Here is a 140,777-nt window from a genome sequence, read left to right as displayed (position 1 = left end):
TGCGGCATGTAAATCATAATTTGAGCCATAATGAATCGGACCTCCAGTGGCAGGAACAATGCTTTGTTTATCTTGAAATCAAATTGACTGATGGTGTTGGTGGCAAACCACTAATATGAATGCATAAATTAACATAAACTTGTACTAACAGATCACTTGCACAAGAAAATTGCCTGAATAGTCTAAAAGGGTAGAGTTTCCACTTTGGGCACAGTTGGGAAATTGTGCATAAAGCGTGCTTGAAATCAAATTGGTTGGGTTACAGGTCATGTTTCCATTAAAATTTATTTGCATAATCAGAAGCGTAACATCTTCCATAAACCAGTGCAATCAGGCAGCATAATAATGTAACATAAAAAATAAGAAACAGGAGCCAGAGTAGGCTTTATGGCCCCTTGAGTCTGCAGCACTTGACTGTAATTGTTTCTCTTTCTTCTTTCCATTAAAAATCTTCCTTGATGTATTTAAGAGTGGTAAATTGGTGCCGTTTAATTAATACGCTGAAAATGGGTTTATGTCCAAAAATAAGCATTTTTAATGAGTGTTCAGTCCTCCACCTGTGAGTAACCTGATTTGAAATCACTGAAAATTACATTTAAAAACTATACTGAACCATTTAACAGTTTCATTGATATACACTATCCTTTTTTTTTGTCTTTTGGGCCTCCTTATCTCGAGAGACAATGGATACGCGCCTGGAGGTGGTCAGTGGTTTGTGAAGCAGCGCCTGGAGTGGCTATAAAGGCCAATTCTGGAGTGACAGGCTCTTCCACAGGTGCTGCAGAGAAATTTGTTTGTTGGGGCTGTTGCACAGTTGGCTCTCCCCTTGCGCCTCTGTCTTTTTTCCTGCCAACTACTAAGTCTCTTCGACTCGCCACAATTTAGCCCTGTCTTTATGGCTGCCCGCCAGCTCTGGCGAATGCTGGCAACTGACTCCCACGACTTGTGATCAATGTCACACGATTTCATGTCGCGTTTGCAGACGTCTTTATAACGGAGACATGGACGGCCGGTGGGTCTGATACCAGTGGCGAGCTCGCTGTACAATGTGTCTTTGGGGATCCTGCCATCTTCCATGCGGCTCACATGGCCAAGCCATCTCAAGCGCCGCTGACTCAGTAGTGTGTATAAGCTGGGGATGTTGGCCGCTTCAAGGACTTCTGTGTTGGAGATATAGTCCTGCCACCTGATGCCAAGTATTCTCCGAAGGCAGCGAAGATGGAATGAATTGAGACGTCGCTCTTGGCTGGCATACGTTGTCCAGGCCTCGCTGCCGTAGAGCAAGGTACTGAGGACACAGGCCTGATACACTCGGACTTTTGTGTTCCGTGTCCAGTTTTTAAAAAAATAAATTGACTATTTTTATATGAAATCGCTTTTAAAATATGCCCACTAGTGCCTGTGCATCTAAGAAAATGGGCATAACTTGATGAAACTCCCTGAACGAGTACATTCAGAGGAATCTCACAATTTTGACCTGGTGGCATGGTCAGTGTTGTGGGCAGGGCCTGCTCTGGGCAAAATGAATCTTGAACCAATATAAATGATTACAGAAAACATGAGCGTAAGTGGTTTTGGTGTAACTTACTGACATTTCAAGTTCCCTGATCTTTAGAATTAGTTTGACTGATTCCACTCAGATGTACTGATATTAGTAGCAGAAATTCAAGCCCAACATCTGTGGAAATTACTTTTTGTTCTGTTTACAGAATCATGCTAAACTTAAACTTTTTATAATGGTAACTAGATTTGAATTTTACATCAATTAAAGATTGAAATATAAAATACTTGGCGGCAAGCAAAAATGGTCACCTGTATCACCAGCATAATAAACTCAAGTATATGTACTGGAGCATTAACATGTTGCTTTGTTCAAATCCTTTTTTTCTGTCAGCTGCAACTATTATAAATCCAGTCTAAAAATTATAAAAGTAGAAGCCTTCTCTGGCCATGATTCAGGTAGGAATACACAATGGGAAATTTAATAGATTTTCTTGAATGCTGCTGCTGTCCAAATTCACAATTTGCATATTTTTTGTATTCTTTCTGAGAGTTCTCACACAAAGCACACTCACAGGCTAACAGTAATTTTATGGGGGTGACTTGCCCCAGATTGTTCAGGCGCTAAAGAGCCTCCGAGGCAGCCAAGATGGAGTCTTAAGCTGAAACACTGGTTTAGCCCTTATTCAGTGCAAGGCTCCATCATGGTAAAGGAGTTGAAGTTTGCGCTAGGAATGGCTGCCTGGAGGATCATTAAGGGACTGATTGCCACTTAAATTACCTGCTAACACTCATTAAGGAGGCTGCAAAGCATTTTGCTGACTAGCACTTGACCTAATGCCTTGTCCTCACAATGACCAGCTGATTGGAAGTAAACAAGTTGTTGCAAAGGTCCTTAAAGGTATATCATCTTTTAATTGAGCATTTACTGCTGGAGATTTGAAGAGGACATTTGAAGCATATCAGGAGACTTCCTGAGACATATTGTCAAGATTTTACCAACACTCAATCAACATTTACTCTGGAAATTCTCTGAGGATTTCACCTAAAAAGAGTAAGTGCTCTGCTACTCTCTCTTATTGAACACCATAACGGTGGTGGGCAATTAAACAACTAAGAGGAGGAGGTGGCTACACAAATATCCTCATCCTCAATGATGGGGAATCCCAGTACATCTGTGCAAAAGATAAGGCTGAAGCATTTGCAACAATCTTCAGCCAGAAGGGCCGAGTGGATGATCCATCTCGGCCTTCTCCTGACGTCCCCAGCATCACAGATGCCAGTCTTCAGGCCAATTCAATGTGATATCAAGAAACGGCTGAAGGCACTGGATACTGCAAAGGCTATGGGCCCTGACAACATTCTGGCAATAGTACTGAAGACCTGTGCTCCAGAACTTGCCATGCCCCTAGCCAAGTTGTTCCAGAACAGCTACAACACTGGCATCTACCCAGCAATGTGGAAAATTGCCCAGGTAAGTCCGGTACACAAAAAGCAGGACAAATCCAACCCGGCCAACTACCGCCTTATCAGTCTACTCTTGATCATCAATAAAGTGATGGAAGGTGTCGTCAACAGTGCTATTAAGCGGCACTTGCTTAGCAATAACCTGCTTAGTGACGCTCAGTTTGGGTTCCGCCAGGGCCATGCAGCTCCTGACCTCATTACAGCCTTGGTTCAAACATGGACAAAAGAGCTGAACTCCAGACGTGAGATGAAAGTGACTGCCCTTGACATCAAGGCAGCATTTGACCAAGTATGGCATCAAGGAGTTTGAGCAAAACTAGAGTCAATGGGAATCCGGGGAGTAACTCTCTGCTGGTTGGAGTCATACCTAGCACAAAGGAAGATGGTTGTGGTTGTTGGAGGTTAATCATCTCTGCTTCAGGAAATCATGGCAGGAATTCCTCAGGGTAGTGTCCTAGGCCCGACCATCTTCAGTTACTTCATCAATGACCTTCCTTCAATCATAAGGTCAGAAGTAGGGATGTTCGCTATTGATTGCACAATGTTCAGCATCATTCATGACTCCTTAGATTCTGAAGCAGTCCGTGTAGAAATACAGCAAAGCCTGCACAATATCCAAGCTTGGGCTGATAAGTGGCAAGTAACATTTGCGCCACACAAGTGCCAGGCAATGACCATCTCCAACAAGAGAGAATCTAACCATCTCCCCTTGACATTCAATGGCATTATAATCACTAACATACACACTATCAGCATCCTGGGGGTTACCATTAACCAGAAAATAAACTGGAGTAGCCATATAAATACTGTGGCTACAAGAGCAGGTCAGAGGCTAGGAATCCTGTGGTGAGTAACTCACCTCCCGACTCCCCAAAGCCTGACCACCATCTACAAGGCACAAATCAGGACTATGATGGAATACTTTTCACTTGCCTGGATGGGTGTGGTTCCAACAACACTCAGGAAGCTCGACACCATCCAGGACAAAGCAGCCACTTGATTGGCACCCCATCCACAAAAATTCACTCCCTCTACCACTGATGCACAGTGGCAGCAGTGTTGTACCATCTACAAGATGCACTGCAGCAACGCACCAACGCTCCTTAGACAGCACCTTCCGTGACCTGTACCAAATTGAAGGACAAGGGCAGCAAATGCGTGGGAACACCACCAGCTGCAAGTTCCGCTTCAAGCCACACACCATCTGGACTTGGAAATATATCGCCATTCCTTCACTGTCGCTGGGTTAAAATCCTGGAACTCCCTTCCTAACAGCACTGTGCATGTACCTACCCCAAATGGACTGCAGTGGTTCAAGAAGGCAGCTCACCATCTCCTTCTCAAGGGCAATTAGGGATAGGCAATAAATGCTGGCCTGGCCAGCGTCGCCCACATCCCATGAACGAATTCAGAACGGATTTTCAGAAGGCTTTCTATGAGGTCCCACACAGGAGGTTAGTAAGCAAAATTAGAGCACATGGGATTGGAGGTAATATACTCGCATGGATTGAGAATTGGTTAACAAATAAGAAACAGAGAGTAGGAATGAACAGGTCACTCCCAGCTTGGTAGGCTGTGACTAGTGGGCCCCAGCTATTCACAATCTATATCAATGATTTGGATGTGGGGACCAAAATTTCCAAGTTTGCTGATGACACAAAGGTAGGTGGGAATGTGACTTGTGAGGAGGATGTAAAGAGGCTGCAAGGGGATTTAGACAGGCTAAGTGAGTGGGCGAGAACATGACAGATGGAATTTAAAGTGGCAAAATGTGAAGTTATCCACTTTGGTAGGAAAAACAGAAATGCAGAGTATTTCTTAAATGGTGAGAGATTGGGAAGTGTTGATGTCCAAAGGGACCTGGGTGTCCTTGTTCATAAGTCACTGAAAGCTAGCATGCAAGTGTAGCAAGCAATTAGGAAGGCAAATGGTATGTTGGCCTTTATTGCAAGAGGATTTGAGTACAGGAGTAAATAAGGTCTTCCTGCAATTGTATAGCGCCTTGGTGAGACCACACCTGGAGTATTGGGTACAGTTTTGGTCTCCTTACCTAAAGAAGGATATACTTGCCATAAGGGGCAGTGCAACGAAGGTTTACCGGACTGATCCCTGGGATGGTGAGATTGTCCTATGAGGAAAGATTGAGGAGACTGGGCCTATATTCTCAAGAGTTTAGAAGAATGAAAAGTATTCTCATTGAGGCATACAAAATTCTTACAAGCTTGACCATGTAGATGCAGGAAGGATGTTTCCTTTGGCTGGGGGGAACTAGAACTAGGGGACACTGTCTCAGAATAAGGGGTAGGCCATTTAGGATTGAGATGAGGAGGTATTTCTTTACTTAGAGGGTTGTGAATCTTTGGAATTATCTACCCCAGAGGGCTGTAGAGGCTCAGTCATTGAGTATATTCAAGACAGAAATTGATAGATTTCTAGATATTAAAGATATAAAGGAATATAGGGAGAGTGCAGGAAAATGGCATTGAGGTAGAAGATCAGCCATGATCTGGTTGAATGCCGAGCAGGCTTGAGGGGCCAAATGGCTTACTCTTGTCCCTATTTCCTATGTTCCTATGAACCTTACCAATTGGTCATGAAAAAGCATGTGTCTGGAAAAACACTGCCTCAACCTACTATGTGGGCTAAGGATAATAAGGTGATAAGGTCAGATCAGCTCTTCTTCATCCATAACCTGTCCAATTTTCCAGTGTTTACTGTGTGTGTACCCCCATCACTTGCTGAGGATTTCTTTCAAGTTTCATACTCATCCAATAGGGGGACATTGTTTGGCAAAGTAACTTATCAAAAGTGACTGAGGTTGCCTGGTGGCCTGATATGAAGTGGGATATTGAAATATGTTGTTTAATTTGTCCGCAATATAATCCTTCTTTGTGCACTAACTGTGCCTTTCTCAGATCTGCTCTGCCCCTGAGGGACCATGGACTCGCATTAAAATTGATTTTGTTGGACCCCTGCACAAATCAAGTGTAGGTTTCCAGTTTTGCTTCGTACTTATTGACAAATTCAGTAAATGGTTTGAGGCATTCCAATGCAAAACTAACACAGCTCTGTCTGCATTATGCTTGCCATTGGTCCTGAGGCTTCTGGTTTGCAGATGTAGACAGCTGATTTGATGGTCTTCCTGGAGACAGCGAATGATTTCCTTCACAGGGTCTCTGTCTGCAGCAGTGATAGGCCTAAGTGGTTACGGCCAGCAGGCGGGCTTTGAAGGTTGCAAGGTGGACTGGACAGAGAGAGAGGGAGGAGGGACCCTACTTGGGTCTTCTCTTGTTGGTGTCTCACTGCTTGTCTCGGTTGCTGCAGAGAAAACACCAGCTTAAGCACACAGATGGTGGGCCTGTCACATAACCATCACCCAGTGATTCAACACAATGTCTATCAGTGTGTATTCCCTCTTACAAATTAATCAGTTCCTGTCTAGAAATTCCCTTCTCTCAACCAGGGTCCCATTGTTCAAGTGATTAGGTTTGAGTGGTTCATCTCCACCAGTTTAATGTCCCAAGTGATTGCCTTAATGTCTTGCTAATGGGAGCAAGACAGGTAGCTCACTCAAATTCCCCAGCTCATTGTTCTTGAGGGGACTGTACAGGCAACCTCAATGCTGGAATGTAGGGTATAGTGATGCAAATTGCAGTGGCCATCTTAGCTGCTAGCAAAGTTTCCTTTTCCTTTTTCTGGTACGATATTTCCTGTTATACTATGGGCTTGTTTCTTTCGATAAGACTTTTCTTTGTATTGTACTCTCTGATAATCCTTGTGTTATAACCCTGGAAGTTATTTCTTGGGTAGAATTGGAAGTTATGTTCAAAGTTTTCTTCCCATTAAAAGTTCGGATGGTGCTCATCCGCATAATAATGGAGTAGTTCTGTTGATCAGAAGTGCTAACTGGAAGTCTTGATTTTTCTTCAACATTGATTTCATAGTTCTGACTGCTGGTTGAGCTTCTCCATTAGATTTTGGATACCTAGGAGAACTTTTTATATGCACAAATCCACATTTTTCCGCAAAGTGCATGAAATAATCATTTGCAAATTGTGGTCCATTATCAGATACCATCTGATCAGGTATACCATGTGTTGCGAAAACATCTTGTAAAACTCTAGTGACTACTTCAGTTGTTGTTGTGTACACCTGTTTAACCTAGATCCATCTTGAGAAGTAATCGACTTCTCAGTACAAGAGTACAATTGAGTACAAGAGTAGGGACGTCATTTTACAGTTGTACATAATGTTGGTTAGGCCGCATTTGGAGTATTGTGTGCAGTTCTGGTCGCCGCACAACAGGAAAGATGTGATTAAGCTAGAGAGGGTGCAGAAAAGATTCACAAAGATGTTGCCTGGTTTGGAGGGCTTGAGTTATAAAAGATTGGATAGGCTGGGTCTGTTTTCCCTGGAGCGAAGGAGGCTGAGAGGGGACATGATAGAGGTATATAAAATTATGAGAGGCATAGATAGGGTAGATAGTCTGTTTCCCATGGAAGGGGTGACTAAAACTAGAGGGCATAGATTTAAGGTGAGAGGGAGGAGGTTTAAAGGGGATCAAAGGGGTAGATTTTTCAAAGATATAGTGGGTATCTGGAATGCGCTGCCTGAGGAGGTGGTGGAGGCAGGAACAGTAGCAACATTTAAGAGGCATCTGGACAGGTACTTGAATGAGCAAGGCATAGAGGGTTATGGAATTAATGCAGGCAGGTGGGATTAGTATAGATAGGCATTATGGTCGGCATGGACGCGGTGGGCCGAAGGGCCTGTTTCTATGCTGTACGACTCTATGACTGTATAATTAGATAGGATCTTCCATCATAGATGAATAGGTCCATTGCCAACTGTTCCCACAGTCTGGTTGGGAATTGTGTCAAAATTAGAGATTCTCTTTGATCCTGTCCATAAACTGCACATCAATTCAAAATCAGTTTTTTGATATCCTTCGAGATTCTAGATTTAGTCACGCCCATATAACCCTGATGTATTTTCTCCTAGATATCTACTCTGAGCGACTCTTGAAATTAATGATATGTCCGTTGACATGTATGTCTGCAGATCAAAATGCCTGATTCGGATCATTGATCTCACCAGGAAAATGTTTCGATTGCTCTGCGGCAGGAGGTTGTTTAACTTTGTCAACCACTCTGTTATTAAATGCTTTTTCTTTAGAACTTGAGGTAGTGGAGATTTTATTTTGGCACATTTTACTGAAATGCCCTATTTTTCTACAATAAAAGCATTCCTCTGTATTTTCAGGATATTGTTCGCACCTGTGGGTACTTTTGGCACCACATCGCTGGCAGGGTTTCCCTCCCCACCCCACCCACACCCCCAAATGTACCTTTTTTCCTGCTACCTTTTTTCCTGTTGCCTCTTTTTCAGCCCTCTGGTGAAGGAACTGAACAGTTGCAGAAGGTTTCCTGAACCAAGGTCTTTCTTCACCTTGCAGAATTACTCTGTTGTTCATTTGGACCTCAGCTTGCCTCACCAGCTGAATAGCTTTTTCCAGAGTGAGATCTTCTTTAGAGATCTGATAGGGATTCATCAGCAATACCCGCAACAATATGATCTGTTATCAATTTTGCTTTAAGGTCTCCATACTCACATCCTTCAACTAGTCTGTGAAGATCATTGATAAATGCATTGACTGTTTTGCCCGGTTTCCAGACCTTTTTGTTGAATCTTGCTCTTTCTAACATCTTATTACTTTGCAAGTTGAAATAAGAATCAAAAGCTTCTAAAACTTTGTTGAATTTGGCAGATGCCTCATTAAGACCTTGTCTGGCAATCACATCATCAACTATGGCCCCAATAGAATATAACAGTGTATTCACTTGCTCTGCTTCAGACTGGCTGTCCAGCTTAGATGCAATTCTGTATCTGAGAAACCTTTTTCTCCACAATACCCAGTTTTGAATCTGATAGGGTCCCTCTTAACTTTGGAAACTCTCCAGTATTCCCAATTTTTGATCTATATTGATTTATTTTATTGCCGTTTTTTAGGGTGTACCCCTTTAAGAAACTTTTTTCCCAGGCTAACTTGCTTTAGTGGAGTGTTGCAGGAGCTCTCAAGTGTCCCCTTCTGTTTTTAATAGGCTATTTTAGGGTTTTCCCCTTTGCTGAGATCTTCAGTTTATTTGTTTATCTTCAAGGGCTCCTCGCCCTTGCATCCAACCCCTGTGAAGGATTGGGTTTCCCCCTTTTTTTCTCTTGTACAATGCCTTTAGAAAATGACTTTAAGCCCTTCAAAGGCTTTTTACTTGATTCCTCAACCGTCAGCACTGTAACTCACCCGATTGATGGAATTGATTTGCAGGCAACCACGCTTCTGTTCTGTGGAGCTTCTCTCAGCCTCTTCTTGAGATCTGCAGTTTTTTGACATTATTTTCCAGGTCTGGCCTTTTCACTAGTTGCTTCAAATATTTTCTTCTGGGTGTGGGATGGTAAGAACCTCTGTTGTTTTCGATCCCACTGCTGATCACCATGTTCAATGTTGATTTGGTACGCTGCCAAGTTATTTAGTCTAGCCAGAGAGATTCTTAGTCTGTAGTAGTTAAACATTAATCTTTATTACATTATGACTATTTACACTCCACCTAGCCTGTGTGACTTCTCCAAAAACCATGCTGCATCTGTTCTTGAGTGTCTCTTACCCGTGATCTCTTACATCATCGTGGTAGGAGGTATTCTTCACACTCTCTCAGACTCTTATACTACAATCAGATGAAAGGATCAGTTGAGAAGTTTAAAACTGTAGTATGAACAATTCAAAATAGTGGTATTGTTGAATCATAAGTGAAGAATCAGAAAGGAATTTCTTCATCTGTGAGATGTGTAGGATTAGGATTTGGTTTAATCTCAGATGTTTAATTTTTTTTGTTTCTTTTTACTTATAGATACTAATGGTGAGAGTTGTTCATTCCCAGGATGCTTTAGGGTTTGTTTCTTAGCGTACAATTTTAGCTGATACTGCTTTAATTGTTTGCTCAAACATAAGATATACAATTACTGTCTCTTGAAATAGTTAGACCAAGGCAGTTTAGAGATAAGGGCTGGGATTTAATGGGAAGCCACGTGTTATTTTGTATGGTTCAGGCTTTTAATTGCCTGCGTCATGGCTTCCGCCCCTCTGAAGCAGGATGTCCTGCCTCCAAGAGCTGCCGGCCAAACAGAGGGCCAGTAGCTCTTCAGTCCCAGCAATGCTACCAGAGTGGTAGCTCTTCAGTCCCAGCACTGCTAGTACTGCAGCAGGCCCCAGACCAAGCTAGCAATGGAGGCTCTGAGAAGAAGGTGAGTGGGGCAAGCTCACAGGGGGCAGTTGGGCAGACCCTGGCGAGGATGGGGTTGTTGTCAAATGGGGGAGGCCTGTGCCGCTGGGGGGGGGGGCCTCTATGGGGTACAGAGTGCCTGTTCAGGATGCACCCCCCCCCACCCACATTCCCACGGAGAGGCCACTAGGTTTTAATGGGTGGCCTTCCCAGGTAGCGAAGTGCCCATCTGCTGCTGGTAAAATACCAGCCGCGGCAGGAAGAGGCCCTTAAGTGGCCATTAATTGGCCACTTAAGGTCCTCAATTAGCTTAAGGCTGAGTGGGCCGCCCATCACTTCCCCTGTTGCTAGTTAAATACCTTGCCATTCCACCCGATTTTACAACCCCCCACACCCCACCCCTCGCCACTGCCTCTGGGCGACGAGACCCGGTTTTCCATATTTAAATTAATTAAATGAATAAATTTGAATAAATACACTGCGATCTTACCTTTGGGCCGCAATCTTCTGAGCAGCGGCCGGCACTCCTGCACCTTCACATTCCCATCCAGGGAAAGCAGGTGCCACTGTGGTGAGGAAGGAGGATCTTATGATTTTTAGTTCAGTGGGGGGATGGGGGAAATGGAGTTAAATGTCAATGACTAGTGTAGGGGAGGGTGGGAAGGGGTGACCTCTGCACTTTGTTCAAGAAAACCTGTCCTAGTGGTTCTTTTATGATCATAGCACAAAAAGGGTTAAATACTGACTGTATTGGTAAGCACATTCACAGTTTAAAAGAAATAAACCCTGTTGCGGTCAAACAAGGAGAGGGACAATAGGGGTGCCTTTCGACCCCTCCTCACCTGATTATAACACGCTGATTTAATGTTTTTTTTCATGTGTTCTAAATTTTTGAAATATTATTATTATTTACATGTATCTGAGACAAAACACATAAACACATAACTTAAAGGAGGGAAATCCTGAGGGAACTGAATTAAAACATGGCATGGATTTCTTGAGCCTTTTACACTAATTTTCAGGTGATTTCTGGCTGGGCGAGCGTGGAAAATATGGCACGAGCTGTTTTGATAATTTCCCAGTTTCCACTGCCGTTACTGGGTTTTCCCACTGGAAGTTTCGATTGATGTTGAATACCTATATTAAATGCTAAATGACGTATTTTCCTATCTTTAATGCTTTAGCAACAGCAATGTGAGAAGAACACCTGACACCCCGCAATGCTAAAACAACAGAAGGGGTTAAATTTAAAGTGAACCACAGATTGATTGCCTGTTTCCACAGTACAATTTTTTAGACCTTGAACCAGCACCTCTGACTACTACACTGCAGGGAATACTGCAACAATTGCCTGCCTCCCACTCAAGGTGGAACAATCTGACGGGGCCAAAAATACCACTGTGAACCCACCAAAATAATTAGAAATAGCTCCTCAGTTGAAGACATACTAAGTCAGTGGTTCTGAAACTGGGGTCCATGGATCCCTGGGGGTTTTTACGGACATATAAACATACAAATTAGGAGCAGGAGCAGGAGTAGGTCACTCGGCCCCTTGAGCCTGCTCCGCCATTTAATAAGTTCATGGCTGAACTGATTTCTCCAACATTACCACCTACCCCTGATAACCTTTTACCCCCTTGCTTATCAAGAATCTATCTACCTCTGCCTTAAACATATTCAAAGAATCTGCTTCCACCGTCTTTTGAGGAAGAGAGTTCCAAAGACACACGACCCTCTGAGAGAAAATATTTCTCCTCATCTCTGTCTTAAATGGGCGATCCCTTATTTTTCAACATTGACCCCTGGTTCTAGATTCTCCCAAAAGGGGAAACATCCTTTCCACATCCACCCTGTCAAGACCGCTCAGGACCTTATATGTTTCAATCAAGTCAACTCTTACTCTTCTAAATTCTAGGAGATACTAGCCTTGCCTGTCCAATCCTTCCTCATAAGATAGCCTGCCCATTCCAGGTATTAGTCTAGTACACCTCCTTTAAATTGCTTCCAATGCATTTACATCCTTCTTTAAATAAGGAGACCAATACTGTACACAGTACTCCAGATGTGGTCTCACCACATTTATCATTTATAGCTAAAGCATAACCTCCCTACTTTTGTATTCAATTCTCCTCACGATAAATGATAACATTCTATTAGCTTTCCTAATTACGTGCTGTACCTGCATACTAACCTTTTGCGATTCATGCACGAGGGCATCCAGATCCCTTTGCATCTCAGAGCTCCGCAATCTCTCACCATTTAGATAATATGCTTCTTTTTTATTCTTCCTCCCAAAGTGGACAATTTGACACTTTCCCACATTATATTCCATTTGCCAGGTTTTTTCCCACTCACTTAACCTATCTATATCCCTTTGTAGCCTCCTTATGTCTTCTTCACAACCTACTTTCCTACCTATCTTTGTGTCATCAGCAAATTTAGCATCCATACCTTCGGTCCCTTCATCTAAGTCATTTATATAAATTGTAAAAAGTTGAGGCCCCAGCACAGATCTCTGTGGCACACCACTCGTTATATCTTGCCAACCAGAAAATGACCCATTTATGCCTACTCTCTGTTTTCTGTTAGCTAGCCAAACTTCTGTCTATGCCAATATGTTATCCCCTACACCATGAGCTTTTATTTTTTGCAATAACCTTTGATGTGGCACCTTATCAAATGCCTTCTGGAAATCTAAGGACAATACATCCACCAGTTTACCTTCCTCCGCAACACATGTAACTCCCTCAAAGAACTCCAATAAATTGGTTAAACATGATTTCCCTTTCACAAAACCATGTTGACTCTGCCTAATTACCTTCAATTTTTCTAAGTGCCCTGCTCTAATGTCTTTACTAATAGCTTCTAACATTTTCCCTAAGACAGATGTTAAATTAACTGGCCTGTAGTTTCCTGCTTTCTGTCTCCCTCCCTTTTTGAATAAAGAAGTTACATTCGCTATTTTCCAGTCTAGCGGAACTTTCCCCGAATCTAGGGAATTTTGGAAAATTAAAAACAACGCATCAACTGTCACACTTGCCAGCTTTTAAGACCCTAGGATGAAATCCATCAGGACCCGGGAACTTCTCAGCCACAGCTGCAACAATTTGTTCAGTACCACTTCCCTGGTGATTGTAATTTTCTTGAGTTCCTCCCTCCCTTCAGTTTCCTAACTTACAGCTAATTCTGGGATGTTACTTGTATCCTCTATAGTGAAGACCGATGTAAAATACCTGTTCAATTCATCTGCCATCTCCTTATTATCCATTATTAATTCCCAAGACTCACTTTCTATAGGACCAATGTTCACTTTGTTAACTTTTTTCTTTTTAAAATATCTATAGAAACTCTTACTCTGTCTTTATATTTCTAGCTAGCTTTCTCTCATACTCTAATTTTACCTTCCTTAGCAATCTTTTAGTCAATCTTTGCTGTTTGTTATATTCTGTCCAATCTTCTGACCTGCCTCCCATCTTTGCGCAATTATGTGCTTTTTCTTTACGTTTGATACTACCTTTCATTGTTTTAGTTAACCACGGATGGCAATCCCCCCTTGGAATTTTTCATTCTCATTGGAATGTGTCTATTCTGTGTATTCTGAAATATCCCCTTAAATGTCTGCCACTGCATCTCTATTGACCTATCCTTTAATCTAATTTGCCAGTTCACTTTAGCTAGCTCTGCTTTCATGCCCTCATAATTGGCCTTATTTAAGTTTAAAATACTGGTCTTGCACCCACTCTTCTCTCCCTCAAACTGAATGTAAAATTCAATCATATTATGATCGCTGCTACTTAGGGGCACCTTAACTATGAGATCATTAATTAATCCTATCGCCTGCACTCTGGTTGGCTCCAGAACATACTGTTCCAAGAAATTATCCTGAAAGCATTCTATGTACTCCTCATCCAGGCTACTTCTGCCCATCTGATTTTTCCAGTCTATATGTAGGTTAAAATCCCCCTGATTATTGCCGTACCTTTCTGACAGGCTGCCATTATTTCTTCCTTTATACCCTGTCCTACAGTGTGGTTAGTGTTAGGTGGCCTGTACACTTCTCTCACAAGTGACTTTTTGCCTTTATGATTTCTCATCTCTACCCAAACTGCTTCTATATCCTGGTTTCCTGAACTTAGGTCATCCCTCTCTATGGCGTTAATACCATCATTAATTAACAAAGCCACCCCTCCACCTTTTCCTAGCTTCCTGTCCTTCCTATATGCCAGGTGCCCTTCAATATTCAGGTCCCAATCCATGTCATCCTGCAGCCATGTCTCTGTAATGGCTTTCAGATCATACATATTTATTTCTACTTGCACTCTCAGTTCATCTGTTTTGTTTTGAATTTTTCGTTTTGTCCTTTTATTATTTTGCAACCTCTCGCCTTATCTGTTGAATTTCTCTTAGATATGTATGCTCTGTCCCTTCCTGTCATAGTCTGCTTATCATTTCCCATATTAATACCTTCCATTCTTGCCTTGTCTCTACTCCTTGATTTACCATATCTTCCCAAATTTGATCCTTTGCCCCCACGATTCAGTTTAAACCCTAGTTATGTGGCTCGCTAGAACACCGGCCCCAGCACAGTTCAGGTGCAGACCGTTCCAATGGTACAGCCACTGCTTTCCCTGGTACTGGTGCCAGTGCCTCACGAACCGGAACCTACTTCTACCACACGAGTCTTTCAGCCACGCATTAATTTCTCTAATCTTATTTGCCTGATGCCAATTTGCACATGGCACAGGTAATAATTCAGAGATTATTACCTTTGAGGTCCTGCTTCTTAATTTAGTGCCTATTTCCTCATACTGACTATGCAGAACCTCTTTCCTTGTCCTGCCAATGTCGTTGGTACCTACATGGACCACGACGACTGGATCCTCCCCCTCCCACTGTAAGTTCCTCTCCAGTCCTGAGCAGATGTCCCGTACCCTGGCACCGGGCAGGCAGCACAGCCTTCTGGACTCTCGCTCTTTGCTGCAGAGAACAGTGTCAATCCCCCTAGCTGTACTGTCCCTTACTACCACTACATTCCTTTTTTCTCCCTCCACTTGAATGGCTTCCTGTACCATGGTGCCATAGTCAGGTTGCTCATCCACCCTGCAGCCCCCACGCTCCAAAGGTTCTCAGAAATAATATGAACAGGGCCCGTTGCTGTGATGGCATGGGCCAGGCACACATAGTTGGCTGTTATTTTGATTCACTTCATCTGTTCGAGCAGTGCAGACAAGAACTTATGTATCAGGGAGTTTGATGTCAGTCTCAAGAACCTGGTGCATTTGCACAGCAAGACACTGGTAAGCGATCACCCAGCAGGTACTACAGCTGAGGCAGCTCTGGAAATGGACAGTTATCCGAATTAGCGGGCCCTCAGACTGACCGAGAATGACAACAGAGGAGACGAGAGGCCTCAGGGACACAGGAAATGGATTCATAAGATTGGGACTGGAATAATGATCAAGCTGAGTTTCACTGAGAATAGCAACTGAGTCTGTGACTGGACCCGGAATAAAGCTTTGGTCCCAGTTACTGGCAGTGTCCCGATGTCAGAAATGCCACACAACAGCATATCAATGATATTTGAGCAAACAGGCAGGTAAACTGCAGATGGGAAGACAAGAAACCATGAAATAGTCAGCAACTGTGCAGTGAGTAGATGAGCAATGGAGGGTCACACCTGAAACTGTCAGTGTTCCCTACAGGAGCCACCGAGCCTAATCTCACTCCTGGAAGAGCAGGGAGGTGTTATGCAGTGAAGAATTCAATAGGCATGTTGCTGAACCTGTAGAGTTACCTTTCAGCTGAAGTGAAGATAAAAGTTTTCACATCGCCAATCACGTCAATGTTCTCCATATCAGACAGACCTGGCAAAATTTCATGCCAGTCCCTGTAACAGGACACTAATAAACTTTTACATTCTGAAATGTAAATGTGTGAGGAGCGTATAGTAAAATTTAGATGAGGGATTTGTCATTGCTAATCCATTTGAAAAGGAGTCCTTCAACCAAAAACGTTTGAGAACAACTGCACTAGGTCGGGACAAATGAGACAGGAAGACACAAAGTCCTCCCTCCTGCCAATCTAGTCGGCTTCCTGCCAGATTGGAAAATCCAGGCAGTTAAAAAACAGAACCTTCTGACAACAAGTAACACCAAGTACTGTTACAAAAGAAGTAGAGATGCAAATGCACTAGCAGGCCAGTGGGAATCTACTATGTATCAAGTGGTTGGGAAGCATGCACAAATGCTAGTGTATAAAATAATGTTTCAAAAGTGAAGAGAAGGTTGTATCATGCTGCAACAAGACACTACAAAGTAATTCATTGTTGAACTAATTCTACAATCCTGTGCTTTCTCAGGGATGGGCTGGAAAACTGGATCCATTCACAGCTTGGCCTCTGCAGCTTGTATGGGTGCATTTCTGGCTGCAATCACTTGCATGGGAAATGCTTTAGGATTTGATGGGGCATTAACAAGAGTGTTATGTCGAAATTTTTTTAAAAAAACTGTTTTCCTTTCAGTGCTAGAGAAGGCGGTCAATCCTGGTGACTGGACAAAGACACAATTCTGCGAGAAGGCATCAGATTTCAGGATAAATTCTGTGAGCCTATGTTCCTGGCACAGAGCCTCACTTGACTGAGAATGAGGAGTGTTGATCAGCGGTCCAATTCGTGGCACTCCCAATTTTTTAGGTATTATAACCCAATTGGCACCACTTCCAATTTTCTGGTATTTACTTTTGAAGCATAACCTTGCTGAATATACTCATTCATTTCACAAAACAACAGACTGAAATCATTAGAACCAGATGGAGTGGAGCAATGTAACCCACAGCCAACATGACTAACCACTTTGCCATTTTGGAAGTGCTAGAGATTATGCCTAATTATGTCCCCTTTAATTAATAAAAGTACCCCTTTTTAGAGGGGCATAACCCAGACCATAAAAAACAAAGGAAACTTATCAAATTTAATCGGACACGGTGGAGTGCAATGCACCCCCTCAATGAGTGCAATGCCCTCGGTAATTACCGTCTCCTATTTCATCAGGGCCAAGTTCCTCCTGGTTAGCAATCCTGGATATTTCCATTGCCCAATCCACCACGGATGTTATCACCTCCTCCCATTTGGGCCCTCTCCCTAGCATTCTGTGCCCGTTTCTCCCGTTTCAGCAGGATAAGGCACTCATGTCCTGGATAGCCAATGTCCTAAGAACATAAGAATATTAGAAATAGGAGCAGGAGTAGGCAATTCAGACCCTCAAGCCTGCCTGCCATTCAATAAGATCATGGCTGATCTGTCCCAGGCCTCAACTCCTCTTTCGGGCCTGCTCCGCATAACCCTAGACTCACCGAGATTTCAAAAATCTATCTTCCTCCTCCTTAAATACAATTAGTGACCTAGCCTCCACAACTCTCTGAGATAAAGAATTCCAGAGATACACCACCCTCTGAGAGAAGAAATTCCTTCGCATCTCAGTTTTAAATGTGTGACTCCTTATTCTGTAACTATGTCCCCTAGTTCGAGATTCCCCCACCAGTGGAAACATATTCTCAACATCAACCCTGTCGAGCCCCCTTAGAATCTTATATGTTTCAATAAGATCACCTCTCATTCTTCTAAACTCTAATGAATAAAGGCCGAAACTGTTTAGCCATTCTTGATAAGACAACCCCTTCATCCCAGGAATCAGCCTAGTGAACCTTTTCTGAACTGCCTCCAATGCTAGTATATCCTTTCTTAAGTACGGGGACCAAAACTGTATGCAGTACTCCAGGTGTGGCCTCACCAACACCCCATATAGTTGGAAAAGGACTTCCCTAAACCCCCTAGCAATAAAAGCCAAAATTCCATGTGCCTTCCTAATTACTTGCTGCACCTGCATGCTAAAATGTTGTGTTTCATGTACAAGAACACCCTGATCCCTCTGTACTGCAGTATTTTGTAGTCTTTCTCCATTTAAATAATAATCTGCCTTTTTATTCTTCCTACCAAAGTGCATGAGCTCACACTTTCCCACATTGAACTCCATCTGCCAAGATTTTGCCCACTCACTTAACCTATCTATCACCAACTCGTTCTTTCACACTAAACTCTGTCACCAGGTTTCTTGGAGGCACCCAAGATCACGTCGTTGACACCAGCTGGACCTCATCATCACAAGACAAGCCTCTTTAAACAGCGTTCAAATCACATGCAGCTTCCACAGTGCGGACTGCGACACCGACCACTCCCTGGTGTGCAGCAAGGTTAGACTCAAACCAAAGAAGCTGCATCACTCCAAGCAGAAGGGCCGCCCCGCATCAACACTAGCAGAATTTCTTATCCACAGCTGTTACATAAGTTTCTAAATTCACTTGAAAAAGCCCTTCAAAACATTCCTGCTGGGGATGCAGAGACTAACTGGGCCCACATCAGAGATGCCATCCATGACACAGCAATGACCACCTAGGCAAACGTGTGAAGCAGAACGCAGATTGGTTTCAATCTCACTTTGAAGAGCTGGATTCTGTCATAGCTGCGAAGTGCATTGCACTGTTGAACTACAAAAAAGCCCCCAGCGAGTTAACGTCCGAAGCACTTAAAGCAAAGAACAGCCAGGCACTGCGCAAATGACTGCTGGCAACCCATATGCAGTCATATTCAGCTGGCCGCCGACACCAGAAACATTAGAGGAATAAATGATGGCATTAAGAGAGCTTTTGGGTCAACCATCAGGGAGATCGCCCCCCTCAAATCTAAATCAGGGGACACAATCACTGACCAACACAAGCAAATGGACTGCTGGGTTGAGCACTACCTAGAACTGTACTCCAGGGAAAATGTTGTCACTGAGACCGCCCTCAATGCAGCCCAGTCTCTGCCTGTCATGGATGAGCTGGATGTAGAGCCAACAAAATTGGAACTCAGTGATGCCATTGATTCTCTAGCCAGTGGAAAAGCCCATGGGAAGGACGGCATTACCCTTGAAATAATCAAGAGTGCCAAGCCTGCTATACTTTCAGCACTCTATGAACTGCTTTGCCTGTGCTGGGATGAGGGAGCAGTACCACAGGACATACGTGATGCCAATATCATCACCCTCTTTAAGAACAAGGGTGACCGCGGGGACTGCAACAACTACAGTGGAATCTCTCTGCTCAGCATAGTGGGGAACGTCTTTGCGCGAGTCACTTTAAACAGGCTCCAGAAGCTGGCTGAGCGTGTCTACCCTGAGGCACAGTGTGTCTTTCGAGCAGAGAGATCCATCATTGACATGCTGTTCTCCCTTCGCCAGCTACAGGAGAAATGCCGAGAAAAACAGATGCCCCTATACGTTGCTTTCATTGATCTCACCAAAGCCTTTGACCTCGAAGGCAGACGTGGTCTCTTCAGACTACTAGAAAAGATTGGATGCCCACCAAAGCTACTAAGTATCATCACCTCATTCCATGACAATATGAAAGGCACAATTCAACATAGCGGCGCCTCAGCAGACCCTTTCCTATCCTGAGTGGCGTGAAACAGGGCTGTGTTCTCGCACCTACAATGTTTGGGATTTTCTTCTCCCTGCTGCTCTCACATGCGTTCAAGTCTTCAGAAGAAGGAATTTTCCTCCACACAAGATCAGATGGCAGGTTGTTCAACCTTGCTGTCTAAGAGCGAAGACCAAAGTACGGAAAGTCCTCATCAGGGAACTCCTCTTTGCTGACGATGCTGCTTTAACATCTCACACTGAAGAGTGTCTGCAGAGACTCATCGACAGGATTGCGGCTGTCTGCAGCGAATTTGGCCAAACCATCAGCCTCAAGGAAACGAACATCATGGGACAGGACACCAGAAATGCTCCATCCATCAATGTCGGCGACCACGCTCTGGAAGTCGTTCAAGAGTTCACCTACCTAGGCTCAACTATCACCAGTAACCTGTCTCTCGATGCAGAAATCAACAAGCGCATGGGAAAGGCTTCCACTGCTATGTCCAGACTGGCCAATTGAGTGTGGGAAAATGGCGCACTGACATGGAACTCAAAGGTCCGAGTGTATCAAGCCTGTGTCCTCAGTACCTTGCTCTATGGCAGCGAGGCCTGGACAGCGAATGTCAGCCAAGAGTGACGTCTCAATTCATTCCATCTTCGCTGCTTCCGGAGAATCCTTGGCATCAGATGGCAGGATCGTATCGCCAACACAGAAGTCCTCGAGGCGGCCAACATCCCAAGCATATACACCCTACTGAGCCAGCGGCACATGAGATGGCTTGGCCATGTGAGCCGCATGGAAGATGGCAGGATCCCCAAGGACACATTGTACAGCGGGCTCGCCACTGGTATCAGACCCACCGGCCGTCCATGTCTCCGCTTTAAAGACATCTGCAAACACGACATGAAGTCCTGTGACATGACCACAAGTCGTGGGAGTCAGTTGCCAGTGATCACCAGAGCTGGCGGACAGCCATAAAGGCAGGGCTAAAGCGTGGCGAGTCGAAGAGACTTAGCAGTTGGCAGGAAAAAAGACAGAAGCGCAAGGCGAGAGCCAACTGTGTAACAGCCCCGACAACCAATTTTATCTGCAGCGCCTGTGGAAGAGTCTGTCACTCTAGAATTGGACTTTATAGCCACTCCAGGCACTGCTTCACAAACCACTGATCACCTCCAGGCGCTTACCCATTGTCTCTCGAGACAAGGAGGCCAAAGAAGAACAAGATCCCTTTGCAGATTCTTTGTGTCCTCATCACAACATGCCTTCCCACCTATTTTTGTATCATCAGCAAATTTGGATACTCTATACTCTGTCCCTTCCTCCAAGTCAATAACATAGATGGTAAATAGTTGAGGCCCTCGGACCGATCCTTGTGGCACCCCACTAGTTACGGCTTTCCAACCTGAAAAAGACCCACTGATCCCGACTCTCTGCCTTCTGTGTGTTAACCAATCCTCAATCTATGCCAGCACATTACCCCCAATACCCTGAGCTCTTATTTTGTGCAATAACCTTTTATGTGGCACCTTATCAAATGCCTTCTGAAAATCCAAATACACTACATCTACTGGTTCCCCTTTATCCACTTTGCTTGTTATATCCTCAAAGAACTCTAACAAATTTCCAAACATGAATTCCCTTTCATAAAACCATGCTGACTCTGTTTGATTGCATTATGTTTTTTTAAATGTTTTGCTATTTCTTCCTTAATAATGGACTCTAGCATTTTCCCAATAACAGATGTTACGCTAACTGGTCTATAGTTTCCTGCTTTCTTGAATAGGGGCGTTACATTAGCGGTTTTCCAATCCACTGGTACCCTACCAGTATTCAGTGAGTTTGGTATATTATGACCAATGCCTCTACTATCTCAGCAGCCACTTCTTTTAAAACCCTTGGATGCAGGCCATCAGGTCCTGGCGACTTGTCTACCTTTAGTCCCATCAGCTTGTCAAGCACCTTTTCCCTCGTGATAGAGATGGTTACAAGTTCCTCCCTCCCATTTACACCTTGCTCATCTATTATTGTTGGGATGTTTATAGTGTCCTCCACCTCATCTTCACCTGGTCATTAGCAGCTGCATTCCTCGCTGGTGAAAGTTCCTCAACAGCACTATCGCTCTGGGCCATTCTGAGGGCATGCACTCTTCCCATATTCAAGTACAGCATGCGGCCTCAGGCTCCTCAGCTGGTGGGTCTGCTAGAGACCTATCCTGAGGGTTGCATGTTCCGCTCACCTTGCCAGGGCGTATGAGGTCATTGAACTATTTCTGGCACGGCAGCCAGGATCTATGGGTGACACCTCTGCTGCTCACAATGGCAGCAATGTCCTGTTTCATTTCTGTGGGTGGCTTCCTCCTGTCGCCCTCCAGGAAGAGGACCTCCCTTCTCTCCCTCACAGCTTTCAACATAGCCACAAAGTCTGTATTGGAGAAATGAGGGGAAGCGCTGCCCCAGGTTCCAGGCCTTCAGCTCTCGTGGAACATCTTGGAGAGGACAGCAGGTTGATTTAAACAGCAGCCACAGTCAAGGCTGCAATTGTTTGTTTAAATCGGGCCTGCACTTTAAAAGTCGCGCCTCCATTCCTCCCCCATGGCTGCGGGATGGACAGCAAACCCGTTTCCACATCAGTTAAAGGATTGCCCCTGAGAATATCATTTCCCTTTCCCCCCGGGAACAGGTTCGCGTCCTGGAAATCATCCCAGTTTGCGTTCCTGCCTCCGACATGAAAATTCAGCCCCAGGTGTTTCTTCTTCGGGGCCACCCACCTGACTATGGATCAGAGCAGTAATGAGTCCAATTCAGAAAGGGGAGAAGACTACTGTGTTACGACCAGGTGAGAAAAGTGTCCAGGGTTCCCTTTCAGCCTTCACCTGGTCTTACTGTAACAGGATTTAATTTTAAACACACCGTTTTGAGCTCCCCCTTGGTGAATCCTTGTTCACCGCTTTCCAATTATAAGGTAAAGAAATGAGCACAAACAGGCTTCCTTAGGTTTAAAGAAGAAAAGTGAAATTTATTAAAACTTAAACTCTAATTCGTTTAACGCCTATGGATACACGCTGCGCCCCACACTAGCATGCATACGCGATATGCACATGCAAATAGAGACAGAAAAGAGAAGAAGAAAAATAAAGTGGTAGGTTTGAGGCAATCTCTGAAGAGGGTTTTTTGTTACTGTGCTTCGAGCTTGTTGTAGTCCTTGCTTGTAGGTAGATCTTGCTTTTCGTTGGGGCCCAGTACTCTTCTTAAACTTTGTTCACTGTAGGAGACTTTTCTCTCTTGGGGTTACTGTGTCTTCAATGGATTCCAAAGCTGGGAGAATGAGATGAGAGCAGACAGGAGAGAGATGTTCTTAATCCAGGAGTCAGGCGCTTTCTCCTTTCAAAGTCTCTGTGGTGAGTTCAAAAAAACCTGCAACAGCCAGTTAGTCATGTGACTAAACTGGTCTGACTACGTCTGTTTGTGTATTTGGCCATCTTAGCAATCAACCTGGAATGCTAGCTCCTCCACCTTCAAAGTCTGGCAATGAAAAGTCCATTGTGGATTGAATGTGTCAGGGAATGGTCTTTTGTCCCTTTTAAGCACTGTCTGTAAATATGCAAATATCTTTCCAGTCAAGGGACTGTTTTTTTTAAAAAAACAAGTTCTTTCTTTACTCCAGTGACAGTTTAAAAATCAATGTTCATGTGGCAAAATTAATATGCCTCATTCTTGGCAGATGGGGGCCTGCATGACAACTTTGATGAACCTTAGGGTGATTCTAAACCTGATTCAGATATTGAGCCTGCTGTTGCTGATAATAATATGGATTTGTGAGAAACCTAATTGTTTTTTATTTAATAGTTCTCATGATATGGTCATTGCTAGCAAGCCCAGCATTTATTGCCCACCCGAGTTGTCCTTGAGAATGTGATAGTGTGTCTTCTTAAATCGCTGGAGTTCATGTGGTGAACATGACTCCCACAATGCTGGTAGGTAGGGACTTCCAGGATTTTGATGAGGAACTGGTGATATGTCGGGATGGTGTGTGACTTGGAGGGGAACCTGGAGGTGATGATGTTCCCATGACCTGCTACCCTTGTCCTTCCAGGTGGGGGAGGTCACAGGTTTCGAAGGTGCTGTCAAAGGAGCTTTGGTGAGTTGCAGTGCATCTTGTAGATGGTCCACACTACAGCCAAGGTGCACCAGCGAAGGAGTGGGCATTTAGGTTGGTAGATGGGCTGCCGATCAATTGGGCTACTTTGTCCTGGGTGGTAATGCAAAAGCAAAATACTGCGGCACTGGAAATCTGAAATAAAAACAGAAAATGTTGCCTAACCTGCTGAGTATTTCCAGCATTTTATAATGTCCTGAATGGTCTTAAGTTTCTTGAGTATTGCTGCAGCTGCACCAGGCAAGTGGAGAGCATTCTATCATTTGTGCGTAATAGGTGATGGAGAGTTTATGAGGAGTCAGGAGGTGAGCCACTCGATGTAGAAATCCCAGCCTCTGCCTTGATCTATTAGCCACACCTGACTTAATGTGGCAAGACTGCAGAGCTTTAACCTGATCCATTGGTAAAGTGAGATTGTTCAGCTCTTTATATATGATTCTGCTTCCACTGTTCAATGTACAAGTAATTCTGTGTTGTAGCTTTAGCAGATTGGCACCTGATTTTCAGATATGACTGGTACTGCTCCTGGCGTGTTCTTTTACACTCCACATTGAACCTGGGTTAGTCATCTGGCTTGAAAGTGAAGCTTGTTAAGAGCTTGTTGGAGAGGAGGGTGAAATTTTAAAGGGGGCACACGGATTTCACAAGGTGTCTTGCAGATCAACTGTAGGGAGGCAGGTACAGAACGAGGAGCCAGTCATGGCTGCCCCAGGGCATCACCGTGGCCCCATCAGAGGGTCAGAGGGTCAAAGGAGGTCTCAGCACTTGGCCAAGAGGTGCCCTTGGCACTGCACAGGTTGTGGGGGTGGGGGGGGGGGGGGGGGTGGCGAGTGGGTCCTAGTGCTCCGGCATTGAATGGGGTTTTTCACCACCACCCCCCCCCCACCGCCCCCGGCATCATGGGGGTAGAAAAGCAGGGGGCAAAACTGCCAATCACAATAGGGTGGCCACCTGTCCAAAAGGAAGGCTGCAGCTGGCATTGAGGGCACAAATGTTCGATTTTGCGCCCAGAAGTGATGAGGGGCAACACCCTCTGGAGGAAGAGTGTAACTCTGGGCATCAGGAGGGCACGGATGAGGAAAGAGAGACAGGAAGGCAATAGAGGCCATAACCTCAATGTAGGACCTGCTGCCGAAGTTGAAGCTACCTGGAGATGATTGAGACCCAGTGCCGCAGGAGACTGCAACTCTCCAGGCAGATAGTGACAGACATCTGTGACCTCATGGCCGAAGACCTTTCACCTCGCAGCACTGGTTGCATCTTGCAAACAGCTACACACCACTACACCTCGCTGGTCACTGATGCCCTCTTTGCCAAAGCTGAACTGTACATTCATTTTACGACAGACACAGCCTTACAGGGACTGAAGGCATTGGGTTTCACTGCCATTGCTCGCTCCTCCAGGTGCAGGGCAGCACCGATTGCACCCATATGGCCATCAAGGCACGGAATGACTGCCCAATGAGATCCATCGACAGGAAGGGCTTCCACTCCCTCAATGTCCAACTGGTCTGCTACCACAACAAGAGTTTCCTCCATGTGAATGCTCTCACTTTCCTGGCAGCTGCCATGACTTTCATCCTCTGCCAGTCTACGCTGTCTCAGATTTTAACTCCAATCCCCAAAGTCCATGGATGGATCCTAGGAGACAAGGGATATGCCTTGACTACTGACCCCTCTATGGGAGCCCTAGACAGCAGCACAGAGGCAATACAACCAATGCCACCTGCTCAGTAGGACAACTGTTAAGCAGGCCATTGGGCTTCTGAAGCTTTCTGGGGCCTGGACCAGCCAGGAGGCGCCCTACAATACTCTCCTGCAAGGATCATTGTGGTGGTCTGCAGCGTTCTCCATAACATGGCCCTCCAGTGAGGTGTGGACCTTAAGGACAGTGAGGCTCTCGGGGAGGAGCAGGAGCAGGAGGTAAGAGAAGAGGAGGAATTGGAGGTGGAGGGAGATGACATTGAACTGAGAGGTGGCCTCCTTCTGCCACCCTCTGGGAAGGACCTCCCTCCTCTCCCTCATGGCCTCCAGCATTAGATTCAGGTTGACATCAATGAAACGAGTGGCCGCCCTGCCCCGGGTCCAGACCTCCAGCTCTCCTGTGATATCTTGCTTCCCTCTGGGGCTGTGGAAGATTTTGGCACAATCAGCAGCTTTCTCGCTTAGGACAACCAGCAGCATCAGTGATGGCTGCTGTGGGGCGTGTAAATCAGTCCCACATTTCATCTGACCCACCTCCCTTCCCATCCCTACTGGCTCTAAGTGGACAGGAAACCCGTCTCCATAATTAAGGACTGACCCTTGTGAAAATCTTAACTTTAACCAGTTTCCCACTGCAGGCGGGTTTCTGACCCGAAAACAAACCCGGCTCCTGTTTCCCGCCTCTGGAGCAAAAATTCAGCCCGTGGACTTTGCAGGGTCAACTGAGCTGGGAGTGCCTTTGTCATGACTTAATTTGATACCTATGTCTCACCTGAATGGCCCAAATCACAGTTTCACAGAATTGTTACAGTGCAGAAGGAAGCCATTCGTGCCCGCACCGGCTCTCTGAAAGAGCAACTCCCTCAGTTCCAGTCCTCTGTCTCCTCCCCATAACCCTGCACATCCTTCCTTTTCATATAACTGTCTAATTCCCTTTTGGACTCTTCAACTGAACCTGCCTCCACCACACTCTCAGGCAGAGCATTCCAGACCTTAACCACTCGCTGCGTGAAAAAGTTTTTCCTCATGTCATTTTTGCTTCTCTTACCAAATACTTCAAATCTGTGCCCTCTCATTCTCGATCCTTTCACGAGTGGGAACAATTTCTCTCTCTCCACTCTATCCAGACCCCTCATGATTTTGAATACCTCTATCAAATCCCCTCTCCAAGGAAAACAGTCCTAACTTCTCCAAGCTATCTTCATAACTGAAATTCCTCATCACTGGAACCATTCTCGTGAATCTTTTCTGTATTCTCTCCAATGCCCTCACGTCTTTCTTCAAGTGCAGCGCCCAGAATTGGACGCAATACTCCAGCTGAGGCCGAATTAGTGTCTTGTAGTTCAACATAACTTCCTTGCTCTTGTACTCTATGCCCCTATTAATGAAGCCCAGGATACTGTTTGCTTTATTAACCACTCTCTCAACCTGTCCTGCCACCTTCAATTACTTCTTCTTATTCTTTGTATCAGTTTGATAGAACTGACTGGTTTGCTAGGCCCCAGTTAGGTGTCAACTCTTTCTATTTCTTTCTGTAGCTGAATGGCTGGCAGTGCTACTTATGCAATGCATTTCGTGGTCGAGATGTATGATGTCTTTAATTCCCTTTAGTGAAGCTGTACTTATGAAAATGATACAAATAATGTTAGTTATACTTTATTCTACTTATTCCAGCAATTGACAAAATGTTTAAAGGGAACATGATAATTGAAACTTTATACTTGATGCTTTTCCATTGTTTAATGTTCATTTTGTGTTCTGAGCTGGGACCTGGATTTTGATTTATCTGTAGCTCTGGTACCTGAGAGAGAACACAAGAAGATTGTAAATTCTTCTGATCAGAGAAAGTTTTCTTAAGGAGGTCTACAGAATATATATTATGTTCTTAACAATCACCAACCTGATAGCAGTTCCAATAGAAATGCAAACACTATGGAGTCCAGACCTACACACAGTAATAGGAGGTAACATGTTTATTTCCCCACAATTTATTATATTGAAATATTCCTGTTAACAGTGTCAGATTCTGTAAGGTTGATAATGCAAACCAATCGGGGAAGTAGGGAAAGGGTGTCAGAATATTGTAAATGGAAAGTACATAGAGACTCACTTTAGAGAAGTTAGTAATTCAATGTGATGTAATGGATCTCATGTTCAGGAATCTGGTATTGAATGTATAAGTGAGTATGTGGAGAGGAGGGAAACAGTCTTAATAGATTTTATAGCCTCTCGCAACTTGTGCTTTTGTTTATGCTGTATGTTCTGTCCAAGTGGGAAAACATACTATGTAATAACCTTGTGTGGTACAACATATCAGTGTCAGTGTCAAGTGTTTTAATGGTCAGGGTCTCAGTGATTTAGAAGTCAGTGAATTGACTAACATGGCAGGTCAGCGGGGTCCAAATGCATGTGCATCCTGTTCTATGTGGGAACTCCTGAACACTTCATGCATCCTCGATAACCATGTTCGCAGGTAACGCTACCAGTTGCTCAAGCTCAAGCTCTGAGTTTTGGAGTTTGAGCTGAAGTCATTGTGGTACCTCCAGGAGTCTACATTTCCTGGATTATCACTCCACTGCAACAGAAGGTGCAGGAGGTAAGGGAATGGGTGTCCACTAGACAGTGGAGGAGGAAGACACAGATAGTGCAGGAATTCCCAAGTGAATGGCACTTACAGGTTTTCAGTTTTGAATACCGAGAAGAGTGACAGCTCCTTGGAGGAATGCAGTAAGAATCAAGTCCCCAGCACTGCAGGAGATTTGACTGCACACAGGGGTGAAAGGAAGTGTAGAAAGCCTGGACAGAGAAAATAGGGAGAAACTGTTCCCATTGGCTGAAGGATCCAAAACCAGAGGACACCGATTTAAGGTGATTAACAAACAGTGACATGAGGAAAAAAAATTTTTACACAGCGAGTGGTTAGGATCTGGAATGCACTACCTGAGAGTGTGGTGGAAGCAGATTCAATCAAGGCCTTCAAAAGAGAACTGGATAATTATCTGAAGAGAAAAAAATTTGCTGGGTTATGGGGAAAAGGCAGGGGTGTGGAACCAGGTGAGTTGTTCCTGCAGAGAGCTGGTATGGACACGATGGGTCAAATGGCCTCCTTCTGTGCTGTAACCATTCTATGATTCTATGAAATGCAGTCGTTATAAGGGATTCACTAGTTAGGAGCATAGATAGGCAATTCTGCAACTGCAAACGTGACTCTTGAATGGTATGTTGCCTCACTGATGCCAAGACATTCTACAGAGGGAAGGGGAACAGCTAGAGGCCATGGTCCATGTTGGAACCAATGACATAGGTTGAAAAACTGTTGCAATTCTTCAGTTTCAGCAGCAAGGAAAAAGATTAAAAACAGGATCTCAATGTAGTAATCTCAGGATTATTCCCAGTGCCATGTGTTACTGAATAAGAAACAGGAAGATAATGCAGGTAAATGTGTGGCTGGAGAAGTGGTGCAAGAGGGAGAGTTTCAGATTTTGGGGCCAGTGGAAGCTGTACTGGAGGAAGGGGCACTTGTACAAGATGGATGGATTACACTTAAGAGAGCTGGGACCAATGGTCTCGCTGAGAAATTAATATACTGGGAAGGGGTTAAAGTAATTTGGCAGGGGGAGGAGAACCAGACCAGAAAATAACAGAAAGGAATAGCAATGAGATCTGAGAACAGAGAGATATAAACAGCAGTAAAATTAGAAATGTCCCAAAAATTGCAAGGACCAGATGAAGGAAAATAGCAAAAGTGACAAAGGAGATATTAAATTGTATATACATCAATGTCTGTCGTGTAACTAATAAGGTTGGTGAGCTGCAGGCACAAATTGGCCACATGTGCTTATGATGTGGGTTACATTAACAGAGACAAGTCTCAAAAAAAGGCCAGGAATGAATTCTCAATATTCCTGGTTACCAAATATTCAGGAATGATAGAGAAGGAGAAAGAGGAGGGGGTATGGCAGTAATGATTAAGGATGATGTTACAGTTCTAATTAGAAAGGATTTACTAGAAGGTTCGAGGGCTGATTCTATTTGGCTTGTGTTGAGGAACAGAGGTGGAGCTGCTACATTGCTCGGAGTTTCTTATAGAGCTTCAAACAGTGAGAAGGAGGTAGATGAGCAAATTTGTTGACAAATTTCAAAAGCATGTACAAAACAAAAGTAACGTAGTAACATTAGGAGATGTAAATTACCCTAATATAGATTGGGAAACACACAGTGCTAAGGATAGGCAAGAAGAGGAATTTCTCATATCTATACAAAGAACTTTCCCAATCAATGAGCCAAATTTTGTGTAGGAGGCAGGGCTTCCAGTGCCAGGCTGAAAAGGCGGGGGAAAGCCCGCCTCTGCCTTTTCGTGCCTCCACCACCACCCACCCCACCCCCCACCCCAGAGTAATCCTCCAGTCTTTTTAAATTTAAGTTTCAGGAGCCAGGAGTCAGGATCCCCATCCCTTTAAAGTTGGGGATCCTGCCTCCAAGAACTGCCGGCCAATCAGACGGCTGGCAGCTCTGCAGTATCAGCAGCACCACCAGGAGTGGTGGCCACTGCTGGTACTGCAGAGGTCTTGGCTGCAGGCCCAATGCTGCAATCCTGGACATTAGGTAAGTGAGGCAGGGTCGGCAGTTCAGAAAGCCCCAGCGAGGGGTGGTTGGGGGTGGTGGTTGTGCAGTCCAGGGGGAGGGGAGTCCCAGGGATATACTGGTTCCCAGTAGGGATCCTTTTTGGGCCAGAGATTGCCCACAAAAGAAGGAATCCACCTCCAACCACCCCCCACCCCCAACCCAAGCCCGCAGGGAGTGCGCCTTGTATTACAAGATGCCCTTCTCACGTGGAGGAGGCACCCCCTGCTGCTGGTAAGATCCCAGCAGCAGTGGGATCTTTAATTGGCCCTTAAAAGGCTAGTTAAGGGCCTCAATTGGCCTCTGGGTGGGAAGGCCGTTGTCAGCCTATCCCACCATTGGGAAGATCGCTTGGCAATGGGCCTCTGCCCCCCCCTTCCCATCCCCTGCCACCCGTTGCGATACTCCATGCACCCCCCCACCCCCGCCTCCAGTTCCATCTCAGGGGCCAATATCTCTCCAGTCCAACAATGAAGGAAGCAATGTTGGATCTGTTTCTGGGAAGTGAAGTAGGGCAAGCAGAGTGTAATGCAGTAAGAGATAATCTACCTAACAGTGACCACAAAGTAATTTGGTTTTGAGTAATTGTGGAAAGAGACCAGAAAATATCAAACATATAAATGCTCAATTGGGAAAGAGCTAATTTCAGTGATTTAAGAATGGACCTAACACAGCTAGATTGGAAAAGCTGTTTGCAGGGTAAACAAGTAATGGAAGGCATTCAAGGATAATTCAGGTTCAAACTGGGCATTTTCCTTTGAAGAGAAATGGCAAAGCATCCAAAGCTAATGTGCCCCAGATGACAAAGGAAATAAAAGTTAAAATAAAACAGAAAATGGAGGCTTATAACAAATGTCAGGAGCAAGATTCAGTTAATAACCAGGAAGATTATGGAAAGTAGAGGATGGAATTGAAAAAGTTAATGCAGAAGACAAAGGGCTGGATTTTCAAAACCCGCTGAAAACAGAAACAAGTGCAAGCTTGATTTGAATTTCGCGTTCTTGGAGGTCAGCACTGGGTCCCACCGCCTCCGGAATGCAATGCTACTTTCTAAGTGCTACTAGCAGGGAAAGAAGGCTCTATTAAGTGCCTTTTTGAGCTCATTGAAGAGCTCATTAACAGGCTTGTCAGTGTCAGTGAACAATTGTTGAGGGTTGGGAATGGGGAAACACCATGGGGGGAATATAACAGGGTTGTGAAGACATGAGCAGTATGGAGGGCCATGAGGGCTATGGGAAGGGCTGATTTAAGTAAAGCAGAGGCAGCAAATAAAGCTCAGCTGCTTCAGATGTGCCTCAGTGTGGCTATTGCTGCAGCTGGAAGACTTGGTTTTCTCGGTGGTGAGCGGCAGGAATCTGGAGGGGGCATGAGGCTGCTGGCATCATTTGGGCACCTGGGTTTGGCAGGAAATTGCCTGGTGAACACACACATCTCAGTTGAGGGAGTTCAGATGGGAACAGACTACTCTGGCATTAGACAGAGCAGCCAGGATGAGCTTCAGCAGATGCAACCACCTAGACACCAGGAGATCAGAGGAGCACAGCAGGGGGCTGCAAGGGGAGGAAGGCATTAACCAAGACATTGTGTGCACAACCCAAGAGTCAGCTACCTGCAAATGACGGAGTGCCAGTGCAATAGGAAGCTGCATCTATCCAGGCAGATGGTCTCAGACCTGTGAGCTCTGATCCACAATGACCTGAGGCCTCACGGCTCCCATGGTAGTCCCCTATCTGCAGCCGTCAAGATCTCTGTCACCCTAAACTTCTATGCAACCAGGCATTCCAAGGATCAGCTGTGGACCTAGGTGCCATCTTGCAGTCGGCAGCTCATCAGGCCATCAGACAGGTCCGAGATGCCACTTTCAGGAGGGCAGGGACTGCACCCACTTTGACACAGATGGGCCTGCGCAGACAAAGAGGGCATTGAGTTCAGCCTCCATCGCTGGATTCCCCCAGGTGCAGGGCATCCTGCTTGTAGCCACGTAGCCATCGAGGTGCCCAGCAACCAGCCAATGAGATCCATCGACAGGAAGGACTTCCACTTGCTCAATGTTCAACTGATCTGCAAACACAACAAGAGCTGCCTCCATGTGTGCATTTGCTTTCCTGGCAGTTGCCATGACTCCTTCATCCTCCACCAGTCCAGGCTACCTTGTAGTTCATTCCATTCCCCAAAGTGCGTGGATGGATCCAAGAGGAAAAGGGAAATCCCTTGAAGAAATGACTACTGACCTCTCTATGGGAGCCTCAGGCAGAGACACAAAGGTGAAACAAAAAATGCCACATGCACAGCAGGCCAACCATTGAGCAGGCAATCAGGTTTCTGAAGATGTGATTCCAGTGCCTGGATCAGTTGGGTGAGTGCCCTTCAATACCCTCCTGCAAAGGACTTGGTCATTATGGTGGTCTGCTGCTGTTATATACTGTTATATTATCTGTAAAGAGCTAGGAACTAATTAGCTAGGAACTAATTGTGATATGTAAGTGTTCCAGGGTGCCACATTCACCGCTGCGCTGGAAAGTCATTAGTCACTACGTCAGTGGTAGGGAAATTATTAGAGAGGATTCTTCGGGACAGGATTTACTCCCATTTGGAAACAAATGGACTTATTAGCGAGAGGCAGCATGGTTTTGTGAAGGGGAGGTCGTATCTCACTAACTTGACTGAGTTTTTTGAGGAAATGACGAAGATGATTGATGAAGGAAGGGCAGTGGATGTTGTCTATATGGACTTCAGTAAAGCCTTTGACAAGGTCCCTCATGGCAGACTGGTACAAAATGTGAAGTCACACGGGATCAGAGGTGAGCTGGCAAGATGGATACAGAACTGGCTCGGTCATAGAAAACAGAAGGTAGCAGTGGAAGGGTGCTTTTCTGAATGGAGGGCTGTGACTAGTGGTGTTCCGCAGGGATCAGTGCTGGGACCTTTGCTGTTTGTATTATATATAAATGATTTGGAGGAAAATGTGGCTGGTCTGATTAGTAAGTTTGCGGACGACACAAAGGTTGGTGGAATTGCGGATAGTGATGAGGATTGTCAGAGGATACAGCAGGATATAGATCGGTTGGACACTTGGGCGAAGAAATGGCAGATGGAGTTTAATCCGGACAAATGTGAGGTAATGCATTTTGGAAGATATAATACAGGTGGGAAGTATACAGTAAATGGCAGAACCCTTAGGAGTATTGACAGGCAGAGAGATCTGGGCGTACAGGTCCACAGGTCACTGAAAGTGGCAACGCAGGTGGATAAGGTAGTCAAGAAGGCATACAGCATGCTTGCCTTCATCAGTCGGGGCACAGAGTATAAAAAGTGGCAAGTCATGCTGCAGCTGTACAGAACCTTAGTTCAGCCACACTTAGAATATTGCGTGCAATTCTGGTCGCCACACTACCAGAAGGACGTGGAGGCTTTGGAGAGAGGACAGAAGAGGTTTACCAGGATGTTGCCTGGTCTGGAGGGCATTAGCTATAAGGAGAGGTTGGATAAACTCGGATGGTTTTCACTGGAACGACGGAGGTGGAGGGGCGACATGATAGAGGTTTACAAAGTTATGAGTGGCATGGACAGAGTGGATGGTCAGAAGCTTTTTCCCAGGGTGGAAGAGTCAGTTACTAGGGGACATAGGTTTAAGGTGTGAAGGGCAAAGCTTAGAGGGGGTGTGTGAGGCAAGTTCTTTACACAGAGGGTGGTGAGTGCCTGGAACTTGCTGCCGGGGGAGGTGGTGGAAGCAGGTATGATAGCGACGTTTAAGAGGCATCTTGACAAATACATGAATAGGATGGGAATAGAGGGATACGGTGCCCAGAAGTGCAGAAGGTTTTAGTTTAGACAGGCATCAAGATCGGCGCAGGCTTGGAGGGCCGAATGGTCTGTTCCTGTGCTGTACTTTTCTTTGTTCTTTTTCATGTGATGTGTAACACTGCACCGTTCTAGGGCAGTCCCTACCAGGCAGCATGGAAGCTGAATGAAATAATCAAAGAGATCCAGCCTCTACCAGTCTAAAGTGTAATTGTTTCTAACTTTTGGGAACCAGGAGACATAATATGGTGACAACAGATGTTTGTGAGTAAACCTAAAACATTTTAAATGAATTTAACACTGAATTAAATTGAAAAAAGTCAACAGAAATTAGTGCTAGCAAGAGAGAAACTGAGTGAATTGGACAAAAACAAAATGACCACTGACACAGCAATGAATGCACAACTAAAGCCCATAATGAATTGGGAAGCTGATGATGTCTCGAGGCATTTGAGAAGTTTAAACAAAAGTTCAGATTGACATTCAGTGGTTTAATAAAAGGCACTATGGGCGGCACAGTGGCGCAGTGGTTAGCACCGCAGCCTCACAGCTCCAGCGACCCGGGTTCAATTCTGGGTACTGCCTGTGTGGAGTTTGCAAGTTCTCCCTGTGTCTGCGTGGGTTTTCTCCGGGTGCTCCGGTTTCCTCCCACATGCCAAAGACTTGCAGGTTGATAGGTAAATTGGCCATTATAAAATTGCCCCTAGTATAGGTAGGTGGTAGGGAAATATAGGGACAGGTGGAGATGTGGTAGGAATATGGAATTAGTGTAGGATTAGTATAAATGGGTGGTTGATGGACGGCACGGACTCGGTGGGCCGAAGGGCCTGTTTCAGTGCTGTATCTCTAAACTAAACTAGCGAAGAGGAGAGGGTCAGCTATATCCTTCTGTGGGCAGTAGATAAAGGATTAAATGTGTTTAATAGCTGGGAGCTGAGTGAACAGGTCAGCAGAAACCCAGACAAAATTTTTGAAAGATTCAGCACGCATCTCCAGCCAAAATCAGATCATCGGATCTACCAATATAAATTTCAAGGCCTCAGACAGGAATTAGATGAGCCATGGACAATTTTGTAACAAGATTGAAAAATGCAGCCTGAAAATGCAAATTTAAGAATACAGATGAAAGGCTGATAGATCAGCTAATTTGGGATTCTGCACATCCTGAAGTTCAAAAAGCTCTAATTGAGAAGGACAAGCTCACAATATCACAGGCTGTAAACACTGCCAGAGCACATGAAGCCATGAGCAGACAGATGAAGACAGTGACTACCCAAATGGCCAGCCTTCAGTTAAACCAAGAGAAAGGCAGCAGGGTTGATGCAGCAAAAACAACATGCACACTAGACAGCGAGAAAGATGTGCAGGAGTTGTGGATAACCACATGAATTCACAACAGAAGGAAATGCCCCACATATGGATCAATCTGCAGAGCCTGCGGAAAGATCAATCACTGGGAAAAGACGTGCAGAACAAAGGCAGAAAGTGGTAGAGTCACAGGGTGAATGGGTAGGGAAAGACACCAAAACATCCATACCCTGGAAGATGATGATGAGTTTCAGAATACAATCGGCTTAGGAACCATACAACTGCGTGAAATGTCTGGATGAGACAGTTCCCAGAGAAAAGATATTCACACAACCATTCGGATCAGGAAGAGAGTGAGAAATAAGCCCACAATGATAAATCTGAAGGTGAAGATTGATACTGGAGCACAGAGCAACATTATCTCACTCAGACTGTACCAAAAGATCTTGCCTGAAAATTTGGAAGAAAATGGTAATTCCAGGAAAGATGCTCTGAAACCGAACAACGTCATGCTAACAGCATATGGGGGAACTTGAGATTTGACAGCTAGGAACAAACCAAATCAGATGGACACACAGAGGAAAAGATGTGAACTGTATGTTCTACGTCACTGAAAGATGGTCCTGCTATCCTAGGGTTGAGCAGTAGTGAAGATCTGCAGATTATCTCAGTAAACCATGAGGTGAAGGAGGTGACACTGAGGGTTGAAGACAGTACACCCATTGAAAAGCGCCGTCCGATAAGAAGCAAAGAAGATCCAGTACAAATGTACCCAGAATGTTTTGATGAGACGGTTGGATGCTTTGAAGATTTTGAGTATCACATCACTATTGACCCGGCAATGAAACCAATGATTCATCCCCCACGTAAAGCACCGATAAAACTGAAAGGAAAGCTTGAAAGAGAGCTTCAAGAGATGGAAGAAAAGAAGGTAATTACCAGAGTTGCAGAGTCTACAGATTGGGTAAATTCAATCGTGATGGGAGAGAAGCCAAATGGACAGCTAAGAATTTGCCTGGATCCCAAAAATCTTAATCAAGCCATAAAGAGGAATCAGCACCTTATTCCAACACTGAAAGAGATCACACCAGCACTGGCAGGGGCAAAAATTTTCAGCAAGGTTGATGCCAAAAATGACAACTGGAACATGGAGCTCGCGAGGAATCTTCACTGTTGACATCATTCAACACACCCTTTAGACGATACAAATTCCTGTGTCTACCTTTTGGCCTTAAAATGAGCCAGGATGTGTTCCAGCAGAAAGTGGACGAGACATGCCAAGGATGTAAAGGAGCAGTTGGAATAGCTGATAATATCCAGATATATGGTGTAAATGGAAAAGATTATGAACATCATCTACATGAAGTCATGGAGAGAACCAGGAAAGCTGGGATCAAGCTAAACGCAGGTGAATGCATTGTGAAAGTGACAGAATGCCAGTTCTTCGGAATGGTGTACACACCTGACGGAGTCAAACCGAGTCTTGAAAGAATCTCAGCCATCTCTGGGATGGAAGCCCCAAGAGATGAGAGAGAGTTGAGAAGTTTCCTTGGCTTGATGCAATACATGGGCTGCTTCATACCGCATTATGTCGGAACACCCAACAAACCTGTGGGCGCTGATAAAAGATGCAGAGTACCAGTGGTCAGAGTCACAATGACAGGAGTTTCAACAAACTCAAAAAGGTGGTATGCAGAAAGAAACCTGTCACTCTGCAAGTAGATGCTTCTGCAAAAGGACTGGGAGCAGCCCCGGTACAAGAGGGAAAGCCGATAGCATTCACATCCATAGCTCTAACCTTATCTGTGACCAGATATGCCAAAATAGAAAGAGAGCTTTTGGCAGTTGCGTATGAATGTGAGAAGTTCCATACATATCTGTATGGGAGAAAAATCATAGTGGAGGGTGATCATCGTCCACTAGACCAGATCCACAAGAAAAATCTATGTAAAGCATCAGCAAGGCTGCAGAGTTTGCTCTTGAGGTTTCAGAGTTATGATTTCATTCAGAAATACAAGCTAGGAAGAGAAATGATCCCGGATACCCTACCTCAGATGTCGCCACAGGAGAAACACAAGATAAAAGATCTAGGTGTAAAGATACATCACCTAGTGAACGTGACACCACCGGAACTGAGTCAAATTAGAGATATCAGCAAAGGCGTGGAGAGATGCTCTCTCAGCAAGTGATCCAGGGATGGCCTTTAAGATACAGCAAATACAGCCAGTAATACGGCAGTACTGGTCTATCAGAGATGACATCTCACTAGAAGATGGTGTTCTGCTAGCTGGATCCAGAATAATCAAATCCAAAACAATGCAGGAAGAACTTCTCCAGAAGATACATGAAGGCCACATGGGAATGGCAAAGTGTAAGTTCAGAGCCAAATCAGCTGCGTCCTGGATAGGTTTATACAAAGACATCAAAATATGATGTCAACATGCAATGTATGCCAGAAGTACAAAAACACACAGCAGAAAGAGGGGATGATAGCTACCGAAATACCACCCAGACTATGGAATACCGTAGGAGCTGATTTATTCACACACAATCAACGATAATATCTCATAATAGCAGACTACTACTCAAAGTTCCCTTATATCCAGAAGGTGAAAGACTTGAGAGCTACAATAATTTTTTTTTAAGAGATACAGCACTGAAACAGGCCCTTCGGCCCACCGAGTCTGTGCCGAACATCAACCACCCATTTATACTAATCCTACACTAATCCCATATTCCTACCAAACATCCCCACCTGTCCCTATATTTCCCTACCACCTACCTATACTAGTGACAATTTATAATGGCCAATTTACCTATCAACCTGCAAGTCTTTTGGCTTGTGGGAGGAAACCAGAGCACCCGGAGAAAACCCACACAGACACAGGGAGAACTTGCAAACTCCACACAGGCAGTACCCGGAATCGAACCCGGGTCCCTGGAGCTGTGAGGCTGCGGTGCTAACCACTGTGCCACTGTGCCGCCCTAGATCATCTCAGTAGTATGAGTTCTGTTTGCTGAGCAAGGATTCCTGAAAGATTAATGTGTGACAATGGCACCCAATTCACCTCCAGAGAATTTAAGGAATTCACTGAACACTATGGGTTCAACATCATCACCTTGTCACCACACTACCCACGGGGACACGGGTTTATAGAAAGACACATGCAGACAGCCAAAAGAACCCTTGTGAAATGCCAAGAGATGAAGAAAGACCTCAATCTTGCCTTATTAAGACTCCAATCTACACCTCTCAAGGCTGACATGAAATCACCTGCAGGGCTGTTGAATGGAAGAATGTACAAGACAACTCTGCCAAGTAAGATACATCCTCTAAGTGGCCAGGAGGAAGTGAGACAACAACTCACTAAAGCACAGGTAGAAGGAAGTCAACACTTCAACAAGCAGGCTAAATCCCTACCTTAACTGATGAAAGGACAAACTGCACATGTACAGAATCCAATCATTAAAACCTGGAGCCCAGCAAAAGGTTGTTGGTAAAGCTGAGATTCCAAGGTCATACATCATTGAGACCAAAACCGGTATGCAAATGAGAAGGAACAGAGTCCATATTCAACCCACACCTGAGCTGGAAAAAACAGAAAAGGCCATCAACAACACCGGAAACATCACTATCCAGCAAAACAACATCAAGAATGTCACCAGCAAGTGACACAATATTAGCAACAGCAAGCATGACTCCTACGACTCCAGGAGCAACATGCACGACATCACCTGTGCAGTGTGGCAACTCACTACTGACAGCAATGAATGCTAAGTCTACAAGGTGGAGGCACAGCATCATTCCTCCTAAGCAATACCGTAAATAATATTTTTAGAAAAGAAAACCTCAAAGGTTGTAATCTCTGGACAATCTCTGGACTAGTTGGATGGGTTGCACCTGAACTGGAACGGGACCAACATCCATGCTGGGAGGTTTGCTAGTGCTGTTGCGGGGGTGGGGGCAGGGAATGGGGGGTTGGGATAGGGTTTAAACTAATTTGGCAGGGGGATGGGATACAAAGTGGAGGTACAGTAGTGGGTGATGCACAGTCAAATGTAGAAGAGAAATTAAGTCAGTCTGGAAGGCAGAGCAAATATAGACCTGTTAAGGCACAAGGAAATAATGCAAGGCTGGATTGCATCTATTTTAATGCAAGGAGCCTTACAAGTAAGGCAGCTGAATTGAGGGCATTGATTAACACATGGGAATATGAAATTATTGCTATCACAGAGACATGGTTGAGGGAAGGGCAGGACTGGCAGCTCAATGTTCCAGGATATAGAATCTTCTGGGGGGGGGGGGGGGTGTAAAAGAGGAGGTGGCATTGCACTATTGATCAAGGAGTCAATTACTGCAGTAAGGAGGGATGATATCTTAGAAGGTTCCACAAATGAGGCCATATGGGTAGAACTTAAAAACAAAAAGGGGGCAATCACTTGGCTGGGAGTGTACTACAGGCCTTCAAATAGTCAGGGAGAGATAGAAGAGCAGATATGTCGGCAAATCTCAGAGAGGTGTAAAAATAATAGGGAAATAAAAGTAGGGGATTTCAACTTCCCTAATATCAACTGGGATAGTCTTAGTGCAAAATTCTTAAAGTGCATACAGGAGAGCTTTTTGAGCCAGTACGTAGAAAGTCCTACAAGAGAAGGGGCGGTAATGGACTTAATTCTAGGGAATGAAGCCGGACAAGTGGTCGAAGTGTCAGTGGGCGAGCATTTCGGAGATAGTGACCATAACTCTGTAAGATTTAAGGTAGTTATGGAAAAGGACAAAGATGGACCGGAAATAAAGATACTGAATTGGGAGAAGGCCGATTTCAATATGATAAAACACGATCTAGCCAAAGTGGACTGGGAGCAGCTACTTGTAGGAAAGCTTACATCAGACCAGCGGAAGTCATTCAAAAAGGAAATAGTGAGAATTCAGGGCCAACATGTCCCCGTAAAGGTGAAGGGTAGGACCAACAAGTCCAGGGAACCCTGGATGTCAAGGGATATAGAAGATTGGAGAAGGAAAAAAAGGAGGCTTATGGCAGATTCAGAGCGCTGAAAACAGCGGAGGCCCGAGAGGAGTATAGAAAGTGTAGGTGGGTACTTAAAAAAGTAATTAGGAGAGCGAAGAGGGGGCATGAAAAAACATTGGCGGGCAAGATAAAGGAAAATCCCAAGGCATTTTATAAGTATATTAATAGCAAGAGGATAACCAGGCAAAGATTAGGGCCCATTAAGGATCAAAGTGGCAATCTGTGTGTGGAGCCAGAGGACGTAGGTGAGGTTTTAAATGATTACTTTTCATCTGTGCTCACTATGGAGAAGGACGATGTAGGTGTAGAGATCAGGGAGGGGCTTTGTGATATACTCGAACAAATTTAGCTTTGAAAGGGAAGAGATATTAGTGGTTTTTGCGGGCTTAAAAGTGGATAAATCCCCAGGCCCAGATGAGATGTAACCCAGGCTATTATGTGAGGCAAGGGAGGAGATAGCAGGGGCTCTGACACAAATTTTCAAATCCTCTCTGGCCACAGGAGAAGTGCCAGAGGACTGGAGGACAGCGAATGTAGTACCATTATTCAAGAAGGGTAGCAGGGATAAACCAGATAATTACAGGCCGGTGAGTCTATCATCAGTGGTTGGGAAACTATTGGAAAAAATTCTGAGGGACAGGATTAATCTCCACCTGGAGAGGCAGGGATTAATCAAGGATAGTCAGCATGGCTTTGTCAGGGGGAGATCATGTCTAACAAACTTGATTGAATTTTTTGAGGAGGTGCCCAGATGTGTAGATGAGGGTAAAGCAGTTGATGTAGTCTACATGGACTTCATAGAGTTATACAACATAGAAACAGGCCCTTTGGCCCATCGTGTCTGTGCCGGCCATCAAGCACCTATTTATTCTAATCCCATTTTCCAGCACCAGGCCCGTAGCCTTGTATGCCATGGTGTTTCAAGTGCACATCTAAATACTTCTTAAATGTTGTGAGGGTTCCTGCCTCTACCACCTCTTCAGGCAGTGTGTTCCAAATTCCAACCACCCTCTGGGTGAAAATATTTTTCCTCAAATCCCCTCTAAACCTCCTGCCCCTTACCTTAAATCTATGCCCCCTGGTTATTTACCCCTCTGCTAAGGGAAAAAGTTTCTTCTTATCTATCCTATCAATGCCCCCCATAATTTTGTACACCTCAATCAGGTCCCCCCTCAGCCTTCTTTGCTCTAAGTAAGCCTTTTGATAAGGTCCTGCATGGGAGATTGGTTAAGAAAGTAAGAGCCCATGGGATCCAGGGCAATTTGGCAAATTGGATCCAAAATTGGCATAGTGGCAGGAGGCAGAGGGTGATGGTCAAGGGTTATTTTTTGCAAGTGGAAGCCTGTGACCAGTGGTGTACCGCAGGGATCGGTGCAGGAACCCTTGCTGTTTGTAGTATACATTAATGATTTAGACATGAATATAGGAGGTATGGTCAGTAAGTTCGCAGATGACACGAAAATTGGTGGTGTCCTAAATAGTGAGGAAGAAAGCCTTAGATTACAAGACGATATAGATGGGCTGGTAAAATGGGCAGTGCAGTGGAAAATGGAATTTAATCCTTAGAAGTGTGAGGTGATACATTTTGGGAGGGCTAACAAGGCAAGGGAATATACAATGTGTGGTAGGACCCTAGGAAGTACAGAGGGACAGAGGGACCTTGGTGTGCTTATCCATAGATAACTGAAGGCAGCAGCACAGGTAGATAAGGTAGTTAGGAAGGCATATGGGATACTTGCCTTTATTAGCCGAGGCAAAGAATATAAGAACAGGGAGGTTATGATGGAGCTGTATAAAACGCTAGTTAGGCCACAGCTGGAGTACTGTTTACAGTTCTGGTCACCACACTATCGGAAGGATGTGATTGCACTGGAGAAGGTGCAGAGGAGATTCACCAGGGTGTTGCCTGGGCTGGAGCATTTCAGCTATGAAGAGAGACGGATAGGCTAGGGTTGTTTTCCTTAGAGCAGAGAAGGCTGAGGGGAGATATGATTGAGGTATACAAAATTATGAGGGGCATAGATAGAGTAGATAAGAAGAAACTTTTTCCCTTAGTGGAGGTGTCAATACCCAGGGGGCATAGATTTAAGATAAGGTGCAGGAGGTTTAAAGGGGATTTGAAGAAAAATATTTTCTCCCAGAGGGTGGTTGGAATCAGGAAACACACTGCCTGCAGGGGTGGTAGAGGCAGGAACCCTCACAACATTTAAGAAGTATTTAGATGTGCACTTGAAACACCATAGCATACAAGACTACGGGCCAAGTGCTGGAAAATGGGATTAGATTGGAGGTGCTTGATGGCCGGCATGGACACAATGGACCGAAGGGCCTGTTTCTATAACTCTATGATTCTAAGACTGTAAAACACACAACAAAAGAGTCTAAAAGGGGTTGAGTTTATTTCTAAAAGTTGATTGTTAATCTTCTTTAGTTTAGAAAAAATGTTAATGATTGGAAGTTATATCGATATAGAGGCATTCTGCTTTTTAAAGAAAGAGGGTTGTTATATATTGTTATATTATCTATAAAGAGCTAGGAACTAATTAGCTATGAACCAATTGTTATGTGTAAGTGTTCTAGGAAGCCACATTCATGGCTGCATTGGAGACTCATGTGATCTGTAACACTACACCGCACTCAGGCAGTCCTTACCAGGCAGCATGGAAGCGGAATGAAATAACCAGAAAACATAATAGCTACAAGCTCCATAACATGGCCCTCCAGAGAGATGCGGACCTTGAGTATAGTGAGGGTCTGAAAAGAGACAGCTTATCGGGGGAGGAGCTGTAGCAGGAGGTAAAGGAGGAGGAGGAAGGGGTGAAGGGGGATGCCCCTGCTGCATGATGAGGTGGCCTCTTCCTGCCACCCTCTTGGAAGAGGATATCCCTCCTCTCCCTCATGGCCTCCAGTATTAGAACCAGCTCGGCATCTATGAAGCCTCGTGCCTGCCCTGCCCCTAGTGCCAGCCCTCCAGCTCCCCTGTGACATCTCTCTTCATTCTGGTGCTGTGGAAGGCAGATCTCTCCCTCAGGACATGAAACAGCATTGGTGGTGGCTGCCATAGGCCTCTACATGAGACCCAGACTTGATCTGACCCACTGCCATTTTCAATCTCACTGGCTCTAAATTGACAGGAAACCCGTCGCCATACCAATTAACGGCTTACTGTTTGAAAATATCAATCTGAATCAGTTTCCCACAGGAAGTGGGTTTCTGATCCAAAACCAGACCTGCTTCCTGTTTCCCACTTCCATAATGAAAATCCATCCCAAAGAATGGTTAAGAGAAAAGGTTAGCAGGCAACATTAAATTGAACTCTGAAACATTTTATAAACATATGAAGTGTCAGAGGTTAGCTAGGGAAGTAGTTGGGCTGATTGGGGACCTACAGGGAAATCTTCATGTAGAGGCAGAAGACATGGCTCAAATATTAGATCTAAACTTTACATCTGTCTTCACAAAGAAAGTGGTTGATGTGAAGGTTACACTAAAAGAGGTGAGGGAAGTTATGGACAGGATAGTAATAGAAAGAGAAGACGTACTAAAAAGAGTAGATTACTGAAATTTGGGATGGAATGCATCCTAGGTTGCTGAAAGAAGCAAAGGTAGAAATAGCAGAGGCATTGATCACAATCTTTCAATCCTCATTGGATACAGTAGTAGTGCCAGAGGACTGGAGGGTTGCTAATGTTATACCATGATTCAAGAAAGGGGAGAAGGTTAAACCGGAAACTCCAAGCCTGTCAGTGTAACATCTGTGGTGGGGAAGTTATTGGAAACCATTATCAGGGGCAAAATAAACTTTAATTTGGAAAGGCATGAGTTAATCAAGGATTTGTTGAATGCAAATCGTATCTGACTAACTTGATTTAATTCTTGATGAGGTAACAGAGAAGGTTGACCAAGGTAATGCAGTATATGTATATATGGACTTTTGGAAGCCTTATTAAGAAGACGGAAACCCATGGAATTAAGGCGAAAGTGGTGGTATGGATACAAAACTGATCAGTAATGGAAAGCAGTGATGGATGTTTTTCAGACTCGGAGGTGCTTTGCCGTAGTGTCGCACAAGGGTCAATTTTGGATCCATTACAATTTTCAATTTTTATAAACAACTTAGGTGTAGGGAGCAACATTATAAGGTTTGCAGATGATATGAAACTTGGCAATGATGATAAGGTTAGTTGTAGACTACAGGAGCACATTTCTTGTTGATGAAATGGGCAGAGGCGTGGCAGATAGAGTTCAATGTGGAAAACTAATACAAAAGCAAAATGTTTCGTATGCTGGCTCTCAGAAATAAAACCAGAAAATGCTAGAAATACTCAACAGATCAGGCAAAATTGGTGAAGAAACAGAGTTAACATTTCAGTTCAATGATCTTTCTGAAGCTGCCGGACCAGCTGAGTATTTCCAACATTTTCTATTTCTAGTTCAATGCAAAGAACCATGAAGTAAAGTGCACTTTGGGAGGACTAATGTGGAATTACAGTATGCTATAATTGGCACGATTTTGAAAAAATGTAGTGTGGTGTCCATATACACAAATCCTTAAAGCTGGCAGGGCAGGTTGTTTAAAAAGCATATAGGTTACTTAAGTCTATAAACTGAAGCATAGAATATAAAAGCAAAGAGATCATGCTAGACCTTCACAAAACACTCGTTAGGCCTCAGCTGGAGTATTGTGTGCAATTCTGGGCACCACACTTCAGGCCTTACAAAGGGTACAGAGGAGGATTACCAGGATGCTACCAGGGATGAGGGACCACAATTATTGGGAGAAGTTGGAAAAGTTCAAACAGTTGTCCTTGGAACAGAGAAGGTTTAGAGGTGACCTAATCGAGGTTTACAAGATGATGAGAGATATTAATACAGTACATAAAGAAAATCTATTCTTTCTGGAGTGGGCCAGTGACCAGAGGTCATAGATTTAAAATTATTGGCAAAAGATCTAGAGGGGAGATGAGAAATTTTTTCACTTAAAGAGTCATTGGGATCTGGAATGCTCTACCTGAAAAGGTTGTGGAAGCTGACACCATAAATAATTTTAAAAGGGAATTGAGGATGAGCAATTACAGGATTACAGATAAAAAGCCAGTGTTGTGGGGGAGGGGGCTGTTTGGGATAGAAATGCAATTCTTGAAATATACTTTTTTGCCAACTATATTTATTTATTTAGAGATATGGCACTGAAACAGGCCCTTCGGCCCACCGAGTCTGTGCCGACCATCAACCACCCATTTATACTAATCCTACATTCCTACCACATCCCCTCAATTCCCCTACCACCCACCTATACTAGGGGCAATTTATAATAGCCAATTTACCTATCAACCTGCAAGTCTTTGGCTGTGGGAGGAAACCGGAGCACCCGGCGAAAACCCACTCGGTCACAGGGAGAACTTGCAAACTCCGCACAGGCAGTACCCAGAATCGAACCCGGGTCGCTGGAGCTGTGAGGCTGCGGTGCTAACCACTGCGCCACCTGTGCTGCCCTATACTGTACCAATGTGCTTCCTGGCTTGCCATTGTCATGTGACCTCTACAATGAGGTACTCTAATGGAGGCAGCCATTACAACAGTTTCAATAAAGACTCAGTATACACCAGACTGATGTCCTGTGAGCTTGTAACATGGTGTCAGAAGTGAAGCTGAGGTGAGTGTTGAACAGCTGTTTAGAAGCACAGCTACAGAACTAAGTTCACAGGAATGGTCAGAGGTGCTAAGAGCTTCTAAAAGCTCCAGGAAGCCACAGAAAAGGAACAAAGTAACAGCTGAAAGCACAGGACAAGACAATGGCTGCAAATTTTCTTCTGCTTGTGCTGGTATAAATGAAAGGGGATATGAAATAGAACTGGTAGTTTTTCCACTCGCAATGGAAAATTATGAAATTGCAAAAGATTTAATTAACAAACCAGAGCAGCTGCGAGTAGCTACACTTTTATCACTGTTTGGGAGAGACTGTTACAAAATATATTCTACCCTAAATGTCTCTGAAGAACAAAAAAAAGGACAGCAGAAATTTTGAACGCATTGAAGGCATGCTTTGAACCCCAGGTGAACGTAACCTAGGAACGGTATGTGTTCAATATTAGGGCCTAAGGTGAAAAAGAGTCTATTGATCAATATGTGACTGCATTAACACAACTCGCAGAATCCTGTGAATTTGTACAACTAAAAGATGATCTAATTAAAGACAGGATTGTATTAGGCATAAGAGATCCTGCAGTGAGCGCATGTCTACTGTGAGCGGAGAAGCAGACTCTCAGGAAAGCAATCGACGTGTGCAGAAGCACTGAGATTGTAAATCAGCAGCTAGAGCATATTCATGGCAGAACAGACCAGGCCTTGCATTATGCTGATAGACATTCTAGGCCAAAAGGGCAGAAAGATCACTGACAAAGGGCAGGATGCAAATATTGCAGAGGACATCACACACAGGAAAAGAAGGCATGTCCAGCGTGGGGAGAGCAGTGTTCTCACTGCAAGAAGCAGAATCATTTTGCATGCAAGTGCTTGGCTAGAAGGAAGCACAACAAGCAGTTACAGATGGTCACTGGAGAGACATCGGCTGAAGATTCTGACGAATCACTGCACAGCATACAATGGGTTGCTTCAGACAGGTCGATCTGTGATAAATGGTTTGTGACTGTTGGAATGATGACTGCAGAAGGAGAATATTAAGTCAACATAAAGTGCCAGATGGACATCATGCAATATTATGACCTTCACAAACCTGTAAAAAGTGGCTCAACATGGCGATCCAAAAATGAAGCCCTCAAAAGTAAGATTGAGACTATATGATGGCACCATACTAGTACCAAGAGGACAAGTTACTCTAAAAACCCACTGCAATGACAAGAACGTAGATCTGGAATTCCAAATCATAGATGGCAAGCAAAAGCCACTCATCTCAGCAGAAGCAAGTCTAAAGCTTGGACTGGTAACCCTCAATATGCAAAAAGTGAAAACTCAGGAGATGGCCTACAGGAGCAGGCGCCAGCGCTGGAACGAGAACGTCTTTGCCAGTCGCAAGGCGACGGGAGTCATACAGGCGGTGAGGAAGAGGAAGCTCTGACAGTCGGCTGCTCAGGTGCCCGGGAAGATCTGGCAGTTGTCTGCTCAGGCGCCTGAGGTGGAGGCTGTGGGGAAGCAGCACTCGGATTCCACAGAGCGGGCAGACAAAGTCAAGATGAAATGGCAGAAAGCCAAATTTCATTTTGACAAAACTGCCAAACCGTTGCCAGAATTGAGCATTAGAGAGCCAGTCAGGGTAAAAACCTTCAATGTGCTCAACAAGAGTCAGCCCAAGTGGCAACTTGGGACCTGCATAGAGCAGTTATCACCTCAATCGTATGCGGTGGCAGCGAAGGACCAGATATACCGTCACAACCGCAGACACATACGCACAACTGGAGAAGCTGTTCCTTCACGGCAGGCGGCCAATCAGGAAGATGAGAACTCACCAACTGCACAAACCACAGAACAACCATCAGCCCGAGAGGTCCACAGCACCCCAACAACGGAAATGGAACAACAACAGTTACCACGTCAAAAAGTGACAAGAGAACGACACTCGCCTGAGAAGGAAAATCAACCAGATGAGCAACTAACAACAACGCACATGTGCACCATTAGGAGACTGGCACCATTTAATGACTGTATGTGCAATGCATGTGCAGAGACTGACAAGAATGATGAACTACTAATGCAAGAGAACAGTTGTGTGCATAGTGGGTAACTGAGGAAACTCACAGTGTAAATGATGATGCATGGAAATTTTGCTTTTTTTGGGATGTTTGGGATAGAAATGCAATACTGTACCAATGTGCCTCCTGGCTTGCTGTAGTCAGGTGACCTCTACTATGAGGTACTTTGACTGGAGGCAGCCATTACAGCAGTTTCAATGAAGACTCAGTATACACCAGACTGGTGTTCTATGAGCTTGTAACAGTGGGACTAAGCATGACTGCTCTTTCAAAGTGTCAGAACTGGCATGATGAGCTGTAAGTTTCTATGATTCTAAAAGTAAATAAACTGGACAGTACTATAATGTAGATTAGAAGGTACAAACACTATTACAAACAATGTGTACCGTACCCAGTTTTACATTAGAAAGCTGAACTATTGATTTAGATGTTGAGCCAGAGTGGTCACCTTCCCAATGGCACGTACTGTGAAAGTCTAATTATTCTGTAAATGGTATTCATGCAGAGGAGCATGATTTTTGGAGACAGCAAGCTTTGGTGGTGTTGCAACCTCTCAAGCACGAAGAACTTTCATGATTTGACATAGGGTGGCGCAGTGGTTAGCACTGCAGCCTCACAGCTCTAGCGACCCGCATTCAGTTCTGGGTACTGCCTGTGCGGTGTTTGCAAGTTCTCCCTGTGACCACGTGGGTTTCCGCCGGGTGCTCCGGTTTCCTCCCACAGCCAAAGACTTGCAGGTTGATAGGTAAATTGGCCATTGTAAATTGCCCCTAGTGTAGGTAGGTGGTAGGGGAAATGAGGGAAGGTGGGGATATGTGGTAGGGGACATAGGATTAATGTAGGATTAGTATAAAATGGCTGGTTGATGGTCGGCACAGACTTGGTGGGCCGAAGGGCCTGTTTCAGTGCTGTATCTCTCTATGATTATATGAGGTCACCTGAACATTAGTGGAACTGATTGTTACATTGTACAGTATATCACTCCTATTGTACAGATATAGAAATATTGGTGATGATAGGCTGATAACATTCAAAAAATCTGCAATTTTTAAATGGATGATCTATAAGGAATAGCAGATTGATTTGAGAACTCCCCTGCTCTTCTTCGAATAATGCCATGGGATCCACCTGGTTTAACATCTCATCCAAAAGACAGCACTTCTGACAATGACGTACTCCCGACAATGACGCACTCCCTTAGTTTGCATGCAAGTGTCAGACTGGATTTTGTACTCAATCTCTGGAGTAGGACCTGAGCCCACAAGCTTTTGACTCAAGAGGAACGATTACCACTGAGCCAAGGCTAACACTTAACAAGGAGAAACTTTCCAAAGGTCATTGATGAATTGAATAGAATAAAAATGGGAGACATTGCATGTGGTGAATTGAAGGAACCTTTTCCTAGTTTCACACTTCTTTATGTTCTTATGTCTCTATGTCAGCCAGGAAGATAAATCCCAATATTACTTCTAACCAAGAGACATGAGATCTGTTCATTTATTGCTATCCATTGATACTTCCACTGTCAGAAAATAAAAAGTGGAAACACTGGATAAAAATAATTGCAGTATTTCTATTCAGAATAAATAATAACATCATTCATCAATATCAATAACTTGCACTTATACATGCCTTTATCATAAAAATATACCAAGGTACTTCACAAAGGGTGAGAAAAGATGAATGCTAAATGAAAGAAGGAGCTATTAAAAACGGTGACAAAAAGCAAGGTAAAGGGTGAGTTTTAAAGAATGTATTAAAGGAAGAGAGGAAGATAGAGAAGCAGAGGGATTTAGGGAGGGAGGCACAGATCCTGACAGTGGGGACAAACTGGAAGGGGATGCACAAAAGGCCACAGTCAGAGAAATTAAGAGACTGGGAGGAGGTTTCAGAGCAGGAGGAAGTTACAGAAATAGAAAGAGACAAGGTCATGGAGGGACTTAAATGTTACATTTGACACTTTGGGTAATGGGAGCCAATGTAGATCAGTGAAGATGGGGTGATGTTCTGGCAGGACTTGGTGCAAGATTAATGGCTGTATTAAAGTAACAAACAGAGGAAGTTTTCCAAGCATTCATCTGCTCTTATTGCTCACAGTAATTTCAGCACTGCATCATGTTCCTTTTTTATATTAGCTGGAATAGCAACAGGGTATCATCAAAGTTAAATATAATGAGGACAAGTTTTCACAGTTGAGATTACACGAAACAGTTGATTGGTCAGTTTAAGACGTGCGACTGTTGGTGGATTTATTTGGGAGGTGGTGTCTGGTGCATCTGAGGATACAGTAGGCACATGGAGGACTGGGTCGCTTGACTCACGTGCGGCTACCAGTATTCGGTGGTGGCGACAGCAGCGGCAGGACTGCAGGGTTGGTGGAGAATAACAACAGCGGAAGGTAAGGGGAGCTCAGTGACAAAGTTACCCTGGCTGGAGAGATTGATTCCATGAGGAATGGGATGTGATTGATGGGAGGGATGGGGATGGCATGGGAGGGAAAGAAAGAATGGGATGGGAATGGCATGAGAAGGACGGGATGGCATGGGAGGGGTGGATGAGATGATGGAATTGGTTAAGTGTGGCAAAAGGGCAGGGACAATTCTTTGATGCAACTTATTATTCAAAAGCTATTCTTTGTGCTAAAAATGAAGATTCACTCGATTTGAATAAAAAACTTTTAGAAAAACTGTCAGGTGAATAAAACAAATACATCAATGTTGATTCTATAGATGAAGATGTTACGGTCTATACCCTCCATGCCACTGCACAAACTTAAGACTCAAGGAAGGAGCAGTTATAATGTTGCTATTGAAATTTGAATCCTTAACAAGGACTTTGTCATGGAACAAGATTGGTGGTTATGAAGCTGTTTTCTTCGATGATAGATGCTGAAATTATAACATACAGATTTCAAGGAAATAGAGTGTTTATTCCTTGAATAATATCGAGCCCATCAGATGTAAACCTGCCTTTTCAACTCAGGAGAAAACAATTCACAATTAGATTTTCATATTCTATGACTATAAAACAGTCACAAGGCCAGAGTCTTGACAAAGTTTGTATTTATATTCCTTGGCCTGCTTTGACACACGGACAGCTTTATGCAGCTTTTTCCAGAGTGAGATGTTTTGATTCTGTTAAAGTCTTTGGTGAAAGAATAACTAGAAATCCTGTACATAAAGAAGTACTGTTGCAATAAAGATACTAATTTGACTACCAATGTTTTGCAAGTCTCTGCTAGTTTAAATTATATTTAAAATAAGGTCAAGTGATGTCATCATGGCCGCGACCACATTCCCTCCATTTCTAGGATTACAATTTAGGTTAAAACTTAAAACTGTTAACATAGAAATTGGGCATTCAGTTTCATGATACCATCTTTCAAAAAGTGCTGAGTTTATAGAGACAGGATTCAAGCTTGTAAGAAATGCAATCATTGATTTTGGCCATTGTGCTGATATCAATTGTAAAGCATCTAGTTGCAAAGGGGTTGACTATGGGCAGAAGGGGTCAAGAATAGTGCAGGAGTTCTTAGATCCCAACATTCCTCTTATGAGAATGGGGGTGTTATTTAGTATACAATTATAGATGTGCTACCTGGAAGAAGAGGAAGTAAGAAGCAATTTTGAATACCAGTGAAGTTAAGCAACATCATATGTTGTTTAATCTACCTATCATTACTCTGCCCCCAAATACATCATACTCAGAGGAATTTGCTTAACCTCTGAGGAGAAATGTCTCTGGAGGCTTGGATTCAGCAGGAAGTTTCTTAAAGAGTATTCTGACATGCTGCATTAGGCTTTGCAGCCCAACTCTAGGGATAGCATGGCAGTCTAGGTAACAACCTCCATTAACTTTCTTTCCCAAGCACTTTCCAGGGGCCAGTGGGGCAACATCAATTAGTCTGCAGTGCATCGCTTGATAAAATAGATGACCGATGTCTTGTTTGCCAGAACAAACAACTACATCATTTCTGTATGGACATCAGGTAGTAACAGGCCCAAGCTCTAAGTTTCCATTGTATGCAAGGGTTTCACAAAGTCCAGATGATGATGGTTCTGCAAAGAGAAATGCCCCATATATGAACTTCAAGAGCTTCTAGTCAATGAATGTTCAGCTTGCATCTGGCTACCTGCACCAAATACTGCAGCTAATGCCCAATTTCTAGAAGTCAGAATTCATCCATTTTATGCCAAACATGCCAACATAATACCCTTAAAATGAAGGGTGGGATTTTGAGAGAACAAGAATACTGTTATTGCCTTAACTGATGAAAGTTATGCATCATTCCCGCATTCTCTTGAGCGTAGGTACAAGACACATGTCTCTACAAGAAGCACCATAGAGCACACCATAGGCGCACTGAGGGAGCCTAAACCAGACCAGGTCACAGGGCATTGTGCAGTATAAGTCAGCCATTGTGTTCCAGATCACTGGATTCTCCTACATTTTTCATAACTTGGCAATTGAAATAAAAGAAAGGGCATGGAAAAATATTGGCAAGTCAAATCAAGAAAAACCCAAAATGTTTTTTATAAGTACATAAAGATCAAGAGGATAACTAAGGAAAGAGTAGAGCCAATGACAGAAATAACTTGTGTGTGGAGGCCCAAGACAAGGGCATGGTTCTTAATGAATACTTTGTGCCTGTTTTTGCAAAAATGGGGGAGAAGCAGAAGTTGTAGTTAAGGAAGAGGAGTGTGAAATATTGAATGGGATGAACCTAGGGAGGGAAGAAATATTAAGAAGTTTAGTATCCATGAAAGTGGATAAATCACCAGGCCAGGAGGAAATGTATCACTGGCTGCTAAGCGAAGCAAGAGAAGAAATAGTGGAGACTTTGACCATCATTTTCCAATCCTCTCTGGCTACAGGCATGATGCCAGAAGACTGGAGCACTGCAAACTTTGTACTGTTGTTTAAAAAGGAAGGATAGCTCAAGTAATAACTGGCCATTCAGCCTAACCTTGGTGGAGAAAATTATTGGAAAAAATTCTGAGAGACATTATAAATCATCACGTAGAAAAGCACAGATTAAACAAGGACAATTAGAATGGATTTGTTAAAGGAAGGTCACGTCTGACTAACTTGATTGAAATTATTGAGGAGGTAACAAGAAGGGTTGATGAGGGTAGCACATTTGATGACGTCTACAGGGATTTTATCAAGGCTTTTTACATGGTCCCACATGGTAGACTGATCAGAATATTAAACACCCATGGGATCCAAGGGAAAAGTGGCAAGATGGATCCAAAATTGGCTAAGTGCCAGGAAGCAAAGGGTAATGGTCGACAGATGTTTTTGTAACTGGAAGGCTGTGTCCAGTGGAGTTCTGTAGGGCTCAGTCCTAGGTCCCTTGCTGTTCCTGGTATATATAATCAATGGTTTAGGCCTAAATGTAGGAGGGCATGATTAAGACGTTTACAGAGGATATGAAAATCAGCTGTGTGGTTGATATTTGAGGAAGAAAGCTGTAGACTGCAGGAAAATATCAATGGACTGGTCAGTTGGACAGAAAAGTGGCAAATGGAATTCAATCCGGAGAAATATGAGGTATTGCTTTTGGGAAGAACAAACAAGGGAATACACAATAAATGGTAGGATTCTGAGAAGTGTACAGGAACAGAGGGATCTTGGAGTGTATGCCCATTGATCCCCGAAGGAAGCAGGACAGGTAGATAAGGTGGTACTGTCCTGAGGCATAGCGTATAAGAGCAGTAAGGTTATGCTAGAATTGTATAGTGCACAAGACAACAGCTCGAATACTACGTTCAGTTCCGGTTACTGCATTACAGGATGGATGTGATTACACCCGAGAGGGTAAAGAAATTTATGTTGCCAGGAATGGAGAATTTTAGCTATGAGGACAGATTAGATAGGCTGGGGTTGTTTACTTTGGAACAGAGGAGGCTGAGGGGAGATTTAATTGAGTTGTATAAAATTATGAAGGGCCTAGAGTGAATGGGAATGACCTCTTTCCATTAGCAGAGAGGTCAGTCACCAGGTGGCATCAATTTAAAGTAATTGGTGGAAAGATTTGAGGGGAACTGAGGAATGAAGTTTTTCACCCAGAGGGTGGTGGGGGTCTGTGACTCTGCCCCAAAGGATGATAACGCAGAAATCCTCATCGCATTTTAAAAAACACTTGGAAATATACTTAAAATGTGTAACCTACAAGGCGACAGAGCAAGAGCTGGAAAGTTGGATTCGGGTTTTTTTTTATTCGTTCATGGGATGTGGGCATCGTTGGCTAGGCCAGCATTTATTGCCTACCCCTAATTGCCCTTGAGAAGGTGGTGGTGAGCTGCCTTCTTGAACCGCTGCAGTCCTTGGGGTGTAGGTACACCAACAGTGCTGTTAGGAAGGGACTTCCAGGATGTTGATGCAGCAACAGTGAAGGATAGTGTGTGGCTTGGAGGGGAACTTGCAGGTGGTGGTGTCCCCATGCATCTGCTGCCCTTGTCCTTCTGGATGGTAGAGGTCACGGATTTGGAAGGTGCTGTCAAAGGAGCGTTGGTGAGTTGCTGCTCTGCATCTTGTAGATGGAAGACACGACTGCCACTGTGCATCAATGGTGAAGGAAGTGAATGTTGAAGGTATGAATGGGGTGCCAATCAAGCGGGCTGCTTTGTCCTGGATGGTCTTGAACTTCTTGTGTGTTGTTGGAGCTGCACCCATCCAGGCAAGTGGAGAGTATTCTATCACAGTCCTGACTTGTGCCTTGTAGATGGTGGACAGGCTTTGGGAAGTCAGCAGGTGAGTTACTCGCTGCAGAATTCCCAGCTTCTGACCTGCTCTTGTAGCCACTGTATTTATGTGGCTGGTCCAGTTCAGTTTCTGGTCAATGGTAACCCCCAGGATGTTGATAGTGGGGGATTCATCGATGGTAATGCCATTGAACATTAAGTTGTGATGGTTAGATTCTCTCTTGTTGGAGATAGTCATTGTCTGGCACTTGTGTGGCACGAATGTTACTTGCCACTTATCAGCCCAAGCCTGGATATTGTCCTGGTCTTGCTGCATTTGGACACGGACTACTTCATTACCTGAGGAATCACGAATGGCGCTGAACATTATGCAATCATCAGGGAACATCCCCACTTCTGATCTTATGATTGAAGGAAGGTCATTGATGAAGCAGCTGAAGATGGTTGGGCCTAGGACATCACCCTGAGGAACTCCTGCAGTGACGTCCTGAGATTGAGATGATTGACCTCCAACAACCACATACATCTTCCTTTGTGCTAGGTATGACTCCAGCCAGCGCGAGTTTTCCCCCTGATTCCCATTGGTTCCAGTTGTACTAGGGCTCCTTGATGCCATACTCGGTCAAATGCTGCCTTGATGTCAAGGGCAGTCACTCTCACCTCACTTCTGGAGTTCAGCTCATTTGCCCATGTTTGGACAAAGGCAGTAACGAGGCCAGGAGCTGAGTGGCCCTGGCGGAACCTAAACTGAGTGTCACTGAGCAGGTTATTGCTGACCAAGTGCCGCTTGATGGCACTGTTGACGACCCCTTCCATCACTCTGCTGATAATCGAGAGTAGACTGATAGGACGGTAATTGGCCAGGTTGGATTTGACCTGCTTTTTGTATACAAGATATACTTGGGCAAATTTCCAAATTGACGGGTAGATTCCAGTGTTGTAGCTGTACTGGAACAACTTGGCTAGAGGCGCGGCAAGTTCTGGAGCGTAAGTCTTCAGTACTATTGCCGGAATGTTGTCAGGGCCCACAGCCTTTGCAGTATCCAGAGCCTTCAGCCGTTTCTTGATATCACGTGGAGTGACTCGGATTGGCTAAAGACTAGCATCTGTGATGCTGGGGACCTCAGAAGGAGTCCGAGATGGATCATCCACACAGCACTTCTAGCTGAAGATGGATGGAAATGCTTCAGCCTTGTCTTTTGCACTGATGTGATGGGCTCCCCTATCATTGAGAATGGGGATATTTGTGGAGCCACCTCCTCCAGTTAGTTGTTTAATTATCCACCACCATTCATGACTGGATGTGGCAGGACTGCAGAGGTTAGATCTGATCCATTGGTTGTGGGATCGCTTAGCCCTTTCTATCACATGTTGCTTCTGCTGTTTGGCATGCATGTAGTCCTGTGTTGTAGCTCCAACAGGTTGACACCTCATTTTGAGGTATGCCTGGTGCTGCTCCTGGCATGCCCTCATGCACTCTCCATTGAACTAGATTAGATACTCTTAAAATGTCTAACCTACAAGGCTATGGACTAAGAACTGGAATGTGGGCTGACATGATGGGTGGAATAACCACCTCCTGTGCTGTAAATGTTTCTGCTTTCTCACTGAGCTGTTTCTGCAAAGTCATTGCTCAGCTTTTGTTGGCAAGCATGCAAGAGCATTATAAAAGGTTCAACAGTAATTAACAACTTTTTCCCCACAAGCTACAACTTTTAGTTGGGTTTCCGAATTCCTTTTTGTTTCTTTACAATTCCAAATAAGTTGCAGAAGTCGACCCTGTTTGCTCCCCGGCCTTACTCACTAGTCGTGTGTGCGTCATTACGTAACCTGCTCGTCACTGCGACCTTTGCACAAAATCTCTCTCCCACACAGAATCGCGTGATCCTCCCATTTGATTGACAGTGCCACCCCGCAGAGCCCCGGAACCAGCACACGTATCCGCATTGGAAGAGTGTTATGAACAATGCAGATCCCGGGGCTGCCGCTGTTCGTGTTAAACCAGTCCGGGCAGCGTTCCATTGAAATTTGTCGAGAAAAGTTGAGTGCTGTATCATTTGCTGGTATCGGGATCGTTGCAGTGTACTTGGCGGTAGACTACATTTGATTTTCCCAATCAAGTTTAAAATGTTTGCTTTGCCAGGGTCAGCTATGGACGTCTTGGAGAATATGGAAGGAGACAATGTGCTGAACTTGTCCAGAATGAATCTGGATACGGTGGCTTTGGAGGAAATCAGCGAAGAAAAGAAAAACGAGACCCAACAGTTACTGTTGACTCACAACAGATTTACTGTTTTCCCTGGAAGTATCGCATATTTAAGGAATCTGCTGTTCCTCGACATCAGCTCCAATGGACTCACCTTCATATGCGACGGAATCTTGGAACTGACCAAACTTAAGACTTTGATAGCCAAAAATAACAGAATGGATGAGTTTTCGCTGCCCAAAGACTTAGGAAAGATGGGTTTGGAGGTTGTCAATTTCAGTGGCAATCGTTTTGAAGAGGTTCCTTCTCAGCTTCTAGAATTGCAAAGACTCAAATCTCTTTCACTTGGGGGAAACAGACTTAAAACTATTCCACCACAAATAGAAAACCTAACCAGGTAAAATGTTGCAAGACTTGCACTTTTTCCTCTTGGAAATAATGATGTTAGATATAGTATGCATCCAGTCAACACTTCTAAAGCCATGATCTTTTCGAGACCTAATACACGTTTATAATTTGTTTTACACCCTAAAGAGATTTTTTAAAATAAAATTTGTGTTTTCAATAAGTTGCTTCACGGATAAACAGGACAGCTTTGTCGAAACTGCGAGGTCACTCACGAGTTATGTTTTCAAACAAATACACAACATTTACAAGGTGTGTTCTGTGAGGTCACATTAGCCATTTTTCAGTAACATACTGTTATCTATATTATCTAAAATAACAAGGTCTTGGAATAATTTAGTCATCATTTATTAGGCTGGTTGTGTGTTAGAATAACAACTTGGGACAGTTTATAATTCTGTAATTTACCCTGCTTGTCTATTAGTAATGTTTTATAAAATTACTGCTAATTATTCTCAATAGTGACTTCACGTGGAAATATTAGCCTCTTGTGATCATTGTGCTGACAACACTAAGAATCTGATCTCTTTAATTTACAAAAGTATGTATAATATGAAATAATTGTTTAAATTCTGTAATTCTAATTTTTCAAATTTAGGTGGGTGTCAGCTGAGCTAACTGACCTTTAACTACAGCCTTGTAACGTATTCCCATGCAGTTGATACTGATGCCATAACATAAAGTGACAACGTGAGACCACATTTCCTGCTCTTGCACTCTCTGATTTTTGACCATAATGTTGCTGTTATCTAAAGCTATGGTGGTAAATTTATAATTGTGTAGAAAGTGCCTGCCCTGCCATCTCATACACAAGCTTCTTTAGCATCCTAACTGTTTCTCTTCTTCAGTACTTGATTTTCAGAAAGTGTTTACTTATAGAGCCGGAAGTTTTTTTTAAATTTGTTCATGGGATGTGAGTGTCGTTGGCAAGGCCAGCATTTATTGGCCATCCCTAATTGCCCTTGAGATGGTGGTGGTCAGCTGTCTTCTTGGGCTGCTGTAATCTATGTGATTTGGTTTGCCCACAGTGCTGTTAAGGGAGCTCCTAGATTTTGACCCAGTTCTTTTTTTTTCTTTCTTTTGGGCCTCCTTATCTCGAGAGACAATGGATACGCGCCTGGAGGTGGTCAGTGGTTTGTGAAGCAGCGCCTGGAGTGGCTATAAAGGCCAATTCTGGAGTGACAGGCTCTTCCACAGGTGCTGCAGAGAAATTTGTTTGTTGGGGCTGTTGCACAGTTGGCTCTCCCCTTGCGCCTCTGTCTTTTTTCCTGCCAACTACTAAGTCTCTTCGACTCGCCACAATTTAGCCCTGTCTTTATGGCTGCCCGCCAGCTTTGGCGAATGCTGGCAACTGACTCCCACGACTTGTGATCAATGTCACACGATTTCATGTCGCGTTTGCAGACGTCTTTATAACGGAGACATGGACGGCCGGTGGGTCTGATATACACAAGCTTCTTTAGCATCCTAACTGTTTCTCTTCTTCAGTACTTGATTTTCAGAAAGTGTTTACTTATAGAGCCGGAAGTTTTTTTTAAATTTGTTCATGGGATGTGAGTGTCGTTGGCAAGGCCAGCATTTATTGGCCATCCCTAATTGCCCTTGAGATGGTGGTGGTCAGCTGTCTTCTTGGGCTGCTGTAATCTATGTGATTTGGTTTGCCCACAGTGCTGTTAAGGGAGCTCCTAGATTTTGACCCAGTGACTGACAGGAAAGGAATAGCGATACAGTTCCAAGTCAGGATGGTGCGTGGCTTAGAGAGGAACTTGTAGGTGGTGGTATTCCTATGAGTTTGCTACCCTTATCCTTCTAAGTGGTAGAAGTTGCGGGTTTGGAAGCTGCTGTGGAAGGAGGCTTGGCAGTTTGCTGCAGTGCATCTTGTAGGTGGTATGCACTGCTGTCACTGTATGCCAGTGGTGGAGGGAGTGAATGTTTAAGGTGCTGGTCAGAGTAGGGGAAAATAAAGAGCACAATATGCGTAGTAAATAGAGAGCATGATGGTTGCAGATTAACGCAGGAGGATATGGAAAGACACATGGCAGATGTAGTATATTGTGGATGACTGTGAAGTGATGCACTTTGGGAGAAACAACATTCCGAGACAGTATAATCTAAGCATGTTCACAAATCTTTGAAGGTGGCAGGGCAAGTTGATAAGGCGGTTCAGAAAGCATTTGGGATACTTGTTTTTGTATTTTATGTCCCTATTTACAAAGTCAAGGTAGTCATGCTAAGCCCATAGTCATGTTAGGCCTTCGATGAAATATTGTATACAATTCTGGACTTTATGAAGGATGCCATGTGCCTGGAGCGGGTACAGAGGAGATTTACTAGGATGATACCAGGGATGAGGGAGTTCAGTTATGTGGAGAGTTTGGAAAAGTAGGGATAGTTCTCTTTAAAGCAGAGAAGGTTAAGGGCAGACCCATTAGTGGTATTCAAAATTGAGGGTTTTTTTTATAGAGCAAGTAGGGAGAAACTATTTCCTCTGGCAAGTGGGTCAAGAACCGGAGGCCCTAGATTTAAAATGATTAGCCAAAGAATTAGAGGGGAAATGAGGAGAAATGTTTTCACGCCGTGCGTCATTAAGATTTGGAAAGCACTGCCTGAAAGTGTGGTGGAATCAGATTCTGTAGTAACTTTGTAAAGGCAATTGGACTGTACTTGAGGACTAATTTTCAGGCTTGTGGGATAACACCTGGGATGTTGGACTAAATTGGACAGCTGTTTCAAAGAGCTGGCATAGGCATGATGCGCCAATTGACCTCCTTCCGTGCTGTACAATTCGATGATGCATACTACAAAATTACACCATTTTCAAATGTCACTTTGTATCCTGAAGGGTTTTGATTGAGTGAATAGGGAAAAACTGTTTCCTCTGATTGGGAGTCAGTGAGAAGAGGTCATCAATTTAAAGTAGTCATTAAGGAAATGAGAGACATTAGGAGAAATTTCTTTTTGCAGAGGGATGTTGGAGTATGTAATCCCTTGCAGTAGGGAGTAGTTGAGGCAGAGAAAATTGGATACATATTTGAAGCAGAGGATGATGCAGGTTTATGGAGAGAGCATGGTGCAATGAAATTAGTTTTGGAATGCTCTAGCAGAGATGTGATCGATATGAGGAGTCACATGGCTTCCTTCTTAATGTAAGCTTCCGTGATTCTGTGGTTCTTTTTAAATAAAAATAGGACAAGGAGTAAAGCATGCATTTGACTTGACTTGTACATTCAGAATATTCAAACTGTATTGTGAATGGAACAGAACAGATATAATACAGCATTGATGGACCAGTAAATAATTAGTGATGTTTGCAGGGCCACTTCATATTGTTTTCAAATACTTCATTTGCTGTAGGAAAGCTTTGAAAGTTGAGTTTCACGGAGTAACGCAACTTTCAGGACCTTATTTTATTTATTATTTGTTAGAGAGGGCGTAGAAAAGATTCATGAGAACGGTTCCAGGGATAAGGAACTTCTGTTATGAAGATAGATTGGGCGGCGCAGTGGTTAGCACCGCAGCCTCACAGCTCCAGGAACCCGAGTTCGATTCTGGGTACTGCCTGTGTGGTGTTTGCAAGTTCTCCCTGTGTCTGTGTGGGTTTTCGCCGGGTGCTCCGGTTTCCTCCCACATCCAAAGACTTGCAGGTGATAGGTAAATTGGCTGCTGTAAATCGCCCCTAGTGTAGGGAGGTGATAGGGAATATGGGATTACTGTAGGGTTAGTATAAATGGGTGGTTGTTGGTCGGCACAGACTCGGTGGGCCGAAGGGCCTGTTTCAGTGCTGTATCTCTAAACAAAAAAAATTAAAAGTTGGGACTGTTTTCCTTGGAGAGGAGATTTGATAGAGGTTTCAGAATCATGAGGAGTCTGGACAGAGTAGGCAGGGAGAAGCTGTTGTGAAAGGATCAAGAATGAGAGGGCACAGATTTAAAGTAATTGGTAAAAGAAGCAAAAGTGACATGAGGAAAAACATTTTCACATAGCGAGCGGTTAAGGTTTGGAATGCGCTGCCTGAGAATGTGGTGGAGGCAAGTTCAATCGAAGCACTTAAAAGGGAATTAGATTGATACATGAAAAGGAAGAATGTGCCGGGTTACGGGGAGAAGGCGGTGAAGAGGCACTAGATGAATTGCTCATTCGGAGAGCCGGTGTAGACACGATGGGCCGAATGGCCTCCTTTTGTGCTGTAACAATTCTATTCTATTGAAGTAGCATATGAGCTGATTGTTGAGATTTTAGCAACAATCACTAACATGTGATGTAGCGAATAAACTTCCTTGGCCCATATGTTTGTCTTCAGATGATGCAGCTGTGGGATGGTATTGCATCATCCTTGTGGTAGCCCATGCAGTTGGGGCCAGCTCTGAATCCCTTGAGAATCTGTGTTCATGTGATGTTAGTATTGAATTTGTTTTTCAGTAAAGGTCATAGTGATCCTGTAGAATCAGAGAAGCTTTCCTCTTGTAAAAGGCACATTTAAAAAGCTTGGTGTGTGTTATATTACACAATGGCAGTGAAGGCATTTACAGTTCATTGTTTTCAATACCTAGTGAGGTAGTCCATGTTGATTCATTTTAATCATCCATTTGCACCCAAATAGGTTTCCTGTCCTGATCATCTGTATACTGTGCCCTCACATCCCACCTTGGTTCCTGGTACTTGTCAGATCTGTTCTTTTCTTTGTCATGTCCAAATTCTTTTGTCACTATAACTTTATCTGTAATCTTTCTTCTGAATCCTTCACCTAGCTCCGTATGTCCGGACTTTGTTTCTTCTATTCATCTGAATGCCTTTTAGTAACTAACATTATTGTGACTTCTGATAATTGCTCTGAATCTTACTGCTAATAAGATACTTTGAAATTTGCTCTGAATTTCACTAAAGGACGTGACTGTCTTCACTAGTTCAATACTGTTTTCCAGTTTACATAGGAACATAGGAGCAGGAGTAGGCCATTCAGCCCTTGAGCCTGCCCCGCCATTCAATATGATCATGGCTGATCATCCACTTCAATGCCTTTTTCCCACGTTAACCTCACATCCCCTTAAGTCATTTGTATTTAGAAATCTGTCAATCTCTGCTTTAAACATATTCAATGACTGAGCTTCCACAGCCCTCTGGGGTAGAGAATTCCAAAGATTCACAACCATCTGAGTAAAGAAATTTCTCCTCATCTCTGTCCTAAGTGGCTTCCCCCTTATTTATAAATTGTGTTCCCTGGTTCTAGACTCCCCAACCAGGGGAAACATCTTAGCTGCATCTTTACCAGGTGTAAATTATTTGAAGTTGAGAAATATTTCTTTACTTAACACAAATTATTTTAAGTTATAATGATGCAAGCAACTTGTTTTAGACATTATTTTCCACCCTTAAAACTTGGGAGTAGTTTTAATTGGTGACCCCAACCTACCCATCCCCATTTGCAGAGTTTCTGTAGGAGCTCTTCTTGACTCTTCCCACAGGTTGGGTTGTTGATAGCCTGGTTTTGGACCGGGTGATTAAGAGCTCTCTAACCAGTTGGACAATAACAACTTGCATTTATATAGCAACGAAATGCCCCAAGCCACTTCACAGGAGGATTATCAAACAAAATTTGACGCCGAGCCACATAAGGAGATTTTAGGACAAGTTGACCAAAAGCTTGGTCAAAGAGCTAGAGATCCAGTCGTACCTCTTCTGTACTCAGACATAGAAGCATTAATTAATAATTAAGACTTTCAGTGAGGTTTTATCACTGGCAAATAAAACAATTGAACTTTGCCATGATCCCACTCCATGTCTATCTCCTACCTTGTTACTGCTTTGTACTTGGCAAAAGTCAGTAACTTTAATTAGCTGGCGTGCCACTGGATGACAAGTCAGCAGATGCATTCAGGCTTGCTGTATTGTATTCTTGTTCAGTTGTAGCAATCATTTTCAATCAATGCAGGCCTGTAGGTGCATTTGCTGAAATGCATCTTTGCCTGGACAAACCAGTAATTTGTCAGCTGTTGGTGCTGCCTACGCACTACATTTAAACTTTATTTCGGTTAAAAAAAAGTTACTGAATTAAGAGCAAGCACTTAAGGGGAAAAAGGAATAGAAAGATAAGTTGATTAGGGTTTGATGAAGTAGGGTGAGAGGAGGCTCATGTGGAGCATAAACAAAGGCATGGACTCGTTGGATTGAGTGCTTAAAAATTCTGTACAATTCTATGTAATCAGTATTGACTTCTGTTGAAGGTTTTTATTGCTGATTTGGCTTCACCAACACAGTTTCTGCAGAATCATTAATCCATTCCATAAACTTATCTTTGCATAAATGATAAAATAATGAACAGGCTACATTTACCGCCCCCCTCCCCCCACCCCCGTCCCCTTCAATAGGCCATCTCACTTAACCTAAATAGAAGAATTCCGTTGCATTTTGTCCAACAGCTGAGTACAGGACATCTTCTCCCTGTAGTCTTCTTCCTTTTGCTGCTTGACTCCCTGCACACCATCCTTTTTTATTAAAAAAAAGGCCTCACTCCATTGTCAGCTTTTGGTCAAACTGATGATTCCCCCCACCCCCCACTGCCACCCTTTCAAGAGTGGTATCCATTAACTTAACTTGGTAAAGACCCCTTCTGATTTCAAATGAATAGTGACAGGCTTTTAAGTCCCATGAGTGTGTTTTGCCATTCAATTAGATCACAGTTGATCTGTACCTCAATTTATTTGCCCACTGGAATTTAACATAGACAAGTGTGAAGTGATGCATTTTAGGAAGTTAAACCAGGGCAGGACATATACAGTGAATGGCAGGGCCCTGGGGAGTGTTGTTGAGCAGAGCGACCTTGGGGTGCAAGTACATAGTTCCCTGAAAGTGGCAACACAGGTAGACAGGGTGCTGAAAAAGGGGTATGGCATGCTTGCCTTCATTGGCTGAGGCATTGAGTGCAAGAGTTGGGACGTCATGTTACAGTTGTACATAACGTTGGTTAGGCCGCATTTGGAGTACTGTGTGCAGTTCTGGTCGCCGCACTACAGGAAAGATGTGATTAAGCTAGAGAGGGTGCAGAAAAGATTCACAAGGATGTTGCCTGGTTTGGAGGGCTTGAGTTATAAAGAGAGATTGGATAGGCTGAGTCTGTTTTCCCTGGAGCGAAGGAGGCTGAGAGGGGACATGATAGAGGTATATAAAATTATGAGAGGCATAGATAGGGTAGATAGCCAGAGTCTGTTTCCCATGGTAGAGGTGACTAAAACTAGAGGGCATAGATTTAAGGTGAGAGGGAGGAAGTTTAAAGGGGATCAAAGGGGTAAATTTTTCACACAAAGAATAGTGGGTATCTGGAATGAGCTGCCAGAGAAGGTGGTGGAGGCAGGAACAGTAGCAACATTTAAGAGGCATCTGGACGGGTACTTGAATGAGCAAGGCATAGAGGGTTATGGAATTAATGCAGGCAGGTGGGATTAGTATAGATGGGCATTATGGCCAGCATGGACGCGGTGGGCCGAAGGGCCTGTTTCTATGCTCTACGACTTTATGACTCTATGGCCTTTGTTCCAGATCCTTTGATTGTCTTACCCAGCAAAAATGCATCTTTCTCAGTCTTTAAAAACTGACCCAACATCCACTGCATTTCTATTGCCATTTGTGTGAAGGAATGCTTTCTGATTTCACTCCTAAATGGCCTAGTTCTAATTTTAATATTGTGCCCCCTCTTGTGAGGAAATAGGGTAGATACAGGGTAATTATCAAATCCCTTTATCATTCAAAACACTGCGATTAGATCACCTCTCAACCTTCTAAATTCAAGGGTATGCAAGCCAGGTTCATGCATCCTCTCCTCATAATTTAATCCTTTTAACCCTGTGTCATTCTAGTGAATTTGTGCTGTACTGCATCCGAGGCCAACATATTGTTTCTGTTGTTCAGTGGCCAAAACTGACTGCAGTACTCCAGATGGGGTCTATCAAGGCTCTGTACAACTGAAGCATCACTTTTTACCTTTTGAATTTCAGTCCCCTTGAGATTAAGGTCAATATTCCATTAGATTTTTTGATTACTTTTTATACCTGTGCACTAGCTCTTTTTGATTTGTGCACCTTAACATATTGTGTTTGACTAACTTAATTGCATTCTTTGCAGTGAACAAAAGTAATGCAGTTGATGTTGTGTATATGGACTTTCAAATGGTGTTTGATAAAGTGCCACATAATAGACTTGTTGGCAAAATTGAAGTCCATGTGATTCAAGGGGCAGTGTCTGCATGGATACAAATTGGCTGATGGACAGTAAGCATAGTGTAGAAGTGAAGGTTTGTTTTTCAGACTGGAGGGAAGTGTGCAGTGGTGACGCCCAGGGGTTGGCACCACTGCTCTTTTTGATGTATATCAGTGACATGGATTTGGATATCACGGCATAATTTCCAAGAATGCAGATGAGATGAAACTTGGAAATTTAGTAGCCAGTGAGGAGGACATAGACAGACTGGTGAAATGGGCAGATGTAGGAGAGAAGTCTGAAATGGTAGGAATAATGAGGAGAAGCAATATTAACTAAATAATGTGGATGCAGGAACACTCCCTTTAAAACAGGAAGAGAGAGACCTGCAGTGTACATGAACAAGTTGAAAAGGTTGTTGAAAAGGCATTTGGGATCCATGGCACTATAAATAAGCACATAGAGTACCAAAATGAGTTTATGCTAAACAGCTAAAACACTGATTAGGCCCCAGCTAGAGTATTCTGACTAATTTTGGGTACCATGCTTTAAGAGGGATGCAAGGGCCTTAGAGAGGGTACAGAGGAGATTTAATAGAATGGTACCCAGAATGAAAGACCAGTTATGTGGAGAGCCTGGAGAAACTGGGTTCTCTTCCTTCAAAAAGAGAATCATGAATGGTTTTGAAAGAGTAAATAAGGAGAAACTTTCCATTGGCAGAAGGGTCAGTAACCGGAGGACACGGATCTAAGGTAATTGGCAAAAGAACCAGAGGTAAGATGAGGATATTTTCTTTGCAGTGAGTTTTGATGATCTGGAATGCATTGCCTGAAAGGGTGGTAGAAGCAGATAGTAATTTTCAAAGGGAATTAGATAAAGACATAAAGGAAGAAAAAGTTGCAGGGATATAGAGAAAGAACAGGGCAATGGGACTAATTGGATAGCTCCTTAAAAGAGCCAGCACTTGCATGATGGGCCAAATAGCCTCCTTCTGTGCTGTATCATTCTAAGGTGCTATATAAATACGACTTCTTTCACAATCCTAAAACTTGGAAGAAACTTCTTGTCTGCGATTCATCCCATTTAATTACTTCTAAGGGTAAGACATTTAGAATGAATTTCTTCCTCATAAGACATTTTGAAATGTTGTTCCAGTCATGACATCAATGATGCAGCTGATGTAAAATGTCTGCTTTTGGGCCACTTGAATAACAGTTTTAAAGCATAGACCAAGAGCCATACCCAGCATTGAGTTGAAGTGTTGCCAACTGTTTACTTGGCCGGAATACAAGATATAATGCTGAGTATTTCCAGCATTTCTTGTTTTTATTACTTTTATACAAGAAAGATATTCCTGGTTTATGCTGACTTAGTGTATCTCAAAAGGCATCAGCACACCTGGGCTAAGGTAGGAAGGGGAAAATAATCAGCCTGGATTTACACTCGTGATCATTATTCACTAATGCCACCTTGTGTGTTCTGGGAAGAACTGACCTTAATTATATGTAATGGTTTGCTAATATTTGCTATCTGGGCTGATGCGAGTGGAGTTCCCAATGGCTTCTGCTGGCCACGAAATCATGTCCTAACGTATCTTTCTGCTTTTAGAAGAGGTGAAACTGAGGGATGATGGCCTTGGGGTAGAAATGGGGGAGGGAAATGGAGAATATAATGACCAAGCCCAACTGAGATACAATGTTAAGTGTGCACTGTAGACTAATGATCTACTGATATGATCAACTAATGTCAAAACTGAGAATAAGCTGTTTCTGGCAAACATGCTACACAGTTCTTGGGATTATATAACTATTAATAGAATTTGCTTCAGATGTTAATGTAGATTTTATTATTTCCTGGTTAATGTTATCACTCTCCCTTAGCTGGTTTGAGATGCTCAATTACATTAAATGATTGTAAGTGTCACAAAAATGTGTTTTATCAAAATGATTTTTAATCCACCGGCTGGAAACCTGAATTGAGTTTTAAAAAACAGAGACTAAGGTGATTTGAGCTTGCAGTTAAACATGGCTACCCCAATTTGCATCACTGTACCTTCCATATTCTAATCCATTGCGATGGAGACACCATATTCTGCAAAGACTCCTCAAGGGGAATGACTTGGGGAATCTGAGTGAACCACATATTCTGTCCCCATTAGCAAGGTATTGAGGCAATCACCTGAGGTATTCAACTGGTGGAGACGAACTACTAAACGTAATCACTGGAACAATGTGACCCTACCTGTGAGAGAAGAATTCCCAGACATGAACTGATTAAGTTGCAGGTGAATACGCCAGTAATGACCATATTTGAATCACTGGGTGACAATCATGTAACAGGCCCACCCTTCGTGTGCTTAAACTTCTGCTTTCTCTGCAGTAAAGAGACAAGCAGCTGAGACCCTGACGAGCGTAGACCCAAGTGGGGTCTCTCCTTCCTCCCTCTCTCTCCAACCCACCTTGCAAGCTTTGAACCCTGTTTTCTGACTGTGATCACCCAGGGACCCCCTGCTGCAGACAGAGACTCCTTGAAGGAAATCAACCCTGCACTACTGCCTCCAGGAGAACAGCCAAATCAGTCATCTACATCTTTAAGTCGGAAGCATCGGGACCACCGAGGAAAAGACGCATGACAACTGGGGCCAGCCAAGTCGCCAACACCCACAGATTGTATATCCCTTTTATTTCTCTGGACCCTATAATTTAACCCAGTCTATCCTTCCCCCTCACTCTGTAATCTATTTGTGTGCTTGTGTGAACTTCAAATGCGTGTGCGCACACGCGCGCATGAAATTCTGAGCGCATTTTATTATTTTTGCTTAGATCGGTTTAAGTATAATAAAGCTAACCTCTTTCTTTGCTAAACTCCAGAAAACATGTCAATTGGTTCTTTTGTGATCACAGTGCATAAACAGTTGAACACTCACTGAATTGGCAAGTACATCCTTTTCAACAAAGAGGTAAACCTGTTGCAGTCAAACAAGGAGGAGGAAAAGAGGGGAACCATTTGACCCCCTCCTCACCTGATCGTAACGCAACTAATAATATATAGTTGTTGTAGTAGTCAAATTAATAAGGCAACCTCAAATTCATCACAAGGCAATTACTTTTAAGAGAAAGGTGACATATTTTTAAAAAATGCCTAAGGTAGTTCTTAAAGTAAATTTTTTTGACCTTTTAATGACTTCAAAGTATGTATGAAAGAAGTAGTTTCTTTTTCAGCTTGGTACTAATCAGTAATAGCACTGCTTCAGCAACCCAACCTGCCAGCCTCGTGCTGTGTTAGTCTTCACTGCAGTGCTCTTTCAGATGCATCAAGGCGACAGTGTTCATGCAGAAGTGACAAGCATCACAATAGTCTTTGAGATGCCATTGAGCAGTCGGTTACATTTTGCTGCATTCCCATATCTCATTTGCTGCCACCAGGGCTACTGTGAATTGAGAAATGTTTTCTGATTCTGAACTCCACAGCAAGGAATTTAATGAACTGGTTTATTATTTAAAACAAAAGGAAGTCTAAATACGCATTACTGTGCTTCTCCTGCACATCAGGGAGATTAATGATTGCTTTCTGAACAAAGTGCAGTTTAAGAAGTTTACTCAACCCCCATTCCACTCCTGCAATGTTTGACTCTGCCCCACAAACTTAATGATTTCGAAGTACTTGGTCATGCTCGGATAATAGGGGAAAGAGCAATTTATATTTTATAAAACAATAACCAGCATGTGTACGCACAAAGGACAGTTACTCAGAGTAACTGTCAGAGTACTTGAGGACAGGAACAGGGGTGGGTGGGAGCGAACAATAAGACATTAAATATTAAGAGCCTGTTGAGGCTGATTTGGGATTTTCCAGTTTTCCCCCAGTTTATAATGGAGAAAAGCACTGATACTTGTTGAAGTGTTTTTTTTTAAATGTCAAGCATTTAGCTCCATAGAGAGCTGTCAGATAGGTCTCCTATTTGCTGCTAGCCTGCTGTGGGAATGTCTCAAAATAGCTTTCTTGAACACAGTCGGGACTGTGACTGTCTGGAGAGCTTGCTACCTGCTCATTAATATCTGTGAAGTTGGTATTGTTCATCCCAGATTTTCAGCTTTTGTTAAATGTAATTTAATAAATTAACAGAAGTGAGCTAAAAAGAGTAAATGTTCTTTCTCACAAGGGCAGCCCACCCTTGATTTTATTTTTGACATAGTTATATAGAATATACAGCACAGAAACTGGCCATTCAGCCTGACCAGTTCAAGCCAGTGTTTATCCTGCACTCAAGCCTCCTTCCATTTCTGCTTGTGACTCTATCCGCGTGATCCTCTATTTTGTTCTCCTTTCTATGTTTATCTCACTTCCTGTTTAAATGCATTTTATATATTCGCCTCAACCAATCTCTCCGGTAGCAAGTTCTGCATTCTCACCACTCTGTGGGTAAAGACATTTTCTTCTGAATTCCCTGATTTGTAGTGAAATGATTCGATGGTTAATTTTCACTTTGGTCGTGGGTGGCAAACTGGCAGCAATGGATCAGCTACATGTTATACAATCTGCTTGATTTTTCTTTTTCATTGACTTCCTTGTGAAACTTACTTCATGTATTTGTTATGTTTCATATATGATTTATATGCTGTTCCCAAAATGGCAGTTCTGGAAAAAGCTTGTCTAGTCAACCTGACAATTTTACTAAAAACCTACAGTTTATTTTTTGTATTATGTGATTTTTTAATGTCACCATTTCCAGAGTGTTCAAGTGCACTAGATCTAGGTTAACTTTCCAAGTGATGCCAGCTTCTTAAAATCCAGATTGTAACCTTATACCAAGTTTAGAAAACTCTTCCATCAGTGTTTTTTTTAGTTCCCCTTAACAGTTTGTCTGTCAGTGGAAAGTAAGTGTTTTGTGCCAGTAGAATTGACCAATGAAGTGGTTGGGTGTTCTGTGGGTTGCCTCACTGGACTATTGCACAGTTCACTCCAGTCAGCAGAATTGTAGGCCAAGTCCTTTGCTGTCAGTTTGAAGTTAACTCTTTCTTTCTCTGGAGTTCTTCCACTCATAAACTTAAGGTAGATGCCAGTGTTGTAGCTGGCCCGGCAAGTTCTGGAGCACAGGTCTTCAGTACTATTGCAGGAATATTGTCCGGGCCCATAGCCTTTGTAGTATCCAGTGCCTTCAGTCGCTTCTTGATATCACGCGGAGTGAATCGAATTGGCTGAAGTCTGGTATCTGTGATGCTGGGGACTTCAGAAGGAGGCCGAGATGGATCATCAACCCGGCACTTCTGGCTGAAGATTGTTGCAAATGCTTCAGCCTTATCTTTGGCACTGATGTGCTGGGCTCCCCCATCATTGAGAATGGGGATGTTTGTGGAGCCACCTCCTCCAGTTAGTTGTTTAATTGTCCATCACCATTCACGGCTGGATGTGGCAGGACTGCAGAGGTCAGATCTGATCCGTTGGTTATGGGATCGCTTAGCTCTGTCTATCGCATGCTGCTTACGCAGTTTGGCATGCAGATAGTCCTGTGTTGTAGTTTCACCAGGTTGACACCTCATTTTGAGGTATGCCTGGTGCTGCTCCTGGCATGCTCTCCTGCACTCTTCATTGGTCGCCTGGCTTGATGGTAATGGTAGAGTGGGGGATATGCCAGGCCATGAGGTTACAGATTGTGGTTGAGTACAATTCTGCTGCTGCTGATGGCCCACAGCGCCTCATGGCTGCCCAGTTTTGCATTGTTAGATCTGTTCGAAATCTATCCCATTTAGCACGGTGGTAGTGCCACACAACACGATGGACGGTATCCTCAATGTGAAGGCGGGACTTCGTCTCCACAAGGACTGTGTGGTGGTCACTCCTACCAATACTGTCATGGACAGAAGCATCTGCTGCAGGCAGGTTGGTGACGACGAGGTCAAGTATGTTTTCCCCTCTTGTTGGTTCCCTCATCACCTGCCGCATACCCAGTCTAGTAGATATGTCCTTTAGGACTCGGCCAGCTCGGTTAATAGTGGTGCTACCGAGCCACTCTTGGTGATGACATTGAAGTCCCCCACCCAGAGTACATTCTGTGCCCTCGCCACCCTCAGTCTTCCTCCAAGTGCTGTTCAACATGGAGGAGTACTGACTCATCAGCTGAGGGAGGTGGTAATCAGCAGGAGGTTTCCTTGTCCATTTTTGATCTGATGCCATGAGACTTCATTGGCTCCAGAGTCGATGTTGAGGTCTCCCAGGGCAACTCCCTCCTTACTGTATACCACTGTGGCACCACCTCTGGTGGGTCTGACCTGCCGGTGGGATAGGACATACCCGGGGATGGTGATGGCAGAGTCTGGGACATTGTCTGTCAGGTATGATTCCGTGAGTATGACTGTGTCAGGCTGTTGCTTGACTAGTCTGTGGGACAGCTCTCCCAACTTTGGCACAAGCCCCCAGATGTTATTAAGGAGGACTTTGCAGGGTCGACAGGGCTGGGTTTGCCGTTGTCGTTTCCGGTGCCTAGGTTGATGCCAGATTGTCCGTCCAGTTTCATTCCTTTTTATTGACTTCGTAGCGGTTAGGTACAACTGAGTGGCTTGCTAGGCCATTTCAGAGGGCATGTAAGAGTCAACCACGTTGTTGTGGGTCTGGAGTCACATGTAGGCCAGACCAGGTAAGGACAGCAGATTTCCTTCCCTAAAGGACATTAGTGAACCAGATGGGGTTTTACAGCAATCGACAATGGTTTCAAGGATATCATTAGACTAGCTTTTAATTCCAGATTTATTAATTGAATTCAAATTCCACCTTATGCTGTGGTGGGATTTGAACCGATGTCCCCAGAGCAATACCCTGGGTCTCTGGGTTACTAGTCCAGTGATGATACCACTACGCCACCGCCTCCCCTTATCACCATGTAGGAGCACTAGGATAGGTAACGGCTCACAGAAGACAGGCACTAAGGGAATGCAGAAGGACAGTTAGTTTATTTTGTATATATTATGTAATATAATTGGAATGTGCATTTTCTGGTGACTTTTTTATTTTTGTGTTGTCAGAAGGACAATGATCAAAGAATCTTACAGCACAGGAGGCCATTCAGCCCATCGTGCCTATTCTGGCTCTCTGAAAGAGCTGTTCAATTTAGCCCTTCACCCCAGCTTTTTTCCCATAGTCCTACACATTAATCCTCTTCAGGGATATGTCTAATTGACTCTTGAAAGTTACCGTGGAATCTTATTCCACCACACTTTCAGGTAGTGGGTTCCAGATCTTCGCAACCCACTGTAGGAAGAAATTTCTTCTCATTTTCCACTGTAGTTTTCTCAATTTTAAAATCTGTGATCTCTTGCTGGTCAGTGACAGAGGAAAGGTAAGAAGCTTGTGACTGTTCATGTATAAGGGAGGTGTGATTGAGTTTACTGATGGTGCTCATGAGTTATTCGATGCTGTAGAGCCTGGACAGAAATAGTCTACATTGTAGCCTCCCTTCCACAGCGAGTTCCTCCACTTTCCAACCATCACACCCCCGCCCTCCTGTGATCATGCTGCTTAGCTTGTTCTGATAAAAGGTCACAGACTTGAAACATTAACTCTGCTTCTCTCTCGACAGATCTCGCCAGACCTGCTGAGTATTTCCAGCACTTTCTGTTTTTATTAGGTAGTAGGAGCGTTGCTTGAGGTTGCTGATCGTGTACTCTGTAAAGTTCCTTGTGGCAGCATGGCTGTCAGCATAGGCCTGCTGTGCGTGTGTGTGAGTGTTTCAGATTGGAGTTATGAGCCAGGTCCTGAATAAATAGCCTTTGTTGCCCAGAACTCATCCTTCAACTTGCTGTGATGGGTCAAATGCAGCTGGCACAGAGGACTGCTGCAGAATGAAGGAATCGTGACTGCTACTAGGATAACTGGCATTCAGCTATATAATGCATTGTCTGTGGCAACACACCAGCTTCATGCTGAAATCCAAAACAGTTCATGAAAATAGCCAAGTTCACATGAGGCATATGCAAAGCAATGTGCATGTAGTTAATGGCACCCTGACAATGGGGAAGCCTGCGATCTGTGCAGACCCTTGAGCTCCCATCTCCTGCTTGTCTGACAAGTGAAACTTTGATGAATCTGTCTCTCTATATGTAAAGAGACTCAGTGTTATACAGCAGTGCACAGCAAACTGCACGATGGTGCTTATATCTCCAGCAGCAGGCTGAAAAGGAGCCAGATGCATAAGTTGTAAAGTGATTCCTGACAACGCAGCGGCCTGCTGACGTCATCAGAGTGCGCTAAACTGTGCACGTGCGCAGCTACATCTTGCCAGGACTCGGTGGTGCATGTGCGGGATAACATAATCACGTAGCGACAACATCATTACGTATCCATGCCTGGTCCATCTTTGCACATGTGTGATAAAGCGTCATCGGGTATCCAGCCCCCACTCGGCTGCAGGAAGCAGTTGAGTGGAAGACTTTGAGGCTGGAGCTGTCCTCTCAGCTGCTTGCTCCAGACCTTGCTGCCGCTCTCTTTTTTTTTCCCCACCCACCCTTCCCAACTCTCCTGGCCGATTTGTTCCTCCCTTCGCGCCACCCCGTTCTCCGGCCGCTCGCTGCCCCACTCCCCCCCCCCCCCCCCCCCCCCCCCCAGCTGCTAGCTCGAGGCCGCGCCGCTTGCCTCCTCTCGATCACTCACTCCTCCGTCACCCCGCCTTCCTTCGGGTGGCGTGTGGAGACTGATGTAACATGGGAGTGAGTGGCTTAGAGGAAGGAAGCGGCGTGGCCTATAACTAGTGGCTGGAGGGGGAAGCGAGCAGCTGGAGAGTGGGGTGGCGCGAGTGGGAAACAATTGGCCAGGGAAGTTGGGGGGGTGGGTGTGGTTTGGGGAGCAGCAAGGTCTGGAGTGAAAGGCTGTGGGGGGGGAAGAGGCCAGTGGGGAAGAGGGGAGAAAGCGAGTGGCCAGTGGGGCGGGAGTGGCCAGTGGGGCGGGAGCTAGTAGCTGCATTTGGGTGAAATCAGTCCTGGTCAGTCATATAAACAAATCACAATAACGAATTGGTAGCACATTTTATACTCTGTCCGGTTTTCTGAGCTTCCATCCAACTTAATGTAAGGTTAGTTTGCTGGAACGATCGAGCCATAAGCATTTCCTGTGATAAATTGAGCAGCACCATCTTTAATCCTGGCAGCTGCCTGAACATCGCAGACACTGACGTTCCAGTTGAAGAGCTTGCATTTGCGCATGTGCAAGTACTGCGCCACCTAGTGGTTGTGTTGTTAGCCATGGTCACCATGGCAACCACAGGCAAAGCTGTCCTCACCCTGCTTTGTGGTTGCAGTTGTGGCTGCAGAAGTTGGCAGATTTCTGTCACTCACTTCTATGAAGTGAAGACTTGGCATGCATTGGGTCTTGCTGAAGCTGAGGTAAGAGAATTTCCCCCTGAAGACCCTTGGCAGATATGGCCTCCTCTGCCTGCTCCTCCTCGTTGTCCTCCCTCTTCTAGCAGCTTGTCCTGCTCTGATTGCCTCTGCTCATTCTCCCAGTCAAGCTCAATTCCCAGACGAAGCCCTACCAGGCTACTCATGTCTCAAAGTAACTCCTTTCAAGCCAGATTTAACGTGATCAAAAAAAACTTTGAACCCCTGCCAGACCATATCCTGCAGATTATTTAGACTTTAGCCAAGTGTAGTAAAGCTCCAGAAACATATTGCACCAACTGCCAGAAGAAGTAATCCAGCAACTAACTTGCAGGTAGTTCATGATCCCTTTTACACAGCGCTGGTGGGGGTCCTTCATTCCGTTTAACATGGTGCTCAGTTGTGTGAGGTTAAAACAGGATCTTGACTGGCATGTTCAGTTTGAAAATGGCAGCACTGGCTTCAAGTTGATTTGCAACACGATCTGCCTGCTCTACATGCTGCCAGTGGTGGTTAGGCTCATGAGCAAACTGCGCTACCAAGATGGTGTCTTGCATGCTTCCTGTAGGATGTGTGCCTGTGCATCTCAGACCCCATTTTTTAATCCTTTTGTGTTCATATAGCGCCTAAAATAATGGGTGCTACACAACCCAATTTACACCCCAGTAACTCTTAAGTATCCGTCCCTGTTTCTGAGACCTTGTCTGCAGTGATTTTTGGTTGCAAAATAAATGTAATTGGAATGGAGCTGAGAATGTCTTGAACAAAACTTGAGGTCCTGTTTGGGGAGAAATCTTGTGTGATAATGTTGAGCCATTTGACCTACCAAGAAATGAGCTAAATGAGTTATGAGCATGCACTTGAAGTCTGTCGAATAAAATGTTTAAGATTGGTTTTGTCTTCTGAGTGTTTTAGTTTTAATCTAGTATTGCTAAACACTGAAAAGGCCCTGTCTGTCTTAGGAAAGAGCAGTTAGTTGAATTGGAAAATGCAGGAACTATTAGTTCGTTCCCAGTGTAGTTGGCATACAGGAAGCTATGAACTCATTTGGCTTCTGGCACCTTGACAATATTTGCCCTGACAGCTGCTAGTGACCACTGAATTCAACTGTCCAATACCTTGAAATGTTAACTGACACTAGCAGGTTCCACATGATAAAGTTAAAAATAATCATTTTGTGTTGTAGCAGTTGAATGTCTTGTAGATCATTTCACTCATTCCTGGAGCAACTGGGTGTTTAGAAGTGCACAAGCATGCTGACATTTTGTTCTTTTGGAAAGCTTCAGCCAAAGTTGTTAGGTCTTGTCTGTTAGCTGAGACATCGAGGCATCAACAGCAAACCTATTGGCCAATGTTCCTGTGATTGAAGCTTCACACACTTCGTTCAGTATGTTTAATTTTACCAGCCCCTCGACATCAGGGGTCATGGTGGGGCTGGGGGAGGCGCTGTAAAATACTTGCGGGAGTGACCTGCCATGACCCCCAACACGGGCCGCCTTTTACATATTAAATCAATGCAAATAAATTTACATCTACTGACCTTGTCCCGGCAGCCGTCCCACGCTGATATTATGGCCGCCAAATGGAAGTCCAGCGCCTTCGGAACTCCGTTCGGGAGGGGTGTAGGAGCGGGGAAAACCGCCCTGATTGGTTGTGGGGATGGTGGACAGGGTTGAGGCTCAAATGTTCTGAAGGTGGGGGGTTAAAGTTCATTCTTTGAAAAATTGGTTTTCCGGGGGTGGAGGTAGTTTTATTTATTGAGAACTCATTGGTGCGGGGGGGGGTGGTGGGGAGTGGGTGATGGGAGAGGGGATTTGCACTGATAATGAAGCTTAAACTTTATTGTTTCAAACCTGTTCCTTTCAAAATGGTAATTCGCTTCTAGGTCCTTTGAAAATGGCACTGATGCCGTTGCCAGAGACATTCCGCCCCTCCATTTAAATGAGCTCCCACGTGAAATATCGTGGGGGCTTCATGACAGCTGACTTGAAAATGCGCTGCCATGATATGTGGCGCGCTAATAAAATTCAGCCCCATGTATCACACTGAATGAAGGGACATGGAATATGGGCAGTGCCACTGATTTATGATTTTCACAGAAACATAGATGGCAGAGTTTAACACCCAAAATACTGAGCAGAATCTCAGTTGTAATAAAAAAAAATGTAATTTGACTTATTCAGTTGCTGTAAGCCAGTCACCTTAAATATGGATCTATGTTTGAAAAATCCATCTGTATGTTACTTATACTTAGTAATTGCTTAAACTGCCCTTCACCTCTCAAGGGTGTGCTGTCTGATTCAGACATACATTCCACAGATGTCGGCAAATGTCTGGCTGTGTTCCTAGACAGTGGGATAGATCTTGACTTTGTGCAATAGTGAGCTACGTAGAATTACGTAGCATATACAGCACAGAAACAGGGCATTTGACCCAACTAGTCTGTGTTGGTGTTTATACTCCACACTCGTCTCTTCCCATTCCATCTGCCTCATCTCAGCCTTTCTGCATATCTTTCTATTCCCTTTCCCTCATCTAGTTTCCTTTTAAAGCATATCAGCTATTCACCTCAACTGCTTCCAGTGGTAGTGCGTTCCACATTTAAAGCACTTCCTGAATAAAGAAATTTCTCCTTATTTCCCTCAATTTATCATGCCTTTTCTTGCTCTATGTTCACTGCTGCCTTATTCTCCATTAATCTCTCTTCTCCATGTAAATTCCCCAACCCATTTTCATGGCCACCCCCTTGACCTTGTCAGCTCATGTGGTCTTGCTAGTCCCATCAATTACAGATAAGGCCATCTCTGATCACTTCTTTGTATCACTCTCCACCCACATCCCCCTCCACGTCTCAACCCTACCACCTTCTGTACCTGCCCTTGGAGGGGACAAAAAAGCTATCCCTCAATTCACTTTCAACCACACTTTGAAAATCCCAACAGTCTAACCTTTGGCCCTCTGTTCACCGCAATATTTCTGCAGCTACTGATTTGCTCAACCACACCCTCGCCTCCGAATTTGCCACAGTCCTAAATAAAACTATTACTCTCTCACGTTGGCCATTCCCCTGATACTGCCCTCATCTCCGCTTCCTTAAGTCCAAGAGGCACAGACTTGAATGGATATGGCGGACAACTGGTTTAGCCATTCATTGCCAGATTTGGCTGTACCACATAAAGCACTATCAGGTCTTGCTCTCATTTGCTAAAACTGTTCACTATTCCAGGATCATCCTGGAGTGCAAAGTTAACCCCTGGCTGCTTTTCTCTACTGAAAACTGTCGTCTTAAACCCCTCTCCTCTGTTTCCTCCAACAATAAATGTGAGGAGCTCATGAACTTCTTTGTCACTAAGATGGAGACCATCCCATCAGCTTCCCTCCCTTCCACTAGTACACTGGGCCAAACTACCTCTAAGGCTCCCCTCTGGCCTAGCCCTGAACTCTCATCTTTCTTTAGCTTCTCTCCTATCTCACCTGATGCCCTCTCCAAGCTCATCTTGTCCATAAAATCCATTTTCTGTTCCCTCAATCTTATTCCCATTAAATTGCTGACAATCTAACTTTCCTTACTGGCTCCATGTTAGCTAATATTGTTAACGGTTCCCTCTCTACCTTAAATCTGCCGTCATCACCACTCTCCTCAAAAACAACCCTTAAACCTCCCATCCTTGCAAACTATTACCCCATCTCCAATCTCAAGTTCTTGAATGTGTTGACGTCTTCCAAATTTATGCCCATCTTTCCTAGAACTCTATTTGAATCCCTCCAATCTAGTTTCCATCCTTGCTACAGTACTGAAACGACTTTTATCAAAGTCACAAATGGCACCTTTTGTGGCTGTGACAAAGGTAATCTATCCCTCCTCATCCTTCTCGACCTGCCTGCAGCCTTTGACACAGTTGGCCACACAATCCTCCTCCTACATCTCCCCACTGTTGTCCAGTTGGGTGGGACTGCACTCACCTGTCTCCATTCTTATCTAGTCAAAGCCACAGTATCACTGGCAATGGCTCCTCTTCCCAGTATGTTGACGACATCCACCACTACCTCACCACTTCCAACTCGACTCCTCCACTGTTGCTAAATTATCAGACTGCTCTGACATCCATTACTGGAGAAGCAGAAATTTCCTCCAATTAAATATTGGGAATACTGAAGCCGTTGCCTTCGGACCCTGCCACAAACTCTGTTCCCTAGCCACAAACTCCATCCTTATCCCTGACAACTGTCTGAGGTTGAACCAGACTGTTTGTTTGTTTGTTTGCAACTGTGGTGTCATATTTGACCTCGGGATGAGATTCCTACCACATATTCGCGCTATCACTAAATCTGCCTAATTCCACCTCCATAACATCACCTGACTCCGCCCCCTGCTCCCTCCCCCCAAAAACCTCATTCATGCCTTTGTTACCTCCAGACAGGACTATTCTAATGCATTCCTGGCTGACCTCCCTCATTCTTCCCTCTCTAAAATTGAGGTCATCCAAAACTCTGCCTGTGTCCTTACTTCCCTCATTGGCTCCTGGTTAAGAAATGCCTGGTTTTAAAATTCTCATCCTCGTTTTCAGATCCCTTCATGGCCTCGTCCCTCCCTATCTGTTTAGGGCGGCACAGTGGCGCAGTGGTTAGCACCGCAGCCTCACAGCTCCAGCGACCCGGGTTCAATTCTGGGTAGTGCCTGTGTGGAGTTTGCAAGTTCTCCCTGTGTCTGCGTGGGTTTCCTCCGGGCGCTCCGGTTTCCTCCCACATGCCAAAGACTTGCAGGTTGATAGGTAAATTGGCCATTATAAAAAAAATTTCCCCGAGTATAGGTAGGTGGTAGGGAAATATAGGGACAGGTGGGGATGTGGTAGGAATATGGGATTAGTGTAGGATTAGTATAAATGGGTGGTTGATGGTCGGCACAGACTCGGTGGGCCGAAGGGCCTGTTTCAGTGCTGTATCTCTAAACTAAACTAAACTAATCTCTGTAATCGCTTCCAGCCCCGCAACCTTCCAAGTTGTCTGCTTTCATCTAATTCTGGCACCTTCAGCATCCTCTACTTTAATTGCTCCACCATTGCTGGCCATGTCTTCAGCTGCCTCAGCCCTAAGCTCTGGAATTACCTCCCTAAGCCTCTCCATCTCTCTACCTCTCTTTGCTCCTTGATGATGCTACTTAAACCTATCTCTGACCAAGCATTTGGCCATCTGCCCAAATATTAGCTTATGTGGCTTTGTATCAAATTTTGCTTTATAATGGTCTTGTGAAGCACCTTGGGATGTTTTATTGTTTTAAAGGTGCTGTATAAGTACAAGTTGTTGTTGTAATAGTATTTGTATTGGATGTTTAGTTTAGTTTAGTTTAGAGATACAGCACTGAAACAGGCCCTTCGGCCCAACGAGTCTGTGCCGACCATCAACCACCCATTTATACTAATCCTATATTCCTACCACATCCCCACCTGTCCCTATATTTCCCTACCAGCTGCCAATACTCGGGGCAATTTATAATGGCCAATTTACCTACCAACCTGCAAGTCGTTTGGCTGTGGGAGGAAACCAGAGCACCCAGAGGAAACCCATGCAGACACAGGGAGAACGTGCAAACTCCACAACAGGCAGTACCCGGAATCGAACCCAGGTTGGATGTATTATTAATTATCTTGTATTTATGGCCCCTAGTTTCAGATTCCCCCACTAGTGGAAATATTCTCTGTGTCCACCCTGTCCAACTCATTCATAATTTGAAAGAACTCTGTCCTGTTACCCCTAAGTTTTTTTTTCTTAAAGGGAAAAGACCTTTTCAGTCTTTCCAGATAGCTCAGTTCTGGCACCAACCTTGTAAATCTTTGTTGCACTTTCTCCAGTACTTCTGTATCTTTTTTTATTGTATGGAGACCAGAACTGTGCACAGAATTCTAAATGCAGCCTTACTAGGCCCCTGTCTCACTTGGCATTTCTTCGCGGACCAAGATTTTTAGGAAGGTTGCAGTCATTGGCTGCAGGCCCGCTGGTGGCTGGTCAGGCCTATCCGTGACCAGCAGATTCTCCCATAGCGGGTGCAAGTGAAAGTGTAGTCGCTGCTGGGGGAAAATGGATCTATCCTTCTCCTTTTCTCTTTCATGTCGGTTCTTTGCTCAGTCTCAGGTGTCTGTAGCCATCCTGATGTAGCATCTCTAGACATCATGATCTATGTCCTGCGCTTCCCACTGGTGATTTTCGATGTGGCACACAGAGAGGGATTTCTTCAGGGAGTCCTTGAAACGTTTGTGTGGGGCCCCTCTCTTCCATTTACCAGTGGTCAGCTCTCTGTACAGCACGATTTTGGGCAGGCGATTGTCGTCCATCCGGGCAACATGACCCGCCCAGCGCAGTTGGCTGTGCAGGAGGATGGCCTCTGCTGGTGATATTGGCTGTTTCCAGGATTTCAATGTTTGTGATGCGGTCCTGCCAGCGGACCTTGAGGACGCTGTGGAGGCAGCACTGATCACAATGCTCTAGAAGGGTACATGATGGTATATGTCCCATGATTCGGCACCATACAGAAGAGTGGTGAGGACTATGACTTTGTATACTTTTGACTTTGGTCTGTGCTCTGAGGCTGTGGTTGTTGCTCCACGCTCATTTGTAGAGTCTGCCGAAAGTTCTGTTTCCTTTTGAAAGCCTATTGTCTACTTCCTTGTCTATGGTAGCAGCAAACGAGATGACAGTCCCCAAATAGGTAATTTGCTGACTGCATTCAGCTCGGTTCCCTCGATGACTATGCTTGGTGGTCTGTATTCCTCTTGGGTGCAGGCTGATGCAGGACTTCAGTTTTCTTTAACTGAAGTTTAGTCCAAGGAGTTGTGTTGCCTCGGAAAAACGTGGTGTTATACGTTGCAGGTCTGACTGACTGACTGTGGGCCAGGACAGCGCAGTCATTGGTGAAAAGAAGTTTCACGGATGAGCTTTTCTTGTGTTTTTGTGTGAGCCTGAAGATGCCTGAGGTTGAAAAGGCCTCCATCAATCTGGAAGAGTATGTAAACTCTCTCCTTAAGGTCTTCTGTTGCCTGCTGCAGCGTCATGTTGAAAAAGATGGTGAATAACATCGGGGCCAGCCCACATCCCTGCTTCAAGCCATTGGAGATTCGGAAGGGATTTGAGAGGTCGCTGTTTTGCTTGACTTGTCCATAATAATTTTCATGAAACTGCTTCACCATGGCCAGAAACCTGGATGGACATCCAAGTTTTTCAAGGATTTTCCATAGTCCATCTCTGTTCAGTGTCGAATGTCTTGATGAGGTCTATGAAAGTGACGTACAGGCCTTTTGTTTTGTTCCCGACACTTTTTTTTCTTGTAATTGTCTGAGTGCAAGTACCAGGTCTGTGGTGTCTCTGCTCTGAAACCACACTGCCTCTCTGGGAGGTTTTCTGCCGCAATGTGAGGCACAAGCCTGTTCAGAGATATTCTAGCCAGGATTTTCCCAGCAACAGAAAGGAGGGTGATCCCACGGTAGTTGGAGCAGTCTGACTTTTCTCCTTTTTGTTTTTGTACAAGGCGATGATAACGGTATCACAAAGATCCTGTGGAATCCTGCCCTGTTCCCAGCAGGCCGGGAATTTGCTACCACAGAAAGCAGTTGAGGCCAAAACATTGTATGTTTTCAAGAAGGAGTTAGATATAGCTCTTGGGTCCAAAGGGATCAAAAGGTATGGGGCGAAAGCGGGAACAGGTTACTGAGTTGGATGATCAGCCATGATCATAATGAATGGTGGAGCAGGCTTGAAGGGCCGAATGGCCTACTCCTGCTCCTGTTTTCTGTGTTTTCTATGTCTATGTAACTGATGGAGCTTGGTGTATAGGGCAGGGCCACTATGCTTCAAGGCTTCGGGTGGAATTCCATTGACTCTGGGGTTTTGTTGCTCTTCGTCTGGTTGATGGCGGTCACAGTTTCCTCCAGAGTTGGGCTGTCATCCAGTTCTTCTTTGACAGGCTGTTGTTGGATGTGATTGATGGCAGTATCATGCACTATGCACTTGGTGCTTCAAAAGGTGGGAAAAGAAGAAAAATTCTGAAACTCGCTTGCTGGAACGTGAGAACAATACTTGACTCTGGTAACAACAGCCGCCCCGACGACACTCTGCTCTGGTGGCCCATGAGCTAACCAGACTAGACATTGATATAGCGGCCCTGAGTGAGGTCCACTTCTCCGAGCAAGGCAGCCTAACAGAACACAACGCTGGCTGTACCCTCTATTGGTCAGGTAGACCTCAAGGTGAACAACACCTCTTCGGTGTCGGCTTCATGGTGAAGAAGACTATCACCACTAAACTTTCAAGCCTGCCAGTCGGCCGCTCCGAACGCAGCATGTCCCTGTGCTTCCCCCTCCAAGACCAGCAGTATGCAACTCTCATCAGCGTTTTTACTGCAACCCTAAAGGCTAACCCAGCTGATTAAGGTAAGTTTTACACAAATCTCCGTAAACTCATCCAGAATGCCCCTCCCAAAGACAAAATCAACACCAGAATGGGCTGTGACAGCCTGGCATGTAGTGGAGTGCTCGGAAACCATGGAGTTGGAAACTGCAATGAAAACGGATATTTACTCTTGGAACTCTGTGGAGAAAAGCAGCTGTCCATAACCAACACCTTCTTTCAACAAAAAGATTGCTTCAAGACCACATGGATGCATCCCCACTCTAAACACTGACACTTGATAGACTATATCTTGGTGCACCAGTGTGACCTAAAGGACGTCCTGCATACTAGAGTCATGCCCAATGCTGGCTGTCATGCAGACCACCGGCTCATTTGCTCAAAGCTGAACGGGACAGGAGGGTGGACACCTGCCTCATCAGCCTGGACCAGGAGAAGGCTTTTGACAGGATATTGCACACCTACATGATGGACGTGCTTTCCAAAATGGGGTTTGGGGAGGGAATCTGCAATTGGATCAAACTGCTCTACACAAACATCAGTAGCGCAGTCTCAATCAATGGGTGGGAATCAGAAAGTTTCCCGATCCAATCTGGAGTCAGACAGGGCTGTCCTCTCTCCCTGGTCTTGTTTGTTTGCTGTATTGAACCCTTTGCTGAGTCTATTAGGAAGGATGCAAGCATAAGAGGGGTGACAATCCCAGGCAGTGGAGGCACTCAGGTTAAAACCTCCCTGTACATGGATGACGTCTACGTCTTCTGTTCGGATCCGCTGTCTGTGCGCAGACTGATGAGCATCTGCAACCAGTTCGAACTGGGAGCCAGAGTTAACCACGGCAAGAGCGAGGCCAATTCTTTGGGAGCTGGGCTGACCGATCCTTTGTCCCCTTCACCGTCAGGTCAGACTACCTGAAGGTGCTGGGGATATGGTTCGGAAGGGCAGGGGCGTGCGCCAAAATCTGGGAGGAGCGAGTAGCCAAGGTACAACACAAGCTGAGAATGTGGGGGCAGCGATCTCTCTCCATTATGGGTAAGAACCTGGCCATCAGGTGCGAGGCGCTCACGTTGTTGCTGTACGTGGCACAGGTCTGGCCCATACCCCACTCCTGCGCTGTGGCGGTCACCTGAGCCATTTTCCGCTTCATCTGGGGATCCAAAATGGACCGGGTCCGGAGGGACACGATGTTCAAACCTCTGGATAAGGGCGGGAAAAATGTACCAAACGTGGCCCTCATCCTGATGACTACCTTCGTGTGTGGCTGCATCAAGCTGTGTGTAGACCTTCAGTACGCAAACTCCAAGTGTCACTACGTGCTGAGGTTCTATCTGTCCCCAGTGTTGCGAAGGATGGGCCTGGTCACATTGCCGTGGAACGCTCCATCCAGTTGGACCGTGCCATACCACCTATCCTTCGTGGAGCAGTTTCTGCGGGAAAACACGTTTGACCACCGATCCATCAGGCAGTGGTCTGCACAGAATGTCCTCAAGGCCCTACGGGAAAAGGAGACGGTGGATCCTGTCGGATGGTTCCCCGAGCAGACTGCCAAAATCACTTGGCGGAATGCCTCATCACCAGAACTTTCAAACAAGCACCAAGATGTAGCTAGGCTGGTGGTGAGAAGAGCCCTCCCCGTCAGATCCTTCCTGCATGCCCGAAGTCTCACCCCCTCCGTGCAATGCCCCCGCAGTGGCTGTGGTGGGGAAGAGACGGTTGCCCACCTCCTTCTGGAATGTGTCTTTGCAAAGCAGGTGTGGAAAGAGATGTGGTTTTTGTCGAGGTTCATCCCAAGCAGCTCTGTAACACAGGAGTCTGTGCTCTACGGGCTGTTCCCAGGGACGCACACCGAGACAAACATCAACTGCTGCTGGAGGACTATCAATTCGGTGAAAGACGCCCTTTGGTCTGCCCGAAACTTGCTGGTCTTCCAGCGCAAAGTGTTGTCCACGACCGAATGTTGCAGACAGTCACATTCCAAGGTCCAGGACTACGTGCTGAGGGACGCACTAAAACTTGGGGCAGCTGCAGCAAAGGCTCAATGGGGAAAGACCACTGTGTAAGGTCCCCCCACCAAGCTGAACTGAGGGGCTGGATCCATGGGAAACCCCTCGAACTGTATCGGGAAAATTTTCATTTGCTGTAAAATGTAAAAATGTATATGGCACGACAAATGAAATGGAAGGGTTGTGAGGCAACTCCTGATTGTATTGAAGGAAACTGATCACCTTTGCACTGTTTGTATTTGTTGACTTGGTGCTTTTTGAAACTGTTTGGTAATGTATTTTTTACAGATTTTTATGAATAAAGTATATTTTGGAAGTAAAAAAGAAATTCTAAGCCTAAGCCCAAGAACAGGTCTAGAGACAACCCATCAAAGAAATTTTGAGTCAGCAACCTGCAAACCTCATCTTGCAGAGATAGGTATCAAGCAACCTTACAGACTAGACTGGAACATCCTGATCTCACTGCTGATTCCACTCCAGAAGAACTCTGGGAACACATCAAAGCTGCAGTACTGCATACTTCCAACGATGTCATCGGACCCAGCACCAAGAAGAATAGGAATTGGTCTGATGAAAGTGACAAGGACGTTCAAGCTCTGCTAACAATAAAAAGGCCAGCTCATCAGGTTCACCTGGCTCAGCCAAGAGAAAAAGACCGCCTACTGTCAAGCATGCAGCACCCTTCAATGTAAACTGAGGAACATCCACCATGACTGGTAGAAAAAAACTAAACCGTATGCTGATACTGGCGACTTGAGCTTCTACGAAGCACTAAAATCTGTCTATGGACCAGCATATCAATTCCAAGACCCCTTGAGGAGCACCGATGGCAAGACCCTACACACTGACGAGGAGTCAGTCCTGGATTGCAGGCTCCTTTTAGAAGTTTAACATAATTTCACTCTTTTTGAATTCTGTACCTCTAGAAATAAATGCCTGTGCCTCGTTAGCATTTTTAATTGGCATGCAGTGCTGTTTTTAATGATTTTGTTCCCCTGCATTCCTAGATTCCTTTCCTGTTCTACCCAATTAGTTTCTTATTTTCTAATGTGTGGATGATGTTTCTGTTTTTCCTACCAAAGTGCATCACCTCCCATTTATCTATATTAAGGTTCTTTTGGCACTTCTCTGCCCTGTCTGCAAGTTTGCTAATGTTGTCTTGTATTATGCTGCATTCTTCCTTAGTTTTAGCTATAATCTCCTGTTTGGTATCATCTGCAAATGTTGATACGTTGCTTGTTATAAAGTCCAAATCATTAATGTAAGTTCTGAATAACAGTGGCCCTAGCACTGATCCTTGCGGAACACTGCTTTCTACCTTCCTACAATATGAATAACTACTCTTTATCCTTACTTTCTGCTTTCTGTTTTTTTAAAATCCAATTTGCTATCTATTTAGCTGTTTGCCCTGACTCCACATATCCTAACCTTTGTCATGATATTACAATATGGCACTGTGCGTTGCTGAAACCTTCCTTTCCAATGTACACGACCATACCCCAGTGAGTGTTGACAAGGTGTTGGCTACTGGAAGCAGAGATCAAAGCTAGCATGGTCCTGAATTAACCCAATGTCCACACTCTCATTTAATGGTAGAGGTCACAGAAAAGAGCTGGGAAACTTGGCTGCTTATCTCTCCCAGTGAATGGAGTTGGTAAGGCCTGGGAGAAGTAAAAGCAGTTTGCTTTTCTTTATTGGGAGAAATGCCTAAGTAAATGTATGCACATTATTTTATTGTTGGAGCATAGTTTGCAAATTTATTAGAGCTCTTTGAGGATGTAACCAGCAGGGTGGATAAAGGGGAACTCGTAGACATAGTGTATTTGGATTTCTAAATGGCATTTGAAAAGGTGCCACATAAAAGGTTACTACACAAGATAAGAGCTCATGGTGTTGTGGGTAATATATTATTAGCATGGATAGAGGATTGACTAACGGGAAACAGTCAGGATAAACGGAGCATTTGCAGGTTGGCAAACTGTAACTAGTGGAGTGCCACAGGGATCAGTGCTGGGGCCTCAACTATTTACAATCTATATTAGTGACTTGGATGAAGGGATAGAGTGTATTGTAATCAAATTTGCTGATGATACAAAGATAGGTAGAAAAGCAAGTTATGAGGAGGACACCGCCTATAAAGGGATATAGATAGGTTAAGTGAGTGGGCAAAAAATTGGCAGGTAGAGTATAATCTGGGAAAATGTGAAGTTGTCTACTTTGGTGGGAAGGATAGATAAACAGCACTGAAACAGGCCTAACCAGTCAATGCTGACGTTTATGCTTCACTTGCGCCTCCTCCTGTCTTTTGTCACCTAACTATCAACATTATTTATTTATTTTTAAACATTTATTTTATTTAGATACAGCACTGAACCAGGCCCTTCGGCCCACCGAGTCTGTGCCGATCAAGAAGCACCCATTTATTCTAACCCTACAGTAATCCCCTATTCCCTACCACCTACCTACACTAAGGGCAATTTACAATGGCCAATTTACCTATCACCTGCAAGTCCTTGGTGGTGGGAGGAAACCGGAGCACCCGGCGAAAACCCACGCGGTCACAGGGAGAACTTGCAAACTCCGCACAGACAGTACCCAGAATTGAACCCGGGTCCCTGGAGCTGTGAGGCTGCGGTGCTAACCACTGCGCCGCCCCAAACTCTATACTCTACTCTATTGATGGCTTCCTAGTTTTGCACTTCCCCATTAATTTTAATTTTAAAATCTAATCTTGAAGACTTCTATTGGGTCACCTCTCAGCTTTCTCTTTTCAAGAGAAGAGAGACGCAGGCTCATTGTTCACTCCTAATAGCTGTAGCCCAACATTTCTGGGTCTTGTAAATCTTTTTTGCACGCTCTCCAGTGCCTTGATTTTTTAAAATATAATTTTATTTACATGGAGAGAAACTGCAGAATGCTGCAGTACAGAGGGATCTGGATGTCCTTGTACATGAATGATAAAAAGTTACCATGCAGGTACAGCAAGTAATTAGGAAGGCAAATGGAATGTTGGAATTTATTGCAAGGGGGATGGAATATAAAAGTAGGGAAGTCTTGCTGCAACTGTACAGGGCATTGCCGAGACCGTACCGAAAGCACGGTGTATAATTTTGGTCTCCTTACTCAATGAGAGACACGGGCTGGAATTTTACGCCCCCCAAACGAGTGGGCTGGTGAGGGGTGGGCGCAAAATTTGAGTGGGAGACGGGGTGGGGGGGGGGGGGGGCGCGCCATACCTGACCCTCTTCCCACCCTTGTTGCAATTTTGCAATTTTACGTGGGGCGGAGGTGGTGAGAAATGATCCGCTCGCCCCAGGCCAATCAAGGTGCTTAAGTGGCCAATTAACTGGCACTTCAGACCTCTGCCCACCTCCATGGGTATTTTACCCTGGCTGGCGGGCGGCTGAGGCCTCAAAAACCCCGCTTGGTGAAACCAGGTGGCCTCCTTGTGGGCTAGTGGGGGCCCCTCCTGATCGGGCACCTTGTGCCCCACGGAGGGCCACCCCTGAAGCCCCAACTGCCCCCAACATGCAACACTCTCCGGCCCCCTAATTAACCCCCCCCCCCCCCTTTGCTTTGCTGGTGCGTGACCAATTGTCCCCGGCGAGGCCCTAAAAACTTAACTCAGTTCCGGAGCCGTCCTTCATCTTGCCTGCAATGCCAGGGTGTAGTCACAGCAGTGGCCACTGCTCCCGGTGGAGCTGCTGGGACTAAGAGCTGTCGGCCCGCTGATTGGCCGGCCGTTCCATTAGGTGGAACATCCTGCCTCAAGGAGGAGGAAATCCTGCCCAAGACCAATTAAAAGCATGGGGAGCGAAAAATCCCAGTCTGGTTCCCCAGGCCCAGCGGAGGTGGGCTCGCCACCAACTTTTCAGCCGGTGGGTAGGGCCTTCAGCCCAATGAAAAATTCTGGCCATACATGCATTGGAAGCAGTTCAGAGAAGGCTCACTGGACTGATTCCTGGGATGAATTGAGTGTCCTATGAGGAAAGGTTGAGCAGGTTGGGCCTGGACTCAGTGGAGTTTAGAAGAATGAGAAGTGATCTTATTGAAACGTAAGATTCTGAAGGGGCTTGACAGGGTAGTTGTTGAAAGGATGTTTCCCTTTGTGGGGGAATCTCGAACTAGAGCGCATAGTTTCAAAATAAGGGGCTTCCATTTAAGACTGAGATGAGGAGGAATTTCTCCACTTGGTTGGTAATCTTTGGAATTATCTTCCCCAGGAGGCTGGGACATTGAATTGTCATGTTAAGCCCCCACCTGCCAAGAGTGAGGCACTTTAATTTTGTTCTGAACATTGATTTTAAAGTGAAGAAAGGACTTGTTAAACAGATCCGCCGTGGCTGGAAAAGACATTTGCATATTAACAGACGGTGATTGGAAGGACAAAGGACCATTCCCTGACACATTCGACCGACAAGCGACCTTGATCACCAGGTATTGTGTGTAAAAGCAGCATTCCAGAGACTGCTATGGTGATACAATCCAAGACGTGGTCAGACCAGTTAGTCACATGACTAACCTGTTTGGCAACCTGGGTTTTTCTAAATTGTACAAACAGTTTGAACTCAAAGACTGTTTGCTCCTGGATTGAGAAGACCTCTCCTGTCTGCTCCCATCTCTTTCTCACAAGCCTCTGAATCCACTGAAGACACATGAACCCCAAGAGAGAAAAGTCTCCTGAAACGAACAAGATTTAAGAAGAATACTGGGCCTCAACGAAAAGCAAGATCTACCTACAATCAAGGACTTTATAGGGAGCTCGAAGAACCGTAACAAAAATCTTTCTTCAGATATTACCTCAAACTTTTCCACTTTGTTTTTCTTCTGCTCTTTTCTGTCTCTATTTGCATGTGTGTATCACGTATGTATGCTGGTGTGGACGCGTCATCTATCCGTAGGCATCGACCGAATTGGAGTTTAAGTTTAATAAAGTTCAACTTTTCTTTAAACTTAAGAAAGCCTGTTTATGCTGGTTTCTTTGCCTTATCATTGGAAAGTGGTGAACAAGGGTTCACTAAGGGGGGAGCTAAAAACAAGGTGTATTTAAAATTAAACCCCGTTACAGTAAGACCAGGTGAAGGCTGAAAAGGACCCCTAGATCTCTTTCTCACCTGGTCGTAACAGAATATATTCAAGGTTGTGTTATTAGACAGAATTTTTATCTACAAGGGAATCAACGGTTATGGGGGGGGTGGGGGGGGGAGGCAGGAAAGTGAAGTTAAGGCCATAATCAAATCAGCCATGATCTTATTGAATGGCAGAGCAGGTTCGAGAGTCTGAATGGCCTGCTTCTGCTCCTATTTCTTATGTTCTTATTCTTATGACATAGGTCAAATCAAATTTGTGTGCTGCATTAAGTTAGTACGCACAACATGGAAATAACCCCTTTTCCTTTCCTACATATTTTTATTGCCGAGAAGCTGTTAAGCACGGTATTTATGGTACACATGCATGTCTTCCACTGATGACACACAAAGCACTTTGCCACAGTCAGGACTGCAAAGCATTTTACAGGCAATAAAGTAATTTTGAAGTGTAATCACTGTTGCAATGTAGGAAACATGGCAACCAGCTTACACACGTCAAGGTCCCATAAACAGCAATGAGATAAATGATCAGCTAATCTGTTTTTAGTGATGTTGGTTGAGGGATAAATATTGGCTATGAGATAGGAGAGCTCTCCTGCTGCTCTTCCAATAATGCCAAGCGAATCTTTATGTTCATCTGAGAGGATGGGGCCTTGGTTTAACAACTTATGCGAAAGCCATCACATTCGACAATTTACCACTCCCTCAGTATTGCACTGAAGTCATAGAGTGTCATAGAGAGATACAGCACTGAAACAGGCCCTTCGGCCCATCCAGGCTGTGCCGACCAACAACCACCCATTTATACTAATCCTACATTAATCTCATATTCCCTACCACATTCCCACCATTCTCCTACCACCTACCTACACTAGGGGCAATTTACAATAGCCAATTTACTTATTAACCTGCAAGTCTTTGGATGTGGGAGGAAACCGTAGCACCCGGCGGAAACCCACGCGGTCACAGGGAGTACTTGCAAACTCCACACAGGTGGTACCCAGAACTGAACCTGGGTCGCTGGAGCTGTGAGGCTGCGGTGCTAACCACTGCGCCACTGTGTCCGTCTAGACTGGGGCTCTAAGTTTTTGGAGTGGGTCTTGAACCTACAGCCTTCTGACTGGAGCAAGAGTGCTGCCACTAATCTATGATGGTTGATGAACAGAACCAACTTCTGCATGCTGCATTAGAAAGCACTCGCTCAGGGAGGGATGTAGACTGGCCAAAGGGGTAGCTGGCTCTGTCAGTTTCTGATTCTGGTTGTCTGTGTGTACACTGGGAGTACACTGCTCATAAAAACCATGAACAGAAGCACACTAACAGTAGATTTCGCAAAATAAGAGAGTTGCTCAGATTTAAGGAGATGGCCCCAAGAATTTGAGAGATTGCAGAAGGAGGAAGTGTGCCGTGTGGTAGATAGCGACGAGGAAGATATTGATGGTCTGGTCAGATGGACAGAAAAATGGCAAATGGAATTCAATGTGGAAAAGTGTGAGATGATGCATTTGGGGAGGTCAAACAAGGCAAAGGAATACACAATTAATGGGAAAATACTAGGAGGTGTAGAGGAAGTGAGGGACCTTGGAGTGAATATCCACAGATCCCTGAAGGTAGCAGGACAGGTTGATAAGGTGGTTAAGAAGGCATATGGAATCCTTTCCTTTATTAGCCGTGGTATAGAATATAAGAGCAGGGAGGTTCTGCTGGAACTGTATAACTCATTGGTTAGGCCACAACTTGAGTACTGTGTGCAGCTCTGTCATCTCATTACAGAAAGGATGTAATTGCACTAGAGAGGGTACAGAGGAGATTTACGAGGATGTTGTCGGGACTGGAAAAATGTAGCTATAAGGAAAGATTGGATAGGCTGGGGTTGTTCACCTTGCAACAGAGAAGGCTGAGGGGAGGTCTGATTGAAATGTACAAAATTTTGAGGGGCCTGGATAGAGTGGAGGTGAAGGGTCTATTCGCATTAGCAGAGAGGTCAGTGAAGAAGAGGCATAGATTGTTTGGTAGAAAGATTAGAGGGGAGATGAGGAAAAGTTTTTTTTCACCTAGATGATGGTGGAACGGTCTGGAACTCACTACCTGAAAGGGTAGTTGAGGCAGAAACACTCAACTCATTTAACAGGTGTATGGATATAAACCTGAAGTGCTGTAATCTGCAGGGCCATGGAACAAATGCTGGAAGGTGGGATTAGACTGGGTGGATCGTTTTTCAGCCAGCACAGACGTGATGGGCCAAGTGGCCTCTTTCTGTGCCTTAGAATCATAGGAAGTTTATCACCCAGCATTATTCTTTAATAATAAAAACAGAAAGTGCTGGAAATACGGGTCTGGCACCATATGTGGAGAGAGAAACAGAGTTCATGTTTTGGGTTGATGACCTTTTGTCAGAAAGTATCCTTTTTTTGTTCTCAGTGTCACCTTTAGTAACACCAAGGTTATATTGCACAACACCACCATTGTACACAATACCTTCAATTATGCTACTCTTGTAACGTATCTATCTTTTTTTTCTTCCTATAAGATCCTATAAGGTCTTCCCAAGATGAGAGGAGGCAGGAAACGTGCACTTTACAGCAAGTCATGTCACATAAAATAACTACTGTTTGGCTGTGGGAGGCATCACAGTTGAGTCTCACCTGATATCCACTGTATATTTCCAGCACAGGTTACCAGATAGCTGTCAGGACCAGGAACAATGGCAATCTCAGCAGTATCGCCTGACATTGCCAGGCAATGACCATCTCCAACAAGAGAGAATCTAACCATCTCCCGATTACATTCAATGGCATTACCATTGCTGAATCCCCCACTATCCACATCCTAGGGGCTACCATTGACAAGAAACTGAACTAGAGTAGCCATTTAAGTACCGTGGCTACAAGAGCAGATCGGAGGCTAGGAATCCTGTGCCGAGTAACTCATCTCCTGACTCCCCAGAGCTTGTCCACCATCTACAAGGCACAAGTCAGGGGTGTGATGGAATACTCTCCACTTGCCTGGATGGGTGCAGCTCCAACAACACTCAAGAAGCTCGACACCATCCAGGACAAAACAGCCCGCTTGATTGGCACCCCATCTACAAACATTCACTCCCTCCACCACCGACACACAGTGGCAGCAGTGTGTACCATCTACAAGATGCACTGCAGCAACTTACCAAGACTCCTTAGACAGCACCTTCCAAACCCGTGACCTCTACCAACTAGAAGGACAATGGCAGCAAATGCATGGGAAGACCACCACCTGCAAGTTCCCCTCCAAGTCGTACACCATCCTGACTTGGAACTATATTGCCATTCCTTCACTGTCGCTGGGTCAAAATCCTGGAACTCCCTCCTAACAGCACTGTAGCTGTACCTACCTCACATGGACTGCAGTGGTTCAAGAAGGCAGCTCATCACCATATTCTCAAGGGCAATTAGGGATGGACTATAAATGCTGGCATAGTCAGCAACATGCACATCCCATGCATGAATAAAAAAAACTTAAATTCTGGAAATCAAAGGTATGACTTCCTGCTCTGTACTCGGTGCATAAAGTTGTTAAGCCATCAGAAAGGTTTGTGTATTGCACTTTCAAATTCTTTACTTTCACTTCACTAAAACCACTAGTCCATGTATTGGTGAAGCTGAAATTTACACCATCAGAAAACATTGTACAGGTTTATCAAAGAAACTAGTACTTGGCTACTTAGCAGCCATTTCCACTGTTTGTTATGATGCCACAGTAGTTCTTGGATAGTAAAAATACTTCTTTGTTGCTTCTAGTGTATAACTTTTATTCTCTTTATTATCTAAATATTGGGAAGACTAAAGCCGTTGTTTTTTGATTTCCGTTCCCTAGCGACTGATTCCATCCCTTGGCTACAGTCTGAGACTAAACCAGTCTGTCCATAACCTGGCTGTCATATGTGACCCTGTTATGAGCTTCCGACCACATATTTGCACCATCACTAAGACCAATTTCCACATCCATAACATTGCCCAACTTCGCCACTATCTGCTCATCTGCGGCTGAAACCCTCATTCATGCCTTTGTTAGCTCCAACAGGACTATTCCAATGTACTCCCAGCTGGTCTCCCACATTCTACCCACCATAAACTTGAGGTCATCCAAAACTCTGCTCATGACTTATCTCAGACTAAGTCCCATTCACCTATCACACATTAGCTCCCAGTTAAGCAATGTCTTGATTTTAAAATTCTCATCCTTGTTTTCAAATCCCTCACCTCTCCCTATTTCTGCAACCTCCTTCAGCCCCACAAAACCCTGATATCTGCGCTCATCTAATTCTGGTCTCTTGAGCATCCCTGATAATTGCTTCAATATTGATGGCTGTGCCTTCAGTTGCCTAAGCCCTAAGCTCTGCAATTCCCTCCCTAAAACTCTCTGCCTCTCTATCTCTCTTTCCTCCTTTAAGGCACTCTTACAACTGAGGTGGGAGGAGTGCACTGTCTTTTCTAGTTCCACTTCTGCAAAGATCACAACATCTATTTCAATGTTTACCCAGTTACTGATGTAGTCAATCATATATTCTACTCTTTATCCCAGAATGAAATACACCAACCAGGTTTCTTTTAATAAACAACAAAATTATCAGTTTATTATAAAACCAGACTTAACCAGTAACGAAGTAAAATATTAACACGCAAATTGAAATATGAAAGTTCCCTTTTTAAATTCCTCGGGCACAAACTCAGACACGCACACTGAAAAAAATGGAGAAATTCACTCTGCAGAGGTCTGTTACAAAAAAGACAAAGAAAGACTACTTTGGCCAAATACTTGCTCTTGACGCGGCAAGAAAGAAGATATGGAAGGAGGTCAGTTGTCCCTTTATTGGTCTGGCATCCTAGAATACGGAGATGGGTCACTGGGATCGTTTCAGAAGCAGTCCGTTCTGGAGATGTCGGGAATTATACTTGTCGGCTTTCTAGGAGAAATGTGGCGTCGAGGTTTTTCCGCCAGCACACACTTGAATCACAGGATTTTTCCAGCTCCTCAGGAGTTATACAGCACCAGGGATTTCTTTTTCCACACTGGATCTTAGTAGGATTTCTTCAGAGGTAGCGAAGGAGGTGAGCTGGGTGGTTTCTTTTTCCTTGGCAGGAAAGCACCAATTGTCTTCAAACAGTTCGCACCCCAACTCAACTGAAAACAATGTTCGCACCCCAAACTGAGAGTCGACCTCCTGACCTCCACAAACCTTGACATGTGGCTTCTCTGTAACCATTTTTCCCCAGGTCACCATGGGTTTTGCTGTTTTCTGAGCCCAACCTACATGTGGTTTCCAGCACAGGTGGTTTTCAAACCATATCTTGGCTTGTTGGTGAAATTAGTTTTTAAAAAAAATGCATCCATGGGATCTTTTCAGTTTTAATACAAGTCCTTCAAAAAAAATTAAGAAAAATGGAAGCATTTTCGTAACATCTGCATCCTTGGAGGAATGAAACACCATTTTTAAATGTGTTTCATGACAAAGTGTGAAAAAACAGAAGATTAAAAATTATTAGCACACCTTTAATCATTCATTCTCATTCACTATTTACCTGTAGCTAATAGAGTTCGACTTTGTACCATCTTTGCATTCAGTTTTGTTACTGCATTAATGTTTCTGTAGATTATGCAGAATCTGTTGAATCTGTTCCACCACTAGGGAACTCCAGCTGTTTTGACTGAATTCAATTAGGCGGTTTTCCAGCATGTATTGGATTTCTGCTTTCATCTGGGCCTGTTTCCCTGGCCTTAAGCGATAAGGATGCTTAGGAAAGGATTCCCTTGCATCCACATCATGTGTGGCTAAGGATGTACATCCTGGTTTGTCCCTACAGACTTCTTTAAATGCTGTGAGAGTACCCTTGTTAGGTCTTCTCATTGTTCTGCATCTAAATATGAAAGCATAGTGTCTAATCTAACTAACAATTCAGTATTAGCTAACTGGATATTAGGTTCAATTTGAGAATGGTCTCGGCTTCCTTCTGCCTCATCCTCACTATCCCTTTCATCCTTCACTGACCTGACTAACTGACATACCTGTTCTTGTTGATCCTCCTTCCGACGATGATATTGTTTTAACGTATTGATATGACATAGCTGATTCTTTTTCTGGCGACCTGGGGTGTCAATCAAATAATTTACTTGATTAATTCTTTGGACCACTTTATATGGATCACTGAACTGTGCTTTCAGCGATTCACCCTGTAAAGGCAGTAATACTAACACTTCATCCCTTGGTTGAAATGTTTGGGTCTTGGCATGTTTGTCTGCCCATTTCTTCATTGTTATTTGGGAAGCTTACAGGTGTCCCTGAGCCACTTTGCAAGCTCTCATGAGCCACTCCCAGAACACGGATGCATAACCTAGCATAGAAGATTTGTCCCTCTGTTCTAAAAACTTTTCTTTAATTAGTTTTAGAGGGCTCTTATCGCATGTCCGTAAACTGATTCAAAAGGATTAAAATCAGTAGACTTATTAGGTGAATCCCGAGTGGCAAACAAAAGAAATTCTAGCCCTTTATCCCAATCATGAGGATATTCATGACCGTATGCCCTGATCATCATTTTAAGGGTCTTATGGTACCATTCTAAAGCTCCTTGTGTCTGTGGGTGGTCAGCTGAAGACTTTAACTGTGTTACACTCAAATTATTAGTAACTTGCTGGAAAATTTTGGACATAAAATTGGAACCTTGATCAGACTGAATCTCAATCGGTAATCCATATCGAGTGAAAAACTGGGTTAATTTCTCTACCACTACCTTAGCAGAAATTGTTCTCTGGGGAATGGCCTCTGGGAACCAAGTAGCCGTATCCATGATAGTGAGTATATATTGGTGTCCCGCTTTTGTTTTTGGTAAAGGTCCTACACAGTCTACCAACACTCTACTAAATGGTTCCCCAAAAACTGGGAATTAGAGGTGCCGGTTCTGTGGCAGGTTGCAGTTTTCCCACAATCTGATATGTATGGCACGTTTTACAGAACTGCACCACGTCCCTGGAAAGACCTGGCCAGTAAAAATGTTGACCTATACTTGATTGGGTCTTCTGGATCCCTACGTGTCCCGGTTTAGGAATTTCATGCGCTATCCTTAATATTTCCTGGTGATACTTGGGCGGTACTACTCTCTTATGAACTACTGTCCATTCTTCATCTGCAGTTCTGTGAGGAAATCTCCGCTTCCTCATCAGAATCCCATTTTTAATATAGTAGCCTTCCGGAGGTCCCTTTGCATCAGCTTCTGTTAGAGCTGATTGTGCCACTTTACTTCACTGCTCAGCAAGCTGATCCAGAGTTATCAGAGAAGACAGACTGAACATTTATTTCGGATTATCCTATTCCCTAAAGAAAGTTTCAGATATTCGGCTATCTGTCTGTGGTGCCACTTTTACCTCTGACAATGGAACTTATTTAGCCATTGCTAGGGTCTCGACACATGAAGGAAAAATTCCTGGAACCTTTTCCTGCAACTGTTCTATCTCTTTATCTTCACTTGGTTTTTCCGTGACTACTGGAGAAGCTACTACCTTCACTCCGGCCAAATCATTCCCCAGGAGTAAGTCAACTCCGTCAGCAGGCAAACTATGGACAACTGCTACAGTTACCGTTCCAGACATTAGGTCGCACTCTAGGTGCACCCGATACAAAGGTACTCCCCGCCTATACCATTCAATAAAACCTCGGCATTCAACGCAATCTCTGGTGAAAAAGTTATGCCTTCTCCCAGCAAACGTGTTTGGGTGGTTCCTGTATCCTTAAGTATAACTATAGGTTTATCTGCCTCACCTGAGGGATAAGGGGTTATTTTTCCTTTTGACAAGAATTCCCTATGACTCTCCAAAGCGGTTTTTGTACTTAGCCTTACAGCTACATTGAGAGTTACCACCTGATCTGTTGTACTCCCAGTCAGGGCCTCTTTCTCTGCATTGACCTTGTTCACCCTGAAACTTCCAGCGTTCTGCACGACAGTGTGGTAATGGTGACGCTTAGGCTTGCAGACCTCACTTCCACTCTCAACGCCTTCCATTCTGGCCTGAGAAGGAGATCCTAGGGTTTTCCCAGCTGTCCCTTCTTGTCCCCAGCTACTTGCCTTCCTTTCACCCTCCCACCTTCTATCCTTCTCGGGTTTGTGGGGGTAACAGACAAAGGGTTTGGGCTTGTAAACAAGCTCGTAATCATTAATTTCCGCTGCCTGTCTGGCTGTTGAAACCTTCTGGTTCTTTACATGGGTTCTTACAAACGGAGGGAGTAATCTTTTAAATTCTTCCAGGAAAATTAGTTGCCTAAGGTTCTCCTACGTGGCCTCTACCTTTATTGCCCGCATCCAACAATCAAAGTTAATTTGCTTTACATTCTCAAATTCTATATACATCTGCCCAGGCTGTCTCTGGAGGTTCCGAAATCTCTGTCTGTACACTTCAAGGACCAACTCCTAAACAGCGAAAATAGCCTTTTTTGCTATCTCATAATCTGCAGAAGCCTCCTCAGAAAGCATGGCATAAACTTCATAGCTCTGCACATCAACCTGCTTTGCATAAGCAGTGCCCACCTTTCCTTTGGCCATTTCATCTGTTTGGCTATCTTTTCAAAAGAAATGAAAAGTGCCTCTACGTCTCTTTCCTCAAACTTCAGGAGAGCTTGTACAAATTTAAACATCTCTCCACTGGGTCCTGGGCTGGAGTCAGATCTTTCCTCACCAAAAATTTCTCTGGAGTCAAGGCTACTGTTTTGTCTCAGTTCCAGCATTTTCAATTCAAATTCCCTTCCTTCTCTTTCTTGCCGCTCTGCTTGCTCCCTTTGAAATTGTAGATCAAGTTTTTTCATTTCCACTTGCAACTGAAGTTTAGCTAATTCAACTGAACTACTAACTGGTTTGCCACCGCGTTCCAATTTCAAATGGTGTGCTATTTACTGCAATTATGTCTGCTTTCTTAGCCTCTGGTTTTAACTCTAACACCAACAGTTCTGCCAAATCTTTCAGCCTAGTCTTAGTTAAATTTCTCAAGCCACTCAGGGATGCATCTTTTTCCCCCAGAAAGATCGTAGCAACTGACAAAGACATTCCGGTAATGTAAACTTTAATGCACAAGAAACCCTTTTTTTTTTTACTTTATTTTTCCTCTTTTCAGTTAATATCATGCCACTTACAATTGCACGCTGTCGGCTTTGTGTATCCCAGATGCTGAACACCCAATTATATGTTGGGACCAAGGCGGGAGGAGTGCACTGTCTTTTCTAGTTCCATTTCTCCACCAGTTACAACATCTATTTAAATGTTTAGCCAGTTACCAAAACAGTTAATCATGTACTCTACTCTTTTATCCCAGAATATAATACAGCAACCAGGTTTCTTTAATAAACAACAAAATTCAGTTTATTATAAAACAAGACTTAACCAGTAATAAAGGAAAACATTAACACGCAAATTGAAATATGAAAGTTCCCTTTTTAAATTCTCCAAACACAAACTCTCGCATACACTGGAAAAAAATACAGAAATTCACTCCTACAGAGATCTGTTACAAAAGAAGACAAAAAAAAGCTACTTTGGCTAAATACTTGCTAATTCTTGACAAAAAAAGAACATATGGAAGGAAGTCAGTTGTCCCTTTTTTTGGTCTGACATCCAGGACTGTGGAAATGAGTCACTTGGATCATTTCAGAAATAGTCCGTTCTGGAGATGTTGAGAATTATTCTAGTCGGCTTTCTAGGAGAAATGTGGCATCAAGGTTTTTCCGCGAGCACACACTTGAATCAGAGGATTTTTTCTAGCTCCTCAGGAACTATACAGTGCCAGGGATTTTTTCCAACACTGGATCTTGGCAGGATTTCTTCAAAAATGTAGAGAAGGAGGTGAGCTGCGTGGTTTCTTTTTCCTTGGCAGGAAAACCCCAACCGTCTTCAAGTAGTTCACACCCAACTGCTGAAAACAATGTCCAAACCCAAACAGAGATTCACCTCCTGACCTCCACAAACCTTGACCTGTGGCTTCTCTGTAACCATTTTCCCCCCAAGTCACCAAGGGTTCTGTTTTCTGAGCCCAAATCACAGGTGGTTTCCAGTACAGGTGGTTTCCAAACAACATCTTGTCCTGTTGGTGAACTTGGTTTAAAAAAAACCCACAACCATGGAATCTTTTTAGTTTTAACACACGTCCTTAAAATCTACCTCTTTGACCAATACTTTGGTCATCTGACCGAATGTCATCTAATGTGGCCAGGTATGCTATTTTGTTTAAAATGCTCCTATGAAACAGCTTAATATGTTTTATTACATCAAAGGCAGTATATAAATATACAGTATTAATAAGATCATAAAAAGTAGGAGTAGGCCATTCGGCCCCTCGAGCCTGCTCCGTCATTCGGTAAGATCATGGCTGATCTGATTGTGGCCTTAACTCCACTTTCCTACCTGCACCCCCATAAACCCTTGATACCTGTGTAGATCAAAAATCTGTCTGACTCAGCCTTGAATATATTCAATGACCCAGCCTCCACTGTTATCTGGGGAAGAGAATTCCAAGGTTAACGACCCTATGAGAGAAGAAATTCCTCCTGATCTCTGTCTTAAATGGGAGACCCCTTATTTTGAAACTGTGCCCCGTAGTTCTAGATTCCCCAATGAGGGGAAGCAGTCTCTCAGCATCTACCCTGAGCCCCCTCAGAACTTGCATGTTTCAATAAGATCACCTCTCGATGTTCTAAACTCCAATAAGTATAGGCCCAACCTTTCCTCATAAGACAACCCCTTATCCCAGCAATCAGCCTAGTGAACCTTCTCTAAACTGCTTCCAATGCAAATATATCCCTCTTCCTGTGCGTTATGTGCAATAAGGTCCTAAATGTGTTTATAATGAATGTGTTTATAATTTTGCTATACACGATGCACAAAGCAATCATTGCCCAGGATGTTTAGTAGCAGATTTTAATCGCACTGTCAAAAGTCTGAATGGCTAAGTTTGCGTTTTTGAAAACCCAGCAAAGAAAAAGCATCTTTCTTTGTAAAGTCCTCTCCAGCCGCAAGCCTGACTCCTACTTTTTTAGTATTCCCATTTTTTTCTCCATCCCCCTCTCCCTTTGCAAGTTCCTCATCAGGTCTCTAGCAAAAGATTCTTTAGGGTGAGGGAGGAAAGTAGATCAGGTTTTACGTTGGGTGCCATATTTGTTTCACAATCTCCTCGTCTCCGTTTCTTGCTCGCAGGGTTGGCAGTTCTTTCCCTTGCCTGGTGTGTTACTGATGTGACATTGAAAGTTATTTTTATGCATTGTTGATCCAGGGCCAGCAGATATGACATGTTGCACATCCCACAGTCTCTAATTCATGTCTAATAACTTCAAAAATCAGTAGTGATCCTCTTAAGAGCTGCATAATATGAAAGGTGGCATGTTGAACACCTTTTTCATTGATTTTTTTTTTTTCCCCCCTAAATTGACGCTAATTTTTTTTTGAAAATATCTGTTTGTTAAAAAGGCGCATCTGAATGAACCCAGTTGATTGTTGTTTCCTTTTGTGTGCTGGTGTTTACATGGTAGAAACTTGCTGTGTCAAACAGAAAATGCTGGAAATACCAGGTCAGGCAGCATCTGTGGAGAGAGGAACAGAGTTAACGTTTCAAGTCGTGACCTTTCATCAGAACTGGAAAAAATTAGAAATGTAATAGTGAAAGGGACAGAAGGACATTGAAAGGGAAGGTTGCTGATTGGGTGGAGTGCAGGACAGATTGCATGACAAAAGATTTAATGGTACAGAGCCAAGTAAAGAAGCAAAAGATGTGTCTGGATGAAGTGTAAATGGCAGAATAGCAGCCATCCAATCACAAAGGGATTAAGAAGGAAATGGTGGGGTGGGGGGGGGGGGGGGACGGTGGTAGTAGAAGAGAGAAAGAACCAGCAAAAAAACATGATAAAAGAAACAATGACAGAAGTTATGGTCTAATATTATTGAACTCAATGTTGAGTCCGAAAGGCTTTAAAATGTCCAGTCGAAAGATGAGGTGCTGTTCCTCAAGCTTATGTTGAGCTTCATTTGAACACTGTAGCAGGCCAATGACAGAAAGGTCAGAATGGAAGCAAGGTGGGGAATTGAAATGGCAAATGATAGGAAGCTTGGGGTCGTGCTTGCGCACTGAGGTGTTCCGTGAAGCAATCACCCAGTCTTCGTTTGGTCTCCCCAATGTAGAGGAGACCACATTGTGAACAGCGAATATAATAAGTTGAAAGAAGTACAAGTAAATTGCTAATTCACCTGGAAGTAGTTTTTAGGGTGGTGGGAGGGGAGGAGGTAAAAGGGCAGGTGTTGCATCTCCCGCCTTGCATGGAAAGGTACCGTAGGAAAGGGGGGAGGTATTGGAGGTGACTGAGGAGTGGATCGTGGAGGGAATAGTCCCTTCAGAATACTGAAAGGGGATGGGAGGGTAAGATGTCTTTGGTGGCATCATGCTGGAGATGTTTTTGTTTTAGATTTCCAGCCTCCGCAGGATTTTGCTTTTGCTTTTGCACCCCTTGCTGTGTATTCCATTTATACAATGCATAGATAGTCATAGAGTCACAGAGATACAGCACTGAAACAGGCCCTTCAGCCCACCGAGTCTGTGCCGACCAACAACCACCCATTTATACTAATCCTACATTATTCCCACCATTCTCCTACCAGCTACCTACACTAGGAACAATTTACAATGGCCAATTTACCTATCAACCTGCAAGTCTTCGGCTGTGGGAGGAAACCGGAGCACCCGGCGGAAACACAGGCAGTCACAGGGAGAACTTGCAAACTCCACACAGGCAGTGCCCAGAACTGAACCCGGGTCGCTGGAGCTGTTTGAATTATTTCCGTTTCCCCCGGCCCCCACTGATTTCAGCTGTAGAGTGATGTGCTGCCATCTGGATTTCTGACCCCTGTGAAACCTTATCTACATATCTGATTCTACAAACCAAGCTACAGGGAAATTCACACAACACTTCTCGTGCTCTAGTGAATCATGCTAGCTGCTCACAGAGCAATGTCTTGCATTACTGAACCTACCACAGAGATTTGATTCGGTTATGCATTTCCACTGGTAGGTGTGTCACCTGCATCAACCTCCATTCCCCACCCCACAGAAGGACAGTCCCTAGCTAGACAACAGTTGATAGCTTGAACTCCACCCCAATACCTTACTGGAATTTCCAAAACTTCTCTCCACAGGACAGAATCCTGGAGGAACTGGATACATACATTTTCCACCCACCCCACCTCTTCCCCAAACACACCACAGGAACGTTAACGCAAGGGTAGAATTTCAGACCTATAGGCCCTGATGCCGTAATGTCACAGCAGGCAGGCTTAGCCGTTTTTATTGGTCAGTCCTCATTTATCTGCTGCTTGCTGACCAAAACCATTACGATCATTGTGTTCAGAGGCAGTTGCCAGGGAACAGTCGACGGCACGGAGGTAAGTGGATAAACAGCAGTGTGGAGAGCAGGGCAGGCCCAAGGTTATGTGGTAGGGCCTGGAGGAGCACTTTTGATCTTTTAAAAAAAAACTGGCCCTCTTCTGACCCTGGCTCCTGTTTCTGCCACATTTGTCTTTGGAAAGGAATATAATGGAGCTCCATTTTAGCCCTGTTCCCCTGACCCCTGTTCACAGGCACACCTGGTTTCTGTAAGGCGGGGCAAGTTAAAATCTTAACATGTTTCAGTTCACCATAATAGTCCAATGACTGAGTGCGTTTTGTATTAGTGCTTTACACATGGCCCTGGGAGGTGGTTCTGCTGAGTGGTATTTAGGTGCATTATTACGACTGCCTCTAAGATCAATGTCCAATGGATTTCATTGGCTGTTACTATAGTTTCATGAGCTTCCACACAGTCTACAGTTTATAACCAATAATTCAAAGGTAAATCTTTTGCCAAAAATGTTCAAAATGACCCAACAATTCAAATTAAGCAATAACAGAACAAGTTGGCAATCTAGTGCGCAAAATATCTAAATCGTCAGACAATTCAAATTAAATGACTTTGAATTAAAAGTACACTAATTTCCTTGGAGAGAATGCAAAATAGATGTTGCTTAATTTGTTTATTTGAAGAATAGTTTTCTTTTGAATCCATAATGCGAGGTTGTATTCTTTTTAATGGTGTGTAGTTTTAGTCAATTGTCCACTAATGTTCATGTTGAATAATCTATTTGCTTTAATTGAGACTGCTGGGACTTTTTTCTTTAATTTTTGAGAATTTATAACAACTTTACCTCGATGTAGCAAATCAAGAAAAGTATTCTGTGATTTTCTTGACTAAGGATTTGAATTTATACCCTTTCAGATTTTGCATCCAGCTAACTGTTTATTGTGGTTGAAAAGGTACATATGCACTGACTGGATGAATTGTTATCATTTTGTTTTGCATTCTACAGTTAATCATTGTTTTTCGTTGCTGTTGATTTTTGTCCAGTCCCAAAGGTTGTGTTTGATTGTCCAAAGTTTAGGATTTTGTAAGCTTATAGATTTTTGTGTGCATGCGTCCTTGTAATTTTTGGTGGTATTATGGCCATGTGATGAGGGATGTGGGTTTGTTCCCACAGTTCAACTCCCACCTGAGTGCAACATGTTTTTTGTGATTGGGGTTTAACCCTTTGTGTTTTATTTGTCAAACAGACAGCGACAGGTTTTCTTGTAGGTTTAAAACAGAAGATCAATTATTTATTGAGCAATATGCCTTATCCCAAAATTGTCACAACCACATCCACTCACGCATTCACTCGTGTGCGTGCACGCGCACGCACATGCACACACACGAGAAGAGATAGAGAGGAAAAGGGGTATATGGTTTTAAGTGGGGTAGGTTTCGGGGGTCATGGTAAACCTGTTGAATTCTTTCAGAAGTCAAGTTCTCATTGGTTACAGGCCTGAGGTGTTTGTAGGTTTCTCTTGATTGAAAGTTTAGTTGAAGACAGTGGATCACTTCTAATTGACTGCTGCATAAGTAACAATGTAGAATTCTACAGCAGGGTTCTTCCCTTCTGGCTTGCTGGATTTCTCTTGGCCCCTTAGCTAGAAACAAGTTTCTTCATAATGCTTCTTTCTGGGTGTCTCCCTATCTCTCTCTTCAGGTCCTTGAAGGTCAAAAATTGTTTCACACCTTTGTTTCTGTTTGGAGATGTGGATCTCCCTCCCTCTGGTGACCAACACTGGCCTAGGATGTGGCTATTTCACACCACCTTTGTTTCAGAAGAACCCATTCAATTCATGAATGCTTCAGCATGGGAAGAATTGACCCCTCCCAGCTCAAAAGGTATTCCTTTGTCCCTGCCAAACAGTTTGAATATACAAAGGCTAGGTAGTTTACCTTCAATGGCCATTTTTCGCAGCATTATACATTTTTTAAAAAGGTAAAGTCAATTTTTAGAACTCTTTAGTTTAAGTCTATATTTTTTCATTGTCGCCCTTCTTATACGCGTGACATACATAGATTTTATATTCCATTACTAGATACCAAATTTAATTTTTCTGTTGTAAATTCTTCTAGTTTTACATGTCTCTTGTGGATTTGTCCTAGTGCGTGTCATGTTTGCGTTTTGGTTTGTGGTCAGTTGTGCATTACAGTTACTATTCCGATTTAAAGCTGGCTGTCAACTCATCACCATCCCCATTGCCTTTTGTTTTATGATGCAGTTATGAACGCTGGACTTTGAAACATGCTTACGTTTTTGAAAAGTTTAAGATGGGGTCAGGAAAGTCAGGTGTCCTCACATCCACTCTGCTAAAGGAAGAGACAGAAATCATGGTTATCAGGACAACAGAGAACACAGATCAAAGACTTTTTTGAAAAACAGAGACTGCAGGGGTATAGCACATGAAGAACAATGGTTTTCACCGTCCCAGACTTTCGGTTCGTAAACAAGGAGTCAGTGATTCTCAGGATACAAATATAAAAGAAAGGCCCAGGTGGCTCTGCTGAAAAACCAGACTTCTGGACTTTGCATATTGGGAAAGGACAATGAGCTATTGATGTTTGAGTCCAGATACATTTATAACAGATTTTCTGAAGGCAGACAGGCTGTAAGAAAGAAAACCAGTGGTTGCAGCCTCAGAGCAGGCTGTTAGAAAGGAAGACCACCAGTGGTGGCATCCTCAAGGGAGAAAGAGGGGGAACACCTGCTCTCAGAAGACTAAAACAGCAAAAGGCTGCGAAGACTTGAACCTGTCTTGAAAGTTGAGGTTTGTGGAGAAGGAAAAGCCCAACAAGATCACCAGGAATTGGCATATTAATGGATGTCCAGGTTGAAGGTGCTCGGAGAAGTGAACGTAGAGGACATTGGCTTTGAGAAAGGTCTGGGAGATCCAACCTATTGCAACTGGGACTTTTAACTACAAAGATTTTTCCATTAATGAACACTGTGTAACGTATGTGTGAGGTTTTCAAGTGTTTTAATAAGTTAAGAAAATAGCTTTTCTTTGTAATTTGGGCTATCAGCTACTTACTAAGTAGTTAAGGAGGATTTCTTTTACTTATTATAATAAAAGTCTTAAAATGTGAAATCTTCTCGAGTAATTCTTTAAACTGGTCTGGGTTCATATCTCGTATTTTTAACATTAACAGTCTCACTAAGGTCATAACACTACTATGCAAAGTATCACAGAAGAACACCAACCTGGTGCTTCACTGCATACTGTGTAAGTTAGTGCTTGTGGATGATGATGCCCAAATCATTCTGTTCTGTATGATTTGCTGTAATATCAGCTGTAGTATTCGCAGCAGTTTATTTTTCTTATTTTACCCCAGTTATTTAACTTTAATTACAACAAAGTGACTGTACCAGTAGTGAAATGCACAATATCTAATTCTAGAGTTTAGATGCCAACACAACTTGAGAAGGGTATGAGATCTCCTTGAAGGGCCCATTAAACCCTAGTCTAATGTCAATCCTAGTTTTAAAAACGCACAGTGAGTGTTTTAGACTTCCATTTGTTATCTTGGAGCAGATCTTTGCAGGTACATGTAAATGGGTCTCATAAACCCAGGAGTAGGCTATGGAACTAGACAGCATGCAAACAAAGTGCTATTGACAGCAAGTCAATGTGACCACTATCCAGTGGGTTTTGATTTTATTATGTCTCCACTGAGAGCGGTGACGGGTGCGCAAAATGGTGGCAGTCCCACCTGTGAGGTTAGCAGCTGTGCCACTGTGATTATTGGGCAGGCAGCCATTTAGCATAATGATGGCGGCCGTCCGTCCGTCCCCACCACCCCCCAATCACGTGGCGGGGGCGGCATTGGCAACGCCGTTAACAGAGTTTCCTGATGTTGGATTGCAGAGTTCCGTCCTTCTCCCCCCAACAACATCCACTTACAGAGGTACATCCTTCCCTCACATCTGCAGATTGAGCTCAGTGGCAATGTCCGATGTGGGAAAAAAAATTCCACAAGATAACAATGGATAACTTAGCTAACCTCTTCAGGCACCAATCACTCTCGCCTCGGCGGCACCAGCTTTAAAAGACTGAAATATGAAGGCACGAGTGCTGCACATCACGCATAAGATTGCAAATTAAATACAAATTCATGCAAAACAGTATGTAACAGATTTAAATTTTAATCCTGTCACATTGTGGTCAAGGTGCAGCCAAGGAACTTCACCGCCTCCCAGAAAATCAGCAACTGGCATTATGGCGTCTGGTTCTGTGGCGGACGACTGCACCAATCTCCGGCCCCCACTCCCACGCCCCACCTAAAAACCCGCCTTCCAACCTTCAGCCCTAAGTTTTAATAATCTGTAATTAAAATGTTCGGTGCACATTTCCTGTCTCCCGTTGTTACGTTTTTGTCACTTTTTTTTTGTGTCAGCTTTCTTCATTCTAAATTTCCATGTCCACATTTTTAATAAAAGCTGTGCACCTCAGTTCGTTCTGTCAGCTTCTGAACCCGCATTACAGTGGAACTCTGCTCCAAAAACACACACTCTTCTGCTTTCCATATTGCTGTAAGCTTTTAATTGAACAAAAGCACTAAAACTTGCATGTATGTACATAGTGCCTTTAATGCAGAAAAAATGTCCCAATGTGTTTAACAAAAATTTAGTTAGACAAAAGTAGAAGATATTAAGGGGACACAATTCGATGCCCCCTCCCCCCCCAGAAACGGGCACGTCTTTCCTGTTCCTTCCGATTCAGGTAGCATGCAAACTAATTTAAATGATAACCGCATGCAGTCCGGCACTAAACGTGCTGTCGAGTGGCTGCACACCTCGGTAGGGGGTCTGAGTTTGTGTGAGGCTGACCACTTAAATTTAACCTGCAGTCCTTAAAGCCAGCCTGCATTTCTTAAAGGAGTGGTGCATTTTGGCTGCAGCAGGTGCTGGAAGTGGCTGGGGAAGACATTCTGAGCAGGAAGAATGCTGATTAATGATGCAACAGGGCAGAGTGCCTTCTCCAAGATTTGTGCTGCAAGAAGTTTAATGACTTCACGTGTGGTGAAGGTCAGTGAATTCATCTTCAAATGCCATATCCCACTAACTGCAGCACTCACTTCAGCCACTGCTCAGTTCACCTATCAACAATTTCTGCCAACTATGACTCATACTTCACATTCACAGCTTCACCTCACCCCTCACACATGTAGCATTGCTTCAAGCCTCACACCTACATCCCACAGCTTGCACACACTGCCAGCTCTTCAACCATAACAGATACATCCCTCAAACAGATTCCACCACATTTACTCCAAAACCTCCCTCTCTCTTGCAGGACCAGGTGGCAGATAGCTGGAGGCAGCACCACCTAACCGGTGGGAGACAGGCACAGCTGCACGTCCCTTAGCCTTGTGGAAGAGACGGTGATCTCCATCATTAGACGGGCCATGACTGAGGCCATGGTCAGTGGCAGGGCTGAATCCATTGAAGATGACAGTATGCTCATACCTCATCCTCCTTCTCACATCCCACTTTCCCTTCATCCCACAATCTCTTTACAATATGCACTAGGTGTAAGCATGCACCTCTTGCTTTTTCTCCCTCCTCCCCTCAGCACAACTCTACCATTGTGTATTTCTCCTTTCAGATATCCAAGAACTGCCACCTGGCCAGGCAGTAGTAGAACAGCAAGAGATAAAAGAGAAATGAGAGAGTGATGAAGAAACACAGCCACTCACTCTCACATTCACCGTTATCAGCACAGTTATTGACTTTAGAGGATATCTTGGAGGTTGGATCTGCATGTGGTGAGACACCGGACATGTCTGACCTGCAGCCAGGTTAGACGACGAGGGTAGCACAGGTGCCAGCTCGCCATTGGGCGAGATTGGACACGATTTCTGCTTCAGAGGACTCAGATGAGCACTTTAATGGGGAAGCCTACAGGAGAAAGCTAATAGTATGCACAATGAAATACTCGGTGCATCAGCAGGCCTGCTAGCAAGCATGCGATCACTGTCAAGGAGCACGGAGGAGTCTGGCATCAACGTGGCACAAAGCTTGGAGCCCATCCTCGTCAGCATGGAAGTGGTGACCAGCTCCATGAGAACACTTGCAGATCCATCTATGATGCAGCATCTGATGTCTGATGTCTCAGCATCCATTGCAGTATAAGCAGAAGCCACCCAATATTTGGTTGATGCAGTGAAAGCTCAAACTGAAGATGTACAAGCTTAGCTTGCTGCCATGCCAGCTTAAACTGCTGCCATCATGACTGCAGATACCAGTTCAAAGGGCTTACTGGATCTCTCAGCAGTCCAGCAATCTGTCCTCCAAATTGCTAGGAAGTGGGGCACAGGTATGCACAGTGGTTGGGGGGGGGGTGGAAGACAGCAAGTTAGTGAGGATGGCAGAGAGTGAGAGTGGGATGGGGGCAGATTATGTACTTTTGAAGCATGGTCACTGATGTAATGTAGGAAATATGGCAGCAAAATTGTATACAGCAAGGTCCCACAAACAGCAAGGAAGTAAATGACTAGATCATCTGCTTTAGGTGTTGGTTGAGGGATAAATGTTGGCCATGACATCAAGACAAACTCACTGCTTTTCTTTGAATAATGCTGTGGGTGTTCTCTTTACATCCACCCAGGGCCTCAGTTTAACGTCTCATCTGAAAGACAGCACTTTGAACAGTAGAGCATTCCCTCAGAACTGAACTGAAGGGTCAGCTTCGATAATGCGCTCAAGTCTTTGGAGTGGGACTTAAACCCAGAACTTGTTAACTCAGGTGAGGGTGCTACCCTTGAGCCACAGCTGATAATTGCAGAGATATGGAGGGATTTAAACACAAGAATGAGAATTTTACATTTTAGGCATTTGGGAACTAGGAGCCAAAGTAGGCAAGTAGGGGTGATGGGTGAGTGAGACTTTGAAAAGAAAGGAAGGTTGGAGATGGCTGGAAGTTCTTGTGGACAGAGCAGTCAAGGGTGAGCCTTTTGAAGAGGGTGTGATAACAGCAGATTGGAAAGGGAAGGGCATTGTACCTGAGGAGACGGAACCTTTTACAATATCAGCTAGCATAGGGGCCAGGAAGGGAAGTTGGGGTTGATGATCAAGATGAAGGGGTAAGCAACAGAAGTAATTTTTAAAAAAAGATATCAATCGTAGTGTCAAAAAAGTCACTGAGCTCCATGCACTTTCTGGAGTTGAGGGTAGACAGGGCAATAGAGAGGCATTCTAATGAAGAAAAGAAGCTGGGGTTATCTTTGCATTCTAGCATTATCCTGGAATAGAACAAGCAGTTTTAGCAGAAGAGAACAGCAAGTTTGAATTTGCACATTTAATTCAAGTTTAGGTTGTGAAATTTAAACTGTCTGAACAGTGGTTACTAAAATTAAACCTTTAATCGTTTTTATTTTTTTAATTCATTCTTGGAATGTAAGCGTTGCTGGCAAGTCCAACGTTTATTGCCCATCCCTAATTGCCCTCAAGCAGGTGGTGGTGAGCCACGTACAACTGAGTGGCTTGCTGGGCCATTTCAGAGGGCAGTTAAAAGCCAACCACATTGCTATCGGTCTGGAGTCACATGTAGGCCAGACTGGGTAAGGATGGGGGATTTCCTCCCCTGAAGAACATTAATGAACCAGATGGGTTTTTCCAACAATCCAGTAGTTTCGTGATCATTATTAGTGAGACTAGCATTTTATTCCAGATTTATTATTTAATTGAATCTTAATTCCTCCAGCTGCCGTGGTGAGATTTGAACTTGTGTCTCTGGCGCATTAGTCTGAGCCTCTGGATTACTGGTCCAGTAACATTACCTCTCTGCTATCATCCCTGTGTTCCAGGTCATGTTGCCCTTTGCTGATGTGTACTCAGTGAGCTGTCACCCATGATGCCTTTTGTAATTACACACAGGTGGATATCTAATTTGATTGATATAGATGGCTGTTATCTCAGTACTATGATGGGGTTATGCCAGATTAGTCCCTTCCAAGTGCAATGTTGGCAGGTCTTTATTAGTTTTCTGTCATTCATAATCATGGTTGTGACTAACCGGTTTTGGGACTTTGAGACTGTTTTTATCAACAGCTGTGGTTGCCAGCTAGCTAGGATGCACTTCATTTAACAACTGTTAATATTGAGAAAATATTTGGAGGGTCCTTCATTATCTCCACAGCTTTTAAAAAAAAATTTCTTTTAGAGATACAGCACTGAAACAGGCCCTTCGGCCCACCGAGTCTGTGCCGACCAACAACCACCCATTTATACTAATCCTATATTAATCCCATATTCCCAACCACATCCCCACCATTCTCCTACCACCTACCTACACTAGGGGCAATTTACAATGGCCAATTTATCTATCAACCTGCAAGTCTTTGGCTGTGGGAGGAAACCGGAGCACTCAGCGGAAACCCACACAGTCACAGGGCGAACTTGCAAGCTCTGCACAGGCAGTACCCAGAACTGAACCCAGGTCGCTGGAGCTGCGAGGCTACGGTGCTTGCCACTGTGCCGCCCTCGCAGTAAGTACAGCTTCTTGCAGTGGGCCTGCCCATCATTGTTAAGGAAGTTTTTATTCATTTACGGGATGTGGGTGTCGCAGGAAAAGCGAGCATTTATTGCCCATCCCTAACAGCCCTTGAGTAGGTGGTGATGAGTCGCCTTCTTGAACCGCTGCAGTCCACATGGTGTAGGTACACTGTGCTGTTAGGAGGGGAGTTCCAAGATTTTGACCCAGTTACAGTACAAGGATACATTTCCAAGACATCATAGTGTGTGATGGTGTTCCCATGTGCCTGCTGCCCTTGTCCTGCTAGGTGGAAGGGGTCATAGATTTGTAAGATGCTGTTGAAGAAGCCTTGTTGGGTTGCTGCAGTGCATCCTGTGTCTGTCGTTGTCAAGATTGGACCAGTTTCGTGCTGTGGTCCTAAACTTACCAAGGATTTGATTGAGATTTATCCAGACTCACTCTCCCCTTGAGATTCTCCCAGTTGTCAGAGAGAAAGTAGCTTTCATTTGCTTTCAGTTCTTCATATTTGTAACAGTGAGGGGGAGGAACATTGATAATACTTGTGCATCAGATTTCCTTTTATATGGGTCATATGCTTGCTACATGACAACAGCCTACCATGTTGGACAAGTGCAGTAATCTGCTAGATAGTACACTTTGAGTCATAGAGAGATACAACACCGAAACAGGCCCTTCGGCACAATGAGTCTGCGCCGACCATCAACCACCCATTTATACTAATCCTACATTAATCCCATTTTTCCCTCTCTCATCCCCACCTTCCCTCAATTCTCCTACCACCTACCTACAGTAGGGACAAATTTACAATGGCCAATTTACCTATCAACCCGCAAGTCTTTGGCATGTGGGAGGAAACCGGAGCACCCAGAGGAAACCCACGCCGTCACAGGGAGAACTTGCAAACTCCGCTCAGGCAGTACCCTGAACTGAACCCGGGTCGCTGGAGCAGTGAGGCTGCGGTGCTAGCCACTGTGCTGCCCCTACCTATTGTGTAGGTAATGAGCAAGGACAGGATTGGATGCCACTGTGAAGCTCTCCATGATGTAATAGCTTGCAGATATTCACTAACTGAACTTGTACATGATGATGGTAAATTGAGGTTCCGAATGTAACCAGATCTTGGCATGTCACCTGCTTCAGGCCAGAACATTCCCAACAATGTCTATTTACACATTTTAAAATTCTTTCAGTGTCTTCATTTTGTTTAAAGCTGCCCCGTCTTTTTTGTTGAGTTCTATCAATCTGGCCTGCTCTATGCAGTTGCTGTTGCTGATTCCAGTTCGTGAATGAATTAACTGAATTACATCCAGACTTTTTAATTGTTAATCAAAGAAATGAGGGGTTCACTGTGATGAGCCATGCTGAGTTTTAGTTGACTAGTGACTGCAGTATAGTGTGGAAGATCAGTTTATGGAATGTTTGCAAGATAGTTTTCCAGATCAATATGTCGAGGAACCAGTAGGGAACAAGGTATTTTGGATCTAGTATTGTGAAATCAGAAAGGATTAATTAATAACTTTGTAGTAAAGGGGCTTCTAGGGAAGAGTGAACATAATAAAATTTTGGAATTTAAAAGTGATCTAGTTAAGTCCAAAACTGGGGTATTAAATCTAAACAAACGAAACTATGGAGGTATGAGGGTTGTCTTGGATTAAGGTAGATTGGGAAACTACATTAAAAGATAGAACAATGGATAAGTAAAGGTTAACATTGAAAGAATTAATACATAATTTGCAACAAATATACATTCCTTTAAGACACAAAAACACCATAGAAAAAGTGGTCCAACCATGGATAACAAAAGGAGTTAAAGATCGGATGAGTTCAAAGGAAGAGGCTTATAATGTTGTCAAAAGAGTAGTAAGCCTGAGGGTGGGAGGATTTTAGAATTCAGCAAAGGAGACCAAGAAATTGATACCAAAAGAGAATATTAGAGGAGACCATCAAAAGATATAAAAACAGATTGTAAACATTTCATTAGGTATGCAAATAGGAAGAGATTAGTGAAAGTAAACATGGAACCATTAGAGGCAGAGGAAATTATAATAGGCAATAAGGATATGGCAGAGACATTAAACAAATACTTTATATCTGTCTTCATGGTAGGAGACACAAAATAAATCCAAAAATAATGGGAAAACCAAGGGTCTAGCAAGAATGAGAAACTTTAAAAAAATCAGTATAAGTAAAGAAATAGTACTGGAGAAATTAATGGGTCTAAATGGAGACAAATCCCCTGGACCTGACAACCTGAATCCTAGGGTTTTAAAAGAGGTAGCTGCAGAGATAGTGGAATTCTTGGTTTTGATCTTTCAGAATTTCTTAGATTCTAGAACAGTTCCCAAAGATTGGAACGTAGCAAACATAACCCTGCTATTTATGAAGGGAGAAAGAGAGAGAAAATGGGGATCTATAGGCTATGTGGCCAAATATCAGTAGTAGGCAAAATGCTAGTATCTACTATTAGGAACATGACACTTAGAAAATCATAATATGATTAAGCAGTGCCAACATGGATTTATGAAAGGGATTGGTGTTTGGCAAATCTGTTAAGTGTTTCTTGAGGATGTAACTAGTATGATGGATAAGGGGGAACCAGTGGATGTAGTATATTTGGATTTTCAAAAAGCATTTGACAAGGTGCCACACAAAAAGGTTATTACACACAATTAGGACTCGTAGGATTGGGGGTAATATATTAGCATGGATTGAGGATTGGTTAATGGACACAAAACAGAGTAGTAATGAACAGGGGACATTTTCAGGTTGGCAGGCTGTAACCAGTGTACTGCAAGGATAAGTACTTAAGCCTCAGCTTTTTACAATCTTTAATGACGACTTCAATGAGTGTAACATATCCAAATTTGCTTTCGATACAAAATTAGGTGGGGGAATTTAGACAGGTTGGGTGATTGGGCAAGAAGGTGGCAGATGGAATACAACATGCTGAAGTGTGAAGTTATCCACTTTAGTAGGAGAAATACAAAAGCAGAATACTTTATGAATGGTGAGAGACTGGGAATGTTTGCTGTCAGGGGGGGCCTGGGTGTCCTTGTACATGAATCACAAAGTTAGCATGCAATTACAGCAAGCAATTAGGAAGGTAAATGGTATGTTAGACGTTGTTACCAAGGCATTGGAGTGTAAGAGTAAAGAAGTCTTACTACAATTATGCAGGGCATTGGTGAGACCACACCTGGTGTAGAGCATGGCTACCCGACCCGAACCCGACGGGACCCAATGACATGTCGAGTTAATGTACTTTTTAAACAACCTTTCAAGTCCAGTTATAATTTTTAAGCTTGTGCAGATAAGCAACACTGAAAAACAGAAACTAGGTTAACTGATGGTTGGGTTGGGCGCAGGAAAAAATGAAAGAACTCGGGTCGGGTTTCATTTGCAGACCCGAGCCGGCCTTTAACTGTACTGTATGCAGTTAAAGGCCTTCTTTCCAAGGAAGGACATTCTTGCCTTTGGAGTGCAGTGAGTTCACCAGACCGGTTCCTGGGTTGAGGGGATTGTTCCATGAGGAGAAATTGAGTAGACTAGCCCTATATTACGCGGTATTTAGAAGAACAAGAAGTGATCTAATTGAAACACACAAAATCCTTAAGGGGCTTGATAGGGTAAATGCTGAGAGGATGTTTCCCCTGGCTGGGGAATCTAGAACACATGATCACAATCTCAATAAGGGATTAGCCATTTGGGACTGAGATGAGGAGAAATTTCTTCACTTAGGTTGTGAATCTTTGGAATTCTGGTCCCCAGAGAGCTGTGGATGCTTAGTCATTAAGTATATTCAAGATAGTGGTCAGCGAGCGGGAAACAGCGAGAGCGGAGCCGGAGCACAGAGACTGGGAGAGAGAGCGAGAGTTCACTCAGCGAGCGGGAAACAGCGAGAGTGGAACCGGAGCACAAAGAGACCGGGAGAGAGAGCAAGAGTTCACTCAGCGAGCAGGAAACAGCGAGAGTGGAACCGGAGCACAGAGACTGGGAGAGAGAGCGAGAGTTCACTCAGTGAGCGGGATTTACCTTCCGGGAGCAGTCCAAGCATGCCGGAGTTTTGAAAAAAAAAAGTCAACAGTGACATCACAGGAAAGCTGCAAGGTGATTGGTTGGTGAGTAACAGCTGTTAGGGAATAAGTCTTAAAAAGCTCAGTAAGTAACTAAAGTAAAGAGAAAGGTCTACAGTTCTTTTTAATATAGTAGGTAGTGTTTTTTTGGGGGGGAAGCAAGGTACCAAGCATAAATCTAATTTTTTGGGTAATTTAAGGGAGTAAAAACAGAGAGAAAAAAACAAAGAGTGACATCACAGGAAAACCGTAAAGTTCATTGGTTGGTAAGTAACTGCTAATTTGAATTACCTATTCTAAATTGATTTCAGATTAAAGGTGAATAGGAGAAATATTTTACAGATTAAAAACTAAAGACCAGCCAGAAATTTAAAAAACAAATTAAAATCTAATTAAATATAATAGAGATGCAGGGCCAGGTGATGTGTTGTACCTGCATGATGTGGGAGCTGGTGGACCCCATTGTGGTTCCTAGTGACCACATCTGTAGCAAATGTTGGTTGCTCGAGGAACTCCGGCTCAGAGTTGATGAGCTGGAGTCTGAGCTTCGGACACTGCGATACTTCAGGGAAGGGGAGAGTTACCTGGACGCTGTGTTTCAGGAGACAGTCACACACCTTAGATTAACTACCGTGAATTCGGTCAGGGACAGGAGGGTATGACTATGAGTGAGACAGGTAGAGGGATCTAGTGGGTAGTGCTGCAGGAGCCTCGGCCATTGTCCTTGTCCAACAGGTTTGAGATTCTTACTCCCTGTGTGGACAAGAGCAGAGACTGTAGGGAGGATGAGCAAACTGACCACAGCACCGTGGTACAGGGAGCCATTCAAGTGGGGGGAGAAAAGAGAAATGTAGTCATAATCGGGGATAGTATAGTTAGGGGCATAGACACTGTTTTCTGTGGCCAGGATCGAGAGTCCCGAAGGCTGTGTTGCCTACCTGGTGCCAGGGTTCGGGATAGCTCATCTGGGCTGCAGAGGAACTTGGAGTGGGAGGGGAAAGATCCAGTTGTCGTGGTCCATGTAGGTACCAACGATATAGGTAGAACGAGGTTAGAGGTTCTGTTGAGGGAATAGAGCAGCTAGGGGCTAAATGAAAAAGCAGAACCAAAAAGGTAATATTCTCCGGATTACTACCTGAGCCACGAGCAAATTGGCAAAGGGTCAATAAGATTAAAGAGGTAAATGCGTGGCTCAAAGATTGGTGTGGGAGAAATGGGTTCGAATTCATGGGACATTGGCACCAGTACTGGGGAAGGAGGGAGCTGTTCCGATGGGAAGAGCTCCACCTAAATCATGTTGGGACTAGAGTCCTGGTGAATCGTATAACTAGGGCTGTAGATACGGCTTTAAACTAAATAATGGGGGGGGAGGGTTCAGTTACCTGGAAAAACAGGAAGTTAAAGGAGAAGGTAGGAGTGCAGGTTAATGGTGAGGCTGATTGTTACCAAACTGCAAGAAGTATACTGGTTAAACCAGAAGAGAGAAATAATAAACAGGTGAATAAAGCATCAGTGCTGAGGGACAGGTTAGGGGGTATAGCCCAAATAAGAGTTCTATATACAAATGCATAGAGTGTAAGGAATAAACTAGATGAACTGCAGGCACAAATTCAAATGGAAAATTATGATGTGGCCATTGCGGAGACGTGGCTGCAGGATGGTCGGGACTGGGAACTAAATATCCCTGGTTATAAAGTTTACAGGAGGGACAGGGAAAATGGCAGAGGGAGTGGAGTAGCCTTACTGATTAGAAATAATATCACCTCATTGGTGAGGGAGGATATAATGAGAGGAAAGCATCCAGTGGAGACCTTATAGGTGGAGTTGAGGAACAGAAAAGGATCGAAACTGTAATGGGGTGTTGTGAGGAGACCCTCTGGTAGCAGTTCTGAGGTTTTAGATTGTATAAATGCACAAATTAGGCAAGTGTGTAACAAAGGCAGAGTAGTATTAATGGGGGATTTTAACTTACACATAGATTGGGAGAGGCAGACTAGCACCTGTCAGAAAGGTAGTGAATTTCTGGAATGTGTCCGGGATAGTTTCCTACAGCAATATGTCCTAGATGTAACAAGAGGACAGGCAATATTAGATTTAGTTATGAGTAATGAGCCAAATTTAATTAGTAGCCTAACTGTGCGTGAACATTTATCAAATAGTGATCACAACATGATCGAATTCAAGATAGTGTTTGAAAGTGAAAAGCACGAATCAGCTACTAGAATTTTAGACTTGGGTAAGGCTGACTTTACCGGGATGAGACAGAGACTGTCCACGGTAAACTGGGTAGATCTGTTAATGGGTCAAACGACTGAAGAACAGTGGAGAATATTTAAGGAAACATTTAATGAAATACAGAGCGAGTATATACCCGAGAGGAAAAAGCTCCACTTCACAGAAAAAACAGCCATGGACAACTAAAGAGATTAGGGATAGCATAAAACAAAAAGAAATGGCTTACAAAAATGCAAAACGCAGCACAGATCCGGCCGAATGGGATCGATACAAAGACCAGCAAAGGGTCGCAAAGCAGCTTATAAGAGCTACTAAAAGAGATTATGAAAGGAAACTTGCAAGGGACGTCAAAATCAATAAGAAGAAATTTTATCATTTTTTTATTATTTATTTAGAGATACAGCACTGAAACAGGCCCTTCGGCCCACCGAGTCTGTGCCGACCAACAACCACCCATTTATACTAATCCTATATGAACCCCATATTCTTTACCACATCCCCACCATTCTCCTACCACCTACCTACACTAGGGGCAATTTACAATGGCCAATTTACCTATCAACCTGCAAGGCTTTTGCTGTGGGAGGAAACCGGAGCACCCGGTGGAAACGTACGCAGACACAGGGAGAACTTGCAAACTCTGCACAGGCAGTACCCAGAACTGAACCCGGGTTGCTGGAGCTGTGAGGCTGCGGTGCTAACCACTGCGCCACTGTGCTGCCCAAATTTTATTCAAAGTCCACCTTCTGCTGTGGTGGGATTCGAACCCATGTCCCCAGAGAAATATCCTGGGTCTCTGGGTTATTAGTCCAGTGATAATACCACTACGCCACCGCCTACCCCTTCCATAAGTTACATAAAGGGAAAACGGGTGGTCAAGAGCAATGTAGGCCCACTAAAAGCTGAAACTGGTGATATTGTCATTGATAATGGGGAATTGGCAGACATGTTGAACAATTACTTTGCCTCAGTATTTACAGTTGAAAAGGAGGATAACTTGCCGGAAGTCCCAAAAACATTAATAGCCGATAGGGGACAGGGACTTAATACAATTAATGTAAGTAAATCATCAGCACAAGGAAATTAATGGAACTAAAGAGTGAGAAATCCCCAGGACCTGACTGTTTCTATCTGAGGGTGTTAAAGGAAGTAGGGGAGCACATTGTAGATGCCTTAACTATAGTCTTTCAGAGTTCCCTAGATTCAGGAGTGGTCCCTCTGGATTGGAAAGTTGCACATGTCACTCCACTTTTTAAGAAGGGTGAAAGAGGGAACCAAGGAAATTACAGACCAGTTAGCCTGACATCTGTGATGGGCAAGTTGCTGGAGTCGAGAATCAAGGATAGGGTGACTGAACACCTGGAAAAATTTCAGTTAATCAGGGACAGCCAGCATGGATTCATGATGGGGAGGTCATGCCTGACAAATCTCATTGAATTTTTTGAAGAGGTGACTAAGGTAGTGGACAGGGGAATGTCTATGGATGTTATTTATATGGACTTCCAGAAGGCATTTGATAAAGTCCCACATAAGAGACTGTTAACTAAGGTAGAAACTCATGGAGTTGAGGACAAATTATTGACGTGGTTAGGAAGTTGGTTGAGTGGTAGGTGACAGAGTGGGGATAATGGGTAAGTACTCCAATTGGCAGGATGTGACTAGTGTTGTACCGCAGGGATCTGTGTTGGGGCCTCAATTATTCACATTATTAATTAACGACTTGGATGATGGCATAGTAAGTCATATATCCAAATTTGCTGATGATACAAAGTTAAGCGGCATTGTAGACAGTCTAGATGATAGCATAAAATTGCAAAGAGATATTGACAGACTAGGTGAGTGGGCAAAACTGTGGCAGATGGATTTCAATGCGGGCAAGTGTGAGGTTATCCATTTTTGACCAAAAAAGGATACAGCAGGGTACTTTCTAAATGGGAAGAGGTTAAGTACAGTGGAGGTGCAAAGAGACTTGGAGGTTCAGGTGCATAGATCTTTAAAATGCCACGAGCAAGTGCAGAAAATAATCAAAAAGGCTAATGGAATGCTAGCCTTTATATCTAGAGGATTGGAGTATAAAGACACAGAGGTTATGCTGCAGCTGTACAAAACCCTGGTTAGACCCCACTTGGAGTACTGTGAGCAGTTCTGGGCACCACACCTTAGGAAGGATATATTGGCCTCGGAGGGAGTGCAACGTAGGTTTACAAGAATGATGCCTGGACTACAGGGGTTAAGTTACGAGGAGAGATTACACAAATTAGGCCTGTTTTCGCTAGAATTTAGAAGGTTAAGGGGTGATCTGATTGAAGTCTTCAAGATATTAACAGGAAAAGACAGGCTAGATAAAGATAAACTATTTCCACTGGTTGGAGATTCTAAAACTAGGGGGCATAGTCTAAAAATTAGGACCAGACCGTTCAGAAGAGATGTTAGGAAGCACTTCTTCACGCAAAGAGTGGTAGAGGTTTGGAACTCTCTCCCACAAACAGCAGTTGAAGCTAGAACAGTTGTTAATTTTAAATCTGAGATAGATGGATTTTTGTTAAGCAAAGATATTAAGGGATATTGGCCAAAGGCAGGTATATGGAGTTAGGCCACGGATCAGCAATGATCTCATTGAATGGTGGGACGGGCTCGAGGGGCTGAATGGCCTACTCCTGTTCTTATCTTCCGATGTCCCTATAGGTTTTTGGGTACTAAGGGAATTATTAGATGTGGGTATAGTGGGGGAAGGTGGAGTTGACGTCAAAGATCAGCCGTGATCTTGTTGAATGACTGAGCAGGCTTGAAGGGGCGCATGGCTTACTCCGGCTCCTAATTCTTATGCTCTTACGTTTTTGTGACTGTGACTTTTCATAGTTGTTAATACACTTCACTTATGCAGGGAGCACTGTTACAAACGTCAGATCCATCCATCAAAAAATGTAATGACTCCCCAGCCAGCACACTAGTAAATGCTACAGGCCAGGTAAGTGCCTCTGGGGAGACTTTTACAATTAAGTTTCAAATACTTTTAATTTATGGGGCAAAAAACATCCTTCGGTTGGAAAAAAAATAGTTTGTAAGGTGTCTCCCGATCCTTTTGTAATTATCCAGTGGTTACTGAAAATAGGAAATCTTTCATTGCATATATAGCTGTGCTAATTGTTTACCTTGTTTCTTTCTGCACCCACCCTCCCCCCCACCCAGCTTAGAGCTGTTGTATCTAGGTGGGAATGGAATCATATCGATTCCTCCGGAGCTCGCTAACCTGCCGTACCTCAGCTACCTGGGACTGTGTGACAACCGAATCCAGGGTCTCCCACCACAGCTTGCACAGTAAGTTGACAAAGACTCCCCTTAAAAATAACATTGTTGTTTTAGCGAGGTAGGATGTGTGTAAATTGCAGATTTCATTTAAAAATGACAAAGATGTTTTTTTCCTTCAGTTTACTCCCTGCAGAAACTTTTTTCCACTCGCCTCTACAAACCATTAGCTACACTGTTATTTCCGTATCTTTCAGGCTGAACTCACTACGGTCACTCAGTCTTCACAATAACTTACTGACATACCTTCCTCGAGAAATCCTCAACCTGGTCCATCTGCAGGAACTCAGTCTACGTGGCAACCCTCTTGTTGTGCGATTTGTAAAAGACCTACTCTACAACCCGCCATCATTACTTGAGCTGGCTGGTCGGATCGTGAAATCCCGTAACTTGTGCTATACGCTCAAAGACATGCCTGGGAACTTGGTCAACTACTTGGATTCAGCCAGCAAATGCCCAAATCCCAAGTGTGCAGGTAAGAATGTGATGCTTCATGTTTTAGTTCAATTTTGTTTCCACCCAACCCACAATATGCTCCCTGCAAACAGTTCTTCATCACAAATGGTAGTGGAAAAAGATTGTGTCCTACGCCCAACCACCTTCAGCTGCTTCATCAATGACCTTCCTTCAATCATAAGGTCAGAAGTGGGGATGTTCGCTGATGACTGCACAATGTTCAGCATCATTCGTGACTCCTCAGATACTGAAGCAGTCCGTGTAGAAATACAGCAAGACCTGGACAATATCCAGGCTTGGGCTGATAAGTGGCAAGTAACATTCGCGCCACACAAGTGCTAGGCAATGACCATCTCCAACAAGAGAGAATCTAACCATCTCCCCTTGACATTCAATGGCATTACCATCGCTGAATGCCCCACTATCAACATCCTAGGGGCTACCATTGACCAGAAACTGAACTGGAGTAGCCATATAAATACCGTGGCTACAAGAGCAGGTCAGAGGCTAGGAATCCTGAGGCGAGTAACTCACCTCCTGACTCCCCAAAGCCTGTCCACCATCTACAAGGCACAAGTCAGGAGTGTGATGGAATACTGTCCACTTGCCTGGATGGATGCAGCTCCAACAACACTCAAGAAGCTCGACACCATCCAGGACAAAGCAGCCCGCTTGATTGGCACCCCATCTACAAACATTCACTCCCTCCACCACCGACGCACAGCGGCAGCAGTGTGTACCATCTACAAGATGCACTGCAGCAATGCACCAAGTCTCCTTCGAAAGCATCTTCCAAACCCGCGACCTCTACCAACTAGAAGGACAAGGGCAGCAAATACATGGGAAGACCACCACCTGCAGGTTCCCCTCCAAGTCACACACCATCCAGACTTGGAACTATATCGCCGTTCCTTCACTGTCGTTGGGTCAAAATCCTGGAACTCCCTTCCTAACAGCACTGTGGGTATACCTACCCCAAATGGACTGCAGCAGTTCAAGAAGGCAACTCACCACCACCTTCTCAAGGGCAACTAAGGATGGGCAATAAATGCTGGCCTGACCAGCGTCGCCCACATCCCATGAATGAATAAAAAAAAACCTGGAAATAAGTTTTCCCCTGCCACCCCACCCCTCAAAAAAAAAACTATTGCGGCTAGGTCAGTTGAAACTTTCAAAACTGAGATTGATAGATTTTTGTGAGGCAAGAGTGTTAAGGATTACAGAACCAAGGCAGACAGATGGAGTTAAGTTACAGATCAACCATAATATAGTTTAATGGAAGAACAGGCTCGAGGGGCTGTATGGCCTACTCCTGTTTCTATGAACATAGCTGTAGTTTCAGCTGGCCTCTAACCATTCTTTATGTGGATGCTTAGATATGGGTGTTGGGAAACTTATTTGAATGCTGGTCATTGCCTTTACGTGATGTCCACAAAGTACACCCTCCAGCAGGAGGAACCATGGATGATACTTGCATCTCTATCCCTGTTGTCAACAAACTCAGCATAGGTCAGGAATCAAACCTAGTATCCGCTGGGTTTTATGATCCAGTATCTCGCCAGGTAATGCCAGTATGGGTGAAAAACCATGGGCTGGACAATGCAGAAATTGAAAGTCCCAGGCATTTTATCCAACATATTTTCTTGCTTATGTCCATGGCCCACCAATGCAGCACTGTCATCCAGTAGGAAACACGTGGGAAATCTGTATCAACCCACCTTTAGTTTTGATAGTTTCCTCTCCCATTTGGGAAAAAGATTCTTGAGCCTTTGCCTTCATGGATAGCTTGAGCTTGGATTACAAACACATTGATGAGAGGAGGAGTCAAGTGTTGAATTGGAACAGATTTTTATTTAAATCTTTCATGAGTTTATTTGTGTGTTATTGGAATGAGAATGGCCCTCAGACAAATGGAATCATTTTTCCCCCTCTGTCCAAAGTACTCCAGCACAGAAAGCATTATTTAGATGTAGTATACATTTTCTTTACTATCATCTTGACTACATATGCAAACCTCAAAATAGAATCATGGAAAATTTACAACACAGAAGGAGGCCATTCAGCCCATCATGTCTGTGCCAGCTGAAAAAGAGCAATCCAGCCTTGGTCTATAGCCCTGTAAATTTTCGCATTTCCAATGCATATCAAGTGCATGATACCTAGACTCCCAAGGATTAAATTATGAGGAGAGATTACACAAAATAGGGTTGTACTCCCTGGAATTGTGAAGGTCTGATTTGATTAAATTGCAAGGTATTAAGGGAACAGATAGGGTAGATGGGGAGAAACTATTTCTGCTGGTTGGGGAGTGTTGGACTAGGGGGCATAGTCTAAAAATTAGAGGCAGGCCTTTCAGGAAACACTTCTACACACAAAGGGTGATAGAAGTTTGAAGTGCTCTTCCACAAATAGCAATTGATGCTAGATCAATTCTTAATTTAGAATCCAAGATTGATAAATTTTTATTAAGGGATAAGGGGCAAAGGTGGGTATATGGAATTATGGACAGATCAACTATTGAATGGTGGAACAGGCTTGAGGGGCTATCTCCTGTTCTAAAGTTTCCTATGATGTCTCGCAGTATAGCCTCTCAAGTATCTTACCAAATTTAGAGGTTAATTTTTAACTAAGTATGTCTGCCTACAGTAGCCATCTGAGAGGCAACAAATTACATTCTGCCTGTCTTGGGTAACTGAAGCTTAAACAGACAGCTGATATCAAAAACACCTTGCAGATGGCACAGTGAACAGCATAGCTAACCATAAAATGTATGAGTGCTTTGCCACCAATATTACCACAGCACAGATACATTGTACTCCATGGAACATGGTGCAGAGCTTCAGCAACATCTGCTTGCCTCTGCAACCCAATCCAGGTATTAACCAGAGCCCTGGATATGTGACTGCATGCCTTGCTTTCAGATAATTTCTGGAAACTATCATCTCAAACCTCAGCTACCTCAGCTTTTTGTCAGATAATATGATGGAGGGGCCAAATATTTAATCAAGGTTTGACAAAAGATTTGTGTGCTCTGAGGTGACTTCAAATCCAGGATACCAGTGGTGTAGATCAGAGTTCTCCCTCACTGGAACCATTTCCCCTTTTTGTCACAAATCCATCTCATTGGTCACAAATCTTATACATGAGAAGGAGAAAGCCTCTCTACTGCATGTTAGCTAAGATGACGTGAAAATTTTTTTAATGCAACAAATGGTTAGGATATGGAATGTCTGAGTGTGGTGGAGGCAAATTCAATCGTGGCTTTCGAAAGGGTATTGGACAAATGGCCTCCTTCTGTGCTGTATCTATTCTATGATCCTATTTGGGATTCTGTACCATGCAGGAAAACTATTTGGACGCATCATAAAAGCTACAAGCATCAGCTGCATTGGTACTTTGTTTTCAGTGAACATGAGAGAATAAAGTGTCCTTTTCCCTTTCTCAGTACAGTCTCAAAAAATGCATCCAGGCTGAAGTTGGCATCTACAAGAACCTCTAGGTCCTGCTACGAATCAACAGTTTAGACATATGCCTTTGTGTCTTCCAGTCAATATCTTTTGAGATATCTCCTCTTGAGCCTCCCAAATCCATATTAATTTACTTGGGGCGCACACTTGGTTAGCTGACTGAGGGGTGAAGGGAGAGTGTTCAGTCCCAATGTCTATCAAGTGTCGAACGCATGCCATTCACTCTCCAGAAAATAGGAGTTACGCAGGAGGCCAAATGACTATCAAACTTTCAAATAAAAGCTCCAAGAATTGTTACTTCATTGTAAGATAATGCATTGTTTAAACCACAGGTACTCCTCTTTAGTGGCTTTCAGGGAGCTCTAGCAATAGATTCTCACTCAGATTGTCAGTCAGTGTGATCTTTCAGCTCACTTGCTTTTTTAATACTACTGCAGCTCGGTGATGAAGATAAGACTGAAATAATGAGTCTCAAGTCAGTTTCGGGGCATTATTTTCAGTGGCCATATAGAAGTTTACAACTTAGATCTCATAGACATCACTGCTGAAGAAGAAAGTGAGATCTCTGTGGGGGAGTGGCAGAAATAAACATTGTTTGACTTCAGTTATACTGTGCTTTTTATTCTCGCTTCCTAGGAGTTTACTTTGATTCTTGTGTTCGTCATATCAAGTTTGTCGACTTCTGTGGCAAGTACCGCCTCCCGCTCATGCACTACCTGTGCTCTCCACAATGCTTCTCGCCCTGTAGCTCAAATTCACAGAGTGACTGTGACTCTGAAGATGAATTCAACATTCCACAACACCGGATGCAGAAAGTACTCCTTGGTTAAATGCTTGTTTATGGAAGTTAACAAATCCACTGTAAAGACTGGATCATTGTAGTCCTGGAACACTTGAACTCATCTAATCCAACGTACCAGGGTCTTGTTGACTCCCATCATTACAGCTATTACACTATTGCTCACACCTTCACATCAGCTTTGTGGTATATTGGATGGTACAGTGTTCATTATCTTTGAAGAATTATCATGGACTGTTAAATATTTGTACTAAAGCACTATATTTTTATGCCAGTAACACTGAAATGTTCTGGTATTTATTAATATTGGATGTGCAAAGAGGTATTTTGAATAACCATACCTTTAACACAGCTTTAATGTGTAATAATTGCCAAACTTGTAATTTTCCATTTGAAATGCTAATATTTGCTTTTGGTGAGACAAGTCTTTTTAAGGGGATCCTGCATAAAGTTAAAATATGCCAAGCAGAAAGGTATTTTTTGACTATAGACAGGCTGGATTAAATAGGGTTTGTTCTCTGCTCGAATTGTCACATCATGCTGATTCGTGTGATTTCTAGTTGAGAACCACGTGCTGTGGAGTTCAGTAGCAGCTAATAGGTGGGAGTGATGGGCCCCCTTTTAATTCCGCTTTACCTGCTTGGTTCCTGTTCAGAGGCTGTGACACTGGACATAGCTAATGACATTAAAGGATAGAAACAAAGTTAGAAATGGAATGAGAGGGAATGTGATAAAATAAGTAATCACTTGCAGTGAAGATATTAGAGGATATTGTTACACAGCAACAAACTGATTAGGAGATATTGGACAGTCGTCAGTCTTCAGATTTAAACTTCTGTTCACCAGATTTATTATTCAGTCATACTTGGGGTTTAAAAGGATTTAGGTTTTTGTAGTTTAGGTAAGTTATGGATAGCAGGAATACTTTACAGATTCATGTAATTACTTTGACAGACAAGGTTAAAACCATCGGTCACCTCTTTCATATATCTGTTGAGGTGAGAGGCAAACTCCCCACCTCTTGAAAGCACTGGAACAGTGTCCCTTGCTGTGAATTAAATAAGTATCTTGTGGAATTTCTAGTAAATTACAAAATTTTGTTTGGAGCTTTTTTTATTGTATTTTCAAAAATTTACTTTTCATTTCATCTAGTGCTGTTAAAATTAATTACCTGCCTTCCAATCTCCTAGATGGGCTGGTGTTTCATTATTCTGCTGCTTTTATAGGAATGAACAGAATTTTGTGATGGAATTCCAAACTACATCAACAGGATACAAATGAGATGACAACCAGTTCATTCTAATAGAAAGCAAGTTTATTGAACAATAAGGATATTTATGCAAACCTAAATAGTTGGATGGAAATTTTTAGAAGAGTGAAGCCTTCACTGAATGCTGAAGGTGCAATATATAGACAGATTTGTTGGGGATTCGGGGCTGCTTTGTCTTGTCAGAAACTCATTTATTCTGTTTGGTTCAAAATACACATCAATAAACTAAGTAACTATGTATGTATATTAATTGTGTGGCTGATTCTCATTTTTGAGCAGGTTTGGGGCAGGATTTTCCCTGTGGACTTCTGAACCCTGTCAGGCTGAAATGGGGATCAGAAGCCCACACTGTGTGGGAAACAGTCACTCAATGTGATTTTCCCTGAAGCAGCCATTAATGGCCAGAGGGCAGGCTCACCATGAGTTAAGGACAGCGGTGCGTTCTCGAAGCAGGAGAGCCAATCAGAGACATTCCAGCTTGAAAGCAGCAGCAGGTTGCTATGGAAGCTAAGTGAGGGAGAGGGTGCTTCAAAATGGCAGCACTCACTCTCCAAATGTTTTAAAAATTTAAATAAAAAAGGCTTTTGTATCCAGACCACGGCTGTGGGAGGGAATGCCTCTGCAAGGTGGCCTGTGGCTGCTGCTGCACCCAGGCGGGCAGGGAGGGCATCTAAGTCTGTATGGAAAGCTAGCCCCCCCCCCCCAGTTTGCCACTGAGAGGCTGCCTCTGGGCAGCTAAACTGGCCTCCACCGCCTGCACGAATCTGGAGGCCGACTGGAAAATCCCTATCGGCCTCCTTTAAGTGGCCCTTAACAAGCCTGATCGGCTACCCGCAGCATGCGGGCAGGTAGCCCTGCTGCCCCACCCAACCTGCCTCCAGGAAAATGGCCTGGGGGCAGATGGAACCAGGGAGCTGGCATGCCGGCCAACAGCGCTATTTTTAGCGCTCACTTGCCTCTGCTCTCGGCCCCAGCAGGGGCTACAAACCAAGCCCTTGGACTCGGACACTGACCATGTATAGTGGAAAACTAATCAGCAGAAAACAGTCCAGTTACATTATTAAACAGCTACCCATTTTTCTGCACATTCTTTCAGCGAACGGTTCTTGTGATGTTCACTGCAAAGTTGATTAAAAATTATGAATGATACTTGAAATGATCTGCATCAAGTTTTAAAACTATAAAGAAGTAATGCAGTGATCCTCTGTAGGGAGCCACTCACTTGGGAAGTGCTGTTTGGAGATAAGGCTAGAACACTGTAATCCCAATTGTGCTCTTTGCATTCTCTGAGGTATATCCCTTTGCGAGTGCAGGATCCTGGAATTAACCCATAAGTATTCTGTTATCTTGGTGCTCAGATTCTTGACGAACCAAATATTTGTGATGTTGAATTATGTTATTCTCTTCCCTTAAGAACACAGGCATGTGACCTAATAATGGCAACAGCATGTAGGAGACAGCACAGTTGCTGCCTTTTTTACCCCTACTGGGACAATACAGTCGCCTTGCTAAATACCAGGGTTGATTCTTTCTGCTCCGCAGTCGCGGTTGGATTATAGTGTGGTGGTTACAATATGGCCACAGCACAGCATGCTGAGTTTTCACTGGCTTTAGAAGAAAATGGAACATTCTGGTACATCTTTATATAGACGTTGGCTATCATGATGTGTTTGGACAAAGCTCATCAAAACAAGAAAAAACTATTCCTCTTATTAACCAATAGTTCCTATTCTTTTCAGGTTTTCTTCCTTGATCTTGGCTGTAACTTATTGTATTTTGTTCCTAGGCTATAATATTAGAATCACAGGCATCATGTTCATGTTTTAATGTCAATCATTACAACATAATTTTAACATTCATTGAACGTCTAATGCTTTTTAAAAGTTCTTAAGTTTCAGTATAAGTCCCAGTGTCCACAAAAGTGGTATCAAGTCAGTACCTTCAGGAATGGAAGGGAGAATATGTCTTTTTGTGTATATCTGCGCATCAGACATTATAAGAAGTGTTATTTCTTATTCTGTGAACTTTTTATTCAGTTCCTAGAGGATGCATGGAGTCAAATTAACCTTTGGTTTTGAGATGATATTTTTGCTAGAAATAGAGGGACCAAATTTAGTTAACTCAAAAACTTAGAGTTAAAATCAAGCCCAAAATATCTACTGAGATTCCACAGCTATCGGAAATAAGTTATAATGAAGAGCCTTGACCATACCAAGGGTTATTCTGACCATATATTGTGCCATTTTCTAAAATTTGAAAAATGCGTGATACTCAATGAAATATAATAACACAATGAAAGTGGCTTGTAGCGGAGAGAAAATCCAAATACATTTAAATATGGATTGTGTTTGAAGCAGAGATTTTACATCACTGTTAGGCTGTCCCCTACTTGCTTGTTTCCTCATAGATCATCTTTTCCCCCTTCAGGTTGCACCCTAATGTAGTATGCGCATTGCTAAAGTTAAGTTTAAAAGCTCTCAAATCCATATCTGTACATATATTGTGTGCAATAGATGATATTTTGAGAGCTCTTATTAATTTCACATTGACAATAACATGGAGATAAGCGATGTTTATGTGAATAAGCTGCAATCTTAATGGAATCTTAAGGACAGATCTGTTTCTGAAAGTTATTTTTAAATGTGCTTCAATTTACTCTCAAACCATCATCAGCTGCAACAATATAGACAATAGCAGCTGATCTAAGAGATTAGGACTGCATGTCCTAACACTGCCTCTGCAACTAAACATACAGATTTTCCTTAACATTTTACTTCTCTAATTCCAACTGTGCAGTACCAGTACATGATGTCAAAAAACTGTTAATCTCTTGCTGAGTATTAGCTCACTTGACTATTTGCCTCCTGACATAAGTAGACCATTTTACACAGGGAAAAATACACTGGGATCTATAACCTTGGAGATAACTCTTTAAGTATTATCAGCAGGCAAAAAACAGTTGATAGCTAATCAGTAGGTTTTACACCTTGCCTGGATTCTTTTTCATTGATGGAAAAGAAAATTGGGCAAAGTGTATAATTGGTTGCCGATTCACTATCCCACTTGGTGAAAACTTATGGCCCTTCTTTCCAGAGTAGTGGATGAATATAATGTCTTATATAGCTGAGAAATATTTCTAACCCACATTTCTCAATGTATTCGTTTGATATGGGAGTCATTAGCAAGGCTAGGACTTATTGCCCATCCCCGACTTTTTTTGAGAAGATGGTGATGAGCCTTATTCTTGAACCACTGTAATCCATGTAGTGAAGGTACTCTGACCGTGCTGTTTGATAGGACGTTCCAGGATTGTGACCCAGCGATAACGAAGGAACTACGCTATATTTCCAAGTTGGGATGATGTGTGACTTGGAGAGGTACTTGGAGGTCCCATGCACCTGAGGCCCATGACCCATGATGTCTTGGAGGTAACCAGTTCAGGGGTTGGCAACAAGTCCATACACAGACACCAGCGTTCGTGGTAAAATGTTTTGAGGTCAGCGATTGGTAATTTCAGGGTTGAGAAACTTCCCATTTGCTTCTCCTTTCCAACCAGAGTGGTTTAAAAAAATCAGAGTCTGTTTTACTGCTGAATTGGAATTTCTAAGCTCAGATCTCTTTCCAATGCTCATAAACATTCCTTTCCATATTTAAAGCTGACAGGTGCTGAGAGCAGGAACAGCAAATTCCAAACTTTGGACAGCTTTGAGATTGGGAGCAGGCTTTCAGAAAAACAATCAGAACCCTCCGCAAAACACCCAATCTCTCTGAAGTTCGGAAAGAGATGTTGCCGCTCTCGGCGACAATCACAGTTGGGGGGGGGGGGGTGGGGTGTTGGCTGGGGGGAGAGAGAACTGTGCAGGGAGGGAGTGAGAATGCTGGGGCAGGCAGAGAGAGAGAGAGATCGAGGGTTGGGGGGGTGGGGGAGACAACAGAGCGAAAAAGAGAGATGGGGGCGGCGATGGGACTGATAGAGAGGGATGATGGGACAGAGAGGGAGGGATGGGGAGGACAGAGAGAAAGAGGTGTGGAGAACAGAGTGAGAGGTGTGGAGGACAGAGAGAGAGAGAGAGAGAGAGGTGTGGAGGACAGAGAGAGAGAGAGAGGTGTGGAGGACAGAGAGAGAGAGAGAGAGAGAGGTGTGGAGGACAGAGAGAGAGAGAGAGAGAAGTGTGGAGGACAGAGAGAGAGAGAGAAGTGTGGAGGACAGAGAGAGAGAGAGGTGTGGAGGACAGAGAGAGAGAGAGAGAGAGGTGTGGAGGACAGAGAGAGAGAGAGAGAGAGAGAGAGGTGTGGAGGACAGAGAGAGAGAGAGAGAGAGGTGTGGAGGACAGAGAGAGAGAGAGAGAGAGGTGTGGAGGACAGAGAGAGAGAGAGGTGTGGAGGACAGAGAGAGAGAGAGAGAGGTGTGGAGGACAGAGAGAGAGAGAGAGAGAGGTGTGGAGGACAGAGAGAGAGAGAGAGAGGTGTGGAGGACAGAGAGAGAGAGAGAGGTGTGGAGGACAGAGAGAGAGAGAGAGAGAGGTGTGGAGGACAGAGAGAGAGAGAGAGAGAGGTGTGGAGGACAGAGAGAGAGAGAGAGAGAGGTGTGGAGGACAGAGAGAGAGAGAGAGAGAGGTGTGGAGGACAGAGAGAGAGAGAGAGAGGTGTGGAGGACAGAGAGAGAGAGAGAGAGGTGTGGAGGACAGAGAGAGAGAGAGAGAGGGTGTGGAGGAGAGACAGAGAGAGAGAGAGAGGGTGTGGAGGACAGACAGAGAGAGAGAGAGAGGGGTGTGGAGGACAGACAGAGAGAGAGAGAGAGGGGTGTGGAGGACAGACAGAGAGAGAGAGAGAGGGTGTGGAGGACAGAGAGAGAGAGAGAGGGGTGTGGAGGACAGAGAGAGAGAGAGAGGGGTGTGGAGGACAGAGAGAGAGAGAGGGGTGTGGAGGACAGAGAGAGAGAGAGGGGTGTGGAGGACAGAGAGAGAGAGAGAGGGGTGTGGAGGACAGAGAGAGAGAGAGAGGGGTGTGGAGGACAGAGAGAGAGAGAGAGGGGTGTGGAGGACAGAGAGAGAGAGAGAGGGGTGTGGAGGACAGAGAGAGAGAGAGAGAGGGGTGTGGAGGACAGAGAGAGAGAGAGAGAGGGTGTGGAGGACAGAGAGAGAGAGAGAGAGGTGTGGAGGACAGAGAGAGAGAGAGGTGTGGAGGACAGAGAGAGAGAGGTGTGGAGGACAGAGAGAGAGAGAGGTGTGGAGGACAGAGAGAGAGAGAGGTGTGGAGGACAGAGAGAGAGAGAGGTGTGGAGGACAGAGAGAGAGAGAGGTGTGGAGGACAGAGAGAGAGAGAGGTGTGGAGGACAGAGAGAGAGAGAGGTGTGGAGGACAGAGAGAGAGAGAGGTGTGGAGGACAGAGAGAGAGAGAGGTGTGGAGGACAGAGAGAGAGAGAGGTGTGGAGGACAGAGAGAGAGAGAGGTGTGGAGGACAGAGAGAGAGAGAGAGAGAGAGAGGGGTGTGGAGGACAGAGAGAGAGAGAGAGGGGTGTGGAGGAGAGAGAGAGAGAGAGGGAGGTGTGGAGGACAGAGAGAGAGAGAGAGAGGTGTGGAGGACAGAGAGAGAGAGAGAGAGAGAGGGGTGTGGAGGACAGAGAGAGAGAGAGGGGTGTGGAGGACAGAGAGAGAGAGAGAGAGGGGTGTGGAGGACAGAGAGAGAGAGAGAGGGGTGTGGAGGACAGAGAGAGAGAGAGAGAGGTGTGGAGGACAGAGAGAGAGAGAGAGAGAGGTGTGGAGGACAGAGAGAGAGAGAGAGAGAGGTGTGGAGGACAGAGAGAGAGGTGGAGGACAGAGAGAGAGAGGTGTGGAGGACAGAGAGAGAGAGAGGTGTGGAGGACAGAGAGAGAGAGAGGTGTGGAGGACAGAGAGAGAGAGAGGTGTGGAGGACAGAGAGAGAGAGAGAGAGAGAGAGGGGTGTGGAGGACAGAGAGAGAGAGAGAGGTGTGGAGGACAGAGAGAGAGAGAGAGAGAGGTGTGGAGGACAGAGAGAGAGAGAGAGAGAGAGGTGTGGAGGACAGAGAGAGAGAGAGAGAGAGGTGTGGAGGACAGAGAGAGAGAGGAGAGAGGTGTGGAGGACAGAGAGAGAGAGAGGTGTGGAGACAGAGAGAGAGAGAGGTGTGGAGGACAGAGAGAGAGAGAGGGTGTGGAGGACAGAGAGAGAGAGAGAGGTGTGGAGGACAGAGAGAGAGAGAGAGGTGTGGAGGACAGAGAGAGAGAGAGAGGTGTGGAGGACAGAGAGAGAGAGAGAGAGGTGTGGAGGACAGAGAGAGAGAGAGAGGAGAGAGAGAGAGGTGTGGAGGACAGAGAGAGAGAGAGAGAGGGTGTGGAGGACAGAGAGAGAGAGAGAGAGAGGTGTGGAGGACAGAGAGAGAGAGAGGTGTGGAGGACAGAGAGAGAGAGGTGTGAGGACAGAGAGAGAGGTGTGGAGGACAGAGAGAGAGGTGTGGAGGACAGAGAGAGAGAGAGAGAGGGTGTGGAGGACAGAGAGAGAGAGAGGTGTGGAGGACAGAGAGAGAGAGAGAGGTGTGGAGGACAGAGAGAGAGAGAGAGAGAGAGGTGTGGAGGACAGAGAGAGAGAGAGAGAGAGGTGTGGAGGACAGAGAGAGAGAGAGAGAGAGGTGTGGAGGACAGAGAGAGAGAGAGAGAGAGGTGTGGAGGACAGAGAGAGAGAGAGAGAGAGAGGTGTGGAGGACAGAGAGAGAGAGAGAGAGAGGGAGGTGTGAGGACAGAGAGAGAGAGAGAGAGAGAGGTGTGGAGGACAGAGAGAGAGAGAGAGAGAGAGAGGTGTGGAGGACAGAGAGAGAGAGAGAGAGGAAGGTGTGGAGGACAGAGAGAGAGAGAGAGAGGGGTGTGGAGGACAGAGAGAGAGAGAGAGGGAGGTGTGGAGGACAGAGAGAGAGAGAGGTGTGGAGGACAGAGAGAGAGAGAGAGAGGGAGGTGTGAGGACACAGAGAGAGAGGAGGTGGAGGACAGAGAGAGAGAGAGTGTGGAGGACAGAGAGAGAGAGAGAGAGGTGTGAGGACCAGAGAGAGAGAGAGAGGTGTGGAGGACAGAGAGAGAGAGAGAGAGAGGTGTGGAGGACAGAGAGAGAGAGAGAGAGAGGTGTGGAGGACAGAGAGAGAGAGAGAGAGAGGTGTGGAGGACAGAGAGAGAGAGAGGGTGTGGAGGACAGAGAGAGAGAGAGAGAGAGTGTGGAGGACAGAGAGAGAGAGAGAGGTGTGGAGGACAGAGAGAGAGAGAGAGGGTGGAGGACAGAGAGAGAGAGAGAGGTGTGGAGGACAGAGAGAGAGAGAGAGGTGGGAGGACAGAGAGAGAGAGAGAGAGAGAGGTGTGGAGGACAGAGAGAGAGAGAGAGAGAGAGGTGTGGAGGACAGAGAGAGAGAGAGAGGTGTGGAGGACAGAGAGAGAGAGAGAGGTGTGGAGGACAGAGAGAGAGAGAGAGGTGTGGAGGACAGAGAGAGAGAGAGAGGTGTGGAGGACAGAGAGAGAGAGAGAGGTGTGGAGGACAGAGAGAGAGAGAGAGAGGTGTGGAGGACGGAGAGAGAGAGAGAGGTGTGGAGGACGGAGAGAGAGAGAGAGGTGTGGAGGACGGAGAGAGAGAGAGAGGTGTGGAGGACGAGAGAGAGAGAGAGGTGTGGAGGACGGAGAGAGAGAGAGAGGTGTGGAGGACGGAGAGAGAGAGGAGGTGTGGAGGTCGAGAGAGAGAGAGAGGTGTGGAGGACGAGAGAGAGAGAGAGAGGTGTGGAGGACGGAGAGAGAGAGAGAGGTGTGGAGGACGGAGAGAGAGAGAGAGGTGTGGAGGACGGAGAGAGAGAGAGAGGTGTGGAGGACGGAGAGAGAGAGAGAGGTGTGGAGGACGAGAGAGAGAGAGAGGTGTGGAGGACGGAGAGAGAGAGAGAGGTGTGGAGGACAGAGAGAGAGAGAGAGGTGTGGAGGACAGAGAGAGAGAGAGAGGTGTGGAGGACAGAGAGAGAGAGAGAGGTGTGGAGGACAGAGAGAGAGAGAGAGGTGTGGAGACAGAGAGAGAGAGAGAGGTGTGGAGGACAGAGAGAGAGAGAGAGGGTGGAGGACAGAGAGAGAGAGAGAGGTGTGGAGGACAGAGAGAGAGAGAGAGGTGTGGAGGACAGAGAGAGAGAGAGAGGTGTGGAGGACAGAGAGAGAGAGAGAGGTGTGGAGGACAGAGAGAGAGAGAGAGGTGTGGAGGACAGAGAGAGAGAGAGAGGTGTGGAGGACAGAGAGAGAGAGAGAGGTGTGGAGGACAGAGAGAGAGAGAGGTGTGGAGGACAGAGAGAGAGAGAGAGGTGTGGAGGACAGAGAGAGAGAGAGAGGTGTGGAGGACAGAGAGAGAGAGAGAGGTGTGGAGGACAGAGAGAGAGAGAGAGGTGTGGAGGACAGAGAGAGAGAGAGAGGTGTGGAGGACAGAGAGAGAGAGAGAGGTGTGGAGGACAGAGAGAGAGAGAGAGGTGCGAGGACAGAGAGAGAGAGAGGGGGAGGACGAGAGAGAGAGAGAGGTGTGGAGGACAGAGAGAGAGAGAGAGGTGTGGAGGACAGAGAGAGAGAGAGAGGTGTGGAGGACAGAGAGAGAGAGAGAGGTGTGGAGGACAGAGAGAGAGAGAGAGGTGTGGAGGACAGAGAGAGAGAGAGAGGTGCGGAGGACAGAGAGAGAGAGAGAGGTGTGGAGGACAGAGAGAGAGAGAGAGGTGTGGAGGACAGAGAGAGAGAGAGAGGTGTGGAGGACAGAGAGAGAGAGAGAGGTGCGGAGGACAGAGAGAGAGAGAGAGGTGCGGAGGACAGAGAGAGAGAGAGAGGTGTCGGAGGACAGAGAGAGAGAGAGAGGTGCGGAGGACAGAGAGAGAGAGAGAGGTGCGGAGGACAGAGAGATGAGAGAGAGGTGCGGAGGACAGAGAGAGAGAGAGAGGTGCGGAGGACAGAGAGAGAGAGAGAGGTGCGGAGGACAGAGAGAGAGAGAGAGGTGCGGAGGACAGAGAGAGAGAGAGAGGTGCGGAGGACAGAGAGAGAGAGAGAGAGGTGCGGAGGACAGAGAGAGAGAGAGAGGTGCGGAGGACGAGAGAGAGAGAGAGAGGTGCGGAGGACGAGAGAGAGAGAGAGAGGTGCGGAGGACAGAGAGAGAGAGAGAGAGGTGTGGAGGACAGAGAGAGAGAGAGAGAGGTGTGGAGGACAGAGAGAGAGAGAGAGGAGGTGTGGAGGACAGAGAGAGAGAGAGAGGTGTGGAGGACAGAGAGAGAGAGAGAGAGGTGCGGAGGACAGAGAGAGAGAGAGAGGTGTGGAGGACAGAGAGAGAGAGAGAGGTGTGGAGGACAGAGAAGAGAGAGGTGTGGAGGACAGAGAGAGAGAGAGAGAGAGGTGTGGAGGACAGAGAGAGAGAGAGAGAGAGGTGTGGAGGACAGAGAGAGAGAGAGAGAGAGGTGTGGAGGACGAGAGAGAGAGAGAGAGAGGTGTGGAGGACGAGAGAGAGAGAGAGAGGAGGTGTGGAGGACAGAGAGAGAGAGAGAGAGGTGTGGAGGACAGAGAGAGAGAGAGAGAGAGGTGTGGAGGACAGAGAGAGAGAGAGAGAGGGAGTGTGGAGGACAGAGAGAGAGAGAGAGAGGAGTGTGGAGGACAGAGAGAGAGAGAGAGGGTGTGGAGGACAGAGAGAGAGAGAGAGAGGTGTGGAGGACAGAGAGAGAGAGAGAGAGGTGTGGAGGACAGAGAGAGAGAGAGAGGTGTGGAGGACAGAGAGAGAGAGAGAGAGAGGTGTGGAGGACAGAGAGAGAGAGAGAGAGGTGTGGAGGACAGAGAGAGAGAGAGAGGTGTGGAGGACAGAGAGAGAGAGAGAGAGAGGTGTGGAGGACAGAGAGAGAGAGAGAGAGAGGTGTGGAGGACAGAGAGAGAGAGAGAGAGGTGTGGTGGACAGAGAGAGAGAGAGAGAGAGAGGTGTGGAGGACAGAGAGAGAGAGAGAGAGAGGAGGTGTGGAGGACAGAGAGAGAGAGAGAGAGAGGGAGGTGTGGAGGACAGAGAGAGAGAGAGAGAGGTGTGGAGGACAGAGAGAGAGAGGAGAGAGAGGTGTGGAGGACAGAGAGAGAGAGAGAGAGAGGGAGGTGTGGAGGACAGAGAGAGAGAGAGAGGGTGTGGAGGACAGAGAGAGAGAGAGAGAGGGTGTGGAGGACAGAGAGAGAGAGAGAGAGGTGTGGAGGACAGAGAGAGAGAGGTGTGGAGGACAGAGAGAGAGAGAGAGAGAGAGGTGTGGAGGACAGAGAGAGAGAGAGAGAGAGGTGTGGAGGACAGAGAGAGAGAGAGAGAGAGGTGTGGTGGACAGAGAGAGAGAGAGGAGAGAGAGGTGTGGAGGACAGAGAGAGAGAGAGAGAGAGGGAGGTGTGGAGGACAGAGAGAGAGAGAGAGAGAGAGGGAGGTGTGGAGGACAGAGAGAGAGAGAGAGAGGTGTGGAGGACAGAGAGAGAGAGAGAGAGAGGTGGGAGGACAGAGAGAGAGAGAGAGAGAGGTGTGGAGGACAGAGAGAGAGAGAGAGAGAGGTGTGGAGGACAGAGAGAGAGAGAGGTGTGGAGGACAGAGAAGGAGAGAGAGAGAGAGAGGAGGTGTGGAGGACAGAGAGAGAGAGAGTGAGAGAGAGAGAGTGTGGAGGACAGAGAGAGAGAGAGAGAGGGTGTGGAGGACAGAGAGAGAGAGAGAGAGAGGTGTGGTGAGGACAGAGAGAGAGAGAGAGGTGTGGAGGACAGAGAGAGAGAGAGAGAGAGGTGTGGAGGACAGAGAGAGAGAGAGAGAGGAGGTGTGGAGGACAGAGAGAGAGAGAGAGAGAGGTGTGGAGGACAGAGAGAGAGAGAGGAGGTGTGGAGGACAGAGAGAGAGAGAGAGGTGTGGAGGACAGAGAGAGAGAGAGAGGTGTGGAGACAGAGAGAGAGAGAGAGGGTGGAGGACAGAGAGAGAGAGAGAGGTGTGGAGGACAGAGAGAGAGAGAGGAGGTGTGGAGGACAGAGAGAGAGGAGTGGAGACGAGAGAGAGAGGTGTGGAGGACAGAGAGAGAGAGAGAGGTGTGGAGGACAGAGAGAGAGAGAGGTGTGGAGACAGAGAGAGAGAGAGGTGTGGAGGACGAGAGAGAGAGAGAGAGGTGTGGAGGACAGAGAGAGAGAGAGAGGGTGTGGAGGACAGAGAGAGAGAGAGAGAGAGGTGTGGAGGACAGAGAGAGAGAGAGAGAGAGGTGTGGAGGACAGAGAGAGAGAGAGAGAGAGGTGTGGAGGACAGAGAGAGAGAGAGAGAGATGGGAGACAGAGAGAGAGAGAGAGAGGTGTGGAGGACAGGAGAGAGAGAGAAGAGAGAGAGAGTGTGGAGGACAGAGAGAGAGAGAGAGAGGTGTGGAGGACAGAGAGAGAGAGAGAGGTGGAGGACAGAGAGAGAGGAGGTGTGGAGGACAGAGAGAGAGAGAGAGAGGTGCGGAGGACAGAGAGAGAGAGAGGTGCGGAGGACAGAGAGAGAGAGAGAGAGGTGTGGAGGACAGAGAGAGAGAGAGAGAGGTGTGGAGGACAGAGAGAGAGAGAGAGGTGTGAGGACAGAGAGAGAGAGAGAGGTGTGGAGGACAGAGAGAGAGAGAGAGAGGTGTGGAGGACAGAGAGAGAGAGAGAGAGGTGTGGAGGACAGAGAGAGAGAGAGAGAGGTGTGGAGGACAGAGAGAGAGAGAGAGAGAGGTGTGGAGGACAGAGAGAGAGAGAGAGGTGCGGAGGAAGAGAGAGAGAGAGAGAGGTGCGGAGGACAGAGAGAGAGAGAGAGAGGTGCGGAGGACAGAGAGAGAGAGAGAGAGGTGCGGAGGACAGAGAGAGAGAGAGAGAGGTGCGGAGGACAGAGAGAGAGAGAGAGAGGTGCGGAGGACAGAGAGAGAGAGAGAGGAGGTGCGGAGGACAGAGAGAGAGAGAGAGGTGCGGAGGACAGAGAGAGAGAGAGAGAGGTGTGGAGGACAGAGAGAGAGAGAGAGAGGTGCGGAGGACAGAGAGAGAGAGAGAGAGGTGCGGAGGACAGAGAGAGAGAGAGAGAGGTGCGGAGGACAGAGAGAGAGAGAGAGAGGTGCGGAGGACAGAGAGAGAGAGAGAGAGAGGTGCGGAGGACAGAGAGAGAGAGAGAGAGAGGTGCGGAGGACAGAGAGAGAGAGAGAGAGGTGCGGAGGACAGAGAGAGAGAGAGAGAGAGGTGCGGAGGACAGAGAGAGAGAGAGAGAGGTGTGGAGGACAGAGAGAGAGAGAGAGAGGTGCGGAGGACAGAGAGAGAGAGAGAGAGAGGTGCGGAGGACAGAGAGAGAGAGAGAGAGAGGTGTGGAGGACAGAGAGAGAGAGAGAGGTGCGGAGGACAGAGAGAGAGAGAGAGAGGTGCGGAGGACAGAGAGAGAGAGAGAGAGGTGCGGAGGACAGAGAGAGAGAGAGAGAGAGGTGCGGAGGACAGAGAGAGAGAGAGAGAGGTGCGGAGGACAGAGAGAGAGAGAGAGAGAGGTGCGGAGGACAGAGAGAGAGAGAGAGAGGTGCGGAGGACAGAGAGAGAGAGAGAGAGGTGCGGAGGACAGAGAGAGAGAGAGAGAGGTGCGGAGGACAGAGAGAGAGAGAGAGAGAGGTGCGGAGGACAGAGAGAGAGAGAGAGAGGTGCGGAGGACAGAGAGAGAGAGAGAGAGGTGCGGAGGACAGAGAGAGAGAGAGAGAGAGGTGCGGAGGACAGAGAGAGAGAGAGAGAGAGGTGCGGAGGACAGAGAGAGAGAGAGAGAGAGAGGTGCGGAGGACAGAGAGAGAGAGAGAGAGGTGGCGGAGGACAGAGAGAGAGAGAGAGGTGCGGAGGACA

General features: G+C 44.7%; 1 protein-coding gene across 2 annotated transcripts; it reads left to right on the top strand.

Moving 5' to 3' along the window:
- The first annotated feature begins 56,645 nt into the window (after positions 1-56,645).
- On the top strand, positions 56,646-128,164 carry lrrc58b (leucine rich repeat containing 58b). Of its 2 annotated transcripts, XM_068040840.1 has the most exons (5): positions 56,646-57,337; positions 80,368-80,523; positions 121,812-121,940; positions 122,126-122,403; positions 126,488-128,164. In XM_068040840.1, the coding sequence occupies exons 1-5, from the start codon at positions 56,862-56,864 to the stop codon at positions 126,679-126,681; spliced, it is 1,233 nt and encodes a 410-aa protein (XP_067896941.1). In that variant the 5' UTR covers positions 56,646-56,861; the 3' UTR covers positions 126,682-128,164. The 2 variants fall into 2 exon arrangements, with proteins under 2 accessions (XP_067896941.1, XP_067896942.1); XM_068040841.1 differs by lacking the exon at positions 80,368-80,523 and having other exon boundaries at positions 56,650-57,337.
- Positions 128,165-140,777: the final 12,613 nt, after the last annotated feature.

Source organism: Heterodontus francisci, chromosome 10 (assembly GCF_036365525.1).
Source record: "Heterodontus francisci isolate sHetFra1 chromosome 10, sHetFra1.hap1, whole genome shotgun sequence".
Lineage (NCBI taxonomy): Eukaryota > Metazoa > Chordata > Chondrichthyes > Heterodontiformes > Heterodontidae > Heterodontus > Heterodontus francisci.
This window is presented reverse-complemented; position numbering and strand designations above follow the sequence as displayed.

Excerpts from the sequence above, each read along its gene's own strand:
- lrrc58b (XM_068040840.1), top strand. The coding sequence starts at position 56,862 with ATGTTTGCTTTGCCAGGGTCAGCTATGGACGTCTTGGAGAATATGGAA. Across the intron at positions 80,524-121,811 it reads GTACCCGGAATCGAACCCAG|CTTAGAGCTGTTGTATCTAG; the intron begins GTTGGATGTATT and ends CCCCCCACCCAG. Across the intron at positions 121,941-122,125 it reads CTCCCACCACAGCTTGCACA|GCTGAACTCACTACGGTCAC; the intron begins GTAAGTTGACAA and ends CGTATCTTTCAG.